Raw genomic sequence first — 144,179 nt, 5'->3', positions numbered from 1 at the left:
GGAAATAAATGAGGAAGCACAGGAAAATGGAAAGGAATTTGAGAAAACTCTATGGCAGCTTCCTATGTCACTGGTAAACCAGGGGCTGGACAGTTTGTATTGGTCAGCTTGTGGCAAACAAGCAGGCTAACTGCCCCCACACTCATTGTGCAGGACGGCATAATTGAAAGGGTCGGCCTTAAGTCCAAGCTTAGTGGTCAGTGACTGAGTAATGGTCAAAGAGAGAGACAGAGGGAAAAAAGAAAAGGAGGGGGAGGTTGGGTCCATTGAATGCCCCAGCATCTCTTTTCAAAGGAAACAGGAACAATCAAAAAGGGGGATGAGCTGGGGGCAGTTATCAATTGTTACAGTGGATCCTCTCATCAAACCAAATCCCCTATTCTTCTCACACCCCAGTTGGCTGGATCGTTTCAAAGAATTGACACACGGGACCAACATCACTTGCAATACGTCAACCACTCAACCACACACAAACACAATACACACGTACACACACACACACACACACACACACATACAGCTTCTTAGGATTGCAGCAAATTTCTGTCCATCTGCATAGAGTCTTGTCATCTTCATTTAGGCCTACATAATAGTCAATACATACATTTTGTTTTCACACAGTCATATTGTATTTATTTGAGTTGATTGTTACTGACAATGTTCAGGATGCTGCAGTAATCGCTGTTTTGCCATTATGGCTTTCATTATAATAAACCTTTGTAAATCTGTTCAAATCAAACCATGTATTGCATGTAGGGCCTATGTTGTTCATAGCAAGATTTGTTTACATAGTAGCACACACCCATACTTTCACATTAGCTTGTGGATAGAGATCTTAGAGTCAATATAGAGATAGCAAGACCCATCATAGCAGTACAAAACAAAACAGCATGATAACATGATTTGTTAAAAATCAGTATGTTCCATATTTGAATAAAACATACTTTATTTCTTCATAAATCAAAGCATGTTTGTGGACATACACACTTTGTATACATACATACAGTACATACATACATATACAAACATACAGGCTTTGGCATAAATAGTTCTTCTAATTTTTGATACATCAGAACAAAGTCTTTTTTGGCGATAAACATCAGATTCACTGAATATCCCTCACTATCACACATCTCATTTAACAAAAACCAAACTAACAAGACAAGTAAAGAGCAGGAGCAGGAGCTGTATTCAGTCTCCAGATTCATTTTGTTGTCAAGGGAACTACCACTTGCATTTTTGTATTTGGTCACATGACCATCACCCCAGTTCCACACTACTGTCTACCGCCATGGGTAAAATATTCATTGCAGGCTTGCAGTCAGCATCCACCTGGCTCATTGTATATCTCAGTGCCCATCCCCCCCTCCCCCCCCCCCCCCCGAAAAAACAAACAGAAAAGAAAAGAGAGAAAAATTTAGAAATTTTCTCCAGAGAAGTAGCACTGCCTTCTTTTTATTATACCATAGATGGGAACAGCTGAACACAACAAAGGATTTTTCTCTCTCATTTTTTTTTTTTTTTTTTTTTTTACATTGAGAATCAGCCTTTTGACAAGGCTTCACGGCTGAGAAATGAAACTAACTAGCCACACCGAGCATTGCAAGGTACTGGAGAACGGAAGACCGAGTGGTGCAGCCACTAGGCTTTTTTAAACTTTTTTTTTCCCAGCCGCCTCGAGATGTATTTGAGTATGAATTATTCATTTATTCATCAGTCAGACTGCAGTTGGTATGCTAATGATGATGTGTCAATGCTGGCAATGCAGGCAGCTGCCGCAGGCAGACACTGCAGGCTGGATATGGATGAGCAAGCCCACTGACAAGCATAAATGCATATTCATTAGATGATTGGCTGCTACAATGTACCTATTTGTTAGCAGAATCAGCAATAAACAATTAACGTCCATGACAAGAAATTCATGTCAGGTTTAAAAAGGCCTCCTGCCTGGGCCCGTCAGCCTCTCTTTCATTTGTTCCCTCGCAGTTGGACTTATTTTCAGCCTGGAGGCCTTGTCAAAAGGCTAAGTGAGAATGGGCCAGTGTATCAATTTTTTCTCATCGTCCTCACTTGAGTAGGAGGAGCACACACACACACACACACACACACACACATACACACATTCATCTACACTCTTTATCCAATCTGGGCAAGTGGTGTCTTGTTGGTCTTGGGTAAACACCAGACTTCTCATCAAACCTGGCCCAGAAGGGCACTTGAACAGTCCCCTGTCAGTAAACTTCCACTCAACAAATAAATTCAGGAGGAGACGACCAGGCAATAATAATGAGAAGCAGAGGAGCATCAAACCATTCCTCCCCCCCCCCCCCTCCATCCCCATCAATCCCCTCACTCCTCAAAAGAATAGGCCCTACAGGTATAATTGCCTGGGGTAAACTTGCTACTTTGCTTTCTTTCTCTTGTTCACCTTCATTCTAGTTTTTGTTTTTTGTCAGTGTGGTCTAGTTGCAAAGTTTTACCAGTACACAGAGCTTTTAAAATGGTCTCAAGACAAACCAAACATGCTTCTCAGTTTCTGTTGCTTTGTACAATAAGTGGCAATTGAATAGGTTTCTATTAGTGATGCTATTATAGATACAGATCTCCGTCATATTGAATTTTTCTAAAGTTGCGGAAATTTAGCTACCCATGTATGGTGACACTCCAAAAGAACGGGAGGTTTTAGTTGATAAATCATGGACACAATGAAGGTTACAGTTTGTTATTCTGAAGGTTTGATATTCAAAAGGTCATTAATCTGAAAGTGAAATAAGTTTCATTATTCAAAAGGTTTGCAATTCAGAAAATGAAATAAGGTTCATTGTTCCAACAGTTTGTTAATTGGCAAATGGAAAAAGGTTTGTTATTCTAAAGGTTCATTAAAGGGATAGTCTTACAGTTTTGGTGGAGGTGAGAATTGGGCTTTTAACTTTTTGCGAGATACCAAGAAAGCACTTATGAAATAGTACAGAGCATACTGGTCATTTTAAGAGGAATTCGAAGTTTACTTGATGGAAATCGGGTTTGGAATGACGGAAACATCCAAAAACAAGGTAAAACAAAGCGATTGTGTGAAAGTGTGGGTCCCACACTTTATTAGAATCTCTCTTTTTGGATATCTCAGCTATTTCAAAACCAATTTTCATCAAATAAACATTAAATTCCTCATAAAATTACATGCTCTTTCATATTTCATAAGACATTTTTCATTATGTCACCAAAAAATGTTAGAAATCTGAAGTTAGGTCTCAACCGAAACTGTACAATCCCTTTAATATGCACCTTCTTTTCATTTTTGGATTAACATACCTTCTTCCATTTTCAGATAACAAGAAAGACTTTTGAAAATATTATTAAAATGATCACATATATTCTAATTATTTTCTTGGTTTCTAGCACCGTTTAATCTCATATATCTCAAACTGATATTAAAGGATATATATCTGCTTTTGCATTAAACTCTTCATATGTTTTGTTTGTCTGAATTTACTCTCCTTAAGAAGGGAATGTCAACTCAAAACCTCCGAAACACATGTACACGCTGACACACGCACACAAATGCACACATATGAGGACATCCATTTCTATTTATAATGAAAATACAAGGTTGAGATACAGGAGGCTATAAATGCATATCTAGCCAAACAACACAGTATATAAAGATAATTAGATAACAATTTTGAGACCTGGTTTTTGTTTATGTTCTAACAAGATTTTTCTTATAACCGTGTTATCACATTTTTTGGGGGGTTATAACAAGAGTGCACTGTATTATGTGACTACAACCACTCCAATCAGTGGCATATCCTGGCGGGGGTGCACCGGGCACGCACTCTCCACCCCCTTTATTTTTCGTTAAAATAAAAGAAATAAAAAGCGATAATGGGGGGTGTGTGCTCCCCTTTAATTTTATAAAGGCCCCCCCCCCCCTTCATGGTATTCCTGGATCCACCCCTGCCAGTAATCACACTAGCTTGGATCACGCAAAGTGAACTCACCAAAGTAAAGAGTGTGCAGACAACACAGACCCCAGCAAAGACTGCGATGAAGACGTGGACCTTGCTGTGGTCGTCTTCGGTGTAGAGCGGATTGCTGCACTGGATGCCGCAGCCTTCCACATTCTCGTACCAGCTCTTGGCATTGTCCGTGGCGACGAGGGGCGGTTCGCACTCCCCGGTGAGGTTGAAGGTCACCTGCTTGTATGTGTTCTGAAAAACAAAATAACAAAAAGGAATATGGAATTGTTGAATCATTACAGGGTTTTTTTTTTGTTTTTTTTTTGCAGTTCTTGATTCATGACAAATGCATCTTGTGCAATTATTTTAATTGCCCAATATACTAAAAAAATTGTATGAAAGTTTGATATCAGAGAGGAATTTCAAAAAGTAGCATTACTTTCCCTCTGACAGACTCCAGTAGCCAATGCTGAACTGATAATTCAAGATCTTGAAGATCACTGCAGAGGTTTGTTGAAAAAGGCATTTTATGTTTCAGCTGTGTTTCAGGAATGAAGTTTGTTATCCAGTTTTGCCCAAATCAATATAAAAAAAGTAAATTCATCATCACAAAGAGTGTTTCATGCACTATCACAAATATTCCCAGCATTGCTGAAGGAGCAAGACAATCTCAATTGTTTAATCTGTTTTGTGTTTGCAAATGTATGTAAAGTTCTGTTGCCATTTTGCTATATATATATAAATCAAAAGTGACAACGGTGTACACGCGCTTTTACAGGCCTTATTGGCTTTTTATTTGTATAAAACATTTTCCATTTTACTTCTTTCCTGTTGTGATTTGTTACAGTTTATGATATAATCTCATTGTTGTTGTTGTTGTTGTTGTGTGCTATTATCTTTATGTATGATCGTTTCTATGCTTTATCTTGTAATACTGGATATTTAATATTACTTTTTTATGATTTGAAATGGAAATAAAAGAATTGAATTGAATTATATGGCACTGATGTGCACATATAAACACATAAAATGCAAAAGGTGAGATAGACATGTGAGATTTTGAGAGCAGTCATTCCCACTATTTAATGATACTTACAACAAAAACAGATTATATGTGACCGTGCACCTCAAAACGAACATAAAGTCGCACACACTGATTTTGCGTGAGGACTGAAAATAAGTGAAATGGGTCAACCTAGCCGAACTTGACTTTTTCATATTTTCTGAAAGAACGGCTCTTCTTTTACACTATGCTAAAATTTGGTATCATAAAATGGGCAGGAAAGTGTGTTTTTTAGCAGTTTATCTCGAACATTTTTGGTAGAATAGTGTGATTAGGTGTGTCTTTAGAATCCCTTTTTCATTTCTGAAAAACCTTGTCCACACTCTTCACTTTCAACTCTAATAACTTTTGAAAGGTTAGTGCTACTGCTTTGAAAGTTGGCATTAATTATGGACAGAATGTGTTAATGAGGTATGCTTAATTTCAATTTGATCTGATAATCCCTTCATTGTTGTTACTCTGGTGGTTTACTTCCTGTTTTTTGTCCCATTCATCGCACAGCCGGCACGGTTTGGTAAAGATTATGCGCTTGAGTAGACACTGTACTTCAGAGCCTCTTTTCTCAGTTCACACTTTTCCTGAGTTTGTGCTTTCTTTCCAATATTTAGATAGGTTAGGAGAGTCCATTTGATTTGAGTTATACATCATTTTAAAGCTTAAAGTCTGCTCTTTCAGAATATGGTCTTAACTACAAATTCATGTCTGGCGATTTTTTGTTTGTTTTGAGGTGCAGGGTCACATATATGAACATCAAATGGATATTGTACATGTGTAGTACAGACTAATGGGTGAAGGGACAGTGACATAACTACAGCTTAAACTTGACCAGGCTATACACAATGATAGCAAGCCTGCAAAAGGTACTGCTAACACACTTCATATTACTGTTATTTTTCAAATTCATTCCAATGAACCAAAAGAATAGGGTGTTTACTATATATCTACGTCAAGACTTGCCTTGATTTACTACACTGTACATACACTGTACCATCATAAAGTGAAACAATATTTAAGTCAGAACATAGAAATAGGAGCAAACTCTTCAAACAAGAAGTTTTACCTTTTCATATTCAAAAATTGTTTGCTCCTGTTTTTCTTTTTTAACACATTGCTAATTGGTAACAATGGAATGATACTTGAAATTCAGATTTTTTGTAAATGAAAGTGAGATTGATGACATTCAGACATGTATCATGTCAAGCCGAGAGCTGGAACACTCACCGGTACGGCGCACTCCCGTGGCATCGTGTCGTCATTGCACTGCAAAAAGTGGGGCCAGCCACGCTCCACCTCCACGATGCGGCACGGCGCCTGCACCACGGAGCACATGTCGTAGCTGGGCACCTCCACGCGGCCGCCCTCGCACCGCGGCAGGTAGACGGCGCAGAGGAACGGCTGCACGACCTCCCAGCACTTGGGCACGTTGCGCAGCCCTCCCCACATGATCAGCTTCTCGCGCACCTCCTCCAACGTCGCGGAGTCATTGGCCAGTGACAGCGATGTGTGGGTGTGGGATAAACGTGTGCCCAGGCAGTCCGACATGTTAGCAGGCAACGGGGTGCACGCAGCCGGCTGCGTGCAGTCATCGGATGAAACGGAGCCACCCCCAATGGTCAGATTGAGGGAGAGGGCATGGGTGACCTCTGACCTCACAGCAGAATATACGACCATGCAGACGAGCCAAACAAGTACTTGGCATAATGGTGGCAGTGCCATCTCTGAATGGTGAAGGAGCACCACTTCATGTATTATCCAGCTGTTGAACCAAAACAAAAGTCATTAAAACATGTAGGCCTACATAGATGTAATCAGAAACTAATATGCCTCTAACATACTGAAATACATGCAGCAGGATTACCAACCTTTGCAGATCATTAAACATACTGATACATAATAAAAACTTATTTCTGAAAAGGCAAAAATTATGCATTGCATTTTGACTCAAAAGATGAAAATATAAACATACAAAGCATGCTTAATCACATTTCAGAAAAAAAATGTATAGTTTAAAAAAAATTTCTTATACTGTCTGATGTCTAATGGAGAGAAAACATGTCAAATATCACAAAAGCATATAGGAGTTGGCAAATCCTAACATGGCACAGCTAAGCTTTGTATTATGAGCAGCTGGACTTTAATATAGAGTAATAATATCAAATAAACAAAACACTACAAGTCTCCTTTATATTGATTGTGAAATACAAATGACAATGTTACACATGATTAACTGGAATATCACAGCTTCCTCATGTTTTCCCCAGGACAGGGACAATGATCATATTAATAACAAAATAATAACAATAATAATAATACAATACATTTAATACGCTTAATACAGATGTTTCTAAGCGCACAGTTTACCGGAAAAATTAATATTTAGACCAAAATAATACAAAAATACCAAAATACAAATACAAAAAGAAAAAAAGAAAAAAAAAAGGATAGAGTGTATAAATGCGATAAGTACTGAAAATCAAAATCAGTGTGCAAAATGCAAATTAGATCAAATGATAATGTAATCAGATAACAAGTCTACACTGACCTGCGCACAAAAGCCCAATAAATTATTTTCTTGTTTTCGTATTTCATTTGTTCCAATAAATTATTGTATTCAATTGTTCTTTAGTTGTATCATAGTGTACTATTCATGCTGGTTTTGTATAAGTGTGCATCATTTTTGATGGACTTCAGCTCTTTATAAGAGACCACTATTTATCTATTTAGTGATATATATATTCTTTATGAGTAAAAAATGTGAGAATAACTCACGATCCCTCGCATCAAATATAACAAAATATAAAACCCATCCATTTCTAATTCTAACAAATCTATATTTTACCATGAATAAGTTAGACATCTTTAGTACTACATACAAATCCTAAAAGTTTGCATAATCCATTATAATTATAACTTCTTCCTAAAAATAAAGTTATCAATATCATGCATGATTTCTGCCTTCTGAACTTAACGGCACCCTGGGTTTAAAATGATACATTTGCCCGTTGCCCTTGTTTTCTTTGGTTTTGCACTGTTCATTGAGGGTGGGAGAAATAGAAATGATACATATCCACTGGGTGATATATCTTATATATTACAATATATAATAAAAGTGCATCACAATGACCACAGTGAAGTCATTACCCTGGACTGGTCTGTATCCTTCGGTCAGTAATTATTGTCTCTTTATTCTTGACTAAAATGAATTCTCCTATCTATTATGATATGATTTATTAATCTTTAAAGAAACATGTTGTATGTATTCTTTAAAAAAAAAAATCAATGCTGCTTCTACAGAAAATCACTAATTGAAATATACACAAGCATATATGCTAATTGGGAAATATACACTTGTACAGGCCTACAGGACTGCACACTAACCCATTTTTTTTTTCTACTGGTCCAACCTGCTTGTTGGACCTGTAGGTACCCAGTTTTTCCATGTTTTACTGGTACATTCCTGAAAAAAGTTACTGGTCCAGGACCTTTAAACCAGTGTCACTGTGCAGCATTGATATATATATATATATATATATATATATATATATATATATATATAACATATATATATATATATATATATACATATATTCATTTATTTATTATATAACATACATAAAATATATTAGACAGAGAGAGAGAGAGAGAGAGAGAGAGAGAGAAAGGGAGAGAACAGGTGACTTAATAATGATTTTGAGGGGGGAAAAATGTAACAACAGCCAAATAGTTTTTGACAGAAATTCAAGAAAAAAGTGAGAGAAAGAGAGTGATGAAAGAAAGTCATAGAAATAAATACATGTACACTTTGATTCTTTATTGTCTAGTTTCAAGATCCTGGAAGAAAACAAGACAAAGTCATCACAGTTTACAGGACATCATAGGTAATTCTCAAATTTAGTGAAATTCAGGTAGGATTCATCTCATTTCTGCAAGGTCACATCAACCCAGTCAAACTGTCCCCACCAGCACAGAGCAATACATCAGTATTGCCTTATTCTTCCACTAGTTGCTCAGTAATGCCAGCATTTATGGGCCAGTGTTGTTTGAACAAGAATAAGCAACTTCAAAGCTTTCTCATCAATGGAGAAACTAGATAGGAAACCAAAGCAAAGGGAAGAAACAGTACATGAAGAATGGCTGAAACAGTCAGTATTACTGATCAAAAGTAAATCGCATGACAACTCAACGGGTATGATGCATGATAATCAGGCAGTTTGCATTGCCGTCCCATCCCCCAAACACTGTACACTCCACTGATGTTCTGCACTGACTGGTGGAAGAATAGGGCATCCGCGCATGAACACACACCAAGTTTTGTCCAACAAAGAGTCGCCCCAACTCTCCTCAACTTCAACCCCTCGTCTCCTTCTCGTTCTATCAACGAAAAAAAGCACATTTCTTCCCTCAAACACCTCATATCACTTCGAATAGAGAAACAGTCCCAATACCACACATCATGCAACTGTTCTACTTACGAACGTCGTCATTCCGTTGGCAGAACTGTCTCCAACAACATCTTATTCAACATCCAAAACTTTCTCCAAGCTGGCAATACAGAACTACACACATTGCTCTGCGCATTTCTGCCAGTGTGTTCTCTGTGTGCATGGATGACCCTGTATGCGTTCATTGCCCGTTCGATTTCCACACGCCAGGACCAGTACAGCACCAGTGCATTGGATTGGAGGCTGTGCCTGGCGCATTGCCCGTTGTCAGGGGTCGGATGGTATCGTGAGAAAGTAATGGTATATGTACAGTACTTGCTTTCTTCTTCTTCTTTTCTTTCGTGACGTCACACTCCAGACATTCCTGCGCTGTTCGCAACAGGGCAATTCCGTATGGGAAGGGGAAAAACAGCAAAATTCAAAGTTAAGTAAATGCTCAGAAATTTAAGTTTCCCGTAGAGACAGATTGTTGTATTAACGGAAACAAAAAACCCTTTTCCAATAACTTTCCTCGTTTTTGTTGTACACAGTTTTAAAGTTGGAAGACTATCTATTGTATTTATCTAAAATTTTACAATATTAAATGAAAATTTAAAATGAAACAACTTAAATATCTCTCTGCTTTATCCATACCTCCACATCTTTCTTCCTATGCTTCAACAATCACATTTTATGAAGCAGTCGGTCACTCTCATTATATTTTTTTGAGAAATTTTCAAAATCTACTGACAATTTGACGTAATTCCGTTACCATAAAATTGAAAAAAGTTTTCTCCTGAACAAACTAATCACTGATTTTTTCTCCCCTTGTAAATTTTTTCTCTACATGTGACTCCCTGAAAACTCACAAAACATTTTGTGAAATATCTCCTTCAGTTCCTCTGTAATTGTGGTAACGGAATTACATGGTAACGGAATTACACACACATCTAATATGGAAGAGAATGACATAACCTACTTTTGTGCCGATATGTACGTTAACTGTTCATGAAATAGCTTTAGGGCATTATCATTGAGCTTAGCAGTATTAGTGATTGGCAGTAAAGGAGTGAAAGTTGAAATATATGTATGGTATGATACACTGACATGACTCAGCATAGCTGGAGGCCTCTGACAGTGAGTCCTGACATCAAGGTACACGCTTGACAAGACTTCTTGTGCTGAAAGTCTCCTCCCTTCTTTCACCTTTTCTCATTGTACAAGAACTACATGGAGGCTGCGCTAGCTGATAACTTTATAAGGTTTGCTATAGATACTCATTCTCAAATGTTACAAATCATACTGAATTCTGAGATATCAATGTATATTTTCTTGCTAAAAAGTCTCATGGTTTCATACAAAATCTAAGTAAAGTGATGAGGGACTATTGAATGGGTGTGATGCAGCATAAATTGAACAAAGGCTAGAAAGAAGAGGAGGGACATAAAATTTCTTTAAAAGGAAAAGAGAGCACTGCTACTGACAGAGAGATATGAACATGATAATTTTTGTGAGGATCAAGAATTTAAGAGAAGGATCATACACAATGTGATAGAAGTCATTATTTGACACGGGATGCCCACTGAATGTGACACCTTTGATCTGTCTGTACATGCTAAAGGCTTTATCATCACCAAGTCAGTAGTCTGACCTTTAATCCTCAAGTCCTTTATCTTTAATAGTAAGTGTATGACTATGACCTTCTTTCATCTGTTTCTTAGATATTTCCTCCACAGAGACATGTATTTTGATTTTCATGCCCATTTGATACAGAGCATCTGCTATCCTTTGAAATTTGTTCTTTAATCCTTTCTTTTTAAAAGGAATATTAAAGACAAAAACACTATTTGTGATGAACATTTACCCAGTCAGTAATTGTGATACAGCTCTAAAATATAACATTTAGGCCTATAGGCCTACTTTCCCGTTCTAAGAAGGTTTTAAATATTAAAGTCAGTGGGCTTCTGCTTCTACCTTTACTCTTCATGTTACCATTTGCTGCACAAGCTAGTTTTCTTTCATACAAGTGCGATTACAGTGTATTTCATCATTTGCTTTCAGGCAGTCAAAATACAACTTACTGCAAAAGAGAAGATGCACACTTCTATATGGCAACACTCAGGATGAGAAAATAGACACAGTCAAAGAAGAAAGACAGAGACAGGAAACTTGTTGGAAATCTATAGGCCAAGTCATGATTACAGTCAATGATCAAATCACTGTCGTGTTTCTGAAGACGTCATTTGGAAATTTTGTGTGGTCAGAAGTAAATACTAACATTATTCACAGGTTGATTAATCTGGCTCTAACACAGTGAGCTGCAGATGGATAAAAGAGGCCCTCTTACCTTTCTATGAATTAAGAGAATTTGGTGGACTCACTCTAATGGTTCAAAAAGTTGTAGTTTGTTAAAGTTATTTTGCTGCATCCTATTTCATTTTAGTTTAGTTCATTTTATTTTGGTGGGCTTAAAAGTAGGACTTACACTAAGGGTATTATCAAATTATGCACTACATTATATACTAGGGGGCAACTTCAGCTATTAGTAAAATGTCACAAAAAATTTTAGCGATTAATATAAGCCACAACATATAAATAATGACGATTGAGCACTGGTGCAGTACCATAATCATAAGAAAATTTTCTCTTCAATTTATGATTGAATTACAATTTGTTATATTTGTCATCGAACCACAACTGCATCTTTTCACTTAACAAATTAAAAGTTTCAAGCATCCTTTGTGTTCATCCTTAATATTAAACATTGTGTTCAATGATGGGGCTGCACACTGTGCTCTTGCACTGTAAATTGGCACTTTATTATTCAGATTTAAATTCAGTGTCAGTCTGGACAGTTTTTTTATTATTTTCTTGTGCATGTGCACATAATATTTATGTAAAATACTTGTAAATTATTCACACATATTATCAATTATTGGCATATTTAGGAAGAAGAAAACAGAGAAATTTGTCTTACATGATATCAACAAAAGAAATACAAGAAAATTTGAGTATTGTTGACTGGATGTATAGTATTGTACTTGTGTAGGGCTATTCTATCGTAATTCCGTTACCGTGTGCCTTACATGTCATTTACCTGCAGAGTGTGAAATTCTCAACTTGAAAGTAGACAAATTTTGATGGATGTGGTACTTGCAAGTTACGAGATCTTGACTGACATAGTTACAACTTTAAATCACAGTCGTTAGCATGAAAATTTTATTTTTTTTACAATAAAAACTCATTTGGCACCTATACACTTGTAGCAGTTCAAGGTCAAAGGCTAGAGAGTACTTATTTAGTGGTTATATTATAGCTAAAGGCATAAACAATCTTTATCAAGACATTTCAGAATACATGAGTACCAAGAATGTGTATTTTTTTCAGTGTATTTCAGAAGGCGTAATTCCGTTACTATTTGTGTAATTCCGTTACCACTGACTTTACAGGGAAAAAGCCTGCTGCTGGGAAAATGTGATGAAATATTTGAAAAACAATACAACTAAATTGAAGTTGACACAATCAAAGATGAAATCAGACAACAACCTACAGTGTATGTGTTATAGATTTCAGAGAAACAACTCCCAAAGTCAGAGTTGAAGTTGTGACTCAATTTTCTGGTAATTCCGTTACCATCGCACATAGACCTCCTTTGTAACCAACCAAGTGAGAACATTTAACAAATTTGTATTTGGGGTGACAGTGTGAGTACCTCTGCATCTTTTAAATGTATCAAGAGAAGGCAAAGCAATCAATCCAGTATACAGCATGAAAGAATATGAGCCAAAATTCTCTGATTTGTAATTCCGTTACCGCGGAATTGCCCAACATCAAAACTGATCAAAGTGGGACAATATAGGCTTTTATTTTGATGATTGACGTGTGCTAGTAATTTCGGCATGAGTTAATTGGTATTAAACGATAAAAAATGATTAATTGTTGAGTGTCGAACGGAGCAGACTATACTGAGAAACAAACATACACGAGGATTCCTGAAAGACATCTCGATAAAGGGGGGGGGGGGATGGGGGAGGTCTTCCACCCTTGATTATTGTTATAGCATTTCCCCATAGATTGCAAATCAAAACTGGATATAACAAGTATTGCAAAATAAAACTAAGAGAAAGGAAACGGATTCATTCAAGTAGGATTTGAATAGAGAGATTCTGCAATGATGTTTTCGACAACTTGTACCGCTTTGAATCATGTATTCTTTTCTCTTTTTTTTTTTTGATGATGGAAATAAACAAACTATTGAATTGAATTGAATTGAATTGAATTGAATTGAATTGAATTGAATTGAACAGAACACTAAACATTTATAAAACATGATTATTAAGATAGTATGACAATTTCCAGGCATGATACTTTACAGAGAAGGCCTTCAAATGTGGATAATTGTTTGTGCCGCAATATTGGCATCTTATTTTACATTCTATTTCTTCTGTACTATTCAAGTACTGTTTAAAATTTGTTTTTAGCATAACAGTTAACAAATGTTCTTTTTCAACATAAGTAGGTACATTTTTGATAAATAAGGCATTACTTACACATTGTCTACCGAGTTATCGACGTCGATAAGCTCTGCTTTTTAGTGGATTACATACTATTGAGTTATTCTTCCCTTTTCTGGATGAGGAAAAAACACATTAAAGGAATTAGTTTCCATTTGCAGATGAAAAAACAAAACAGATTTATTGCTTTAAAAAAGTTATAAAATGTGAGTTAGGGATTGGTGAAACAATCAATGTAAAAATGTTAATCAGTATAATCAATGTTAAGCATTGTTGAATATACAAAATGTGAACGATAGTTAAAATAACATTGTTTCGAGAATAAACCGTCTATATAGTTATGGTTTATTGAGAAAAATGTGATATCTTCTTATACTTGGGGCTTTTATGGAAATATTCATATGGCAGGATGTTTTGTGATACAACTGACCTACATATATGCATCAAAAGTGATAACTCGAACATTTCTTTTTAATCACTGCTCCCTTTGGTAAACATTTTAAGTCTCAACCAAAACTATACGATCCCTTTAAAGTATTATTGTACGTCCTCATAAATGGTGGCCTGATCGGACCACGATTAAAACAAACCGTATACGGCTGCTGACACACTGGTGGCCCAATGTCTATTTCTGGTGGCCAAGGCCATTAGAGCACGAGTAATGTCGAGCCTGGTATACAAATATGTTTTATGTGTGTGTATTTTTTTTTGTCATGAAAGACAAACAAACAAACAAATAAATAAATAAATAAACAAAGGAACAAACAAAAGTAGGTTGCAATGACATGGCAACAATAATCTGTCGGGGCAAATCGGGGTTGCAGTTGCTGCTTTTGATTAAATGTATGTTCTCCCTTTTATTTTTTAATCAATTTTTCCCAGCACAAACAAATGGGAATTGTTTTATCACATTTCACTTCCACTCTTAACTATGCTCTTAACGCGTTAAGATTTATTGGACATCACCTGCGGATGAGGATGGAATGATCATTTTCGTATTTTATAGCACCATTAGTGAAACTGCAATAAACATCAGCATGGAATCACGTGTGGCAAAGCGTGTCGACAGAGTTTCAAGCACTAACGTCTTGTCAAACGTAAAATGGGAGAAACAAGATTAATAGTGCAATGATGGCTGATGAATAATGAAAAATGTGATGATAAATCAACCGCATAATCGAGCTGCGAATGTAATAAATGTACTGGATTTCCTAGAAGTGGTAATGGTCGGTTACGGGTGACTTTGGATGGAGTCCCGACCCTCCTCCCTCCCCCCCCCCCCCTCAAGTTTCCGCGGACCCTGAGAAAAACGCATCTCCCCGCTATACAGTCAGACAGTTTAACATGAATACAGGAAATTCATGTTATTTCTGTGGTTGCCATGGTGGCAATCACTGATGCGTAAGAAATCTGCATCCATATTAACATGTCGAAAACCTTTTTATTGTGCCCCCCCCCACCCCTTTCCACTCTTACATTTGGAAGAAAGCTGAACACAAGCGTCACAGGCAGCCATCAGAAGGAAAAAAGCTCTCACAAATGAAGCAGTGATAATGTTATTATTTAGCGACCCATTACTGTCTGAAAACATCCAGTGACGATATCTCCTTATGTTCTTGTCCGTTGTTGTCGACTTCTTATCATGTTTAAGTGATGAGAACAGCAGAGTAACAAAAGGCACCAATTGAAAAGGGGAAATGCGGTCATTGTGTGGCGAAAAAAACAGAAGAAGAAGAAATATTGAGTATTTACGAGAGTTAGTCCCAATGCAAAGGTCTACGTGGCTGACGAAGGAGCATCAGTTATCGATACAGAAAATGACAATCGTGCAAACATATCGATACGTTGGATTTTTGCGTTCCTACCACCGTAGTTTGGCGCCGTAGAGGTGAGGTGAGGAACCCTGGCCGAGCAACGACCTGCAAGATGTTTTCTATACCGGCTGACTTAATATGACTGCATGGTATTCCTCTGAAGACTAGAGTTTTAGTGGTATCATCTTAACGTATTACATGTCGTCGCATACAACGAACTACTGCATGAGATTTAATCATTTTCACCTTGCCTTATAAGATGAGCACTGCAGGTTTCTGTCGGCTCAGCGAAGGTCTCTCCGCCTACACTCTGGCTGCATAACTACTGTCCTTGGACCTAGGTTATCGCAAGAAATGGGAATGGAGATGGAAATGGATAAAAGCGATCTAGATTTTCCCTTCCAAGTGTCACTTGGAATTGGTGTTGATGGCATTGATGTACCTAGGAAACTACCAGAGTCGCATTCTAGTGAAGTTCAAAACGTCAAAAACAACACCTTACATATTTACCATTTACTCTACGCACCACAAGGGTTTGAGATGGATGATGCTATGACCACCTGGCTGTTCCTATCATATCTTGTCAGCATCACTTTTAACTTTATCACCATCATGCTAGTGGTCTTGGTCCGAGAGCTGCGAAGGACATCTCACATTCTTCTGACCAACCAGGTTGCAGCCGAGCTACTACTGGCCCTGATGGGGGCGCCATTTCTCATTAAAATGACCACGGGAGCTTCCGCCGGATGGCTGGCGGAGTCGCCGGCGACTCAGTACTCCTTTATGTTCCTTCTCTCCCTGATGCATTGCGTATCTGCCTTGACGTTAATGGCCTTAAGCGCCGAGCGGTATCTTGTTGTTCAGCGTCCGTTACTACTTCGACGGGTCGACGTTTTCCGCTGGACTATGCGGACGGCTTGCCTGATTTGGTCGCTGGCGGTAGCTTCGGCTACAACTCTTGTCATCATTTGCAGCGGTTCATCTCTGAAGGTGGTCGTTACTGCCATATTTGTAAGTCAGGTAGTCCTGCTTTACGCACTGCCCGTCGGGTTCACCTTAATGTTTTACGGTTTGACTATCAAGACACTCCTTTGGGGTCATCGGGGTCGTCGACTGAGGGTGATGGGAGGCGGCATCGATGACGACCGCGCGATGCGACATCTTCGTCGAGGTCGGGCGCGCTTGGCCGGCATGTTTCTGGCAATAGCTCTCGTGTTTGTGTTGGCTCGTTTACCGCGCTCTGCCCTGGTCGTGTATCTTCTGAGGTCGAACTACATAGGGGAACTGAACAAATTTGAGATTCCCGAAAGCAAAAGTGAATTCTTTATTGTCATTCGCAAAGCTTCTCGAATCGCAGAATCTGCGGCTATGTGCCTGAACCCCTTGATTTGGTATACCCTCAGTTCCGGATTTCGTTCGCGTGTTAAAGACTTTTTGCAGCGATGCATCAATATGATGAAGACATGTTGGGGAAAACTTCCCAAAAGCTAAAAGAAATGTCTCGATCCATGCAATTATTTACATCGTTACGTACACGTAATTGTAAATATTTGTGTGTGTGTGTGCGTGTGTGTGTGTGTATTTGTAGTTTATTAATATGTTTTTTTCTCTTTTGATAACTGTAAAGCGCTTAGAAACATGTTCGTCTTAAGCGCTGCATTAATTTTTTATAAATATCATTATTACTATCATCATAACTGCAGTTTAGTGTTCGAAGCGTTTCCAGTCCCCCCCCCCCCCTACACTGAAAACGCGGTCAAAATGGAAATGCGGTTTTATTTACACATTTGTAATTTACAATCAGGTGCTTTCATTCAAAGCACGTGGTTGGGGGCAAATTTTGTATAGTTGTTTATCTTCTTTATTGCAACAACATTGATGACAGTTAAAGTGATGTCACGTGGATGGACAGTATTCCAAATTAGTTAAATCAATCTCTTTAGTGATTGTATTATATACATTGATTAATTGACTGATTGATTGATTGGCTGATTAATTGATCGATCATTCGACCATTCATTTAGTCGGTTGTCCATATACATGTACTTTATTGACTCGTAATACACATGCATCAAACTGTGAGAGCATTATGGATTGGGGTTATGAGGAGAACAGAAGGAAGGGTATATGGTACATTTTTTACGTTATGGTCAAATCATGCTTATAATAGAATTTCATCCATGGGAGGCACTTGGGCAAATAGCAGACCGGTCCGAGTGCATGTTTATTGGCATAATCAAATTGGAACATGTGCTTTCCGTCTGGCACAAATTTTACCCTGATTCTGGCGGAAATTAATTGGGGATGAAAATGAACATACTTTACAAGAAAATATGAAAATTGTCAAAATGATTTCGCGATCTCAATTGGTCTCACTGTGGGAACAGAAAATCTAATCCTCAGCTTTATCCACTAGCATAATCGTATCACTGATTCTGATATACATGTACACGTAGTATATCTTGAGGTATGAATAGTGTACATTCTATCTGACTGAAAACTGATGCATTTATCTTACATGCTGGCAGTATGCATTTTCCGCCAGCTTATTAAACTCAGCGTTCTTTTGATAACCGAATCTATCCGTATCTATCTGTCTGTATCAACTTAAGTCGACATCCAGACCAATTTGAAGCTGTCTGAAAAGAAAGATTAAAATCTAACAGGCACAACAATGAAAATTTGATCCAAATCGAATAAAAATTGGGGAACTTAGGGAATGTTCAAAATTAGGATATTTTCTGATAAGGGCAGTTTAAACTCTTACAAGAAACATTTTTAAAGTTATTCTGCATATGATAGAAACAACTCTATGTTTTGCACTTTTCAAAGCAGAAGACTTTAATTTTCTGTATTTTATCAACGATCAATGGGAAATTGTGAGGTCATGGCATCATCAGCTCATTCATTTGCATATTTATGTCAAATATTGTTCAAGAACTGTTTTGCAAAAATAATCAATCTTGAGCATGTCATGATTTCCCATACTTTAAATCTGATTTGATAACATGTTCCCTGCTGTGCTCGTAACATCTGACTCTTTCTTTTCCGAATAGCTGTTATCTGGTCCGGAATTCCACACCTTCAGTCTTTGCTGACAAAGCGTCGACTTAGAATGTGTTGCACACGCATGAAGTTATTTATTAGCGATATCTTGACTCGAAGACGTCAGGTACGGTTGGGGGATAAGATGGCATTTAATAATAAACAGAAAGAGAAGACCACTTACGTGTCTCGGGAATCGGCCGACGTGAGATGATGATTATACGTTGACGTATTTTCTTAATAACAATTATTGTTATCTCTGTCACTCCATTGGGTTGAACAAGCGCGTTTCCGTTTCGACGTGAAAGCCGACAAAGCGACAAAATACAAAGGCATCGATCGGAAATGCGTAATCATAATATTATGATTTGAATTGGGTCTGAAGTGCATATATCCGATAAACTGCAGCTGCGCATTGTTTTAAATGCGTCTACCATAGGTGAAATGGATCGACAACTTAGGAGGCCCGAGAAATTTTGGACGTGTTCAAGATTCTGAAATTTACCGCCGAACGAGTTTCCACTCGAGCCGACATTTTGAATGGCTTAATCGTGACTGCGTTTTGTAGGTCGGAATGTAGCTCAATACATCCTCCTGTTTTTTTTTTCTTTCTTGGTTTGCTTTGTTTTTGATATTGCAAAAGCCTTGTTTAATGTCTTTGTATCACTAGTCTGGTAGGTGGGAGTCAGGGGCGTCGATCCATTATCATGATGGGGGGGGGGGGCAAAACGTGGAAGATTAATATGTGTGAGGAAGAGATTGGCGGGTTTCCTCTTTCAGTTGCAAGCCAGGAGATTTTGTATTTGACGGGGGGGGGGGGGGGTGAGGGCGTGAGAAGGCGTATCCCCCTCCCACAGGGAACTTTTGCATTTTTGAGGCTGAAGTGCGAGATCTGGTGCATTTTCTTTTCTTTTTTCTGAAATATTAGGAAATCTGTCAATCTAAAAGTGTACTGAGTTTTTGGGAAAGGAACTAGCTAGGGATGGAGGTGTGCTGTTTAGTTTCGATGTTTTGCTTTGTTCTATGGGAATGTGTATTGTTGCTGTTGTTGCTTTGGGGGATTATCTTTGTAATTTAGGCCCTGAAAAACATGTTGCAAATCATGCTTTATAGATTCAATTTTTTTTTCATATGCACGGGAAACTATCACAATGATTTATTCAACCGTACTCCTACCAACGACAATATTCATTTAAATAGTTTAAATCTAGCTGGTATGCATTATTAGATGTTGCTATACGTCTTGCAAGTCTCTGGCATGCTTTCTAGAGATCTAAAGTTGTTAAACAACACAATTTTGTTTAACATGCAACACTGAAAAAAATTTCTTGTCATATATATGATTTTAATAATGTATATGATGCAAGTCATCTTTGTGCACTCTCGACTTAATACCAATTTGAATAGAATGGATTGGAATCACAGTAATAAAGGTATCATGCAAAACTGTATATATCAAATGTCCTTTTCACAAGTCCAGTGAAGGCTTGGTATGAAGAGATCTTCTTATTAGCCCCCCTCCCCCCATGGGACATTTTTTTTTTCTCTTGTCTCTACAATATCTATATTAAAAACTAGAAATGTCGCTACGGCGACTGGTATGCCTCCGCCATAATGCATAGTATTCCTAATAGGTCTACAGTACATGTGGACAATGTGTGATTACGATTTCACAAAATTGGCAAAATATTAAAATGACAAGTTTGTCACAAATGTGTTGAATGTTCACCTTCCTTGACCTAGGTTTAATTGGATGAATAGGAGAGCATGTATTTGGAGATGTAAGAACTTTAACTTGACTTTGATCCATTCATAAGTTTATGCACTTAGTAATTTTCAAGGTATTAAGAACTAGAAATGTCGCTATGGCGACTGGTATGCCTCCGCCATAATGCATGATTCTCCTAATAGGTCTAGATAGTATATGTGGACAATGTGTGATTACATTTTCACAAAATTGGCAAAATATTAAAATGACAAGTTTGTCATAAATGTGTTGAATATTCACCTTCCATGACCTAGGTTTAATTGGATGAATAGGAGAGCATGTATTTGGGATTTAAGGACTTGAACTTGACTTTGACCCATTCATACGTTTATGCATTGAGTAATTTTCAAGGTATGGAGAAAAAGTGCAATTTCTGTATTGAATAGTAAATTGTTACCATTTTCATCTGGACTTTGACCCCCAAATTCATAAGATAATCACTGTCAGGCAGAACATGCATAAATATGTAGTACGTTTCAAGATAACTTGAGCCACTTCCGAGATATGGAGAAAAAAATTAGTTCAGCACTTTCACTTGATCTTTGACTTTTTGACCTTTGAGACAAATACAAAAGAAAAGAAAAACTTTCCAGAGAATCTCTATTAGGTTATACATGCATACACCAAGTGTAACAAAAAAATAATCCTGCTGGCATTGCATAAACATGAGGGAAATAGTAATATTTTGAAGTGTTGCCCTTAACCTTTGACCCCTGACCTTTGACCCCCATGAACCCTAAATTCTCTAGATAATCACTGCCAGTCAGTACATGTATGTATACTATGTTCCATGAAGATACCTTGAACATTTCCAAGGTTCAGAGAAAAAAGGTGAAGTTTTAATATTTTTACTTGACCTTTTGACCTTTGACCTCATGACCCCAAACTTTCACCAGAGAATCTTAATTGGGTAATACATGTATACAATAAGTTTCAAGAAAATATCTTCAGGCATTGCATAGATATGGTGGAAATAGTAAAATTGTATGTATTTGACCTTGACCTTTTGACCTTTGACCTTGAGCATGTGCACCCAAAAGTTGATAGGCACAACTTCACCCCCTAATACACATACATGCCAAGTTTCATTAAGATACCTCAAAAGGTTTTGATAGTTACCCTGTCCACAAAATTCATTACGGACGGACGGACGGACGGACGGACGGACAGACGGAAGGACAGATGGAAGGATGGATGGAAGGACGGACGGAAGGACAGACGGACGGACGGAAGGACGGACGGATGGACAACCCAAAAACATAATGCCTCCAGCACCACTTCGTGGCGGAGGCATAAAAAATACATATACCTTCGGTCTACTGATATTACACATATCTAATACAGTTGAACCTCTCATATCCGGACAAGTCGGGACCGGGGCTCATCCGGATAAGGGATTTGGCCGGATACGGGAGACTCGGTGCTTTATACATGTACATATACATACACATGTACTGATGTAGCCCATTGTAGTACCACATGTAGTAATGTGTATACTGCAACCTTTTCATTGTTACATTTGGGGATGTTTGGGGATGCTCAAATGTCTGAAGGTAAGCAATTTGGAAGGAAATTTGATGTAATGTATGTTAATCATGTTGGAAGTGATGTGTTTGTGTAGGAGTTCTCAAGGAGTTGGGAATCCCCCTTTCCTCCCGTAATTATTTAAAAAAATAAATAAATCACGGCGAGATTGCGTCCGTATAATAGAGAGATCCGGATAAAGGGAGGCCGGATAATAGAGGTTCAACTGTATATCCAACACAATATATCCATGCCCGAATGGCCACTCATAACAAGTTTTCTACAAACTATGTGAAATACACTGTATCACACACAAATCATACACACACACACACATCATTCATAATTGAATCACCAGAGAAATAAACATTTATCAAGCAGAGTAATTACAGTTATGTGCGGAAATAAAGGTATATGTGTAAATGCAATAGTAATGCCCATTAAAAGGCAGAGAAAGGGAAAAAGAAAGTAATTATGTATTTATAAATTGATGGAACAAATCCCAATCAGATGGCTGGTTGAGTGCATACACATGACCAGGAACTTTTGCCCAACACGTAATTTTGATGACAGGTCATTATAAAGTACAGTGCAATGAATTATCACTAGCACTTCGATGTTGTGATTGTAACCAGGCGCGATTTCATTGTTTATCTATTCATATTTACGATGAGGGTAATTTATCAAATGACAAGAACTTGCTTTATCATGTCATAAAGCAAATAATACGCATTATTTTGTTCTGGCAGCATTCGTATATAATGACCCACACTTGGTACCTTCAAAACAGTCCAAAACCCCTCGGTTATCGATCGCCTCGGGCATGTTAGTCTGTTCCAAAGGTACCTTAGATGCTCTTACTGATGTATACTATTTGCGTATACAGTGTAATCTAATAATTGACAAAAAGAGCTCAGAAAAAACCACCAAGTTTAGGGAGATTGTGTTCATTGCTCACGTTCCAGCTAAACTTAATCACACAGATTCTCCTCACTTCAACACAGTTACCCTCACATCCAACATACAAACAAAAGTCACATACACCACAGGAAGCCTGAAACACATGCTCTTTATGTTCGATACGCTTTCACTTCTTTAATTAAGGCAGTTCTTTTTTTTTCTTCCTTTTTTTTGTCACTCTTTTTATTTCTGCACTCTGAATAGATCTGGCAAGCTTATGCCACAGCTCCTTCATTATTTACACTATTTACAAACACACAAACAAACAAACAAACATAAAATACCAAAAAAACAAAAATCATCCCCTATGAGCCGATTGTAAGATTCTCATAGACTTTGGACAAGGGCCATCATGAATGAGTTTCCATTACTTCATAGTATTCTTGCAGGACACGAATGTCTTACAGAAGCAGACTTTTGGTACTTGTTTGTGCATTTGACGGTGGTTAAGAAGAAAAATACAAAAAAAGGAAACTAAAACATAACAAAACACATATGAAGAAATGGATAGGCATTTGTGAATGTGGTAAGCATTTATGACACTACATATAATGGAATATACAATGTATGAAAAGAAATTTTTTTACATTAATTGCATTGTTCAACAACCCTCATGCTGTTGTATATCTGACAAGAATATGTACATGACCATTGTCCATACAACAAGGGGTCATACATGTATTCTTTATTCCGAAAGTTCGTAATTCCAAAACACACAAATTCTGTGCACCTACATGTTCATTGACTTGAAAATGAAACAGAAGAAAGGTACATATCAATGAACCTTAAAATCTATGAACCTTATTTTGTATTCAGATTAATCAATCTTTTGGAACAATGAACCTTTCTTCAATTTTGGATTAACAAAGCTTCAGCATAATAAAACTTTGATCATTTTGGATTAAAAAAATATTAGAATGACGAACCTTATTTCATTTTCGGCATGAAGAACCTTTGGAATGATGAACAATTGGAATGACGAACCTTTGGAACAACACACTGTTACCATACCAAGAATAGCCTCTCCTCAGCTCTGAAAACTGTCCAATAACATGGTTTACATGGTGTGGGACTATTGGTGACGATAACATCAGAAGCACAGCATCCAATCGAACAGCAAAATTACACAACTGAAACCTGAATTTAAGCATAGTACCATTAATTTCCTGCCATACAATGTACCTTACCTAAAGAGGTGAACATGATGATGTAATGACAATCGCAACAATCAAGCTATCACATTTTTCCTTCAGAAATAATACTGCTGCCATAGCAACAGCTTGTCAGACTCTTAAAAAACACATTCTGCACTTGCGTATTGAACTGTCAGTTCATGAGGTATAGATAAAAGTGCTTATTACACTATTATTAGAGCAATTTGCTTCCCATGATTTTTTCAGTTTAAAAAATACCACGGCAACATTTGCTCAAATAAATTTAAAAAAAACTTTGTGTTGCACATCTATACATCGATGCCATCGCAGCTACTGGAAATATTAACCTGTTCCTCCTGCATGGGGTCAGCGAAATCAAATATCTACTCAGCTCAACCTTGATCGCTACAAACATCTTTAAATGAGTTTTACAATAAAATAGGGGTACACTACATTAAAGAAAAGGGAAATAATACTGCAAAACATGCATTCATATAAAAATAAACAGGCATTCATAGATGAAACTCTAATCTTTCTATTAAAGGTGCATGGTCCCGGTGTTTTAGTCAAATGCGTATGCGGGCGCTCGGCGCAAGTTTCCTATAGAGACCTATGCTAACGATTCCTCTTTGGCGCTTACGCTGTGGCCCACTTCCCCGAGTCCGAAGAAGTCCGATTCACTGTAGTCAGAGGTCCGATCACAGTTCGGCTCATGATTCGGCTGAGGGGGATGACAGTTTTAGCAAACTTCTTTTGTGATGTCATAATAACAAGCACATATGCACGCACCCTGGCATTACTACAGAGACAACGAAGGCAACATTACTTAGCAACACCTACGCACTTTACTCTTGATGACAGCTCAACTTCGGTAATTTTCGTATCAATGCTAACGGTGATCGGCAGTATCATCAACAGCGCCCTCTACACTACCAGGACTATGCACCTTTAAAGCCATTTTTCTTTCACAGCATAAAACAAATTAACATAAATTTAGGCCAAGAATGCAGGCACCCCTGTCTACATTTTGGGAACCAGGTATACCAGGTTTCCATATGTGACACTGCACCTCAAAACAAACAAAAAGTCGCCAGACATGAATTTTTAGTTAAGACCATATTCTGAAAGAGCAGACTTTAAGCTTTAAAATGATGTATAACTCAAATCAAATGGACTCTCTTAACCTATCCTAAATATTGGAAAGAAAGCACGAACTCAGGAAAAGTGTGAACTGAGAAAAAGAGGCTCTAAAGTACAGTGTCTATTCAAGCGCTTAATCTTTACCAAACCCTGCTGGCTGTGCGATGAATGGGACAAAAAACAGGAAGTAAACCACCAGAGTAACAACAATGAAGGGATTATTAAATTAACTGAAATTAAGCATGCCTCATTAACACATTCTGTCCATAATCAATGCCAACTTTCAAAGCAGTAGCACTATTCTTTCAAAAGTTATTAGAGTTGAAAGTGAAGAGTGTGGACAAGGTTTTTCAGAAATGAAAAAGGGATTCTAAAGACACACCTAATTACACTATTCTGCCAAAAATGTTCGAGATAAACTGCTAAAAAACCCATTTTCCCGCCCGTTTTATGATACCAAATTTTAGCTTAATGTAAAAGAAGACCCGCTCTTTCAGAAAATATGAAAAAGTCAAAATCGGCTAGGTTGACCCATTTCACTTATTTTCAGTCCTCACGCAAAATCGGTGTGTGCGACTTTATGTTCGTTTTGAGGTGCACGGTCACATATACCAGTTGACACCATGGGAGGTACTGGCATGTACATCATGATGCAAACTACTGTATGAGCTGACATTTTCACAGTGTCATGAATTTTGCGAATCACATACTGAACGCAGAGCACACTGCATTTTTATGTAGGCCTACAAGGACGTCACCAAGTACAAAATATTGGTATCTGGCAGTAGTGCGTGTATTGCTGCTTGTAACTAATCTTCATTAATATCATGAAAAGTGAAGTAACTATTACTAAACCAGGGTTCCCAGCATTTCAAGAAAACAAAATTCCCTAATTTTTCCCTGATTTTTCTCTGATGAAGTACCAAATTTCCATGATAACTATTTCAACTCATTTCCAGTTTCACATCAAATATTCATCCAGTTTCATCCAATGGATGTTGTTTTGATATGCAACAAAATATAACAGTCTTACTGACTACTTTCTGTTTTTGGGCCAATCAAATTCCCCTCACTTTTCCCTGATTTGAGGCATTTTTATCCAATTCCCTGACTATTCCCTGATCGAGAAAAGCAAAATAATTTTCCCTGATTTCCCTGATTTCCCTGATGGGCTGGGAACCCTGTTAAAACCCTTGGAACTGGAAAATTCACAACAAGCATAAATGTACGTCAGGAAGAAATTTGTGAAAAACATCTGTGCGTTAAAAAATATCAGCTCCTAGAGTATGTGGCCACTGCTCCTATTGCACAGCCTTCTGGGTACGACCCTCTTAGGCTGTTAATGTAAGAGGATTCTACCAGACATTACCTTCTCTGTGTTTCCCACCAATTTCAATTTCCTACCAGCACAACAGTTACATCAAATTTGCATCTTTAAAAGGATTCTACCAGATTTTATCTTCTCTATTCTCCCCACCAACTTCGATTTCCTACCAGCACAACTGTTACATCAAAATTTACATCTGGTTCATGCTTTGAAAACTATACAATACAAAAAGAAATATTATACATTCAGATGATTACCCTGTTTCAAGAAAAAAACAAAACAAAACAAAAGAAAGTACACACAGAGTGTCAAGCAAAACAAGTGCAATATAAACTAGGGTATGTGCATTCTCAATAGTACACCAAATGTTCAGTGTTTGGAAAGTCCTGTCACATAACTCTGAACAGAAAATTATGAGAGAATAAAAATCAAGTCGAGTACAAGAGTCAAGCATAAGAGTATATACGAAGGAAAATTTGTCCAAAATATATTTCAAATTCATTGAATGCAGAAGAATTTACAGAACACACCAGGGGAGTCTGAGGAAGGTGAGACTATCCACTTTGATAAAATTTATGAATTTGTGACATCACCACTGGGTATAAAGGAGGCAATTACTATAATATGTGATGTCATGATTATACAAAGATATAATGACAATTTAAAGACAATTCCATAAAAACTAAATCTTTATAAAAAGTACACACTCCCTCTACATGTCACTGACATGTAATTGTTAAGTGTAATATTATTCCACCTGTCTTCAGGAGTCAAATCAACTGCTCTATAATCATTTCAGAAAATTCAGAATGCATCTAATTATTTCCTTGTAACCAAATCACATTATCACCAGACATTCTGACCTGCAGTTCGGCTGGAAGTTTACATATTCTTTTTTTTTTAATTTTAAGTTAAGTAATCTTTGGCCTTATGAATTATTAGAATAAAAGATCGTCTATTTATCTCTAGCTTTCCTACTAACTACTCTATACCACCACTGAACATTCCTAGCTAAAGATGTGCAGGGAAGGTATACATGTAGTTCCTTTTCTCCATTTACTCAAATCTAGTGACCTTTGACCTTTGGGGTTTTATGTAATCTCAATTCACTCTAAATAACCACATCTAATTTAGTTAACTTGTACTCAGCACCAAAAAACTCCACAATAAGAGGTTTCCTCTATTATTAAAATAATGATATGGGGGGGGGGGAGGGAAATTGATGGACAGATTGATGGACAGGTGGAAGGGCAGATGAAAGAACAGATGAAAGGATAAATGGAAGGATAGATAGAAGGACAGACAGGCAGGACCCCCTGGGGGCATGCAGATAGAGGCTTATAAAGGCGAATCCCTAGTCGAGCTCCCTGTCAAGATTGTCCGGGCTCTCGGCGATTTCCATGATGGCGTGCAGGGCATCGACAAACTTCCAGACATCGCGGAAGCCGCAGTACAAGGGCGCGGGTGCAATCCGGATGACGTTTGGCTTCCTTTCATCGCACTGTAGGGATTGAAAGATAAAGATGCACAGGGTTAGCCCATCGAGTTCTGGAGTAACTCAGCTGCAGAAATGATAATCTTTTTTACGTCAAATTGGCAACGCTGAATTACATGGCATATCCATTTTTAACCCTAACTAGGCGGGGGGGGGGGGGGGGGGGGGGGGGGGGGCCTCCGAGGCCCCCCCTCGACGTTCTGCGCGATGTATCGCAATCGCAAAAAGCTATCGCCGCGACGTTTCATAACTTTTTTCTCTCGAGTCTCCCGCATCTTTTGACACCAAATTTGCGACGCCCGGGCACGCGGTTCCGAACTTACGCATAAATATGTACATGCATGTCAGACCCAAAATTGCTCAAAAACGTTAATTCGGGTACAATGTCAATGCAAACTGTGCTTACTGCCAAATTTCATAAAAGCATGATTATTTTGGTGTTTTATTGATTAAAATCAATGAATAACATATTTTCTTGTTCGGAGCGATGTCACGGACAAATTTCATCGAAAAAACAAAGAAATACATAAGAAATTCAAAAAAACAATAAAATACTTAAGAATTTTTTCTGATATCACAATTTTTTTTATTACATTTGCTAAGGACACTAAAAAGAATACTTACACAAAAAATGTGCCTGTTTTGAGCTTTATTTTGTGATTTATATCAAATAGTCTGATTTTATGCATCATCATGCATAAATTAGCATAATTTAGCATAAATGATGATTTTTTGAAAAATTAACTTCATGGTATATTAGATTACATCATAGGCAATGTGTGTGCCAATTTTCGTCGCGATCGCGCGGTCAACGGCCGAGATCTGGAGGGGGGGCCTCGGAGGCCCCCCCCCCCCCCCCCGGCTCTATCAACTACCTAAATAGCCCGGCCTAGTTAGGGTTAACAGAAGCTATGACAGAACTGACTGAATTCATTAAATCTACACAAAGTAAGGAAAAAGGAGCATTACAAAACCAAGCCAAAATGAGACAAACATACTAACTTCTAAATAATCTTCGGAAATGTGTTGCTAATTCAAGGATCACTTATGAATTCAACAATTTTATAGAGGATTTTGATAATGCTGCCGCACCCAAAAACAACCTCACACAACAACCAATGCGCATACCATTAAACTATGTCACATGTTGGACATTTTATGACCCAGTTGACGTCGTTTTAATGCAAAAGTATATTTTTGCAGAGACAAACACATCACTCGATGTCATGGGGATGATTTTACCTTGTCATGTGACTGTCCTCTAACCAATCAAACTGTGAGCCGAGAGACTTGGTGTTGTGAGATTTGATGTAGACTATCTATTGTCTTCTTTGTACACTAGTATTGAGTAAACATCAACCCACATGTTTCTTTTTTCAAATCTCATTAACTTTTAGAGGGCACAACAGGAATGAAGAGGGTTTGCAAGCCCTCCCCTACTGTTCTCTTTTAAAGGTCCTGTTCACCTTTGGGAGCAGTAATTAAAAAAAATTTCAAGATATCACATTTGATGAATGTGTGTAGGTCTGTTGTATCACACAACATCCTACCATATAAAATTTTTGCAATAAAACCTAAAACATAAGGAGATATCAGTATTTTTCTCATTAAACCGTTAACTGTAGACGGTTTAGTCTGGAAACATTTTAATTACGACTATTGTTCACATTTTGTGTATTTAAAAATACTTAACATTGATTATAAAGATTCAAATTTTTACAGTGGTTGTTTCTATCCTTTACTCAACATTTTAGAACTATTTCAAAGCACTAATGTTGGATTTTTGTTTCATCTGCAAATGGTAAATTATGACTTTAAGGGTCTTCATTTGCCAAACAATAATCCTCCACAAGGACTACATACACATGGTGTTACCGCAAAACCTCTCTTCCTCATTGTACATCACCATGCAAACTTTCAAAGAACACGTAACAGTATACTAGTAGTAGTACATAATGACAAAATGTGTTGATTGCAGAGCATACAAAAATCAGTTGCATGTCATGAGCACGACACCCAAGATAAGAGTAAAACAGCCTGCGAGTCACACAGCCCACAAGTCATAAAGCCCACAAGCTGGACACTAAGTGAACTAGGCCCGTGAGCTTGATGTCAACTAAGATAGCCTCACAGGACATACAGTCCATGAGTTACACACTAGGCAAATAAGGCCCACAAGTTACACACTAGGCAAATAAGGCCCATGAGCTCAACACTAGGCAAATAAGGCCCACGAGCTCAACACTAGGCAAATATGGCCCATGAGCTCAACACTAGGCAAATAAGGCCCACGAGCTCAACACTAGGCAAATAAGGCCCACGAGCTCAACACTAGGCAAATAAGGCCCACGAGCTCAACACTAGGCAAATAAGGCCCACGAGCTCAACACTAGGCAAATAAGGCCCACGAGCTCAACACTAGGCAAATAAGGCCCACGAGCTCAACACTAGGCAAATAAGGCCCACGAGCTCAACACTAGGCAAATAAGGCCCACGAGCTCAACACTAGGCAAATAAGGCCCACGAGCTCAACACTAGGCAAATAAGGCCCACGAGCTCAACACTAGGCAAATAAGGCCCACGAGCTTGACACTAGGCAAATAAGACCCACGAGCTTGACACTACACAAACAAAGACAACATGCTTGACATTATATCATGGGGCTTAAAGGGGAAGGCTAGTAACTGATCAGTGGGAATCAGTGGAAATGCTGGGAGATGATTGTTCCAATCCTTATGGGATTCATTCAAGAGTTCATTGTATATCTATTGTTGTGTGAAAATGATTTGCTTCAGAATGGTCTCATATTCAAGTAATGTGCAGTTTAATGCTTCAGGTTAGCGTCCCTGGTCAGTGACGGAGCATTAATCTGCTCATTACTTGAATATGAGACCGTTCTGAAGCAAATCATTTTCACACAACAATAGATATACAATGAACTCTTGAATGAATCCCATAAGGATTGGAACAATCATCTCCCAGCATTTCCACTGATTCCCACTGATCAGTTACTAGCCTTCCCCTTTAAAGTATGTAGTGTCAAGCTGATGGATCTTTTTGACAAGTGTCAAGCTCAAGGGCCTAATTTGCCTAGTGTTGAGCTTATGGGCCTTATCTGCCTCGTGCCTAGCTTGTGAGCCTGTTTTACTTATTGTCTGGCTCTTGGGCCTGTGTCAGTTGGATATAGGCTGTATGACTCATGGGTGCATGACTCATGGACCTTTTTTTCTTCAATGTTAAAGGACAAGTTCACCTTCATAGACATGTGGGTTGAGTGAATGCAGCAATATTAGTGGAACACATCAGTGAGAGTTTGAGGAAAATCGGACAATCCGTTCAAAAGTTATGAATTTTTGAAGTTTCTGCTCAGTCACGGTTGGATGCGAAGACTACTATGGCTTGTGATGTCATATGAGTACAAGTACATAAAGAAAGTATAAAGAAAATTCAAGATATTCTCACTTTTCTCAAATAATAAAAAAACACTCAACTTCTCTCTTTCAGAAGTCAGGGGAAATAATATTACCCCTAACATAAGTCAGTAACATGTCGAAGAAATGTGCACTTTATTCAAAAAGTCAAGTTTTGTGAAATTCTCTTTTTTATTTTCCTTATATTGTTGTACGCAAGTGACATCATACACTGTAGTAGTCTTCTCCTCCAGCAGTGATTGCACAGATACTTTAAAAATTCATAACTTTTGAACGGATTGTCGGATTTCCCCCCAACTTTCACTGATGTGTTCTACTAATATGTGACCCGCTACAACAAAAAGGTCCTAAAGTCGCGCACGGTCGAAGCTGTGAAAATCGAGTTTGAAGTCAGAGCATCATAATTGGTCAAAACTTACGATTTTCTGATTTTGACATATTATTGGAGTCCGACATGTCTTCTATCATCTGTCGAAATTTTGAAGCAAAATGATGAAAGGAAAGACCAAAAATTAGCGTTTTTCTGGGCCATGTTTTTTGGCGTTTCAATGAAGCAGAAACTGGATCGAAAATTTGGATTGAGCGCCACAGATAGGCTCCGCCCCTAACAACGACCGGAGTGATCTCATTGGTCAGTTTGCTGCTTGCCGCTAACCAAAGCGTGAAGCTCGCACACTGCCAAGTCGACTGGAACGTGCGGGCGGGGTGCGCTATGCCCAGCCGCTTCTCCTGGCATCCTGGTCACTGATTGGTCGGTGAGGAGACCACCGACGCTGTGCTTGAATGATCATTTCGGGGGTTGCTAGGGTTTACCTTCTATTGTCCGTAGGTGAAAATTGACTTGTGTGTCCCTTGATCGCGATTGTGTCGCAAGGAAAACTTTCAGGGCGCTTTTTTCGAAACAGTGATTTCCCAGTTGTCTCGACATGCTCTCTTTTAAACATCGATATCTCCGCAGCCGATTATTTTCATAACATGAGTTATATATCAATTTAAAGCAGAAAGATTAGGGAATTTTGTCGTGCAATTTTCAAATAAGCGACCTCGCCCGACTTTAGGATCTTTTTGTTGTAGCGGGTCACATATTGTTGCCTTCACTCAATCCACATGTATATGAAGGTGAACTTGTCCTTTTAGCTCGTGGGCCATATGACTCATGGGTGTATAACTCATGGACCTCTGGCCCCCTGAAATCAGTCAGAGCAGCGCTTACCACTATGCCACGTTTCATCATCTCTTCGTGGATCTTTCCAATGGATATGGAAAAGTACAGGGAGAGCTGGGCCCCTCTTTCTTCCGGGTCCCGCGGCGTCAGGATGGTGATGAACTCTTTGGACTTCCGCTCGGGACTGGTCCTCCCAAAGTGCACGTCCAGCAGGTGTTCCAGGTAGGCCGTCAGGAGGCGGGACTTGGTCCGCAGCTCCCACATGCTGGTCTTGTTAAACACCTGTGCGTGGGGGTGGGGAGGGGAAAGAGGAGGAAGAGGAGAAAGGGAGGAGAAGGATGAGGATAACGAGGAAGATGATGAGGTGGAGGAGGAGGAGGAGGACAAGAAGGAGGAGGGGGAGGAGGAGGAGGAGGGGGAGGGGAGGAGGAGAAGAAGGAGGAGGAGGAGGAGGAAGAGGAGGAGGAGAAGGAGGAGAAGGAGGAGGAAGATGATGAAGCGGAGGAAGAGGAGGGGGAGGAGGAAGAGGAGGAGGAGGGGTAAGATGATGCTAGAGGTATCAGACTTGGTCCAGGGACACTTTAACAAGCAAAGCAGTCTTTCTTCAACCAATGGCTAGCCACTGAATTGACCTTATAAAGCAATTCAATCTACATGAGGGCTACAGAGCTCAATCTTCATAATGCATTATGAGTGACTGTAGTTAGTCGGTATGCACTTTGTAGTTTACTATAGCAGATCTTTTTTCTATTTTGCTTCATATCCACAGGTGGTCAGATGTAGACTATGGGAGGAGAGACGCAGCAGCGACCATCAGCATGACAAGCTACCTCTCCCTATCCCTAAGCAGCAGCTACCCCAAGGGCACAAGAATGATTGGAAGACATGGAGATCTCTCAACCGACTCCACACAGAGATGGGTCGATGTAAAGTCAGCATGAAACTGGTGACAACATAAATTGTGACTGTGGCACACCTCAAACCATGCCACACCTTCTCCAGTGCCCTAGCCTTGAGGAACAGTGTGGCCAAAACGACCTGATGGCTGCAAATGAAAAGGCTCTGCGATGTGCCTGGCCAAATATCTAATGACTATGTAGATGCTCGATATGACGAAAAAGAAGATATTCATAACATTTTCTTTGGGGGTGGGGGGTGGGGGCAGAGGTAACTTAAACATGAGGTTGAGTTCCTCTTTGAATCAACATTGACACAACTAACCTAAATGATCAAATTATTTTAGTCGAACACACACTAGATATGCACTCGGACAGCGAAAACCTCCGCGAAGTAGCTCATTTTCAAGCATCTGTACACATATAATGCTAAAAATGGTCTTATTTCCCAAAGAATCCTTCACAGTGCCTCTCCCTTTAGGTTCCTGCTGAGCTTTGTAAATGCGCTCAGACCACCTATGTGAACCTCCACAGATTGAATTCCCTTGTTTGTTAGCCCTTATTGCCAATGACAAAGAATCCTTCAAAAATTCCAAAAAGATTTTTTTTTTAAATTTTTGATCCAGACAGTGACCCAGATCACAACCAAAATTTAATCATCTGTTCCTTGTATCATCATCAACTTTGCCTGTAAGTCTCATTTAAATCTGTTTACAACTTTTTGAGTTATTTTGCAAACGGAAAGACAAACAAACACACAAACGCACAAACAAACACACAAAGAAACAGACAAACACACAAAGAAACACCTGCAAAAATGTAACCCCTTTGGCAGAAGTAATTAGTTGGATTCATGTGGGAGATAATTCTATACTATGTCCGGAAACAGAAGTTTACTTATCTAATCTTAGGGTCAAAATGTCTTCACCTCATAACAATGTGGGCTGTGGGCTGTGGGGGGTGGGGGAGGGATTAGAGGCATAACTTACATCAAGGCTTGCTCGGAGTGGACAGGCGGCAAATATCGACGGGTTGCTGATGCGGAATCCAGATATTCCTGGGCTCAGTTCAAGCTCTACATATCAATCAAACAAGAAAATGAAAAGTAATACTTTAAAGAGGGACAGTAAGAATACTATGACATGAAGGCAGCTGTAAAATGTGGCAACATCCAACACACATCAAGGAGAACATTGTAAGAGCTCCATGTGCCACTGACAAAATATTCTACATGACATAATACTTTTTAGTTTCATCAACACATCTACAAAAAGTATACTGTAAAACATGATATTTTCGCGGCGTGAAATTTTCTCAAATGGGAGCCAACTGCCTTATTCGCAGCATGAAATTTTTGCGAGTCGCCTCTCACATTCAATGCACATAGTGTAGACAGGATCTTTAGCGTGCATTTTAATTTCACGAAACTCGGCTGTCTCGAAATTCGCTAAATTAAAATGCACGCGAACATTCCTCGTTTTACAGTATATAGATGTCTAAATAAGAAATTGTGTCACATACTAAGCAAGATTTAAATGGTGATGCACTGCTGCAATTTAGTCACAGAAGACTGCAATAACTGGAGGTGGAGATGTTTGCAAAATTGATATTTTCAATGACGGTGGGGAGGGGGAGGGAGGATTTAAAACACCAAGGAATAGGACAAACAGTGCATAGCATTTAAACTTTTTGGCATATATGGTAATTGTGGAAACCTTGCAATGGGATCTGTCTTAGCAAACTGAAACTGACATATACAATTTTGCCAATGAAAATATTGGTACACATATTCTTATTCCTTGCACTAGTTTGAAAAAGAGCGTAATCTGTGACGCTTTCCACACTACAAAATTTCCCACTGGCACAGTACAGCGCAAGGCCACAAACACTGATTTTGCATCCGCTTAAGCCAGCTGCCTCGTAAAGCAGAGTACAACATGATGATTTGGATAAAGATAAAAGTATAGGTGATATAGAGAAGCATGGATAGAGATAGCCTATAATCTAGGCGGAGGATGCAGCTGGGGTCTTTGCTGTCATGCTAAACGTCTGACGCAGCGAGACTATGAAGAGCGGATCATATGCGCACAAAGCATCCACCGCCTATATCCACTGGTAGTCGTTTTCTTATCATCCATTTTGAATCTGCGGCAGTTTTTGTATGAAAAACTGCCACCAATTCCAAATCCATAACAAGAAAACAACTACGAAAGCAAGACAAGTGGATATAGGCGGTGGATACTTCCACTGTTCATAGTGTCGCTGTATCAGGCGTACCGCTTAGCAAAGACGACAGTCTCGCCGCATCAGACGTTTAGCGTTACAGCAAAGACAATAGCTGCATCCTCCGCCTATATCATAGGCTAGGGCAGAGATGAATACCCAATGACACTCACTGGGAAAATAAACCAAATAAAAAAAAAAAAACCTGTTGAATTAACAGTCCCTGCTTTCCCACTTGATATAAATACACATTGGAAAACATGCATGAGTCTGTTTCCCCACTTGCCCAAGCTGGAAATATATAATGCATTTACAAAGGTTTAATTGCCCAAATAGAGCTTGTCCCTGACACTGTCATAACTTACCCACATACATCCTTTAAATTGAAATGATTCAACTTCATGTTCACATTGTTTCTGTTCAAAAGCAACTATTCTTTTTCAACTTTCCTTTACAAAACATTTTAAATACTAAGAGTGGACTTTCAGTGACAGAGAAAAGTCTGATGTAAACTACTTCTTTTTGACTTCGCATCAGACTTAGAAATACATTGTAGTAAAACTCAGCAAAGGTTTGAGCGTCAGCCAATGGGAGACTTCATCACTTCATCTAATTTGCATATCATGTTGTTGCTATTTAAATAATGTCGAAAGCAAGTGAAACTTAAGAATTTCATAATTTTCTTTATAGCAGGTCATAACTTGATAATGCATCCAATGTTTCTATTAGTTGGATCAACATAAACATGTGCGCATGGTGTGAAATTGCACTTTAATAATATGCTGAGTTTGAATGCAAAATCAGATGAATGCTATTTTCAAAGTTTTTTTTATATTTTTTTTATAGGAAAGGCCAAAATTAAATCTTTTCAATATCATTCACTACACTCATCATATAACAAGAAATGTTCTTGAAAATACCATCAAAATTATCATCATAATTATCAGATATATTTCAAGCATTTTCTTTGATTTTCAGCAGTTTTAATCTCAATATCACAAGTTGATATAAATGGATATATTGGTTTTTGCATTTAAATTCTTCATATCAACAGTTTGATTAATCTTTGCTTTCCCCATCCATACCCAAGACCAAAAAACAAAACAAAACAAAACAAAGAAGACAATGAAAACCAGTCGCAGAGGTGAAATAAGCTTTTTCTTAGTCACTGCGCACAACATTGACCTTTGCTAAAGCAGTTTGTATCAGCTATACTGTGTAAGACTTGTGGGGTTAGTGCTTTTCATGTCTAAAAGACAAAATCAAAGTTATTCTGAATTTTCATTTGATTTCTGCGATATGTGGATTCTGCAATTACGGAAGAAAATTGAAAAATTAACGGCAAGTGAAAATTGTTGCAAATTTGGATACAAGTATAACGATTTATGCACAAAAGCAGTGAAGGAATCCATTCTGTACAATAATGATGTTTTCATTCAGCGCCATACCCAGAGCAGTAGCAGAAATACAAAATGCATGAATAAGCATTCAGGTATCTTATGTTGTTACAGGTTTTTTTTTTCCTCCTTTTTTTTAACAGGTACAATGTAGCTAGCAAAATGAAGTATATACAAATGAGATTTCTTTTGTCAATTACATAAATTTTTCCCCCAGGAATTATCTACTGCATTAAATACAAGGTACTGTAAAACCAGAAATGTTCATGGCATGAAACTTAAGAGATTTGAAACCAATCATCAGATGGCCTTCTCGTGACATGAAGCTTTTGCAAATTGGCAACCGGCATTCAAATCTTTGAGTTGACAAAAACTTTTGAATGCATTTCATTCAGTTTCGCAAATCTTGACTCCTCACAAAGTTTCTAAAGTTTCATGCATGCTACAATTTCTGGTTTTAACAGTACTGTTCATTGCTAAATGAATGCACAAAGTCCCAGAAGAACTACAACTTGTATGTACAATGTATGTATGCAGAAAGAGTGCTTTTATGTGGTCAAAATTAACCCGTTCCTTACGGGAACCTGGTATACCAGGTTCCCAAAGTGAAGACGCGAGTGCCTGCTTTTGTGACCTAAATTTGTGTTTCTTTGTGTCATAATGCCCAGAAAAATGGGTTTGATGAAAAGATAAGAGTTTATTCTATCAGCATTTGTTCTCTTTCTGTTGGAAAAATGTGTATATCTCAGTATTATTTACCTTTTTCTGATTTAGTTTGCCCTTGTTCTGCTATAAAAGTCGTATGAACAAAGCTGAGCTAAGTAGATTTTTGTGTTCTGACCCTATTCACCTCGTACCTGGTTTTGTGTAGAACAAAAGAGTCTGTGAGCATATCAGCGCACGCTCTATCCATACCTCGCACCTGATTGATGTTTTCATTGTCTATGACACATGTAGTTGACTGTGGAAAGGGGATACATGCACCGCTTGACTGCTTTTGCACGGGTGGATCATCAACCTCTCCGTTCTCTGTGGACGGGCAAAGGGAATCTCGTTTGGGGGCATTAAGGGCACTCAGAGAATTGCGGAGGAACGGGTTAACATCAAATAACCAGTTTGCTGTAAGCGTTGAATAACAAGAATTCAGCTGCCACAGTAAACGCAAATATTTCATGAATTTTACAACACGCCATGATAATAACTTTGATCCCAACACAAACAGGACGTGAATGCGCATATTTCTCCATCTGTTACCGTAGGCCCCACTCCATGATTGCGATTTCAACCACTTGCAAAATTGTTCGGATGGCACAATTCGCTAAATTTGTGGGGTATACAGTATGAATTCTGTCCCTTCAAATAGTACAGTCCAACCACAGATATCTGGTCATCACTTCTCTAAATCTGGATGAGCTCTGGTCCTGACAGAGCCAGACAACTAAGGTTGGACTAAAGATTATACCTGAAGGATACATTTTTTCCCCTTTAACTGATATCACAGCTACATTGTACTGCCAGAGGTATGAATTGCAGGCACAAGGCGCAAGGTCTAATCCATGAAAAGCGTGAGTAGCACCAAGTGTATCGCATGATTTCTAGGGAGCGTGTCGACTTTGCGAAGGGTGGCAAACCGTTACACCACTAAAATGGGTGCCAAAGCAAAATAAACAAAAGACAAAGATGCAAAATAGGGTTACATCTCTCTTTAGAAGCCCATAAATAAAGTGATAAAAAAAGAATAAAAAATATATGACTATTAACTCTTTATGCACCACAGTGTAAACCCTCTGGCCCAAATTCACAAAGGTGGTACAATTGAAACCATGCTTTAAACCATGGACAAAGACCGTAGTTCTGTATGGGGCACCAAGTCTCGCATGGCCTATTTCGTTACGAAATCCGTCATTTCGTCTACAAAATTCACTTCATTACGAAATGTTAACATTTTGTCGACTAAATAAAATGATCATTTCATCGACGAAATGACTGATTTCGTAACGAAATAGGCCATGTGACACTTGCCGCCCCATAAAAAACTATGGTCTTTGTCCATGGTTTAAACCATGGTTTCAATTGTACCACCTCCGTGAATTCGGGCCCATGTGTGCCATACTATTTTGAGACTGCAACGCAGGCATGCTTTGATCAAACATTGTTTTTAAAATCTGTGTAACCTTTTATATACTTCTGTTATGCTGGACATGCAATGAGCAAAGTTGTACAGAAAACTCCAAGCTTTGCTACGATGCATATCTTACGACAAGTCTATGATTAATTTTCTTTCATATAAACCATTAGCCAGTACATTATTGTATTGGCATGACTTTGGCACACAAAACAGTGACAGAAATTTTGAAATTACTCTTAAATCCAATAGGAAACACCGCTTGATATTCCATCACCACATTATGCAAGCACCAGGTGAAATGAATGGAATCGTGAGTAAAGCTTTCACTGTACTATGGCATTTGGCATTTTATCGATCGCTTTGGGCAGGTTTTTGCGATTGAAGAAAACATGCAAACTTGGCACGCAGTCAACTGAGGCAGGCATGCGAACATGGCACACAAAGAGTTAAATGGTAGAATTGTAATGGGGGGAAGGGGAGGGGGTTGGTATGTTGAGTAGCGAGTAGCCCATGCTTTATAAAAAAAGGAACTAACGGACTCTTCAATATGTGACCTTTAACTGCAAAACCCGCAGCAGTTGCCAGATAAGAGCTTTTATATTTACCGTTATATGTTTCTGTCAGCTAATTCAACAAAGATTTTTCAGCACTGAAATGGCGGACAAAATCTATCACACCCAGTGGTGATTCCAGTCTAGCCAAATGTATTGTGCGCTAGACACACACACACACACACACACACACACACACAAGAAAAGAAATTGCTCTCAAATTTCCCAATATCAGCTGATTCAAAAGGATTTAAGGTCAATCACAACTTGATGAACTCATTGAGCTATTAAGAATGCTATTCACAATTTCTTCCCTAAAGCAATGCCACCGCCAAATGTTTTGAAATGATTTGGCTCATTGTTATGACTTCACATAGCGATCATCCCAAGTAAATTAATAGCAACTGCTTTCTACTCTTCTTGCCAAATTACCACTGCACATTCCCAGATACACTATAGAGCTGAAAATGTCATTTGTTGCAGCAATCCACTGACTTTTTACCTTGAGAAATTTGGCACAAAACACTATCAAAACATCTACAACCATGCATAGCATAAAGTACCTCAGCCAGGTACAAAAAAAACCCCCAAAAAACCCTGCAGTGCAATTTGGTCTGAAACTGTGATAACAAAATTGGAAATAGGAGGAAAGTCAACCAAAACAAACAATTCTGGGGGTGGATGCACGAAAATCAACCGTCAACATCCAAAACTGAACTATTTTCAGACCCAGTGGATATAAAGTACAGTGTAATGTTCTGGGGATTTTGCAATACAAGGTCACACAGGAAAAGTCTGCAATACACTGTAATCATATAGTTACTGCCGAGTGTCAGACCAGATGGGCAAGGTACGTGGGGAGATGCCACGAACGGAGGCAAAGGCGGAGGGGGCTGCTCGGCTAAGGCACAGACTTTGGAGGTTAGGAAGACAAGAGAGAGAACAAGGAGGAATACAGGAAACGGTATCTCAGAGGCGAGTGTAAGTATGGAACGAGTACAGTGCACCGACAAGGAATACTGCCAGATGCACATAAAATTCATATGCCTACACTCAAGTGGTACATGTATATACAGTATGAAGATATTGCATGTTCAGAGGTGTAACATAGCACTCGACATTCCAGTGGGACTTACATGTATATTTTCCCAAAAGATTACATTTGAGGGGAAAACACAACTACCAAGGGACTGCGAAGAGTTACATTACAATAATAAACGAGACAATATTTGTTGTATCATAGGGTCTTCATAACTGTACACAGTTTCATTCTTACTTTGTCAAGAGCTGGTTAAATTCTGACATTGTAATGCTTGACATGATGGCACTGCAGGCAATATAACAATTTCAATATTTGCTGCATCAGTCATGTGACTGTGTTGTGACCAATCACTGAACAGTATGTACACGTAGACCATTTAACATATACAATTATGTGACCATACATCACAAAACCAACAAAAAGTCACACGCCCTGTTACGTGAGGACTAAAACTAAGCGAAACGGGTCAACCGAGTCAATCTTGAGTTTACCATATATTTTCTGAGAGAGCAATTCCTCTACCGTATTCTCAAGTTTGGGATCATAAAACAAATGACAAACTTGGTTTTTAGCAGCTTTTCTAGAACACCTTTTTTCTTTTTTCTAATTTTTAGAAAGGTGTGATTAGATGTGTCTTAGAGGCTCTTTTCATTCCTTAAAAACCCTTAAAAACTCTTATAACTTTTGAAAGGATGATGGTAACTGCTTTGAAAGTTGGTATTAGTCATGGTTGGATGTGTAGATAGAACATGCTCAATGTTAGCTTAATCCCATAGTTCTCTCCCTGTTGTTGCTAAGGATTTTTACATTCTGTTCTTTGTCTCATTCACTGAACTTTGTCTCATTCACTGAACACATGGCTTTGGTAAGATTAATTGATTGAATAGACCCTATACTTCAAAGCCTCTTTTTTTTTCTGTACACACTTTCCAGAGTGTGTGTTTTCCTTCCAATATTTAGATAGGTTAGGAGAGTCCATTTGAATTGAGTTATACGTAATTTCTAGTTTAAAATGTACTCTTTTAGAATCTGCCTATGACTAAAAATCCACGACTGGCAACTCCTTGTTAGTTTTATGATGTAAAGTCACATTTTGATATCAGACTTCACAAATGCCTCAAAATATGAAATCTACAGAAGGAGCATAAGTCCAACCGTAGACAACACACAAGCGTGTGCTTCTCGACATAACACTATGCATTAGAAAAGAAAAATATGGTTGCGGTTTATGCGTAGAGAGGCTGAACCATGCAGAAATTTGTTAGACCTACAAAGTGTATCAAGTCATTTTGGCAGCATTCGACTTAACTAGTTGTATTAAAAGTTGCAAGCAAAGCATGCATACTACACATTATTATGTCACATATTTGCTAATGTTTGCCTGAGTGGTGGGTATGCAGCAACAGAACACATTTTTTGCCTGAATGAGAGGAATAGGAAAAGCTGTCATTGGTAGCAACAGCTCATAGTAATTAAAATGGGATAGATGATTTATATGTAACATTTTTTTTTTCTGATTGTTGGTGCAACAGATTACTAAAATACATCTCTTTCACACATCAAAAAATATTTTTTGACCAAAGATACACTTTAACAGTGATGTACGCTGCAAACAAAGGCAATCAGAATCTGGAGCAGAGGTAACAGGAAGGAGGTGTATTGATTGCAAGTTGCACTCCACGTAGATGAGTGGGAGATGCCCAGGGGGGTTGAAGATGGTTCCCATGACAACCATCAGCCTACTTCAGTATACTTATGATCTATCTATACCCATCAAAAATCATTCACGCATCACTTTACATATTGTAAATGTCAGCTGACAATGGAAAACGAGAATAAAAAAATACAACCTGTGCTTCAAGTCATAGGTCTGATTGCAAAAGATCTCAATAATCATTAAAATATATATATATATATATATATATATATATATATATACAATTATATATATATATATATATATATATATATATATATATATATATATATATATATATTTTTTTTTTTTTTTTTTTTTTTTTTTTTTTTTTTTTTTTTTCTTGTTGATGTAGTGGTCATGAGACATAAAAAGACATGTTTCCTTGTTGAGGGTGATATTTTTTTTTGTTTTGTTATGACACATACTCTCCATAGATCCCAGCTGAAGTGAGCTTAACCCTTTTTGTGCCAGGGACTTTGGACAGTGCGTACAATGATGTGGGGGTTTTCTGTGCTAATCCCCACCCACAAGGTTATTAAAGACTGGTCCTGAAATGGTTGCAACGGTCCGGAGTCTCTAGCATTAATTTCTGTCTGTTTGAGTAGCTTGCTGCCAGCATGGACTTACTACACTCATGGACTATGAACGGCGGTCTTTATTTGATCCGACCTGCATCGCCGCCACCTGATTATGTGCATCTTGATGAGTACATTCAGATGTTTGGACAATGACGATTATGTAATTGTGCATCGTTACTGACAAAAGAACTGTTTCCATCATTTCAATCTCAATTGGCTGAGGTACCTTGTCAGGTTCAACTGCATTTATATAAACACTAATGATAGGGAGCAGCAAACCTCTAAACATGACAAATTTGGTAAGATTTGTAATTACTGACTGAGGTAGACACTGGTGGACACACATGTAACATTGCTTTATGGTAAGACATACATGTCGTCAACTGTTACTGCCCATGTTTACTCTGAAACAATGTGCAAAAAATGGGAAAAATTAGATTACATATCACATTCAGCTTGCCAAAATATTTGCTATCTCTTTTTAAGTGCATGCACTTTGCAAATGAAATTGCTTGAGCGATGATTTCCTAATCTACACTACAACTGCACATATGTATTTTTTATTCTTTTTTTGATTTAAGAGAGTTACCATCTTGTGCGCATATGACTTTTAGACTTTTCAAAGGACCGCTTTGTTTTTATCAAGGCTGGCTGTCGGCAGTTATGATGAGATCAGGGGGGTGTTTCATCAACGTTTGTCAGCGCTGACAACTTGAATCACCATAGTAACAGTCAGTGACCAGAGCATCTCAGCCAATCAAAACCAAGGATTTTGCTGAAATTGTCAGCGCTGACAAACGTTGATGAAACACTCCCCAGAGCAGAAAGCATTATTGTTTTAAAAGTTATTTTGATGCTTTTGACAAAAAACAGGTGCATGAATCAATTCAACAAGCAATGAATGTCCATGTGTAGTAGGTCCACACTGCCAGCAAGTATCATAATGACATTCATGGATTCTTTAGATGGCAGCCACTCCCTTATAATAGTTCAGCTCTCTGGATAGTCTTGCCACCAGCCCACTGTGGATATAATCTCTTCCATTCCAGTGTGTATGTTTTATCACTGTCACCTTATCGCCGGACGCCAACTCACCATTCGTCATCGCAAACCTACTCTTGAATTGGTGGCCCCACCAGCCGACGAGTCTGCCAGAAAAACGGAGAGAAATTAATCGAGTGAACAGCTTGCAGAGCAGACAATAATAGTAATTTAGCAATAATTCTCTATTGACAATGAGTCGTATCCACAGAAAATCACTGAACCATTGAGTCTGTTTGTGATGGTAACTGCAGCTAAAAAATATATGCACACACACACACTCACTCATGAATAATAGAGCAAAACAAGCACCAACAATGTACATATATCGCTTTGTAATCATACTATGTTCACATGTTCACATGTTTCATGTATCTTCAGAGTTATCAGAAAGTCACATCAAATTAATAACATCATGCAAATCATTACAGCAGTTCAGAAACAAATTTAGAGGCACTTCCCGTATTTAATAGCAACAGTTTTGTATATTCTGCCAGTATTTTACTCTTTACTTTTTTCCTTCTCCAGCCTGCTTTGATTGTGTACCATTTGTGTTCCATATGTTTTGTACCTATATATTTTAAGTTTAGAAAGTCTTGTATTTACTTTGGGGCCTTTTCCCAACAAGCCTGAAAGACTTTAATTGGTCCCCCACAATGAATATGTTTATACTATGACTTGAAATGTAATGATCGTTGTTTTTAATGTGGAAATAAATGAAATGAAATGAAATGAATCTAACCTCAACTGACAGTCTTCTTCTGAATTTGAAATACAACGATTACATGTGGAATAGATAAAAGAATAAAGTGCATCTGACTCATCAAATTGACCTAGAGTCGCAATAACTTAGTTGTGGTGACTTCAAAAGCCTGGCAGCATGGGGATACAATAGAGTGGCAAGGCCGGCCCGGCTTGGATATATTCAAGAATCCCTGAAGCGAGTTGTGTACAGCTTTACCACTGATCTCTGTGTAAGTATGCACACAACTGAAAGAATCTCGATCAGAATCGGCTGTTACTGATGAGCATGTATGCTTCGATGCTCGTATTCGTCAACGGAGGCTATTCGCGGTTTTCGAATATACCCCGGTGGACAGCGAATGAAGATGGATTCAATTTGGCCACCCATGTTTCCTCACGCTACCAGGGCCCTGTTTCATAAAGCTGTTCGTACTTACGAGGGACTGGTGATCAGTTCTTATGTGCTATACTTATCAGAATTTCCATAATTCAGCACAAGAACTGATCACCAGTCGCTCGTAAGTTGTTCGTAACTTTACGAACAGCTTTATGAAACACCCCCTGGTCTTTAACCAGGGTGAGGGTTGTACTGGGTGAGTCACTGACCAAAAACAATGATATTTACGAGTATTTTTTTTTTCAATGCACATCTGGAAGATGTGTGAGGCAGTGACAATATCACCTCAACTAAAAAATTGCCATTATTTTTGTCGTGACTGACAGTTTTCCTGTTCTATGACGTTTGCTCCTGTGACAACTGCTCCTATGAAATATATGCATGCTATGAAAGCCAAAAATAAATTCTATCGACAAACATAACCCTAATCCTAATCCTCACATCAAACTAAACCTAAAACCCTATCACAACCATAACCCTAAGCCTAAGTCCTTGGAGAAAATAAGACTGGAGCAATTGTCGCAGGAGCAAATATCGTGTCACCGTTTTCTTTCGCCGTAGTTTCGACAGGTCAAAGGTCAAACTGGAAGAGCATGCCCTCATTGACAACACAATGCACTACTGAGTGAGGTAGCGACTCCCACTCAACTCACTTGGGGGGGATGGTGTGCGCAAGTCTGGAGTGTAAGAAGGCCCCAGCAAGTGATCCCGCCCCAGAGTTCAGGTACTGTAAAGGATATGATAGAGAAGAGGTCACAGTTTGGGGCATGGTGGTTAGAAGTGCAAATGCAAGACATCACTTTGGCTTGTGTGGTAGCAGTCCATACTAAAACTCACTTGAAAAAAAAAAAAAAAAAAAAAAAAAACTGAACTCAAATACAATCATAAAACTAAATAGTTTCAAATTGCTTGGAAACATGAGTCATATAGATTACAATTATGTACTATCATGATACTGTATATTGGATGATAATATGCACAACAGTATTAAACAGTCTTATTATAAGATTTCTCTAACACACACACAAATATGGAACAACTATGGCATTCTTACATTTTACAAGTCTGAAAAAAATGACACTTGACCAAATCACAGATATGGAAACTTAACAAGGGAAAATGGTATTCAACTAAATCACAGATATGGAAACTTAACAAGGGAATAATGCCCCTTCCCCATAACTCTAATACTGGTTTGTGCAATATCATTATTTTTTTTTTTGCACAATCATCCTTGTCAAAAAGTTCCATCTTCCACTCTAGTTATCATTTAGTACAGCGCTTCTCAATCATTTATAACCCGAGGCTCACTTTGGCTCCTAGAATTTTTTTTTTTTTGAGGTCCAGCTAGATTGACCGAAAATTCTTTTTTTTGTACCATTTTTGGCAGACATCACGTCCCATCTGGGAGAGCTTTGCGGCCCACTGGCTGAGAAGCGTGGATAGTAAACGTGAGGCGGATTTTCTCCATAACATGACATATCAATTGCGTATAACTGCATCTATAAGCATCTTAGAAATCCCCCAAAACAGCTATGCTGTACCTGCCCCATTTCTTTTGAAGTTATGCTGATGATACTCCATTTCTGAACGAGCAATCTCCTTCTCATTCTTCCCCTTTTCTTCACAATCACGTATTACACTTCTTTTTATTCTTCTTTCTATTCTCCTTCATATTTTTGTTTTCTTCTTTCTATTCTCCTTCATATTTTTCTTTATTGCATTTCTTTTCCTCCTCTTTCTCTATCAGTTCTTCTTCTGCTCCTTCTGCACCAACTCGCTCTCCTCCTATCTCTCCTTCTCCATCATCATTATCTATCTTTTCCTTTCTCTTCTTTTTCTGTCCTTCTTCCTTATCATCATTATTGTATCCCTCTCTTCTTTTTTAACATTTCCTCCTTCATCTCCTATTTTTCATTTCATACTGCCTCTTCATTGTAACATGGTGACTTGCGGGTGCTCAGAAGTGCTGGGGCCTTTGCGACACACGCCCAAGTGTCAAAATGTTTAATGAGTTACTGCCATATATACGTGATGTGAATGTTCCGTCCCCTCCATATACAGTGTACCCTCACTCTTTGAAATTAAGTTTATCACAGAAGGAGAAATATCCAAAAACACTTCTTAAAATAAGATTCCCACAAGTATCGAAAAGTAAACCTACCATAAACCTTGGTACCAGCACTTCAGAACTGGGCAATAAAAAGAAAAAAAAAATGAGAAGAGAAGTCACGCGAATGGAGAATGATGTGAAAATAAAGCGTACCTTGTAAGAACACCAGACGGCGAAATCAACATCCCAGTCATGCAGATTTATCTGTACATTGCCAACAGCGTGTGCAAGATCAAAGCCGACATGGCAACCCTGGAAAAAGAAAACAAGCAATACACAAGAAAGACCAAAAAAAAAAAAAAAAATCGAACAAGAATACAGCAAGAAGCTTACTGCAATTTGTAGCATACGGCCAAATCCACTCTCTTTGCTACGGTACATTGTATGTACCTCTTTCCTGTTTAATGGTAAGGAAATGCATTGAAGCCATACATGTCATTTATTCAAGATATTTTAACCAGATTCAAACAAACAAAAATGTGAAAGTATTGATGTATGGCTGCAGCAAATCACGTCATGGAGCAGCCATACATGCCACTACCGCACGGATCATCGGATTCTAGCAGAACATGAAGATTATTTGATGCGTGGCTGAAGATCTTGCAGCCACACAACCAGCTGCTTTAAAAGCTGGCCTTAGGCTGATACACAGCCACAAAAGGGTAGTAAATGCTAAGGAGAATCATGCGCATGCCATTACCGTATGACATTATCAGATTCATATTGAATTTCAAAGACCGTGGTAATGTGCCTTGAAGCCATGCTGCGTGACTACAGATTAAACAGTCCAAAAACCCTTGGCTATCGCCTTGTGTGTGTACCACTGTTTTAAAAGTACCTTGTATGGGCACTTCTTACTACAAATGCCTTCGCTGATGTGCATCATACTGTATGTATGATATACTGGAACCAGTAAGTGGTATAATATCAACATATGGTTCATCCGACTGACATACAAAACTGTAGGAGATGGTTAGAGATGATAAAACATCCACCAATGCACAAGAGCAGAGTTCTACTTTTAATAAATCCTGTATGTACATGTAACTGGACAATGGTGAATGCGTATCCACACTAAAACGTACCTTAGAATGGCCCTTTTTGGTGATTTCAGGCATGTTGAAGAGCTGACCGGTGTAAAACTGGACGGCTGCCAACATCACCACAGCAACACTGTCTCCCTCCTTCTCAATTACGCTCAAAACATCTTCTGTCCTCAAGCCATATTCTCCCTTTTATACAGAGGAAAAAAACAAAACAAAGAAAACAAAGCATAGTTGGTTTTAATTAAACATTGTACTCTAACCCATTGAGGACAGACCAATTTTGCTACAATACGCATTTCCCATAAATACCTGCCCTAGTATTTTCTCGGGACTCGTCCTAAAAGGGTTAAAGAGACAAAAGTTACAGTGGACACCATACCATGATCAGGTTGATAACCTTTAACCCATTGACGACGAGTCCCGAGTATACTCGGGCAAGTGTCTATGGGAAATGCGTGTTGTAGCAAAATCAGTCTGTCCTCAACGGGTTAAAGAGGAAATCCACCCCAAATATGAATAAACTCCAAAAGAAAGAGAAAAAAAATCCTTACAGAACGTTTCAAAATGACAAAAAATCTGTTAAAAATTAAGGAAGATATGACATTTCTAAATTTCACATTTTTTTGACAATTAGATCTTGACCAGTCCTTGTGAATATTCAAATGACCTAGTTGATGATGTCATACCCTCACAATTTTTCATGTATGTTAGGAAATTTAGTGGAACCCTTTTTAACTACAACAGGTAAAGGCATATTCACATATTCTACATGTATGTCAGAAGTAGTTGTGGAATCTGAGATTTTAAGATCTATTTTTCTTTCTTCTACCAAATAGGGATGTTTTCTTTTCTTTTTTTCTTGTCTATGATCAATCTCATTGCCTGTCTGCCCGCTTGCCTGTTTGTTTGTCTGTCTTACTTGCCTGTCTGTATATCTGTCTATCTCGCCTTGCCTGTTTTTGTGCCTACCTATCTGTCTATCTGCCTGTCTGTTTTTGTTTTTCTGTCTGTCTGCCTGGTTGTCTATCTGTCTGTCCATTTCTCCATCTGGTTGCTAGTCAATTTTGCTAGCCTGACCATCTGTGTTTTTTTTTTTCCATCTTCCACTACACGGCATTCCATTCTTGGCTAACCAAGGTCCCATGTCACCAAATCACATTGCAGCTTATGATTAAGAATTTAAGTTTCTACAGCAGCGACTGCAAATAGTACTCTGTTACACACACGTAAGCTGTTGCTATGGCGACTGCAATTATTGTACCACACACAATGCCTCTCAAGCTCTTTCTGCATTCTGGGGCACGACCAAAATGGTGCCGATTCTACACAAAGACTCTGAAGTAAACATCTCTGTTGCAACTGATTGACAAATTGCCCTACATCGACGTAAATAAGCACTGAATTGATCAGTGTTTTAGTAGTAGCCATGATAAAAGAAATCATAGGCGTACATACTCGAGCAGGATTCGAACCTATGACCTCCTGATCTCCGGACAGGTGTCATCTCCACTACACCACCGAGCTTCCGCCCGACAGCGAGTGTTGGTTCTAATCTTTATGTTGATGTATTTACATCGATGTAGGGTAATTTGTCAATCAGTTGCAATGAAAACATCTGGACGGAAGAATTTCATGAATTTGAATAACATCTCTGTTACTGAACTGAAAACGAATAATTGATAATGACAAAGTTCACCGAAGACTTAAAAGTTTTTCTGTCCCTTTTGTAACCATGAAAAATCATATTCCTTCCAAAAGCTGCTATGATGTAGAGGTAGGTAATTTAGGCCTTTCCTTAGAATAATAAAACTGGAACATCTCTATGATGAAGGGGAGATAAATACTATAGATATCCAGTGAATTTATTTGGACCAAAAAAAAACAACTAAAAACAACAATTCCAGTTGTTTTTCTTGGTACAAAAGGGGAGCATATTCTTCACTTACGTGGGGTATGCTTTTTTAATTTCTTTTTCAAAAACTCTGAGGCGTATTAAGATGAGATTTCATCCAAGATATTGGGAGAAATTATCCTTCAACCATGCAAAATTTTGTGACATTTGCAAAAAGGATAATCTTTATAGGGATGGTTTAGTTTTGGCTGAGATGGGGATTCAGGTCTTAACTTTCTGTGATATAATCAGAAATCACAATACATATAAAATTAAAAAATGGCACACAATTCTAAGGGAAATTAAATGTTTATTTGATGAAAATCAGTTTCGAAATGGCCGAGATATTCAAACACAAAGAGTTCCTATTAAAAGGTGAGTTCCCCCTTTAATCAGGACCACTTTTGTTTTTTTTTTGTTTTTGGATATCTCAGCCATTTCAAAACTGATTTTTATCAAATAAATTGTTTTTTATTCTGCTTAAAATTGAATGCTCTTTGATGTTTCCTATACGTGGTTTCTAATTATCTCACAAAAAGTTAAAATCTGAATCCCCATCTCAACCAAGACTTTACCATCTCTTTAAAGCTTCCAACGTACAATGATGGCAATCATATCTTATCCACTTGACTCTTATATATCCATACACTGCATACCTGAATAAAGTCAAATAACTTTGACATACCTTTCTAGGTTCTATGCAAATGAGGCTGGTGGCTGGATCGTAACCATGGAGACGGATCTGTGATTCAGCAGCATACTGAAAGAGATATAGAGAGCGAGAGCATACTAGATGATAATCTTTAGTGATTGCTATTGAATCTTGGTAATTATTCTTACATATTGAATATGCCCTGTGGTGTGACAGCCAAGGTTGCCCAAAATAAATACTAACCCCCATAACAAAAAAACAAAAACAAAAACAAAACTCACACATACACACACACACACACACACACACACACACACTGTAAAACCACAAATATTCCCGGCATGAAATTTTCATGAACTGGAGTTGATAGCATTTTTCGAGGCATAACATTTTCATGAATTACCAAGTGCTGGCATTCAACGCATATATACAGTACATGTAGCATGTAGATCAGAATTTTCACATGCATTTTGATTTTGTGAATCTTGGCTCCTCCGGAAATTCATGAAAATTTCTAGTTATACAGTAAACCAGTTTACAGGATGCTCCATGATCCAACATGTTTTCTAGCATAAAAAGCTGTGCACAGTAACATCACATCTCCTATTGCTAACCACAGCAGGCTCCCTCTCTATGACTTGCTGTGTACCAGCATCCGATGAATAAAAAACAAAAGAAAGAAAAAAAAAAACATTGATAAGGGTCTGTTTTTTGACATTTGGTGCCCTCAACACTTCCAGTTCCACCCCCATTAAAAAGGGATATTTTTTTCCTCTCTTTCAATTTACCATTTCGGGATCATACTGTATTCTACAAGATATGATTTTGAAAATCAGGAGGAACATTCAAAAGAAAATTAATAGGATATTGTGAAGATGTGTAATTGGATTAAATACAATTCAAATCTGACATAACATACTGAATTTATTATCGTATTCAGAAAGTATTAGTTGCTTGTATTTCCCAACTACTGTTGGAAGCATTTATTCACAACACCACTTAGGGTACTTGGTATCATAATGAAATACACCATGTGTGGCAGCCCAGGTGATGACATTTAGGGCATGTATCACAAGCCAATGGCATTCAGGGGTTCAAGTTTGATGGGTCACAATAGCTGCATCCTTTTGGATCTATTTCAGAGGTGTTTGGACGCAGGTGGATAGCACAATCCTCTGAATAAGGTGGGCGATATTACCGTCAGGTTATTCCATCCGTGTGCATGCCATAACTAACACACTTCACTGGGCACAAGCAGAGTAGCAACACAAGGCACACATGTATGACTTGGGCAGGATGACACAGTTTTGCGAAAACAAACTTGGCACTCCAAAGGTGGGCATGCACGCATCACTGACCATTTTCACGCGTACTTGACCACTACAGACACGGCCACTGCATCGCATAGATATTGCCGAAGGACAGACAATGGTCATTGTCCACATTAGACCAATGGCTACCATTAACCCTTCCTGTACTTTGGTTGCCAATATGCATGCGTGCTGGAGTTTGTTTGTTTGTTTGTTTTTTCATCCATCGACACAATATACAAATAATGACTGCTATGAGGGGCACAGTTAAAATTATGGGCCCAAGGTGATGTGAAAACCGTAACTATGCCCGAAGCGAAGCTGAGGGCATGGTAATGGTTTTCACATCACCGAGGGCCTACATAATTTTAACTGCACCCCGAATATCAAGCAGTCATTATTTGTTTTATATACCGAAAATATCTATAGATTCCGAAATATAGATACCGAAAATATAGATTCTAGTCTCTTTTACACCACTCGTAATCAATGCTGATCAACAGCGCGGCGGTCGTATCAGTGGTGCGTACAGTGATCATGTATGTGTACAGTGTACGTGTACTACGGGGTTGTGACTGTCTCCAAACCAGTCCGCTAGTCTCTTTTACAGCACGCTGATTGAATGCGCGGCGGTCGTATCATTGGTGCGTACATATGAGCGATCTATGTGTATGGGGCCGCGACTGTCTCCAATCCTATTTACTAACTGTGCCCGGGCCCCGGTCACAGTAACTCAAAAATAGGGCACAGTTAATTTTCATGACTCCCCTTTTAACCAATCAGATGAGAGGATTCTAGAAATGAGGTATATGAATGTCACTATTGGAGTGAATAAAGTTTATCCGATGCCCCTTTAAAATCCCTATCGTTTCACCTAGGCCTTCCTGTTGATCTGGGACACACTGCAGACCTCCCAACCTTTCTGACTGAAAAATAGGGATGATTTGGCTCAAAAGTAGGAAAGAAAGAGTACATGTACATTAGTTTCCATGAGAGTGTGTAGTTACATTATCAAGGAAAACAGTATCCATTTCTACTACAACAAGAGCTGGAAATAGTCAAAATTCAGAATTCTTTCCTCCAAATTCAGAATGGTTGGGAGGTCTGCACACTGCTACACCTGTGATTGTAGGTCATGGGCTTGTTAAATTTATTAATTCTACATAATTAGGTCAAATTTGGATGACTTAGTCAATGCTGATGAAAAAGCAGGGCAGGTCAAGCTGCTGCTGAGGCATGTAACTGGAGGGTTGCCAAGGTCTTCAATGGCAACTTGGGGGGGGGGGGGGGGGGGTGACTGCTCTAGACAGGTGGTTGTTAGGGTAGGTCCAAATGGTTTTACGCTGCATTGTTCAACTAAATCACAAAGCTGGAATCGAGATGCAATGTACAAGTCGTGCAGTTCTCTTGCACATCATCCTCACATCATCCTCACATCATCCTCACCCCACTCAGGGGCTGGTGGGGGGGGGGGGGGAGGGGCTGTTCTAATCCAGATGCTACTTCCTACATAAATACAACCTTGTACTTTCACTGACAGAGCTTCAACCTTGAACATTTGCACTGAACAGGGTACAGTATAATAACATGCAAGTAATACATACAAGAAATGGAGGCCTCCACGCCAGGCCCCAAAACACCCAAATATTTCTACGTCTTTGAAAATGTCCTTTTATGTCATGGTTCAATGAATAAAAAACAGGAAAAAAAAAGAAGAAACATTTATGAAACTTTGGTGAAGGAGCTGACCGAACACGGAACAGTGAATGCTGACGTTTACAAGAGGCATGCAGTGCTTTATTTACACAATACAATGGTAGTATTTAGGAGCATTTAGCTCAGAATTCATGATAATAAACAGGAAACTTTGTGAATAGTGGTACCAAAGGGTGCATTGCACAACTTTGCTTAATTCAGGTCAGTACAATGTACACTTTCAGAACGTACAAGGAAAGGATAGAAAATAACAGGTAGAATTCATCATAGGTTCATTCCACCTCCAAGTAAGATACGACGGTACTGTAAAAGTGGATATTTTCGCGTGGCTTATTTTTCACGCATGGCCGGGTAAGAAGAGTTTCGCGTGTTTTTAAATCCGTGGAATCAAGACATCACGCACAGGAACAAATGGCAAGCAAAAATATTCGCGTGCTTTTATTTTCGCGCTAGGTGATGGTTGCGCGAAATGCACGAAAATTTCAACACCGCGAAAATTTCCACTTTTACAGTACTCCATGCAGAGTGTGATTGTTGTGGGTTTTTTAATGTAGTTTACTGCAGTAGGCAACAAATGAAGATCATCAATTCAGTCAATTCAATCGAGTTTACCATCTTTCCCAACGCTACGTGTACCAGGTCTTTAAAACATTAAAAGAAATTTCCAGGCAGAATGTGAAATGCACCCTTTTTTACAATTCTCAGGTTGGATTTCATCACACTCAAAAATCGGGGGGGGGGGGGGGGGTAAAAAGAACACTACCTCTGCCTCCATTTGCTCTATGTTCAGACATTGTCAAAACTTGCAATTTATCAAATTCAATTTATCAAATTTATCAACGTCATAGAACCAAATTAGCTTTTATTTCACACCATAGGAACACTGACACAGCCCCTGAAAAATCATATCTTTTTGTATGTTCAACAACCAGAAAAAAAAACAACAACAAATAAGCATTGAATGGAAAAACTACACCCCAAAATAAAGTTTCTGTAAACTTTGCTGTTTAATTTTGTTGTTTTTTTCCTTGTTTGTTGTTGTTGGGTTTTTTTTTTTTTTTTTAAAGCAGTGTAAATGCTCATTCCTAGCTATCTTGCCAGATTCATTTGGGTTTTTGGTCATGTGACACCTGCCTTCTAGCGGGTAAATCTCCTGCCCTCTTGCCTACACTCAAAGATATTGGCTAGCTGTGTATGTACACTAATAAAAAACACACACACAAAAAACAAACACAAAAACCTGATTTTCCAGCTTTTCTGAGATATGTCAACTTCCTCCAAAAACACCAGAAACTTTCTGGTTTTTCTGAGAGTGTTTTGTTTTGTTTTTTGTGACACAGTCAGTCATTAATTATTGTATCGTACTGTATCAAATATACTGTTTTTCTTCTTCTTTTGTGATTGTAAGTTAGGTTTTGCATTGTCCCAATATCATTTTATTTTATTCTTTTTTTTTGGGGGGGGGGGAGGGGTTGTTTTCTTTTGTGCTTAGAAATATCAGTATAAAGCGCCTTACAAGTACAATTATTATTATTATCATTATTTCAGGTGAAAGACTGTCTACTGTCCATTACGACTCTGTGTGTAGGTTTCCAAGTTTTATGCCGCTGGAATATTCATGTTGCTGCTGAAATATCATTATTACACATTCAAAATTCTATAATGCTACACAAATACAGACACACACACACACAAACACCACCACACAAAGCTTTCAAGGAAAACTCTATAAAAGTATTATTATGAATCAGCTGTAAACAGGTATTACTTCTTAGCTCTCTTACTCATAAGCTTTGCTTGTGTAAATCACGGATATATTCCCTCCCTTTAAATCATAATTTGTTATTACCATGCTATACACTCGAGACGATCCAGCAAAGAAACCCTTTCTCCCATGCTTCCTATGCACGGCAAAAGGAAATCCTAAGCTCTTGATGGAGAGATATGCCTCTGGCATTGACATACACCAAAATAGGCAAATCTTTAACCCATTTAGTGATGGGGTAAAATATTGCTGCAACAGAGAGGATTTTCTGCTTATCATTCAATATGCACATTTGAATCTTGCTGCATATCTCATACCAGACAAAGATCAGATGCCGTTTAAAGCCACTCTTTAACATTGGGAGCAGTGATTAAAATAGTGTTCAAATTATTCACATTTGATGCATCTAGTTCACTTATATCACAAAACACCCATCCGTACAAAAATTTTGCAATAAAGCTACAAATATATTACAGGAGATATCACAAATTTTCTCAATAAATCACCACCTTATTCTAGAAACGGTTTTTAAATAAAACTATTGTTCCCATTGTGTATTTATATCTAACAATACTTGACATTGTTTATACTGATTAACATTTTCATGTTGGTAATTTTTTCCCTAACTCACATTTTAGAACTATTTGAAGCACTACAGCTGTTTTTTTTTTAATCTGCAACTGTTAGCAAGTAGCTTTAGATCTGCACAAAATCGATTAAGAAACTCATAACACTTTATACATGAATGCTAATGTGAGTGAAAAACAGGAACTGCAATATTCTAGAATGCATTGACAATTTAAGAATTAGAAACTCAACCCTTACCAAGGAAAGATACTTTTGAAAATTCTATAAAAAAAAACAAAAATAGAACATGCATAGACAAACAACTGTATGTTAACAGCAAAGAATGATATACAAGCAAAATTGTTTACTCCACTTTAATAATAAAATGCTAATGACTGTAGAAATAGTAGTAGCACAACTCTACAATAAACCACAGAATAGTGGTTTCTAGGATGGGGCCGGCTAAGAAAGGTGAAATGTTGGGTCAAGACACACTTAAAGGGACACACTTAAAGGGACTGTACAGTACTGGTTGAGGTGGGGATTCATGTTTTGAACATTCCTAAGTGAGATATTGAGAAACCTCTTATGAAATATGAAAGAAAATGTAATTTTAAGAAGGATTCAATGTTTATTTGATGAAAATTGGTTTTCAAATGGCCGAGATATCCAAAAAAGTGATAATAATAAAAGGCAACAGGCCACGCCTTTTATTAGGATCTCTTTGTTTCACATTGTTTTTGGATATCTCAGCCATTTCAAAACCGATTTTCATCAAATAAACTTTTGATACCCCTTAGAATTGCATGCTCTTTGACATCTCATAGAGTGATTTCTGAATATCTCGCGAAACGTTAAAAGCTAAATCCTCACCTCAACCAGAACTGTACACACCCTTTAAAGGGGATGGCTAGTAACTGATCAGTGGGAATCAGTGGAAATGCTGGGAGATGATTGTTCCAATCCTTATGGGATTCATTCAAGAGTTCATTGTATATCTATTGTTGTGTGAAAATGATTTGCTTCAGAACGGTCTCATATTCAAGTAATGTGCAGATTAATGCTCCGTCACTGACCAGGGACGCTAACCTGGAAGCATTAAACTGCACATTACTTGAATATGAGACCATTCTGAAGCAAATCATTTTCACACAACAATAGATATACAATGAACTCTTGAATGAATCCCATAAGGATTGGAACAATTATCTCCCAGCATTTTCACTGATTCCCACTGATCAGTTACTAGCCTTCCCCTTTAAGGTGCGTTTATGCTCACAATTTGCAAAGGCAGAATCAGCCTTTTGAAATGTGATCAGAAACACTCATCCAAAGGGCCGTTCATTAGGGGTTATGCTGAAATGAGCCCAAGAAAGAGCCGACATCGTAAACATGCACTGCGCATTGATGAAAAACTAAAACCCTGACTGCAGCAAACTGTTCCGCGTCTGTGATTCTGTGTTTATGCTTCCCCATTAAATGCATTTAGGGAGAGAACTGCTGATCATAAAGCATGACTTGCATTAATGATGCCCCAGTAACTCTGTTTCAAGAGAATCACTGATTATAACTGCACCTTTTTATGTGTTTTTAATTAGCGCATGGAAATGCCTTTTAAATATCATAAAGTGAGTCAGGAAGCAACCCTGGATTATGGGCCCCAAAAAGTTAAGCATAAACGCAACCAAACAAAGATCGAAATGAAATCTCTTTCAGTTTGAATACAAACATCAACAACACACACAAGAGATAGAGAACAGAAAAATGCTTTAAAATCTTTACTCACGTGGTCGCTGGGAAATGCCTTTGACTCTATGATAATCTTGTGCCTCTTTGGGGTGGGCGAGTAGAAGGAAATCTGCAAAATAAAGGAAGACAAAGAAAAGAATTGAATTGACAAAGTAAATCTAGACAAATCACAGATTACATCATTCTGCTGTTAAAAAATATCTGAGTTTAACACAAAAAGCATACATGAAAAGACTACATGGTTACATTTTAATCTGAAGGTTCATTAATCCTAAAGTGAAAAAAAAGTTTCATAATATCAAAGGTTCATTAATCTGAAAAAGAAATGAGGTTCATAATTCTGAAGATTCATGAGAATGCATCTTCTTTTGTATTCAATAACAAGACTTCAGAATGACAAACCGCATTTCATTTTCATATTGCAGCCATTTTGATTTTGCTGCATGTAGTAGACATGTACACGTGTATGGATGTTTGATGTACAAATGTACAAGTATGTATAATCATAATCAAAGTAATGTATGCTGAACAGTTGTCATGTGCTAAGAAAAAATAGATGATTACAAAATTAAGCAACATCTGTTGTTATTTTTTCCTCCATTCTTCTTCTGGCAGGCCCAGAAAAGACATAAGAGGCTTCTATACACAATCAAATAGAAACCATGAGATGCAAAATGTTGCAGCTGGTCATATCCAACACGTGGACACCATAGGCGGGGAATTCAATGCATTTTTTTTTTTTTTTTGGGGGGGGGGGGGAATGGATTAATAGGTGACCATAAAAAGAAGGTGACTGCTATAGACAGGTGGTTAATATCAAGACAGGTTTGACCGTGTGGGGAAATTTCCTTTAGAGCACCCAGAGCGAGCTGGGCTGGATTACAGCCAGGATCATTAGTCCGTGCAGCCATTGGCATTATGATTACGTTTCTCTCCTAATTAGCAGGACAACTATTTTTGCCGTGAGATTGAGTGCACCATTGCCATGGCGAAAAAACACAGAGGAAAAACTTTAAAAGCCAGTGGATGTACACCACAGAATACCATGCCATCTAGGCAAATCTTGGGTGGTGGTGGTGGTGGGGGGGGGGGGGGGACACATACAACGTATGCCCTTGTTAATACCCACCCACTCCCTGTGTTTAAAGCTGAAGCTCTTCAAAATCATCCCCAGAACAGATTAGGACATGGAAAACAACATCAAAATGAATAATGACCCATTTGATTGTTACTAAACCTAAATCATATTAAAGGTTTAGTAACAATTAACCTAAATTATAATTCTCATTATTCTGCATTTCAAGATTATTGGCGCAGACTATAAGTCTGTTTTCCAAATAATTGAGTACCATATGGCACAACCAGCATTTATGACTATAGTACCGTCAGTGAATTTCACATCATGTATACTAACATAGGTAAACCTATATGTGGAGACTCATACACAATTATTCAATTACACAATTCCAGAATTGTTTTTTTCTTCCATCGCTAGATGTTTGGTTGCTAATTTTCCTTCTTGTTTTTTATTCCAATTTTTTTTTGTGAACTGTGCAGTTCAACTGTGTAGGTTTCTTAATAGATTCCTTTCACAATGGCTTGAAGTGTGTGTGTGTGTTTTTTTAATTGTTGTCTGCATTCTCCTAATGTCTACTATGACATTCTGATTGTTTATTCGGTACAAAATGACGGTCTGCCCAATCAGAAGAGGGTTGTTATGTGGCAAATTCTTGATGCAGTGTGGGCTTCAGCGCTTTTGTTGGGACTCTCTGTGCAGAATAGTGAAAAAACAAAATAGAGAAGCTAGATCAAGCTCACAGCTGAGCTGAAGGCAAGAAGCCAAACTTTGAGTTACAATGCATTGACCCATGGAGGACGAGTCCCAAGTGTCTATGGGAAATGCGTGTTGTAGCAAAATTAGCCCGTCCTCAATGGGTTACGCAGATCTATGAAAAGGCAGGGAAAATCATGTATATTTTTCTTTTTTCAAACAAATATCAGGATTTTCTAGTTACTTTATCAAATACTAAAAATGGTTCCTGGCCAGTAGTGACCATAAATTTTTCAACTTTCAGGACCAGACATCCTGGCCAGCTGGTGGGGCATCACAGCCACAGGCCTCCTGGTCTCTGTGTCATTCTAGCACTGTACTACACAGTGCCAATGTAAACCAGCAGAATTCATTCTATGCCATATAGCACGTGTATGCCACAATTTTTGCCTCGTGACTAGATTCACATAAAACTTTTAGTTTCTCAGAAAAAAAACCAAAAAATGCTGGCTGTTGCCTGCATGTCCACAGGGAGCAGGTATTTCAGACCTGATTCTTACTTTATCAAAGACGATCCAGTCTTGCATATTAAAAACTGCATTTAATAGATTCTGTTCCGTATTTCCACGTCTGATGTTTTCCCCATCTATCTTTTGGATCCTTTGTAAGTCTACCTACACATGTACCTTTTAGTTTCTAGCAGAGTTGGTAATGTCTTTACACCACATGTTCTCATTGTTGTGAAGAGAAATGTTACCCTGCGTTACAAAAACCAACCAAAAGTCGCCAGACATGGAATGCTTTTTCAGTTGCACGGAAGGTATAGTATTGGTTGAGGTGAGGATTCAGTTTTTTAACATTTTGCAGATATATAGAAACCACTCTATGAATTTAAGAGTATACAATTCAAAGGGGAACTGAAAGTTTATTTGATGAAAATCGGTTTTGAAATGACTGATATATATCCAAACAGCAAGGTAAAACAAAGAGATCGTAACAAAAGCCGCAGCCTGTCACATTTTGTTAGGATTGCTTTTTTTGTGTGGATATCTCAGCCATTTCAAGACCAATTTTCATCAAATAAACTTTGAAATCCTCTAACAATTACATCTTTTTCATATTTCATGAGAGGTTTCTCATTACCTCACACACACATACACAACGAATAAGTCGGAAACCTGCTGCCCCATCTCAACCGAAACTGTAAATTAAACATCCCTTTAATTAAGGGCAGATTTTGAAAGAGCAGACTCTGAGCTTAAAATGCACTGGACTTTCCTAACCTGTCTTAATACTAGAGACAAAGAGAACACTCTTGTAAAGTGTTTATTAAAGAAAGAGGCTTTGAAGTATAGAGCTTATTCAAGTGCTTTATCTCCCCAAGTTGGGCACTGTGCAAAGAATGGGACAAAAAACATGAAGTAAAATTCTGTGATAACCACAATGAATGGATTATTGGATTAAGCTGAAAGTTGTCACACTCATTAAAACTTTAAATATATACTAGCACTATCCTTTCAAAAGTTATCAGAGTTGAAAGTGAACAGTATGGGGTTTTTATGAAATGAACAGGGGTCTGCAAGACATACTAATCACACCCTTCCAAAAAATAATGTTCTGTAAAAACTGCTCAAAACACAATTTCCTATTGGTCTTATAAATCTAAACTTTAAAACTAAGTAGAGGAAGAATTGTTCTTCAAGAAAACATAGAAAACTTAATGTTGATTAGGTTCACAAATTTCACCTCAAATTTTGAGTACTCATGCAAAATGAGGGTGTGTGACTTTTTGTTGGTTTTGTGATGCACGGTCACAAATGAACTCACTTTAAATATATATGTGCATGGCTCTGATCATGGGTACCCTTCATCCTGCAATATTTTTAACATCCATAGAATTGTGCTGACCGCACCAAGGTGCTATTTTCTGATAAAGATTTAACAAAATAAAGCTAAGGAAGCTGTAAGACTAGTTTCGTAATATTTAGAATATTTTGGTATTTACAGCCATTTTTAGATTAAAAAATGCAGTGTTTTGGCTTTTTAAATGTAACATTAAAAACAGCACAATTTCATGCCCATCATTAAAAGGAAGGATTGTGCTTTTGTTGGGCATTTGATGAATGAAATGTATGAAGTAGTACAGTACAAAAAAAAATTATATTGAGAGCATGCCATATGCTCTTCAAATAAAAATATATGGATGAATTAATATTTAGGGTTTTGTTCATAACTTTTGGTGTCCACCAAACATATATAAATAAATCACACAATTGCAGTTGATATTGCAATAGCTGTTTTGTAATATAGCATTCAAAAGAGATCAGAGTAACAGTCCAACAATTAAAAAAGGTTTTTATTCCCCATTACTCTGATATTAAAAATATACTATCACTTGCAACATCACTTGAATTTTTAGTGTCCACAGTTATGAACATAATACAGCCCTATTCTGAAGTAATGGAAAATCATTTTCTAAACTTTTGTATCACCAGGGATTGCTTTCATAAAAATATAAGAAAATATTACTTCACATATAAGCATTTTACATCTTTTTATAAATTTTTCATCAAGTACGAAGGTGGACATGGTTATGAACAAGAGGTATGAACGTAAGATTCAGTTTTTATTTAATATCAATGTCAAAGTTATGTAGCTATTTCTTAACAATTCTGAGCTATTCTGTCTTTTTCAGGATAAAAACACAAACTACTAATGATTTTATGTGTTGTATACTACATATTGTTGTACAGTCAAACCTGTCTATAGCGGCCACCCAAGGGAGACGGAAAAAGTGGTTGTTATAGACAGGTGGCCGCTATAGACAGGTAATCCAACTTTGTGTGCATTGCTTACATGTACATGTATCATCATTGTATCCTTACATGTACATGTACAGTGTATGTGTGTACGTACGCATACACCGTTCGTTTCATGCATTTAACCATGGCGGTGTATATGAAATTGTTGCACAGTAGCATGTTTATCAGTCAGTCCGCAGCGCGAGCGAAAACGCACGTATTTATTCAAGTCGTATGCACGGCTGAGCGGTGCTTGCATACGTAATGAGCAGATACATGGTCATGAATAAATCCGTGTAGAACGAGTATTTCTCGTCAGTTTTCGACACTTTTAGTATCGACTGAAAGAGAAAACATAAGCAAATATGCTCATGATCAACATAAACGGAAAAGAAGAATATAGAATATCAAAATCCCTCTCGAAGTTCAGTATTGTATTCAAAAATATTCCTTCACGTTTGACGCCAAAAAACTAACCTGAAATCTTTCATGCCCCTCTAAAATATGGTGAAGACTATGTCCGCTAAAGTATATAGTATCACAATAAGGGCACGTTTTCCCATCTTCATTTCAATACGGGTCAGGAACTAGCAAAATTCAGAGACATGTCTAGCGTCGAGTTTAAAAAGATTATCCTCGCATTCGCACCGCAATTCCGGGTCTGTGATTGGTCAAAATCTGTCGCAAGACGCGGCGTGTCGCATTGCGTAGTATCCATTGGCTGCTGACTCAATGCTGTGAGTTTTAAATGTTAGGTTCCCTATTGTGATCGAATTTTCACTCTCTATACAAAACTTGAACTTTACACAGGAACCAATGATGTGTATGTGAGTGTGCACTTACAATGACCCTGAACAATGGATCTGGCTGCCACCTGTCCCGAGCTCTGCTGCAAGGCACATGAATGCTTAATCAATTATTCATGTGGATTGCCCCGAGCACTGCTAGTCTGAATTCTTGACACAGGGTGAAATGCATGCACATGAAAGAAGTAAGCACATGTTTCCATGTGCTTGCACACACCACATTTCAGAATGAACAAAGACTAGCTGCGATAGTGGAATTCCTCATGAAACATTCCAATCCTGGCCATTGCCCACGACCATTGTCTGGGTATCAACAACACATTCCACGCGTGTTCATTCACTACCCCACTTCCAGTAAGAAAACATAATTTGCCTTGTTTTCAACAGGAAAATTCACAACCTTAAAAAGGGTGCCCCTCTTCGTTTTTTAATTGATCATACTCGCTCAAGTTTCACAATTGTGAAATCGAAGAAATTACGGAGATCTATTTTCAATACCAGTCAGGAACTAGCAAAACATCAAACTATGATCTAAAAGCTTCTTGAACATTGGCAAAATAATCGTTTACTTTGATGCTAAAATGGACTACTATATTGACATCAAAAATAGGGAAATTAGGTATCAAATTAATGAGCATAATCAGCTCTATAACTTAACTAACCATCCTGGGTCAAACAATGCACTGCGAAAGCTATGAAAGCTGTTGTTGCGACCTCTGCAAAAACTCTCGCAAAGTATCGCGAAATCTCGTCAGTCTCAAGGGCACAAACTGCGTAAACGTGATTCTGAATAAAATTGTCGTTCGTGCCTCATTATCGCACACGCTGCGGACTGACTGTTATTGTCGTGAAGAATCGTGCATTATTAGGACTGAATGAGGGATGAATGCAGCGGTGGCGATAACTGAACGTTGCTCGCACGGCTAAACAGAAAAATACGCTGAATTATCAGCTTGGCTACGGCTCCATTGGGTTTTTGGCCGCTATAGACAGGTTAATATCTCCCGCGGGAAACAAAATTTGTGGCCGCTGGCCGCGTTAGAGAGGTGGCCGCTATACACAGGGTCTTTAACAGGGCTTTTCTCTCGGGGGGATTTTGCAGTGGCCGCTATAGACAGGTGGCCGCTATAGACAGGTGGCCGCTAAGGCAGGTTTGACTGTACTTCCTTTCATCTCTTCCTTATGTTCATAACCTGGACACCACGTCCGACAGTTATGAACAAAATGACAACTTCATACAATTAAAACATTTATCTTAAAATTAATCTTGTAAAATTAATTTGATTTTAAGTCGTTATTTCTTTAGTCTTAACTAGTTTCTTGTAAGTTCTGATGCATAAGAGTAATCTGTTTCTTTAAAATAACCATCAGTAGTGTTCTACAGTTATGAACGTAATCTCTTTTGACAACAGCAAATTCTTACGGTGAAAAAGAATAAGAATGATTACAACTTTAGTTATGTTATATGTTGGTCCACTCCATTACCTTTGTTTATTGAAATGTTGTTAATGGGGATATGATATCAATTTAGGGATGTTTGCTAAATTTCTTCAGCACAGGTCACAAAATCTTAATGTTCATAACTATTGTCCAAAATGGATTCAATCACTATGCTTTGGTGAAGATGCAAATCCCTGAATTTCTGGTATATGATGATATTCATAGCAATTATCAACTAATATATCACTGAAGTTTTTCTGAACTGCTTCCATAAATGAATAAAAATAAACAAAATAGGAAATGGACATGGAGTTATGAACAAAAGACACTTGATGTTTTGATGTTTGATTCCATGTGCACTGCCAATGGAACAGCTCTTAAAATTGGTGTGTGAGTAATACAGGGTGTAAGGAAGATTGTAAGGAGAGAATCAGTTTCATTCCAAGAACTTCATTTTTGACCCCATATGTTACACTTTGGGTACCCATGATTGGAGCCATGCACATATGCTATTTTTCTTACACCGTATTCTCTTCTTCCTTGGATACGAGAGTGGTCCTGAAAAAAAAAAGGAGAAAAAAACCCCTAATTCTCTTGAGTTTGAGTAGGTCCCTTTGAGGATCACACTCATATACCCAAGAAATAATACAGGGTGTGCTATGAAACCACCCACCACTATGCATTTTACTGTGAATATAAAATGCACACTTATTCTGTGGGAGTGTTGTAACTGGGACATCTCCAAGTAGGCCTCTCTTCATAATCGATTCACATTAAAAGTCACTCATTTCATATCCTGAGAAGTATTAAAGAGGTCATTTTAACACCATTTCTGAAATGAGGTGCCATTGCAGCTCAGTGGATAAGGCCACAGGCCATCAATCACAAGGTCCAAAAAAAATTTGAGTCTTCTTTGCAGCTCTACAGGAAAGGCACTGTATCCTCACTGCCTAGTCTTTTGGAGGGTACTTGCAGCCAGCTAGTGCTCCTGTGGCTGCTTTAATACTGGAGCCCCATTTTCATAGAGCCTTTCAAATCAGAGTTACCGCGACAATGTCTGGGCAATCTCTTTTTCTCTCTGCCTGTTAAGACCATCCACGCAAAATGTTGCTCGGATATTGTCGTGATAACTTTCACCAAATTCCACCCTAGCCAGTTGGGTAATATTATCCCAAAGTTACCCAAACATTAGCCCATCATTACCCCCAACATTACCCAGACATTAACATTGCCATGATACACCATTAACACGTATACGCAATAATTCAGACAGAGAAGTTTTTCGAGGTGTGTCTGTTAAAACGGTACTCCTCCCTCTCTCCTGCAGTTTTATTGCCTGGGGTGAGGAATTTTGTTCTCTGGATGTTGTCAGGGTAAAGTATGTTAAAACAGGGTGTTACCGGCATACTCCAGTGCTTCCCAAAAAAGCCAAGCAGATATAAATCAGACTTTTTTGATTCAATTCAACTCCACTCCTGTACAAGGGCATGCCCACAAAAGCATCCACATGCACTTTAATAGAATTATTCTATGGTTCATTAATTTTGCACTGCCTAGGATACCTTGTTTGAGTTTTCCAGGATTGCACACCACGAGCTGATGGAGGCTGCCCCCATTGTGTAAAAAACAACAACTTTAGAAACAACATGCATGGGGATGGTATACCAACAAAAGCACTGTTCAGGTCCTGCAGTAAGTTCACACATTAATTTTACATTTTGATTTTACAGTAAGTTTGTCTTCATGCACCCCACTAGAGACAACTACTGCAAAAGTGGATATTTTCGTGTGACGAATTTTTTGCGCTTGGCCAGGTAAGAAGAATTTCGCATGTTTTTAATTCCGCAGAATCAAGACATCCCACACAGGATCATGGCAAGCAAAAATATTTGTGTGCTTTTATTTTCCCGCTAGTTTCTGGTTGCGCGAAATGCGTGAAAATTTCATCACTTCGGTGATCCATTGCATTTATACCCAAGTTGAATTATCCTTCGGGTTTATGCCAGTTTTAAGTGTGTGTGTGTGTGTGTGTCACACACAACACACTGCTATAGCTTCTGACTATTCGAGCATTGAGAATTTAGGGTTTCTGGGATGAACACTGAACTAGGGCTTTCTACAGCTCAGTCGGTAGGGCACCGGGCTAGCAATCCGGAGGTCTCGGGTTCGAATCCCGATGGAATCCCATTTTCTTTGCTCAATTTTTCAAAATTTCAACACCGCGAAAATGTCCACTTTTACAGTACAAGGAGTGGCTGTCCTGATAATGTTGATCATGAATTTGATCCTCCCCCTTGCACTCAACAAGAGACCAAATGTGCTCGGACAATGGATGCTACATTGGTGTAAAGTGGTCTATTGGAAACAACAATGTTTTTATTTTTGACAATCTCTATGTGGGGAGAATTTCCTCACAAACTGCACCAGGCTATCCCATTTCCCATTCGGTCATTATCAGATGACCCCACAGGACATATGGCAGAAGGGAAATAAAACTTCGTCCGGATGGATGGAGGTCAGATTAAAATGGACAAAAACTCTGTGACACACGCACACAAGATCCACACATCTGATGAGCTTTAGAACATGCGGCTCACAAGAGCCAATCCAGCTCTGTGTTTGAAGTGGTCCAAGTGTCGTCGCTCTCGATCACGGGAGGTAGCACCTTGCGGGATGGTTCTTCACAAAACGCACGAAAGAATAATGGAAGTAACGCAATGACTGGTGACTGCCAGCAACTCGTGACATACCGCGGTATGCAGAGTACCTGTTGGCTAGATTTTGACAGATGAAAGCCTGTCCGGACTGCAAGTAGTAGTTATTATCAAAAAATTTCACTGCACATTTGAATGTACTACTCTCGAGTTTTCAAGCCCCTTGATAGTTTAGTAGGGTACTTGAGCACCCCCACAGATTATTTTTAAACGACTGATATGCAGGTATACATTATGGACACACACAAAGGTACACACACAAAATTTTGATTAAGCTAGGTCTTTTAGAATGAAAAGAACAACATATAAACAAATTAAAAACCGGTACAATGCCCTTTTAAATAATGTACACTCAAGTCAAGGCATATTTTATTTGCCCTCATGTAACGCTTGTTCATCTAAGCCTTTGCCTATGAAAAATAAAACGGCACTTGGGGATAATAAAATATGATACGCCACATCCTGTGCAGTTCATTATCTAAAAGAATTTGAGATCAGTCACCAGCTGTACAATTTATCTGAATCTTTTCATCTCTTTTCATGTTCTCCCTTTTTTTTCTTCTCTCAGCCTCAGGCTTTACAGCATTGTTCTCAGTCAAATTTGATGCCATATCTCAAAATTTAATGCACACTTGTTGCAGGTACTCCAAAATGCACAATATGCTTCTTGCATTTTTAGCATCATTGAAAGTGAACTCGGTGCAGGCAGATCAGATTTCTGTAATTTGCTTTCAATTGCAAAACCCTCTGGATATTTGCATACTACACAAATAATTGCAGGTTTTTTATAGTCCCTTCCAAAGCCAGAGAGCTTTAACCTCCCTCAGAAACAGCAGCTCACCCTGATTAAACCACTATATCCGAACCCTCCATGCAAGGACAGGCCACCATCTACACAAATCGGGGTTCTTGGGACAGCCCAGTGTATGACTGCAGCCATCCTGACCAAACCCTGCATCAAATTGTGGAAGACTGCCACCTGTGGAAGTTCCCAGGAAGGCTTGACGAACTTGCAAAACCAAGTAATGCTGTCCTGAACTGGATCAGCAATTTGGATATTAAAGGACAAGTTCACCTTCAGAGACATGTGGATTGAGTGAATGCAGCAATATTAATATCACACATCAGCAATAGTTTGAGGAAAATCGGACAATCTGTTTAAAAGTTATGAATTTTCAAAGTTTCTGCTTAGTCACTGCTGGATGAGAAGACTACTACAGCTTGTGATATCACATGTGTACAACGATAAGGAAAGTATATTAAGGAAAATTCAAGATATTTTCACTTTTCTCGCATAATAAAAGAACGCCTGACTTTCCTCTTTCAGAAGGCAAGGGGAATAATATCATCCTTAACATACGTCAGTGACAAGTCAAGAAAATGTGCACCTTTTTAAAAAAGTACTATTTTGTGAAATTCTCATTTTCCTTATATCGTTGTATGCATGTGACATCATACACTCTAGTAGTCTTCTCATCCAGCAGTGACTGTGCAGATACTTAGAAAATTCATGTAACTTTTGAACGGATTGTCCGATTTTCCCCAAACTTTCACTGATGTGCTCTACAAATATTGCTGCATTAACTCAATCCACATGTTTATGAAGGTGGACTTGTCCTTTAACCTACAATATAAAGCAGGTGCTGATCCAGGAATTCCATAAAGAGTGGCCACCTTCACAAAACAAGGCAAGTGCCAAACTGTGCCTAGCCTATTTGCATAGAAGAAATTAATGTTCTTTTAACTCCTGGAAGTTTATTGACCCCGCCTATGACCTTTGACCTTGTGGTGACCTTCAACTCTCCAAGAAACATTTACCAGACAAGTTTGGTCACAAACGGACACATGGATCAAAAGTTATGAGCCATAATCGAAACGCGACGTAAAAACTTAACATAGGGCCCCAAAAGTTTGTTGACCCCGGTCTGTGACCTCTAACCTTGTGATGACCTTCAATTCCCAAGGGACATTTACCAGCCAAGTTTGGTCACAAACAGACACATGGATCAAAAGTTCTGAGCATAATTGAAACGCAACGTAAAACCATAACATTGGGCCCTAATACTGTATACGCCACATATTTCGCGAGTCTAAATTTTCGCGAATCGGAACTTCCCAACGATTTCGCGAGTGGTTAAATTCGCGATCGTGTAGTCCTGTACCGAATGGAGAAATGTATAAGCGTACGTCACATTCATAGATTGATCAGAGTCAATATTTTCGCGTGTCTTCAAAGGGAAGCAGTCCTGAGATTTTCACTGTACTGACAATTAAGAAGAGTAAAAAATATAACCTTTCACCAATTTATACGCGTGGACATCAAAAATTGTCTCCGTACGCGATTTTAAAAAAATAATTCCTGCAAGCGATCATGTAAGAGCCTGCCAAAAGGTGCAACGTCATTGATGCCCTACTCTCAAGTTGACAGCCGTGCCTCAGAAAACCAATTTAAGTGTTCAAAATGATCATATCTGATTTTTTCATAAAATGTGACAATATGTGGTTTTATTATTTCAAACAAAATATTTGAAGCTTATTTATATATACAATTAATATAAAAATAAATAGTAAACATGTATTTATAAATAACTAGGGATGACGAGCAGAACACCGCTGGAAAGAGTTGTGCATCGATGATGCATGATTCTCCACCAAGACTTGCTCATTTGCAGAGTCACACTTTTTTAACCGAAATGTACGAGCTTATTTGGTGATTTGAAAGTTTGTTTTTGATGAAAGTAGTTTATTGGAGGTACCAACAAAATATTTTTTTAAATTTCGTGAGGACTACGTCCCTTTAATTTCGCGAATAGCACCTGACTCGCGAAATTGGCGAAAATAAAAACCTTGCGAAATTCGGCGTATACAGTATTTCGTTGACCCTGTCTGTGACCTTTGACCTTGTGGTGACCTTGAAATCCCCAAGGGACATCTACCATCCAAGTTTGGTCACAAACAAACACATGGATCAAAAGTTTTGGGCCATAATCAAAACGGGCCGTAAAAACTTAACATTGGGCCCTAAAAGTTCGTTGACCCCTGTCTGTGACCTTTGACCTTGTGGTGACCTTAAACTCCCAAGGGACATCTACCATCCAAGTTTGGTCACAAACGGACATACATAAAAAGTTATGAGCCATAATCGAAACGAGCCGTAAAAACTTAACACTGGGCCGTAAACTTCATTGACCCCTGCCTGTGACCTTTGACCTTGAGGTGACCTTCATGTTTGGTAAAATGTGTAACTTTGCCTAACCACTCTTTCCTCCAAGTTTGATTGAAATTGAAGTCCTCAGTAGAGAGTTATTCAAGTTTTTGTAGCATTACGGACGGACGACGGACGGACAGACGCCGCAGGCGATCCCTTAGTCTCCCTGCACTTCCGGTGGGCTCGACATAAAGGGGGGCGCATGCACCCCTCCCCCATTTTTTCTTTTGTTTTAACAAAAAAATAAAGGCGAGGTGCGCTCCCCCCTTGATCCACCACTGTGAGACTATAACCCCCCACCCCATTGTACTGCCTCATATGACAGAAAAAAGTCCCAGCATTTTATATCAATGCTGGGAGAAGTGGTCAGCTTAAATCCATCACAGAAAAAGTATCTTTAATCATTACAACTTTTTTTTTTCACAAAGTGGTTGCATATTCATAACACCTAACATTGCACTACTTGTTGGTATCCTCTTATTCCTCCATGTCTGCTTCTCTTTAACCTTTTTCTCAACATCTCCCTCTCCCTCAGTCTCCCTCTCTCTCTCCCTCTCTCTCTCTCTTCTCCTCTTCCTCCCCACTAATATCTCTTACAGGGTTTCCCTTCATAAAACATGATCGCACTGCTTTGGGAATTATCACCACTTCTGGTGAAGCACCGCTGTCAAATGCAATAAATGTATAAAATTGCCACAATGAGCAGAAAGTACATTTTGTCTGAGGTGTATCAAATTTGGGAGTAAAATTTGATATCCTTTGAAATATAATAGCACATACAATGACAGAGAGTAGGAGACCCTCACATGTATGCACGCACACCTCGTCGTAAACAAGACAATGCCGTAGAGTGAGACACATGGTTCCTTTCCCCCAAGGTAAACCCTTCCCCATCATACCCCGACATCACGTGAACCATAGCCGCATTCACACATGCAAAAAAGTGGGTTAATACCACATGCACTCCAAAACTCCATTTTTTTTTCTTGCAACTGCTCACACGCTCCGAATTAGTGGGTTAGCAAGCGTGCTCCGAAACTTGAGTTTGTTTGGTTGGTTTTTTTGCAACTGCTCACACATACAGAAGTAACCTGCGATTGCTGATAGATAAATCGATAAGGCTATTGTTCTTATGCCTCACAGTGGTGTGGAGCGCACGCTGTTGTGACGTTTGCCTTGAATGATGGGATATAAAAACTCAAGTTGATTTGGTTGACTGCTCACACGTCACTGCGAGGCAAATTAGCGCGCTAATCAAAAAATAACGGCAAGATTTCTTGGGTTTAGCATCGCGCTGCGAATGGTGCTAATTTGTGGGGTTTTTTGTGCCTACACGTGCAAAAAACTCGAGTTTGCTGGCAGGTTACAAATTTCGAGTTTTGTAACCCGCTAATTTGTGTGCTTGTGAATCCCCCCCCCCCCCCCTCATAACTTTCATAGGTACTGTAGTTGGGCAATGCCTTATAAGACAAAGCAGTTTCACCTGATCTCATTTTCTGTGTCACTCTGCTTCAAACATCTGGCCTACTTCCTCGAATGTAGAGCAGCACACTATCATCCCATGACTTCAAAACGCAGGACTACTTAATCATGCTTGGGATTAACATGCCACTTTACAATGAATAGATGGATATCTGAATTGCGGCCCATAAAGCATCTGACTTAAAGGGATAGTACAGTATTAGTGAAGATGAGGATTGGGCTTTTTACTTTTTGGGAGATACCAAGAAGCAACTTATGAAATAGTACAAAGCATACCATTCTATTCTAAAGAGGAATTCACAATTTATGTGATGAAAATTGGTTTTGGAATGGCTGAGCTATCTGAAAACAAAGTAAAACAAAGCGATCCTAATAAAAGGTGGGCCCACCTTTTACTAGGATTGCTCTGTTCTGGATATCTCAGCCATTTCAAAACCAATTTTCATCATTTAAACTGTGAATTCTCTTGGAATTACATGCTCTTTCATATTTCATAAGATGCTTCCCATTATCTCACCAAAAAATGTTGGAAACCTGAAGTTAGGTATCGATCAAAACTAGATACGATGCCTTTACATTGTAAGTGTTGGCACGTCAAACTCAAGCGCGATCGCGTGAAAGTGGGACACCCTGATGGATGAGCACCTTTTGGTTGAAGTGAAGTATCAAGTTTTAAAAAGAAATATCACTCATAATTCAACTCTTATCCATATGGTATTTTTCCTTCACTTACTTGTAGTTTGACTTTCACCATACGATGCAAATTAAAGGGATAGTACAGTATTGGTGGAGATGAGAATTGGGCTTTTAACTTTTTGCGAGATACCAAGAAAACACTTATGATATAGTACAGAGCATACCATTTTAAGAGGAATTCAAAGTTTATTTGATGAAAGTCAGGTTTGGAATGACTGAAACATCTAAACACAAAGTAAAACAAAGTGATCGCAATAAAGTGTGGGTCCAACACTTTATCAGAATTGCTCTTTTTTGGAGATATCAGCTATTTCAAAACCAATTTTCCTCAAATAAATGCTGAATTCCTCATAGATTTACATGCTCTTTCATATTTCATAAGAGGTTTCTCATTATCTCACCAAAATATGTTAGAAACCTAAGATTAAGTCTCAACCAAAACTGTATGATCCCTTTAATGAATTCTCAGAACATCTGGGCCCTGATGCACAGTACCCATGATGGCAGTAGAAATACATACATGTATCAAATGTAAATCAGATAAAAAATTAGTCACATTTGCTTTTGATTGATTATTTAATTACTAAAAGTGATGGATAACTGTCAAAGAAACAAATTTCAAGCAAATGTTTTTTTCAGGCTTTTGCCGGGTAAGATGAAATTAAACTGTGTTCTCAATTTTGCAGATGGTCACAATAATCGAGCATACACTTCAAATAGCTCATGGCTTCCACAGCGATTTTGAGCTTTGGCAGCAAATACAAATGTACTATCAAAACTTAAAGGACAAGTTCAACTTCATAGACATGTGGTTTGAGTGAATGCAACAATTTCAGAAGAACACATCAGTAAAAGTTTGGGGAAAATCCAACAATCTGTTCAAAAGTTATTAATTTTTAAAGTGTCTGTGCAATTACTGCTGGATGAGAAGACTACTACAGCGTATGATGTCACATGCGTACAACGATATAAGGAAAATAAAAAGAGAATTTCACAAAACTTTACTTTTTGAAGAAAGTGCACATTTCTGGAACTTGTTACTTACGTATATTAAGGGTAATATCATTACCCCTGCCTTCTATAAGAGAGAAGTCGAGTGACCTTTTTGTTACGCGAGAAAAGTGAAATTATGTTGAAGTTTCTTTATATTTTCTATAATATATCGTTGTACACACGTGACATCACAAGCTACATGTATGGTAGTCTTCTCATCCAGACATGACTGAGCAGAAACTTTAAAAAATCGTAACATTTGAACGGATTGTCCGATTTTCCTCAAACTCTCACTGATGTGTTCTACTAATATTGCTGCATTCACTCAACCCTCATGTCTATGAAGGTGAACTTGTCCTTTAAAAGATAGCTCCACATTACGACAAAGAAGAACACAAAATGAAGAAAGTTATGAAGAAAACTACAAATAACAAAAAAGCTATATACCCACACAATAAACCTATCTTGAGAACAAAGACATAAAAATAATATTACGCGCAACATCTTGGACAAAAATATCAAATTTCATGGAGCATTGAAAGTAAACGAAACACTAGCACTGCCATTCATACTGCACACATCTCAGCCAGCGATGCTTTCTCTACAACACCAGCAGTCATGCACACAAGTGTACAGGAGGTGTGGATTCTCTTAAGGTCATTTCCCTGCTCTCACAATAACACACTCATCATTCTAAGAGGCTTTATGCAGCATAACGAGCCAAAAATTTTAATGGGGTTTGATTTTCCCATCATTTTTATGTCACATGAAACGTGCACAAATTTCCACATGGGACAAAAAATTTCCATTCTTACAGCAGTTGAGATATGGATAGATAGATAGATAGATAGATAGATAGACAGATAGATAGATAGATAGTTAGAGTTGGATAGATAGATAGATAGTTAGAGTTAGATAGATATGATAGATAGATCTAGACATATACTAGATAGATAGACAGATAGATAGGTAGAAAGATCGATAGGTAGATAGAGAGACAAATTGAGAAAAAGAAAGGAGATCAAAAAGAAAAACGATTGACATACCAGCAGTAGATGGAGGTTGACGGTCAATCCGTTCATGATGGCGACTTCGTCCGGTAAAGCACCTAGGATGAATAGGACAAAGAAAGACAAAAGAAAATTTAACTGTGTATGCTGTCAATGGTCATGGTCACACTACACAAAACTTGTGTAGTTTTAATACTTCCCAATAACTTCCCACAGTTTGAGCACGCAGTCACACTACAGACAATGTCGTTTTAGTGATGCAAAACTCCCCGTACTTTCAGTCTCCAACCCACATGTTCCACATGGCTTAAGACTATGCGCTTTACTTGATTAGAAATCCACGTGTAAGATGGGTGCGTGCAACAGTGTACAAAAGGATACACGATGTGCATAAGTGCAAGGAAATGGATATTATCCTGAAACAAACTTCTTGAAGTCAAAGCACGCACAGTCACACTACACAAAACTACGTGTGCACGCAACAGTGTTCCTGTAGTTTTGCAGATGTACATCACTACCCTCTTCAAATAAAATCTTGCATCACTTGTAGATTGTGATGACCAACAGTGAAATGCCACAACAATCTGGAAATGCGCCCCCAACGAAGGCAAGTGAAAAGGCCAGAGACTGTGACAATCCTGCTCACACATTCACATTGTAGGCTGTTGCATTACAATTACTTTTGAGGGGCTGAATGTGCTTTAAGTTTAAAGGGACTGTACAGTACTGGTTGAGTTTAGGGATTCAGGTCTATAACATTCCTGAGTGAGATACAATGAGAAACCTCTTATGAAATATGAAAGAGCATGTAGTTTTAAGTAGGATTCAACGTTTATTTGATGGAAATTGGTTTTCAAATAGCTGAGATATCCAAAAAAGGTGATAATAATAAAAGGCGACAGGCTGCGTCTTTTATTAGGATCTCTTTGTTTCACCTCATTTTCTGGATATCTCAGCCATTTCAAAACTGATTTTCGTCAAATAAACTTTTGATACCCCTTAGAATCGCATGCTCTTTGGCATGTCATAAAGTGGTTTCTGAATATCTCGCAAAACGTTAAAAGCTAAATCCTCATCTCAACCAGAACTGTACAGTCCCTTTACATTCCCAACTCAACCATTATTGCACAGCTCCCTCAATCCCCTTTCATCGACACTCACCCACAATGGTGGCCATGTCCTTTATCAGCACTTCGTCGCAGTGAGCCCACGGCAACTGGCCAGTGAAATGCCCATGGACACCGCTGAGGAATGTAACAGAATATGTAATGAAAAGCATTCAATCAAAACAAAGCATGCCATCAGAATTTGAATATAGGGGCATTGGAAATCTTTGGGTTTTTTTTTTCAACTTATGATGACAAAAGTTAGCATCAAATGGGTGTTAAAGAAGAGGACATACTGTACATTTAAGTACTTCACTGAGAGACTCCCTTTACTTAAATTTCAATCACAATCTATTGACTTGTGGTACATGAAGTGAAAATATCAATAGACCAGGGCCCTGTTTTATCAGAAGATATAATCGATTCTAAATTTCCTTAACACACAGGCTGCCATAGACTTATGATAGAAATCAACTTTATAATCAATTTTAATTCTTCATAAAACAGGGCCCAGTTCTAAATTTGTATTTACATTCTATGCAAGTTTTGTTCACAAAAGCTGCCAGTAACAACAATAAAGCTTGCAGAGGCTTGCCCTACTTAGCAACAACTGAGTGAACTCCTGGTTATGTACTAACTTTAATACAGGGAGGGAGTGGGTGAATGAAATGCTTTGTTACTAGGTTGTGGGAAAAGCAACATCCATTGTCTTAACCCGTTAAGGACAGACTGATTTTGCTACAACATGCATTTCCTATAGACACTTGCAAGAGTATACTCGGGACTCATCTTCAACGGGTTAAAATTGCAATACATAAAGAAACACTCTATTGATTTGGTTTGACAGCCAAGTATTAAAGGTAGGCTAGGATGCCTACATATCACAATATTTTGTTTTTGTGTTTTCACTATGCTGGTTTCCAAGAGTGACCTTCTCTAAATTTCCCTTTGTCCCTTGATTGGCTTCTCATGATGAATGACACACATTCCTTGTACGTGTATTCACATCTTCTCAAGAATGCTTTCACTCATATACAATGTATGTACAGTTGAACCTCTCGTATCCGGACAAGTCGGGACCGGGGCTCATCTGGATAAGGGATTTGGCCGGATACGGGAGACTCAATGCTTTATACATGTACATATACATACACATGTACTGATGTAGCCCATTGTAGTACCACATGTAGTAATGTGTATACTGCAACCTTTTCATTGTTACACTCAGTAACAGACCCCAAAATAGAGGTTCGTGTTTGCAAGAATGAAATCATTTTCTTTTATAAATTCTTGGGATGATTTACCTAAATAATTATTAAGAAATGTATCAAGTAGATCTTGAAAATAAACAGTACGAGTCGACGAAACTACGCTTCAAAATTTTGAGTGTTCAATATCATTCGTTGCTCAGCCAATGACTTGAAACAATGCATGTCTATCTAGTCATATCGACGGCTGTGTATGGATTATGTGGCAATGCGATATGAGAGGACTCGAGCGCATAATCTGTCCATGTTCTTGCGATGATTTGGGGATGTTTGGGGATGTTAAAATGTCTGAAGGTAAGCAATTTGGAAGGAAATTTGATGTAATGAATTTTAATCATGTTGGAAGTAATATGTAATTCATGTGTGTTTGTGTAGGAGTTCTCAAGGAGTTGGGAATCCCCCTTTCCTCCCGTTATTATTATTAAAAAAAAAATCACGGCGAGATTGCGTCCGTATAATAGAGAGATCCGGATAAAGGGAGGCCAGATAAGAGAGGTTCAACTGTATGCTGCTACAAGGAAAACATGTTGTTCTGATAATCTTATGCCTGCAGACTTTGTCAATATTTGCTCTAAAATGTACACATAATATGCATGAGAAATGTGTGACATAACACGCTGTGATAACATGATTTCAGTTGAGTTGAGTGAAGACACAAATACCTACCAAAATCAATGTTAGCCAAAAAGGTACAGCAAACGCATTGTAATCTGAGAGCATACACTGTACGTGTTCAATCGTGGTTGCTACATTTGTACGTAATGTTTCATATTCGATCATAATCAGACCATAGCAGTATCCACCGATCTTCGCACTAGAGGGCATTGCCAGAAGCCTTTTACGAATAACTACAGTCCGCTAGGGAACAATCAATCATCAAGTAATGTTCTACATATCATCTACCAAACAGGGAGGGCACTTCAGGAATTAAAACTTGTATGCATGTGATCCGAATCACTTTTACACTTTTGATCTCAAAATACTCCAGAACAACTCATCCTGCAAATCGCGTCAATGAGAAAAGTTTCTTGGTAGAACCCTTCTCTTCATTGCAAAGCAAATTCCAATTAGTTGCCAATTAATTTTTTAGCTCTTCTGAGAACTGTTTTGCCTTTAAAGACTTCTTAAATCAAATCTTGCATGCAGTGTACATCTAAATGGGCATGTCCTCCCTCTGTTAGAAATGCAACTGATCACTTCCTCAATAGCGGTTGAAGAGACAAATAAACACTTTCATTGGCAAGGCAATGACATGTATGGAATATGAACATTACCCTAAACAAATGTGAAGCATGCTATCGATATGCAGATGATGCTCATTACAAAAAAGAAAAGAAAAGAAGTCATGGGCAAGCTTCTAAATGAGTTTCATCACTGCCAAAATAAATCACAGAAACAGGCTGATAAGGGCTTGATCTTATCCTTCTCCTACCCCCACCCCAACCCTTTTCCAACATTCAACTGTAGCTGAATATTAAACAATAACATACTGTGTAATCTATCTAACAATCTGAGAGAGCAACCGTGCTTTAACTCTTTATGTACTATGGTGGAAACCCCCTGTGCGCCACGTTATTCTGAGACAGGAAGGTAGTCATGCTCTGAGAAAGAATTCTGTTTTTCCAATTTGTATAACTCCTACAAATTTCTGTTAAGACAGGCATACTAATAGGCAAAGTTAAAGAGGAATGCCAAGCTTTGTTTCGATATAAATTGTATAACGAAGCTATTTTCAATTTTTTTTTGGAATGACCAGTTGCTATATTACTGTAAAGGCATGACTTTTGCACATAAAACCGTGACAAAAACTAGAATGTACGAGCAAATCTAGTTGGAAACGCCGCTTGATAGTCAATCGCCATATAGAATGCAAGCCGTATATGAGAGGAACAAAAGCACGAGAGACGCTTTCATTGTGCCGCGGGATTAGCAGTGATTAGTGATTTCTCGATCGGTTTTGGCGGCTTTGTTTGTTGAGCAGAATATGCAAAGTTGGCACGCCATCGACTGAGTCGGACGTGCGAACTTGGCACACAAAGAGTTAAAGGACAAGTTCACCTTCATAGACATGTGGGTTGAGTGAATACGTAGCAATATTAATAGTAGAACACATCAGTGAGAGTTGAGCAAAATCGGACAATCCGTTAAAAAGTTATGAATTTTTGAAGTTTCTGCTCAGTCACGGCTGGATGAAAAGACGACTATAGCTTGTGATGTCACATGAGTACAACAATATAAAGAAAGAATAAAGATAATTCAACATATATCCATTTTTCTAGCATAACAAAAGAACACTTGACTTCTCTCTTTCAGAAGGCAGGGGGAATAATATTACCCAAATAACATACGTCAGTAGCAAGTTGAAGAACTGTGCACTTTATTCAAAAAGCAAAGTTTTGTGAAATTTCTCTCTTTATTTACCTTATAAATATACAGTATATTTGTAAGCATGTGACATCATACACTGTAGTAGTCTTCTCTTCCAGCAGTAACTGCGCAGATACTTAAAATATTTGTAACTTTTGAATGGATTGTCCAATTTTCCTCAAACTTTCACTGATGTGTTCTACAACTATTGCTGCATTCTCTCAATCCTTATGTATATGAAGGTGGACTTGTCCTTTAACCCGTTGAGGACGAGTCCCGTGTATACTTGAGCAAGCGTCTAGATGGGAAATGTGTGTTGCAGTGAAATCAAACCGTCCTCGACAGATTAAAGGACAAGTCCACCTTCATGTACACGTGGATTGAGTGAATGCAACAAATTAGTAGAACACATCAGTGCAAACTCGGACAATCCGTTCAATAGTTATGAATTTTTAAAGTATCTGCGCAGTCACTGCTGGATGAGAAGACTACTACAGTGTATGATGTCACATGCATACAGTGTACAACGATATACATGCCTTGTAAGGAAAATAAAAAGAGAATTTCACAAAACTTTACTTTTTGAATAAAGTGCACATTTCTTTGACTTGTTCCTGACATTTTTATTCCCCATTAGTGGCGGTTTGGCACCTAAGGGGGCAGTGAAGCCCAACGTGATGCTCGAGTGCACTTCATAGTCTGTTGTAAACTACTGTATTCGCCAAATATTTCGCGAGGTTTTTATTTTTGCGAATTTCACGAGTCAAGTGCTATTCGCAAAATTAAAGACATGCGAAAATATCGACTTTCATCCCGATGCGAATGTGATATACGCGTGTACATTTCTTCGTTCAGTACAGGACTCCACGATCGCGAATTTAACCACTCGCGAAATCGTCGGAAATTCCCTTTTTGCGAAAATTTAGACTCGCGAAATATATGGCGTATACAGTATACGTGTACAATCATAGGTTCATGCTCTCACAATGGTTACATTTCCAAATATTTCATCAAACCAGATGAGCAGCATTAGAATGTGAACGTGGCGAGACATTTCAGCAACATCTTATGGAGCCCCCCCCCCCAAAAAAAAAAAATGCCTATAAGATGCATATGGCCATTTTTACAATCATTGGTGTAAAACACGGTTTTGGCACTAATTGGTGTATAACTTTCTTATACACTGACAGATATGCATTATTTTTTCTCATAAACTTACCACCCACAGTGTCTACCTTGGGTACCTTAATGAACTTTCCTCTCTTTTTCTTTCAGATGTGGCATGCACTTACATGCTTGAAATCCAACACTTTTGGTGTATGCACTCTGACATGGTTTTTTTGTCAGACCTAGCATATTAAATTGTTTATTCCTTTTCATTATATTTGTTGTTGTGGTGATAGACAGGTATCCAACATTAAGAACTATTATGTTTACCAGGTTCTGCTTTGTCTTCTTTAAAGACTGAAATTGTCCAAACTTTATGTTTCGGAGGTGACATTTTCCGTTAACAATTAACCCCTCTTTTGAGTTAGCTCTTGCTCACAATTATAAAATTCAACTTTGCTAATTTCCATCAAAACAGAATAGTAATCAATCTGACTTAACTTCGATCCAAAGATTATGTGATTTAAATAGCTTATCATTTTTTGGTGAGTGTTTATAAATTTATGCAACTTTTCCGTTAACTTTTCTGTCACCTCCGAGACAACAGATTTATGTATTTGATTTTTTTATTCTTGACATCAGTTATACATTACATTTACAAAAATGTAACATATCCCCTCACGTTATCTCTGAAGGAAGGTAGTAGAAATATAGCCTGTTGTTTTCATTTCGGAGCAATTTACAATTTTCCGTTAACACTTGTCACCTCCGAAACAATCGTCACCTCCGAAACAACAAGCGTATTATATTTGATAATTTCTCGAAGACAAAGCAATTTTGTTTGATTCTGTCCAATTGACAGGAATCTCTTTTGGATGAAAATAGTAATATGGCAACAGGAAGTAAGAATTTTCTAGATATTTATAAAAGATCTAATAAAAACTAAAAATTACTGTTTCGGAGGTGACAAAACACTGTTAACAAGAGTTTTTGCTCATTTCTATTGAAAAGAAACCATATTATGTACACCAATGGTTTCATTTATGTTAGTAACATGAGTCTCAAAGTGGAGAAATCTACTAACACACTCTCACTCTTATTTTTATTACTATACTGTAGGTTTTAGGGCAAATTTACATTTTTCACTTTTTTAACAAAGAGAATGCACAAAATACACCCATCTGTTGTATATATAATATTGTAATCAAGATCAATTCTCCTGCTTTAGTTAAGTAAACATATAGATGCTTTCATCTTAGAACCTTGATTTCCAATTTAAGCAATTTAGTTGTGAAGATTTACCAATCACAGCTTTCCATGTAGGTAGCTTTTTCTTGTGTTTCGGAGGTGACATTGTTTGTTAACACCATATTGTTATGTGATAGTGAAAGGCAATACTTCAGTTCCTTTTCACTATCTATCAACATTTTCAAATACATTTAATATCTACAAAATCATCACAATAGAAGTGACTTTTGTATACCTAGCTCACCAGAATTCCCTTGATACCAAAGTGATACACTTGTACATGTGGCAGTTCATGCATGCCCTAGTCCACAATCTTAAAAAAATCATAGAATAATCAAACTCCACAAAAAGGCCACATGCCTATAGCTGGTGCACAACTTGTTCTTGACTTCTTAGTTGTTGTTTTTCCATGTACAACGTGGTAATCATAAACAAAATTATGTGATTTTTTTTTTTAATATGACAATAATTATTACATTTTCCAAGTTGAACCAACTGTTTATGACATTGTATTTTTAAAGATTATTGAAGTTATCTGACAACTAAAGTGAACAGAGCAGGCTTTCAAGCGGGATAATGTAAAAAAGTAGGAATAAAGTAGGAACATAATCTCTAAAAAAGTAGGAAAAAGTAGGACATGAGAGGGAAAAAGTAGGACATTTGAGAAAAAAAGTAGGAATAAATCAGGACATGTGCAGGCAATTTGGAGTAGTTTTCGTCGAGACTCACCAGAACCCTTGATGTTACATGTAAATCTTAATTTGTACTCACAACCCTGCTGCCTCAGCCTCACTTTTGCTCCTGGGAGAGCCTGAAAAATACAACAAAGGCAGACATTCCTTAGAACAATGTCAGGAAACAAACAGAAATGCTTGTTCAATCGTACAGGCAATATGAATCTTGATCACTTACTTTAATACTTGCATAGAAAAGACATCATTCTGTGATTGACATGAACACCTACCATTGTGACCCTGCATCGCAACGCCAACAAAAGTCGCTAGACATGGATTTTTAGTTAAGAGAAGATTTTAAAAGAGCAAACTTTAAGCACAAAAATGATGTATAACTCGATATAACTGGACTCTCCTAACCTATCCTAATACTGGTATGAAGCACACACTCTGGTAAATGTGAACTGAGTAAAGGGGCTCTGAAGTATAGCGTCTATTCAAGCGCTTAGTCTTTATCAAGCAGTGCTAGCTCTGCAATGAATGGAACAAATAACAGGATGTTAACCGATGGAGCAGCAACAATGAAGAGATTAACAGATTAAGCTTTGCATGCTTTATTAACACATTCTGTAGATGATCAATGCCAACTTTCAGAGTAGTAGCATCATCCTTCCTAAAGTTATTGGAGTTGAAAGTTAAGAGTATGGACAGTTTTTTTTTACAGAAATGAAAAGAGAACTCTATGAGAAACACCTAATCACACTATTCTACCAAAAAAGTGTTCCAGAAAAAGATTGCTATAAACACAATTTCCTTTTCGTTTTATGATCCCATACTTTAGTATAATATAGAAGAAGACTTGCTCTTTCAGAAAATAAGAAAAACTCAAGATTGGCTGGGTTGGCCCATATCACCTATTTTCAGTCCTAACACAAAATTAGTGTGTAAGACTTATTGTTGGTTTTGTGTTGCACGGTCACATAATCTTATCATCCCACAAAATATGTCATAAACATTCCATGATGTGTAAGTTATACACTAATGCCAAAGGTATGTTGTACACTTCCATAATTAAAAGATGACATCTTTTATCTACAGTTATTTGAATGTTTTGAAGTTGTGAAGACATGTGACATGGAAAAGAGTGGAAATACGGATATTTTGTAATGTATATTTAGGATATTTTGGGGATAACTTCCTGTTCATTAACAACTCAACTTAAATTCCCTTGTTTTTGTAAACTCACCTCAGAATATAACACCAAGATTATTTACTATTTATTTCCTGTCTTTAATTACCCTTGCTTGATGTTTACATCAAGGAGTCATTCAATCACCCTTGTAACAACCCTTCTTTGTCCCTGGTTTAATTACCCAAAGATTATATATACACACACCTTGTGAACCACCAGACTCTTTGTCTGCCCCTTATCTTATAATACTTCCTCCTCCACAAAAGAATCCCCCTCTTTTAATTGGTCAAACATCACCCCTTAGGACAACCCCTTTGGTCACTCTTTTTAGTTATCCCTTTTTGATTGGTTGTCTTACCAAAGTTCTCACCCATCACCCATTGAACATTTCCAAGTTTGGTGTTCTTTCCAAGGCCCCAAGAGAGATCATGATTTCGACTTCAGAGAGTCAACCTCTACTTGATATTGCTCTCTCTCCTGCATCTTGGTACTTCTATATTTTACTCTGATGTACGTACTCGTCATTTAACTTGTCATTGAACTTCATCATGATATTTCTGAACGATTGTGAATAAACACTTCGCATCGATGGAATGTACCAAAACTGTACCTGAGCTCCTTCATTTCTGCTTCATAATAACATTCCAAATGTAACACCACCCGTTACATTACAATTTGACACAATCAATAATAAAAAGATGACACTTTTATCTCCATTCATTTAAAGTTGTGAAGATATGTTTCACTTCAAAGTGCGAAGAAGACTGGAAATAAGGATGTTTGATAAAGCTATTCAAGTAATGCTCAAGACCACTATGCTTTCAAGTTCTTGCTGAATGACCATGAGATAAGCAATAGATTAACTTTCCAAGAGACCTTTAATTTCAAATCCATGTAAGCACGTAACATGTGTTCAAACATTTTAAAATAACAGGAGAATTTAAACTACTTATATGTAGCAGTCAGTATTAGTCTCTGAGAGCATGTGTTATCATAATTTCTGGCAAGACATGCATGAAGAATGGATTGTCTCATGACAGTGAGGCCTTACGAAGTGAAATTATACCTACCAATGCATTAACATCTTTATTTTTGCAAATCCTGGCCCAGTACAAATCTACACACTCATATACTGTGAGTTCATGGCACAGTGTCCACCACTGAATTTCCAGAGGTACAGATTATCTTGGTATTATCATATGATATAGATGGAAGCATATTAAAGGCAAGCTCAATTTGAAACACTTTAAGCAATAGTACACGAAACATCCAAAGAGACAGAGAAAAAAAATCAAATACTTTACTTTTCAGTATCAATCAGGGAAATGTAGTATTGTCACATGTAGAGTAACAGAAGACTAAATATAGTGTATAACCAAATGACTCCACTTTACAAAAGTGAGGAGCATATATGCACATCTGCTTTTTGTTTCTTATTGTCTGTAGTCTCACTGACTTTATAGGTAGCAAAAATGACTATTTTTGATAATTTTCTGTAGATAATGAATATAAATCAGTTTTCATTTCTTTGGTGTTCTGTAATATTCCATGTATTCTTGAATGAACTTACATTTGTTAATCTAGAAAGAATGGTAGAAACTTATCATATTCTGTACTTTCCAATGACTTCTTACTGTTTGCAATTTCTGCCAAATTCACCGCAGATAGTTAATAATTCTTTACATTCAACTTCTTTTCAGCTCATCATGACCCTTTTTGTTGAATATACATACAGCTGTTTGATCTTTTTAGGAAGTTTCTCCATTTTGCAATATCATTCCAGGCACTTTTAAGCTCATTCAATATTCTTGAAATCAAATTTCTTCATATAATTTTGAGAATATCATATCCTTCAGCCTTTGAAATTTTACAAGGTTGAGGTTCTGCTTTTCATTCTCCAGATATTTTGCTGGCTCAGTATTTCAGTTGTCAATTTTATAAACTACTCTTTACAAGATCAAGGGAATAAACAGGGACTGCCATTATCATTTAAGTCCTTGCCAGCTTCTCTGATTTCTCAGAAAATTCCAATTAACAAACTGTTTTGGTCATTTAAGCAAATACACACTAGATGATCTGTATATTTACCATGCAGTTCTCATCCCCCTTAAATAGAGTGTATTTGTGTCCTTTCAATTTTGATATTCTCCATTGTTCTTTTGGTTTTCACCTTCAACTTACAGCTTTGTATGTTGACACAACTTACATGTTACACATCCATCCATTCACTTTTTTCTTCTTTAAGAAGTTTCCTTGTCTCACATTTTACCAAGACTCTTTCACATGGTTCAATATTTTGGGTATGTCACTTCAAACGATCCATCACACTTTAAACCACTTTCATTAAGGGATTTCTGTTCTACCATTTTCTTGCATCTTGTTCTAACTAGCTGGATAATAAAAAGATGTTCAGCCTCAACTAAAATTTGCAAGATCTGTGGAATAAAAAGTTGTTATGGCTTCTAATTTTTCTGCAAGTTGCTTCCTCCAAACTTAACAAACTGTTCTTGGCGGTTCAATTTAAAACATTCACACACTTGCTCTTCTTTGTGGAATTAACATTCATTAGCTTTCCTGCTTGTTTGGGTTTTTTTCAGGTATGCTTCATATGGCTTTTCTCTCTCTATATTCCTGATAGTTCTGTGTCTTCAGGAAGTGGACTTCAATGTCTCATGGTTTCAACTTCAATCAATCTTTAAATGATAGTGAAATATTGTTTTTGTGTTTGTTTTCCTTGAAGTTCCTCCATCACCTGCTTTCTTCTAAGTTCTTCGAGGTAATGTATGTCTTACCTGTGATACAATACTTGTAAGATGTAAAAAGCCATCAACTTTTAAGATTGTCCATAAAGAGGTTTCGGCTCTCCTATTAGTCTTTATCTTTCAAGATGGCTAAGAAATTACTGTTGTTCTCATTCCTTGTTCACAATTTGTGGAATCTGTTAATTACACATTTCTCTCTGTTTATCTGATTTGATGTCAAATTCTACTTTTAAGTGTATGGCAAGCTTACCTGGTAATTATGACCGATGATGAGAGCCGGTTCAGCACTGCTCCAAGTCCTAGGCTGCAATATCAGTGGTATCAACCACATAAAGGTCTTCACAGGAGCAAAAGCTGAGGCTGGCAGCAGTCTTGTGGTTGATTGGATTGTGTTGTCCCTCTTTCATGTTGAAGATAGAGGCTCTCCCCATTGGTAAGAATCTGCAACTAGAGTCTACTCATCATTTCTGAATATCAACTATTCAAGTAGCCTTGCACATTTTTTTTGCGGGTTTTTTCACCAAAAAAGTAGGAAAAAGTAGGAAAAAGTAGGATTTTGAGCAAAAAAGAAGGAAAAGTAGGACAAGCAGTAAAAAAGTAGGAAAAAGTAGGAAAAGTAGGAACACTTGAAAGCCTGACAGAGGAACAAGTCACCAGGACTGGAAAGGGAAAGATCCAAAAACAAGATTTGTAGTTCTATCTCAATATAATTTTGATGACGTGTTTACCTTGTTTTGTTATTATGTTTTATCTTAGAATTTGGCTTTAAGTACTGGAATTTCAAGGAAAAGAAAATGGTTTCTTAAAGGACAAGTCCACCATCATATACATGTGGATTGAGTGAATGCAACAACATTAGTAGAACACATCATTGAAAGTTTGGGAAATTGGACAATCCATTCAAAAGTTATGGGTTTTTTTTTAAGTATCTATGCAATCACTGCTGGATGAGACGACTACGACAGTGTATGATGTCACATGCATACAACGATATAAAGAAAATATAAGTGAATTTCACAAAACTTTACTTTTTGAAAAAAGTGCACATTTCTTCAACTTGCTACTGATGTATGTTAGGGCAATATTATTCACCCTGCCTTCCAAAAGAGAGAAGTCAAGTGTTCTTTTGTTATGCAAGGAAAGTGAAAATATGTTGAATTTTCTTGATACTTTCCCTATATCCTTGTACACGTGTGACATCACAAGCTATAGAAGTCTTCTCATTCAGCTTTGACTGAGCAGAAACTTCAAAAATTCATAACTCTGGAACGGATTGCCTTATTTTCCTCAAACTCTCACTGATGTGTTTTACTAATATTGCTGTATTTACTCAACCCTCGTATCTATTGAGGTGAACTTGTCCTATTTCGGTCCCTTATAGGGTTATTTGAGACCAGTTTGTGTCCGGGACCTTCTGTGAAGTTGATGGGGAAAATTACCGAACAAAAAAAAAAAATCCCCATAAGTTCACACAAAAGCATTATGCTGATCTCTTCAGCTGGGAAACACAAACTGTTGTCTTAACCAAACTGTAAAAACTTGCTAAAGATTAGTATGAATTACAATCTAAAACAAAATATGAGCTGGTATCCACTATCATGAAAGAGAATAACCAAACAAAATAACAAGTAAGAACTGAAAGAAAGAGCTTATATTTGAAAATTAAAGCCATGAGGAAAGACATGAATGTTCACAATATATTATTAGTTAACACCTGAGAAGTTGGGTTGTCTCTGTGTTGTGTCACCTCCAAAACAATAAAATGATTTTTTCGTATCTTATACTTTTTACTCTCAAAAGTGACTATATGATTTGCAGGTAATTTTCAAGCAATTCAGAAAAATACATAAAATATATTTTAGTAATGTCAACAGTTTAAATGAATCTGGTATATAGAAAATTTATCCCAGATGAACCAAACACCTTTCACCAGTATTATAACATTTGTATGGTGGCTATCAAGAATGATGAAGAATTCATGAACATCCTTGAATTAATCTATTTATAATACTATGTGCAAACAAAAACATAATACAAGTCAAATAAGAATTTTTGCTTTTGGCATTCATAACCTATGTCCCCACCAAAAAATTACAATGGTACCCTCCGCAACGATAACTTTAAAGATAGTGAATCAATCTAAAATACAATTTGAGGGATTGAAACTATAACTCATTGCCCACACCTTACAGAAAACCCCATTCAATTTGCTTCAGAGGTCAAAGAGAAATGAGGATTTTTGTAGAGCATGTCAGGAATCCCTTCCCTCCAAGTTTTGTATATTGTGTTTACACATTAATATGCAGTTCCAAGAGCATCCAAGTGCTAAACTTGGAAGAATCAGACTCCTGACATCCTTTATAACAATCCACATTTCTTTGAGACCCCTTCACCAAATTGACTGGGGCTTTCTGCAAAATAGAGCTAAGATGTTATGATTTAAGACCCCAAAGTAGATTTTAGCTGATTTAATCATATTGGGTGCTATCAATGAAAAAGTCTAATTGTAATTTTTTTTTTTTTTTTTTTTTTTTTTTTTGGGGGGGGGGGACATACTATATGAATACTTGAACACAATGTTAACATTGAATGTCACCTCCGAAACAAAGTTATTCTTCCCAGGTGTTGTGGAATAAAATGTTCTGAGAGCAAAGAAACATTACTAAAATGATCTTACACCCTCATTTCAGTTTAAGGTAGAAAATGGAATGCCATGTTTCTTCAGGTTACAATATCTAGCTTATATCCGTCATATTCTTACTGTAAACGAATATTTCAACACAATGTTAACATTGAATGTCACCTCCGAAACGAAGTGATTCTTCCTTGGTGTTGTGGAATAAAATGTTCTGAGAGCAAAGAAACATTACTAAAATGATCTCACACCCTTATCTCAATTTAAGGTAGAAAATGGAATGCCATGTTTCTTCAGATTACAATATTTAGCTTACAACCTTCGTCCAAATGGATGGCAAACTACCGGTACCCATGCTAATTAATGAAGTGTAAAAAAACACTTGTTCTGTGTGGTTTATCTGCTTGAAACAGGAGTTAATTTCTTGTTCTCGAGTTATAATTATTAAAAACATTGATGAAAAGAAGAAGTTTTGTGTTATTGTCACTTATTCTAAAAAAAACTGAGTGTTAATATTAATGTCACCTCCGAAACATTCTATTATGTTAACTGTCACCTCCGAAACATCCATGTGTGAAAAATTCAAGATTTAAAGAAATGATTGGAATTTCATTTAACCTACATAGGAAGGTAGCCCTTCTTAAAGACTTGTTATAGTATAGAGTTTGACCTGGCTTGCCCTCCAATAAATAGTTAAAATCTTAAAAATTGCATGTCAATTGGTATTTTTACCGAAAATTTATAAATCTCACGTATTTTTTTTAAAATTCACTTTATATTCAACCCCCAAATAGTTTTGATTCACAAACTATATATTGTTGTCAACCATATAAACTTTGCTTGGTGAAGTTTGACTACAGAGTTTTGTCATTATGGTGCAATTCATGAAAACAAAATTTTGCTTAAATTTACTTCAGGTGCCAGGGTTTTCCTTAAATTACACCAATAACTCTTCAGCTTTAAGGTCTGACATTTTATTTTTTCAAAAATTTGAATACTTTCCAACAGGAATCAAACAGAATAACGAAAAAATATTTTGTTTGAAATTTTGACCCTCCGAGTACAAAAGTTACACCACTGATCGTAAAAAAGGCCATATCACCTGAAAAATTCAATAATAAGATTTCGTTCTTTTTTAAATGACAGAAAAGAAATTAAATGGAGCTTGGCTTCAAGCCCAGAAATGTCCCGCACTGTAGCTACAGTGGAGGGAATATGAAAGAAATAGTTTGGCACAGACTCCTTTACAACCAACAAGGGTTTGCGCCTGCAAACTATTAAAAAGGGAGACACCCCTGGATTTTCCATGAACTGACTTTAAATACTGGTACACTTAAACAAACATACGTGTGCATACATTGCACATCTTTGGCTATTAACTCAGAGGATTTCTGGTTTTAAAAAAGATTTTGTTTGTTTGTTTGTTGTCAAAGATTCTCTAATGTAAAAATGTAAAATGTAAGAGGAAATTCAACATATTTTCACTTTTTTCGCATAATAAAAGAGCACTTGACTTGCCTCTTTCTAAAGGCAGGGGGAATAATATTACCCATAACATGTGTCGGTAAGGAGTCAGGGGAATGTGTATTTTTTTCAAAAGATGGAATTTTGTGAAATTCTCTTTATATTTTCCTTATATTGTTGTACGCATGTGACATCTAAGTTATTCATACATAGCAGTAGTCTTCTCATCCAGTGGGTACTGCACAAAAACTTCAAAAATTCATAACTTTTGAACGGATTGTCTGATTTTCCTCAAACTTTCAATGATGTGTTCTACTAATATTGCTACATTCTCTCAATCCTTATGTTTATGAAGGTGAACTTGTCCTTTAAATTCCTATCAATTGATGGGCAGCTAGAGTGCATGAACAGCGCTGGTGAGACATTTCTGCACTCCATTACGGATGGGTCCTGCTGGTCATACAAATGCACTCTAGTATTAAAGTCATGGGAATGATTTCAGAAATGGATCGTAGAAATTTCAAGATCCTCTCCCTCTTAAAAATATTATCATTATTAAGTTTATTTTTTGCAGAACTATTAAACATAAAATGGTTCATACGGATGATATGAACTATCAATCACACAAGAAGAGACGTTCAAAGCAAATTGTAACATATTTCTGCACAATGATATTGACACGCATATACTGCACACAAAGGAAATGAATAAAACTTGGCTGAACCGCATGAATAGACAGATCGAGTTTCATTAGGCTGAAGGGGGCTTGCCATCAATGATTTTTGCTCAATTTTATACAGGTTTGGCTTCAAAAACATAATGGAAGCAGTGGAGCCCCAGGTTAACTCTTGGTTGCACTTCATGGACACGAAGTATAATAGGTTTCTTCTCTTGCATGGGAGCAGAACCGACAGTTGTAAGTTTGGCCATGACTATGAAGTGCTGTACATACACAATTTATCAAAGTGTTAATTGGTTAAATTTCTTACAATTTCATCACATGGAAGAGCGCTTATAGTTCACTGCGAACATAGTGAGGCATTTCAATACTCCATTATGGGTCAAGAAAAAGAGAGTTTGCTTTTCATCTACCTTGAAATATATGACAAAATAATTTTTCCACATTCTTTACAAGCTTTTAACTGTTAGATTTGAAACTCTTATTTTCCCTCCCCATCCTCTTTATAATTCTTTCATTTACTTAAGTTATTGTGTATGTCACACAATGTCACCCATGTGATAAAGCCTTAGTATTAAAGTTTGGCGACGAATTTGCCCACAATGCATTTTCAAGAAGATGAAATGTGATACTGTAAAACATGATATATTCGCGGCATGAAATTTTCACGAAATGGAGCAGATGGTCTTTGTCGTGGCATGAAATTTTCGCGAATTGCCACTGGTGTTCAATGCATACAGTGTAAACAAGAACTTTCCAGTGCATTTTATTTTCGCGAATCTTGGCGCTCGCGAAATTCGTGAAATCAAAATGCACGCAAACATTCCTTGTTTTACAGTAATTGACACCTATTTGGTCCCCCAACACCATATAGAAAAGTACAAGGAGGCCACCCCTGGATCTGGCGTGAACAAACTTGAAACTGCAGTCACTGATAAATGTTCCTGCTGGTTATACAAACTCACTCTAGTATGAAAGTCATGGGAATAATTGCAGAAGCGGATCACAGAAATGTCAAGATCTCTTATCCTTTATCTATCGTAAGTTAGATCTAACAACCACATTAAATGGTTTATCCCGATGATATGAGCTATCAGTCATGCAAAAAGAGAAGTTCAAAGCAAATTTAACATATTTCTGCACAATGATATTGACACGCACACTGCACACAAAGGAAACAAATAAAACTTGGCTGAACCGCATGACTAGACAGATCAAGTTTTACTAGCCTGAAGGGGGCTTTCCATCTATGATTTTTGCTCAATTTTATAGAGGTTTTGGCCTCTAAACCATAACGGAGGCAGTGGAGCCACAGGTTAACTCTTGGTTGCACTTCATGGACATGAAGTCTAGGTTTCTTCTCTTGCATGGAAGCATAACCAACAGTTGTAAGTTTGGCCATGACTATGAATTGCTGGTACATTTTATATCAAATGTCACTGGTTAAATTTCCTACAATTTCATCAAATGAATGAGCACTTACAGTTTACTGCAAACATAGTGAGGCATTTCAGCACTCCATTATGGGTCAAGAAAAAGAGAGTTTGCTTTTCATGTAACTTTTAAAAATATGACAAAATAATTTTTTTCCATGATGGAAAAGAGTTGAATTCCATCTTGGCTTTCAGCTCGTCTGCTACTCCAGAGCAAGATATTTTTGCAGCGTGAAAGTTTTGCAAATCGGAGCTGACAGCCTTTTCCACAGCACAAAATTTTTGCGAATTGTCACTGGCATTCGATGCATACAGTGTAGACAAAAACTTTTGCATGCATTTTAATTATGTGAATTTTGGCTCTCACGAAATTTGTAAAATTAAAATGCATGCAAACATTCCTTGTTTTACATCAAGGTATATAAGATGCCTCGAAGGACAGATACAGCACTAGTGGGCAGGAACCGAATCACAAAGGTAGTTTGAATTTTCAAGTTCATGGATTATGCAAATTTCATACTTTATGTGCAAAAATCTGCGTGACTCATTGGCCAATTGTACATCTAGACATTCAAAAATTAATCTGCACCGATACCTGTACGTGAACGGTTCACATATTTCACGCTTGTTTCAGTCAACAGACTAAAATTAAATCATGGATTTGACTGGAACTAAAACTCCCTTTGTAAAATCATTCCACAGAGTCTAGAAATAATCTTGAATGCCACCTTCTATTTGCAACCAGGAACTTAAAGGGAAAGCTTTCATACTAGTATTGACAGAATCCCAAACCTTGTTTAATACAGTGTTTTATGTTTGAGGTTCACATCAACCCCCTGCCTGGTGCAGGAGGGTTAGAGTCAAATTTTCTTACATTGTGCTAAAAGAAAATAAAATAAAAAAATGTGGAATTCTGTACTTACAGTTGTATGTTCTCTTTATTGTTCAATGACTGTGGGTGCGTTTATCAACTCTTTTTCTCGGCAGAAACAGGTTTTCCAAATGGCTTTCAGGGAATTTTTACGAGATGATAAACGCAAAGCTGTTTTGAAAGCCTTTTCAGAAAGCCTTTTCGAAAGCCGCAAATTTGTGCTTTCCGAAACAGGTTTCCTAAACAGGTTTCCAGAAACCTGTTTCTAGAAGCCTTTTGAAGCGAGATATTTAAACGCACAGCTGTTTTGAAACGGCTTTGTACTGCAGTTACGAACCATGCACGCCTTTTATGACCTCTTCTCCTCGGGTCGAATTGCGCAATGCAGCTGTGCAGCGACAGGCCAGTTATCGTGTACGCGAAGAGTTCATAAACGCAACTATTTTGGAAGCCATTTCTAAAGGGTTTTGGAAACGGCTTTGGAAAGGGCTTTGGAAAGGGCTTTTGAAAGCCGTTTATAACAGGGGAAAGATGATAAACGCAGCCTTTGACACATGAAACTGCTTGGCCTCCTTATACAATAATAATGGCACATCAAGAAACTAAGAAAGGTCATATCATTTGAATGGAAGTTCACAGCATTTGCCATTATGTCAGAAAAACAGGAATTTCAATCTTCTGAAATATGTTGCCATTTTAAGAGTCAGATTGTACATCTTGCAATTAAGAGGCTCTTAAAAACATTTTGACCTAGATATCAAAACAAATAGATATCAAAGGCTCAAATGACTGAGAACCTTTTTTTTTGAAATTTATTTCCAGGCACTTAACAACAAATGATTTACAGTACAATATCAAACCACAAAAGTGATGGTATAGAGGTACCACTCAATGATCTCTATTGAAGAAATACCCGGATATCTCATTGGCCTTTTGTTTTGCAGCCACTGTGCTGCCATTTTACCACACACATCGCCATATACAGTCAACCTCGGATACCTCGAATTCGTCGGGACTGAAGAAAATGGTTCGAAGTACGCGAATTTCGAGGTACGCATACGTCGAATTTTCTTCGACTTATCCGAAGTTTATAATATCGTTGTTCAACAGAGTATCTGTTGTAGTGCCTACTGATTGTTTGCATGCTTGTCAATTGGAATTGAATCGACTTTTATATGAATGAATTGAATGAAAATCAGAATTGAAATTAAAATTTCAGAAAAAAAAAAATTTTGGTGGCCCGATCGCGCCACCAAAAAAAAAAAAAAAAAAAAATGCGGATGTTTGCCTTTACTTTTGAAAATGAATAGCGGTAACAATCGGCTACGTAATCTGTTGATGCTAAAATAAATGTCAGATGTTTGCTTTTAATTTTGGAAATGAATAACGGTAATATTCGACTCGGTATGATACTGAAATAAATGTCGGATGCTTGCTAATACTTTTGGAAATGAATAACGATAAGACTCAGCTCCGTATGGTGCTAAAACTAATGTCAGATATTTGATTTTGCGTTCGAAAATGAACAAGGATAACATTGGGCTCCGGAAGACGCTAGAATAAATGTCGAATATTTGCTTTGACGTTCGGAAATGAAAAACTAATATTCAACTCCATACGATGGTTTGATAAATGTCGGGTGTTTCTTTATACTTTCAAAAGGAAATAGCAATAACATTCGGCTCCGGAAGATGCTAAAATAGATGTCAGATGATCGCTTTTATGTTCGGAAGTGAATACCAGTAATGCTCTGCTCCATACGATGCTAAAATAACTTTCTGATGTTTGCTTTTAAATTTCAAAATGAATAACAGTAACATTCAACTGCGTGCAATGGTAAAATTAATGTTTGATGTTTGCTTTGACGTTCGTAAATGAGTAACAATAATATTCAACTCCTAACGATGATGAAATAAATGCTGGATGTTTGTTTTTACATTTGAAAGTAAATTGCAATAACATTTAGCTCCGGAAGATGCTAAAATAAATGTCGAATGTTTGCTTTAATGTTCTGAAATGAATAACAATAATATCAAACTCCGTACGATGATAAGATAAATGCCGTATGTTTGCTTTTACGTTAGAAAGTAAATGGCAATAACATTCACAGGGTTCGAAATTAGCGATGGTCCGCTGGCCATTGGCCACCCGAAATCACGTCGGACTAGATAAAAATCATAAAATTCTGAAGTTACTAGTCCGTCTGGCTAGCCAAAATATTGCTTCAGTGTCAAACTTGATTCTAAGTAGTCCGCCTGGCTAGTTAAAAAAAAAGTTAAGTGCGACCCCTGATTCAGCTCCGGAAGTTATAAAAATACATGTCGAATGATTGCTTTTACGTTTGGCATGTTTGGAAGTGAATGGCGGTAACATTCTGCCCCATACGATGTTAAAAAAAAAATATTGGATATTTGCTATTACATTTCGAAATGAATAACAGTAATTCAGCTACGTTTGATGGCAAAATAAATGTCTGATGTCTGCCTTGACGTTCAAAAGTGAAAAACAGTAACATTCGGCTCCGTACAATGATAAAATAATTGTCAGATGATTCATTTCACTTTCGGATGTGGACAGCAATACCTTTCAGCTCCGGATACGATAATAAAATAAATGTCGGATGTTTGAAATGAATAACCGTAATATTCTGCTCCGTACGATGCAAAAATAAATAACAGATTGTTGCTTTTACATTTGGAAATGATTAACAGTATTAATCCACTCAGTTAGATGCTAGAACAAATAGCGGGTGTTTGCTTTCACGTTTGGAAATGGATAAGGATAGCATTCAGCTCCGCCAAGATGCTAAACTGAATGTCGGTTGTTTGCATTTACATTTAAAAATGATTAACAGTTATATTCGGCTCCGTACGATACTAACATATATATGTTGGATGATTGCTTTTACAATAAGAAATGAATAACAGTAACTTTTGGATGTGAACAAATGTCAGCAAATGCTCCCACTTTCTCACTTCAAACATAAGTTTTAACCTCCTAGTATAAGCATCAACTTTTATAATAATCTCTACGCCTAATTGCTAAATCTTAAAAAACATAATAAGATGATTGAATTTTCTATTCATTTGTTTAAGACATGGGCATCTGTATCACTTCAATAATGCTTAATATTAATTTTTCTATGTTTAGTAGGCCGATTTATTTTTTCTAATGTTTTCCCCGTTTTTTGGTGTGTTTTTTTTGCGTCAGCAGATTTTACTTTCGACCACCAAAAAATAAAAATCAATGACATTGGTGACCCGATAAAGTCAGTGTGGAGCCCTGTCTATTTCATTCTTTACTATGCTCGGCCTATACTTCCAGATCATATACCACACTATTTTCATAATCGTTTCATTGCTGGAAAAAAAAAATCCAATGCTTGCGTTCTCGGGGAAGAATAAATGAAACAAACTTCGTGAAAGGCCAAAAAAAAAGTGAAAATATAGGCACTGTGCAGGAGATTAATGTTAGAACAGTGGACCGTGATTAATGCCAAAGATATAACAGTCAACACCTAAGCAGGTGCGCCACGACGGTAAAGAAATCTACGCGCACGGTATGACGACTCGGTATCACGATCAAAAATCAGAACACAGTGGTTAAAGAAAAGAGCGTAGTGTTAACGTAAGCACTCCATTGGCATGAGTGCTATGTGCATATCGTGTACGTGTGTAGTAGGTAGGTGTTGGGTTTTTTCTTGTCAGCTGTGTAGGCCTACCGGGTATTTCTTTGGGCGCGCAATTGTTAAGAATATTTACAGTCGAGTGTGAAAAGATTTGTGACATGTCTCCGCTGTCCACGCGCGCTTAATCGGAGATGCTGAGTGATGTTGCAATTTCGATTCGAGCAACATGCTGGGAAAAACAATAAGTTAATTAAGATCGGGACATTAGATTTCACTTCGAGGTAACCGAACTTCGAGTTATTTTCTTCGAGCTACGCGAATTTTAATACAAGGAAACTCCATAGGAACAATCGGGACTTTCATTTTGCACCCGAGGTAAGTGATATTCGGCTTATCCGAGTTCGAGGTATCCGAGGTTGACTGTACTAGCATACGACTTGGCTAGCAACGTCATACATCTTCTTGGTGACAATCTCTGCTGGGAAAATGCGAAGATGTCTGCGTAAACATGTGCATGGTAAAGCAGCAGCTCATGTACTTAAGCTACTTCACTCGTTGAGGATGGTTTGATTTTCCTACAACACGCATTTCCCATAGATGCTTGCCAGAGTATACTCGGGACTTGTCTTCAACAGGTTATACTGTTTATAAACAGCTTGAATGGGCCGATGTGATATCCAGATATTTACTATAAAGATCAGTGGGTACCATGCCCCCTCAAAAAGGGGGAGTGGGGTGGTCTCTTTGTGACTAGGATTACTCACTGCTGTCCCCATTTCTCCAGCTCAGCGTCCAGGTAATGGCGGACATTCCTCGGCTGGAGCCCAAGAGAATTCCCACAGAAGTAGATGCACTCATCGTCCGGCTTGACCAGGGAGAGGTCAACTGTGTTCAAAAGCAAGGACAATCATAAAACTTGACCAGTGATATATTATGCTAACTGCAGTCAGTCCAAGTACAATGTTAGCCCTATCAATAGGCCAAATTATCCACAAGAATATAATCTAGCTGTTGTTGTTTGGATCGCGATGCAGAAACCAATCTAATTTGCTACTGTTCATGTACATCAGCATAAAAAGTCACTTCTACAAGTGAACCATAGGAATGGCTGCATTGCACCCGTGTATCCTAACACAGGAAATTAGCAGTTTGCAAACTGCAAAACAAAAAAAATATAAACAAACAAACCTATTATCAAATAACCCATATTTCTTGGGTATACCCCATATGTGAATGGATTGGCTTATCATGACATGGAATAGTAATGCTTGTAATGGTAGGGGCAGCCATCACAGAAGGTTTGAAAAAGGATGCTAGCAGTGATGGATTAGTATCATATCAAGAATCAATATCAAAGGTTTGTAGTAGTCATATATTGTAACCACTAATCAACTCGGTGTGAGACACTATTACTGCCGCATGTAGCATGATACCATTAGGTTCATTGGTGTTATATTTCATGCGCTCATGAGCATCATGAGTTATGTTGCAGTTCATCAACACAATAAAATAGCAGTAACCATGCTGCCTAAATTGTTCTCAAGATTCGCCTCCTAAAATGACTGATTTGTAATCTGGACTATCCGTAGAACATAACATGGTGGCAAGCGGGAAGCATGGACGCCACAAGACTAAAATCGGATAAGTTCATGTCTATCTGAGTTATTTTCATCGAAGTTTTATGCTGTGCGCCAGGCCTAGTTGGACCGGACGGACGCCGCTCGGGGAAAACTGTGCTATATTGGTCACACGCAAAAGACTGAGTTCATGAAGCCATGTCAAGCTAGCTACGCGGAGCTTGCCTGCAGACGACGCGACATAATAGACGACGCGGGATTGAACATTCCGACTGTGACTAGTCGCGGATTGATACACACATGAACATCTGTGATACACACGTAGATCACGTACGCGCAACGAACTGCCCATTGGCGTACATACGTGACATCGTTTCATCCGCTCGCTACACAACGGGCCCTATAGGCCTATGCAAGATTACGAGTCAACAGGCAGCACCTTAGACGGGTAAATTCCACGTACGATTTCTCCGAACTGACTTTCGGCTCGGACCAGATCAACCCTTGTGACTGTCAGCGTCTGACTGCTCTCCACGCTGCTGACCGACGATTGCGAAGCCTACGGAACACAGAATAGCAAATTTGACTGTGGTCGACACAGATGCTTCGGTCCAGTTTGCCATTGCTCATCGTGCAATTGCCTGATGTCAGCGCTGAGCGGAGCGGACCGAACTAGCCCAACGCGGACGGAGACCAGCAGAGCCTGCGAGTATACGACGGGAAACGCGTACGCGCAGCCGGTTTACATCGCTACCTGAGACGGACCGAGAGCGATACCATCACCGTTGGGCGACGACGGGTGAACACAGAGACGTAATCACCGACATCGCTGGCCTCGCTGACCATTTGATGATTTCAATGTAAGATTTCCGTGGAGTGTGATTGAATAACTCGATAGATTGGAAGCAATTTGTCAATATTTTAAAGGATGCTCTCCAGAGTGATTTACGACAGACCTTGTAGACCTAGATCATAGAAGCTCTGAGGTACATTGCCAGTCATTGGCAGTGGTACGATAGCCACTCAAGTCGGACGCTAACGCTAGAAATATAAAGCTGGAAATAAATGCTTGAACTAAATGGACGCTTTGCAGCATGAAAGAATGTAGACAATATTCCAAATGCTGTTTTTTGCATATCATCAGTCTATAAACTTCTCCATGTACTAGTGTACCAGCACAGTATATAGTCCTGTGACACACAACTAGGATAAGACAGTAGTCTTACTCCTTTGTGTATGAGTAGTAGTACTAGTACTAGTAGAATTCCACGAAATTTGAATTCAGGATAAGACAGTAGTCTTACTCCTTTGTGTATGAGTAGTACTAGTAGAATTCCACGAAATTTGAATTCGGATCAGGATAAGACAGTAGTCTTACTCCTTTGTGTATTAGTAGTTAACGCGCACGATACTTGAATTAGGATAAGACAGTGGTCTTACTCCTTTGTGTTACAGTGATAGTGTACAGAGATTACACAGTGATAATTGCTTGTTATGTATGTGTAGCTACGAAGTGTAAACACTTGAATTGCATGCACATATTGCAGTGATTGCTAAACTGTATATACACACACGCGCACATTCAGTATGGGAGAAATGTCAGGTATCACACCACCCTCCATGGATTGGGAGACAAAAGATCCTCCCAACGCGTTTCGCAGTTTCAGACATTACTGCGAGCTGATATTTCAAGGACCCTTGAACAAAAAGACAGACCAAGAGAAAATCACATACATCCTTCTCTGGCTTGGACAAGAAGGTATCCGAATCTACAAGTCATGGAGCAAAGAAATGAAAAAACCGAACGAGCTGTTTGAGGCATTCTCAAAGCATTTCGAACCGAAGAGCAACTTCCGGTTGGCCAGATTCCAGTTGCAGAAGCTGAAACACGAGCCAGATGAAAGCATTGACAATTTTCTGGCTAGATGTCGCACATTGGCACAGAGGTGTCAGTTCAAGGAAGGGGAAATTGACGATAGATTGATTGAGCAACTCATCATTGGTGCAAGCAACAGGAAAGTACAAGAGATACTACTGGGCAAAGATGATACGCTCACACTAGATGCAGCTCTTGACGTTGCAAGAACTCAGGAAGTAACACGTTTGGATATGAAGTCACTGAATGAGAAATCTCTCAACCTTGATGTCGTGAGGAAGAAAGGCCGCTTCCAAAGACAAAATGGACCGACACCAGAAAAAAAGAAGTGCCATTTTTGTGGACTGTCACATCCACCGAGGAAGTGTCCAGCATATGGAACCAAATGCAAACGCTGCGGCAAACTCAATCACTGGGAAGCCTGTTGCAGATCGAAGCAAAGTGGACAAAAGCAGAAAGCCAAGAGAGGAGGCTCCTACACAAGTAAAGCTCACAATAATGCAGTGCACGAACTGCAAGAGGAAACAGCACCTGTTGACGAGTTTGAAAACCTGAAGTTTGAGACCATTACTATCGACTATGTCAAGAACAATGAAATGTTTGCTGAGATCAAGGTGGATCTCGGAAACAGAAAGGGGACATTGAAGGCTAAGGCAGACACCGGAGCCCAAGGCAACATTTTACCCCTACGAATATACAGACAGATGCACCCAAACAACATCGACGCAAATGGGAACCCAGTCAAGGACACACTGAAAAAGTGTCAGACCATTATCACTGGATATAACAAGAATGTTATCCCTCATCTAGGTGTACACACGATGAACTGTCGGTACAGAGATCGGGAAGCAGCTTCCGACTTTTACGTTGTCGACACTGACGGCCCTGCAATCCTTGGCTTGCCCTTGTGTACTGAGCTCCAACTTAAAATCATAAACTGTGGAATGGAGCAACAGCTGAGTTGTCCCATCCAGAACGAGGAGCACTTGAGAAGTTTGTACACAGACCGGTTTGAAGGAATCGGTAACTTCAAAGGCGAGCATCACATAGTCATCGATAAGGAGGTACCCCCAGACGTCCACCCTCCGAGACGGTGCCCCATTAACATCAAAGACGACATCCAGACTGAGATTGACCAGATGGTTGAGCTAGGCGTGATTACACAGGTACAGGAACCGACCGATTGGGTGTCAAGTCTCGTGTATGTCCAAAAGCCTAACGGAAAGTGGCGGATTTGTCTGGATCCAAGAGATTTGAACAAGGCAATAAAGAGAAGCCACACCTCGATGCCAACCATCGATGAAACCAGACATAGGTTCGAAGGAGCAACAGTGTTCTCCACCTTGGATGCTAAACATGGGTATTGGTCAGTCAAACTTGACGAAGAATCAAGCCGACTCACAACGTTCAACAGCCCCTTTGGGAGATATCGGTTCAAGAGACTCCCTTTTGGACTCTGCACATCCCAGGATGTATTCCAGACGAAGATGAACCAAATCCTAGAAGGGTGCTCAGGAGTAATCTGCATGGCAGATGACATTGCTGTGGTAGGAAAAACTGTAGAAGAGCATGATGCCAACCTACACAACTTGATGCGAGTAGCCAGTAAACATGGACTCGTGTTCAACTGGAACAAGTGTAGGATCAAGCAGGAGAGCATTCGCTTCTACGGCTTAGTGTTCGACAAACACGGCGCTCACCCCGACCCTCAGAGAGTAGAAGCAGTTCAAGCTATCCAAGCTCCTACATCTCAGCGAGAGCTACAAGAGTTCCTAGGAATAGTGACCTACATGTCGCCCTTCATTCCTAACCTGTCAAGTTTGACAGCACCGCTACGAGACCTGCTAAAGAAGGACACAACATTTGCATGGTCACCTTCGCACCAGATGGTGTTCGAGAAGACCAAGGCTGCAATATGCCAAGATGTCACCTTAGCATACTTCGACCCAAAGAAGGAAGTAGTGCTCGAGGTCGATGCTTCTTCAAGAGGTCTTGGAGCAGCACTCACGCAGCAAGGCCGACCTATAGCATTTGCATCCAAGTCACTGACAGACACAGAACAACGCTATGCAAACATAGAAAGAGAGATGTTGGCGGTGGTCTACGCTTGTGAAAAGTTTCACAGCTACATTTGTGGAAGACGTTTCACCGTTCTTTCCGACCATAAACCTCTTGAGATGATAACACTAAAGAATCTCGGAGCAGCGCCCCCAAGGCTGCAGAGATTACTCCTCCGACTGCAAGGATACGATATGGTAGTCAGGTACAAGCCAGGCAAGGACATGCTCCTCTCTGACGCTATGTCCAGACTACATCCACTTCCAGACGAAAGAACAGAAGAGCCACTCCAGGTCAACTTTGTAATGTTCTCAGACCAGAAGTTGACAGAGATACGTCAAGCCACATCGCAAGATCCAGAGCTTTGTGCTCTCCGAGACGAAATCATCCAAGGATGGCCTGATGAAAGACGTGAATTGAGTCAGAACCTTCGAAAGTACTGGCCATATAGAGACGAATTATCCGTCGAAAATGGTGTACTACTCAAGGGATCCAGATTGATCATCCCGACAGGATTGAGAGCTGAATACCTGACCAAAATACACGAGGCCCATCAAGGAGTCACCAAGTGTCAGCTGCGGGCAAAATCCTGCATTTTCTGGAATGGAATCAACAAGGACATCGAAGAACTAGTTGGCAAGTGTCCAATCTGCCAGAAATACGGCAACGCACAACCAGCTGAACCCCTCAGGCCTCACGAGATACCGTCAAGACCTTGGCAAGTTGTTGCAACCGACATCTTCATGCTTGAAGGAACAGAATACCGGCTGATAGCAGACATGTACTCCAAGTACCCTGTAGTACGGAAGATGCCAAACCATCCAACAAGCACAGCTGTCATCAATGCCCTGAAAGAGGTGTTCTCGGAACAAGGAACCCCTGAAAAGCTCGTTAGCGACAACGGCCCTCAGTTTAGCAGCGCACAGTTCCAGACGTTTAAGGATGAATGGAGCTTTATTCATGTGACATCAAGCCCTAGGTACCCCCAATCAAACGGGTACATAGAACGCCAGGTACAGACTGTGAAAGCTGCCATGAAAAAGGCAAAGGACGGGCATGTGGACCCAAACATAGCCCTCCAGTGCCTTAGAGCAACCCCAATAGATGCACACCTACCATCACCTGCTGAGCTGATGTTTGGCAGAAAAATTCGTACAAACTTACCCGTCCACATTCGTAATCAGGACCCCAGGAGAGATGAAGTGACACAACGCTTGATGGAGAGACAGGAGAGGCAGAAAGCAGACTTTGACAAAAATACCAAACCACTCCCTCCACTTTCCACGGGACAAAGTGTCCGTGTTCAGAACCAAGAAACCGGGAAGTGGGAAGAAGGCCGCATCGTCCACAAGCGGTCTGAGCCTAGATCATACGATGTAGATACCCATAGTGGTCACGTCCTCCGCAGAAACAGGCGACACATCCGTCAAACTCGAGAGACCTACAAACAACCCCAACCATACTCACACGCAGACAAGTATGAGTATAGCACTCCTCATAGGCAAAACACAAATGCAGACAAACCAAATCACCAGGACAACACAGACACCAACACTCAGTACATTACACGGTATGGACGCCAAGTTCACAAACCGGAAAGATACCGTGACTCTGCGTGAAATGTACATAAGTACATACCTTAACACCGAAGTAGATGAAATAGTGTTAAGTAGTAGTTAGTGAACAGCAAGAAGTGTTCAGAGTATGATGAATATAGGTTGTTGTTTTCTTTTTAAGGATAAGATGGTATCAGATGAGTATACATGTATGCACTGTATGGGTATGCTCAGTGTTAATTAATTTCGGATAAGAATACAAAAGTAGTCAATACATAAGATGACAGGAAACGTATTTCAAACGTATTTTGAATCAAGGTTTATGTCACAATATGTCTGTTTGGAAAGCATCTAGCCACACTTTAGCAAGTGTTGTCAGAATGAACATTCCTTTTTTTAGAAAGAAAGGGGGTTGTAGCATGATACCATTAGGTTCATTGGTGTTATATTTCATGCGCTCATGAGCATCATGAGTTATGTTGCAGTTCATCAACACAATAAAATAGCAGTAACCATGCTGCCTAAATTGTTCTCAAGATTCGCCTCCTAAAATGACTGATTTGTAATCTGGACTATCCGTAGAACATAACATCGCACTTATAGTATTAGTAATTTTTGATAAAGTTTGTGCAACAATGATGGTAACTCTGTCAACAAGGACATTACACATGTATGTTATCCAATAGTATTGGAGTAATAGCAACAATGATTTCCTTATCTATCCATGAGACCTTTGCAGTGTAAAATTGCTCTTCCAGATTGCCTTCCTATCATAGCACTGTCCTATGGACATGCACTGTTAAAGTGAAGTTTCAGACTGACCGATTTCCTTTTTCTTTTGTTTTTTTACCCATTAATGATGGGCTGATTTTGCTACAACATGCATTTTCAATAGACACTTGCCAGAGTATACTTGGGACTCGTCCTCAACAGGTTAACTGTTTCAATCTCCCAACCCAAACATGTTCTCATTTTGACGTTAGCTGAGCAGACGTGCAAAAGATTCACAAAAATTTTATACATCACAACATAGTTAAGTCCACATTTTACTGTGGCCGTTTTGACACTAGGGTCAAGAGGCACATTGTGGGTGAGTCAACTTGTCACACGATGTTTTGCACTGAGTAGGAGCTGAACTCAGAATCTCTTGCTAGAGAGTCTTGAACCACAATCCACCAAACCACGGGAGAGACTGACTCCACTTTCAAACTCTTGTACTCTACTTTTTATGTTTCCTGAGGAAAATTCTGGTAGGATGGAAAGCTCAGGCCCCTTTATATAGAATCGATATTTCTTTATCACTGGATCTAAAGCAGTTTTCAGAGGATTAAATTGTTTTTTAATTCTGCAAACTCTCCAATGCTATGCTTGGATCGTCAAGCAATCACTGATTCTTACCAGATGGAAGATCCTTCATCTTTGGGTAAACAAAGTCTTCTCTGAGCAACGCCAAGGGGTCCTCTTTGTCCATTTTCTCTGCAAACTCGCAACTTGTGAGCTCGCAGCCAAACTGCTTCGCTCTCTCTCTCAGGTCGTCCATGGGCACAGCACGAGTGTGGCCGTTAGTCTTGGCTGGCTTTTTCGAAGGAACGGCCTGATCCGTTCCATTCGTGGCACTCTCAAGGTTGCACTTACGTTTCTCGGCCATGGTAAAACGAGATGTCAGTTGTCACCTGTGAACTTTTACACCATACAGTGAATCGTAATAGAGGAAGTACAGTTGTATCATGCTTCAAAAATCAATTGAACTTACATTCAAGAACATTTACAGAGGATTAAAATGGCAGCAGCCTTGATTAACTCAAACTATGCCACCTATATGTAACACTACCAAGATTTACAACTCGAAAAAAGTTCCCTCAGTTTCAACAGCTCAAAAATCTCTAACTTCTGACCTGTTCCTTCCACTGTCCTAGTACTAAGTAGTAGTCCTCCTACCGGTACTGTTCTATGACAAGAAAAAAAAAAATTCTAGACTTTTGTTCAGCCACTCTGGGAGTGAAGATCGCAATAATAAATGTTTTGCAAACTTCACTCTAAAAATATGAGCACGCACAATGAACAGTTAAATCATTTTCTACTGAAACTCCTCACTTACCACTTTATATAGCAAATCACGTTAGAGTTCGGCGCTAAAGACAAAGTACACTAGAAACCTAGCGCCTAGAGTTCTAAGTGAGACAGCCACAGAGTTCAACTTAATAGACATTTGCACTGCAAATTCAAGTACAAGTTACAATGATTTTTGGTCGTGTATGGTCATAAAGTAATACTCATGGGTATACAGTAGTGATGCTGGATTCAATTCAGTTCAATTCAATTTTATTTCACACACCATTCTCATGTGTCACAAACCCCTTGTGGGGACAAGTACATTGCTTAGTATGATTACAAAAAATTGAACAAGGTTGATATTTACATGGAATGTTGCGTGGGGGACCTTGAGAAAGCACAGCTTGTTAAACAAGGTCCCCTCAAAAAAGAAATATTACATGCAGATGAGTGGAAGTGATATACAGTGTGTTGCAAAATGAATGAAGGGCTGAGGTGGGAAACAAAAGACAAGAGGAGGGAGGAAGAGAGGAAAAGAAGTAAAAGACGGAGAGTAGTGACATACAGTTCAAATAGGTGTAAATACACACATTGGTCATTGATTAACGTAAGACGCAAGGAGATGTTTTTTAAATCTTTGCTTGAATACAGATAAACTGGGGGCAGATTTAACATCAATTGGCAAATTCTTCCAAAGCTTAGGGCCAGAAAAAATAACAGTGTTTTGTGCAAAGGTGGTGCGTGTACGAGGTATATGGAAAAAGTTATGCTGACGAGTTGAGTAATTGTGAACATGACTGTTCTTCTTATATAAAACAGAAAGGGCAGTAGGACATTCATTCACATAGGTTTGATACATCAAACATCCAAGATGGAAAAGATACAAATCATACCGGGGTATATTTTCAGTGATTTTTTCTCAAAAAATATATTTGAATCACGATCACGATCATGATCTGAATCTCACTAACGTTACATGTATTTAACACTGAAAACAGCATTATTGTCAACACAAATTCTGTGAAGTATTTGTCTTTACTCCTTCTTTTTAATGAATCTACAAATAAATAGTGATACGTATGTTGTGAAAAGACGAGCCCGGCCGGTACTGGCTGGTTTACTAGTACCTGATTCGTTGGTAGCAGTATCGTGACAACGAGGCAGCCAGCGCGGCGGCGGCGTGAAGCGAGGAAGGACTAGCGGCAACAGAGGGTTATCTTCCGACTGGGAATTAGAACGGAGTGGAGCGAAGGTTTAGGAGGCGTTGATTGGGAATAACAAATTCGTTCTCAGCAGACCCGAAGCGAGGATTTGATAATCCGGTCTCTCTGATCTGAATCAAATAATAATGGGCTGATGAATGTAGGGTGCGATGATATAAGCATCAGCCTGATATTGGGAGAAAACCAGATCACGCACGTTCGAACAGGCAGAGCACAGGCGTAGGACGTGACGCACACCACGGGGGCGATCTGCACATCAAGGGTCGGGGCTACCGACCGGTAACTAGTACTACGATAGAGGGTACGTACGGGGTAATGGGGGACGATCGAGTTGGCAGCGCTGCGCTGCTGGCTTGCGGGGTAGCGGGTTGGTAGGTACAGTTACGTCAGAGATTCTGCCAACCACATCACCGTCATGCACTTCTTACGATCTTTGGTGTTACCACCAAGCATGAAGTTTGAAGTTTGAAGTTTATTTGAACAATTTCTAACGACCCCTTTCGGAGTATGAGAAATTTACAATGTCTTTGTAACAGTAAAATACAACCAACATGATGTTAACATATATATAGATATTTCTACACACACAAATGTGTACATGTATGAACAAATATAATAATCATAAAGTACATTGAAAACACGATGCAAAGGGATGCCTGACACAAAAAGGACATGAAGGTACCCATGTACACCCATATGTGTGTGTATACTAGCATACATAAAACATGTATTCAATACAAAATGTTGTAATTATGCATGTACACACATACAATAAAATTTCCAGGTCCATAGAAGACCTCGCTGTAGTATACCAAGTACTGTAATTCTGTACCGGTAGTGTACCATATTTTTAAACAGTCGTGTAAAAAGAAAAGGTGGTGAGTTCTAGGGTTGTAGTAATTAGGCTATAGATATGTTACTAGCTTTCAAAATTCAGCTAATCATTTATGACAGCTACAAAGATATTCCATTTTCAAAATACAGTATGCAAACTTCATAGCTCTACGCTTATACGCATGATGCAGCGCTAGGCGGCGTTACGGGTATCTCCTTATGGGGCGACAAATATCGCATGGTCTATTTCGTTACGAAATCAGTCATTTCGTTACAAAAAAAAATAAATAACAGTGTTTCGTCAGGAAAATTTTGTCAACATATATTTTTGATCAGATAAGTGATTTTTTGACAAAAATATCGTCATTTGGTAACGAAATATCCGATTTTGTAACGAAGTAGACCATGTGACACTTGGCGTCCCATACTCCGAAGTAGGACGCGCACGTAAGAGTTCTGTGACGTCGACAGGTGGACGCCATTCGCAGCGTCAGATGTTGGGGAGGGATGTTGTTAGGTGACCAAAATTTTGATAACGCAGGTGGCCGCTACGGACACTTGTTATTTTCAATGATTTCTTGTCAAAAACAAAACAAATCTAAACTCTCTTTTGAACACTTTTTACACAAACTTCAAAGGGATACTTTATGAGGTGTGATGATGACAATGACAAAAATCCTCATGAAATATTATCTGTTTGACCAATTGATTTATGAAAACGTGAGGACATAATTTACTTAAACATTTATATCCTTCTCATTCAAATTCAGATTTTGGGAAGTCTTATCATTCTGTTCATCATTTTACTTTATTTACAAAACTAATCATTTGATTCATGGACTCTGGTTTATATGGAAAGTGTCCACCATATCATGACTGCTCTTACAAGTTTCTCGGTTACTGTTTCGGCTTACTATACCACACCTAGAGTTTGAACCATGTGTATGCGTCTAATGATGAGTGTGGATATAGGTATAGTTACATAACATGTATCTATGAGAGACTTTCAAATTCATTTCATGATCTCTCTTATAAGCGTGCATTATGAGCAAAAAGTATGTCATCTAAGGCTTTCATGAAAAGGATCCCAGATCAGTTAAAGGACAAATCCACCTTCATATACATAAGGATTGAGAGAATGCAGCAATATTAGTAGAACACATCAGTGAAAGTTTGAGGGAAATTGGACAATCCGTTCAAAAGTTGCAAATATTTGAAGTATCTGCGCAGTCACTGCTGGAATAGAAGACTACTACAGTGTATGATGTCACATGCGTACAACTATATAAGGAAAATAAAAAGAGAATTTCACAAAACTTTACTTTTTTAATAAAGTGCACATTTCTTCGACTTGCTACTGACGTATAGTTAAGGGTAATATTATTCCCTCTGCCTTCTAAAAGAGAGAAGTCGAGTGTTCTTTTGTTATGCGAGAAAAATGGAAATATGTTGAATTTTCTTTATTCTTTCTTTATATCGTTGTACTCATGTGACATCACAAGCTATAGTATAGTCTTTTCACCCAGCCTTCACTGAGCAGAGATTTAAAAAATTCATATATTTTGAACGGATTGTCCGATTTTCCTCAAACTCTCACTGATGTGTTCTACTAATGTATTCACTCACCCCACATGTCTATGAAGGTGAACTTGTCCTTTAAGTAATGGATGTTCTAGGTGATGAGAAGGAACTTGAACTTCAAGAGTTATAAACAGGAAACGCACTTTCCATAAGTAGGCTATATCAATATATCAAGACTATAGATATTTTTGAATCGTATAGGATGTCCATTTAAGGTTTGCTTCATATTCTTTTGCTCTATCGTTAAAGTCAATTCAAACAATCACGGAGAAGAATTCTTTAGTGAATAATTTTGTGTTTCTTGTGACAGAACTTGATAGGCCTACACTCTTGCTTGATTTGCTTATGATGGCAATGCTTCAGGGCAGCTCTGTGTTATAATTGACGTAACAGTGACGTCAACAAAAAGGGCAGGTTAAAAATTTCCCTGCACAATATTGTTCATTGAGTCCTTATTCCATTTTTCTTTAATCTTTAATTTGCTTTCGATTAATATTATTATCCTATTTCGTGAGATTAAACGCTATGGGATGGAGTTTCCGTTAACTCATTGAGCACCGGGACCTCATGCATCTTATTTTTAATAATATTATAATCGTAGCTATGGGAACAATTTCGGAGGTGGGGCATGCGTTTAGAAAACGGAATGTTCGTGATCAAGAAAGATGGAATATGTCGGTAGGTGGCGCCAGTAATATGATCACAAAAAGCCTGATATCGCGCATCTAGACTCTAGCCTTGAGTTTGGCTCTCGCTCGCACAGCGTTACAGTCCTAAATGTTTTTAAAGAGGAAATCCACCCCAAAAATAAATGAACTTCAAAACCAAGAGAAAAATATTCCCTACAGAACGCCGATTCAAAATTGACAAAAATCAGGTAAGAAATGAGGAAGATATGATATTTTGAAATTTCACTTTTTTTTTTCAGAAAACATTTCGTAGCAGGTCCTTATGAATATTCAAATGAACAAGTTGATGATGTCATACCCTCACAATTTTTCATGTAGGCCTATATCATATATGAAATTCGATTTTTTTTTCATTTTATTTTTAGCTAATACAAGTTAACGCATGTAATCATACCAAGACATATCAGAGTTAAAGTCCTTTGACCTTTTTTCATTTTGGGTTTTTCAAGGCAAGTTTTATATTTACGCAGCAGAAATGTGAGCTTTTTTCCATTTTTGCATATAAAATAAATAAGAAATTGTGAGAGCCCAGCGTGACATCGTCAACTGGCTCATTTGAATATTTGGTTTTTTATAAGGACTGGTCAAGAAATGTTTTCCGAAAAAAATTGAAATTTCAACAGGTCATATCTCTCCTTGTTTCTTATCCGGTTTTTGTCATTTTTGTATCGTTCTGTATGAAATATTTTTCTTTCTTTTGGAGGTTACTCATTTTTTTTTTTTTTTGAGGGGGGGGGGGAGGGATTTCCCCCTTAAAGGACAAGTTCACCTTCATAGACATGTGGATTGAGTGAATGCAGCAATATTAATAGAACACATCAGCAAGAGTTTGAGGAAAATCGGATAATCCGTATAAAAGTTATGAATTTTTGAAGTTCCTACTTAGTCACTGCTGGATGAGAAGACTACTACACCTTGTGATGTCACATGTGTACAACGATATAAGAAAGTATAAGGAAAATTCAAGATATTTTCCGTTTTCTCGCATAATAAAAGAACACTTGACTTCCCTCTTTCAGAAGGCATACCCTTAACATACGTCAGTGACGAGTCGAGGAAATGTGCACTTTTTTCAAAAAGTATAACATTTTGTGAAATTCTCTTTATATTTTCCTTATATCGTTGTACGCATATGACATCATACACTATAGTAGTCTTCTCATCCAGTAGTGTCTGTGCAGATACTTACAAAATTCATAACTTTTGAACGGATTGTCTGATTTTTCTCAAACTTTCAATGATGTGTTCTACAAATATTGCTGCATTCACTAATTCACATGTATGTATTATGAAGGTGGACTTGTCCTTTAATATAGGTTTTCCCGCCCAATTTCATCAGATTTGCATTCGAATTAATGACAACGCGTTCAAATTCAAGGGATTTTTGTCACTGCTCTACTCTCACGGTTCATTTTCATTCTTTGAGTATTCAATTTCATTTCATATCATTCCTTTTAGATTTTATTTCATTCAATTTAGAGAGAAATTCATTCAATTTAACGGCTCAAAGTTGGCATTTAATTTCGCGCCAGCTGGATAGACGTTGAAATTCGGACCAAATACCAGTTTCAATATCATTTATCATAGGCACACAACTTCGACATTTGAACGTTCAAATTCAATTAGCATAACCAAGTCCTGTAATTCCATGCAATTCTTACGTTGATGAATGGCAAATTCATAAACGTTCAGTGTTATCATTTCAATTTCAACATCTCTTTTTCACGTTTTTTTTTTGTTTATTCGGCTACTTTCACTTTATTTCCCCATCAAAATGGATATCACATTATTTTACAGAACGGTTAAACTCCGACTTTGCTAACATAATGAGACATAACATAAGAACACCGATATGTCAAGTGTGATTATAGTCGTATTACAGATTTTGCTTTCAGTCACGTTTGAGGTTTGAAATGTGTGTGAGATACATTGCATTGGGATATTCTTTCTGTTACATAATTATTCGTAATTTCGATGTTCAGTCTCTCAGTTTCACGCTTCAGCCGCCGATCTGTTGACGCCGCGAGGCACCTTGGCATGTACGTCTGAGAGTGGTTGTACCATTATTCAAACAGATGGAGAATATACAAAGAACTTGAGCAGCAACGAAAAGCACTGCCCAGATGCTGTGAATGTTTGCCTATTCGTTAATTTGAACTCCTTATTAATGTTCATCGTAGCTGTGCTGGTGCGAATTTGAATGCGTTTCACGTGCATTTTTAATTTGAACGCGCTGTTTACACGTTTACGTGACAAAATCAGGAATTTGAATGCTGATGAAATTGAATTGAATAAACTACTCAGTATACTTAGCTTTTTGAATGTTGATCTCGGTGATCATTCAAATTCGCTCGAAAATGAATGCTCGCATCATTAAATCGAATGCAAATTTGATGAAATTGGGCGGGAAAACCTATAGTACATAACACGTAGACCACCACATCCCCTTGGTCTGAAAGACTCTGCACTGCCTAGCCCCCATCCTCTCCCTCCCATAATAGGCCTTCAACAGGGGCGGATCCAGGAATTCCGAAAAGAGCCTGGGGTGCGTTTATACAAAACTAAAGGGGGCGCACGTACCCCTCCCCCATTTTTTCTTGTTATTTCTTTTGTTTCAACAAAAAATAATGGGGGGGGGGGGGCGTGCGCCTGGTGCGGTCCTCCCTGGATCCGCCACGTACTGTTCAACATATTGTGATAATTAAGAATGATAAGAAAACTATAGTATTACAAAGTTGTTTGATCCATCGATGAAGTGAAAGCTATACGTCATCAGAAGAATAGTATTAAGACCGCGTTTTGAGATAATTTTACGCCAATCGTCGGAGAATCGATCATAATTAGGCCTATAGTAAATCTTAGCTTGTAAACACCCATGGGCCTTCCTATATTAATATAGTCAACAGAGCTGGTTTTCCCCTTATCCCATTTCAATAGCTTATCGACAGTTTGTCAGAAAAAAACCCAACACCGGACAAAATATTTCATAAATTTAATACCACCAGATCAGTCGAAAGTGTTGTGTTGTTTCATTTTTTTTTTTTTTGGGGGGGGGGGGAGGTGGGATATAAACCCATATGATCAATCAATCAATCAATCTATCAATCAATCAATTCACCATGGCACCATCCGTCCACCCTCCCACCATGCATCCATCAATCCACCCACCATCCATCCATCAATCCACCCATCAATCAATCAATCAATCAATCAATCAATCAATAGCAGGAATCATCATTATTGTTATATCATCTTTAGATTGGCAATGGGCCTTTATGTTCTTCAGAAATCAAATGTGTTCTACAGTACTTTCCAACTGACTCAGCTACAGTATTAATATACAGTTTTGATAATACGCGTACGACCTTTGTTTACGACACTCCGCGTACTACCGGCAAATATCTTGTTGCGTCACCCTTTTCGTGAACCTTGTAGACCCTATTCCTAGTCCCACTCGCCGTCATTCGTGTTTTGGACGTGATCCACAAGTGGGGGACATTGCATTGTTGGATGCGTTTATATGTATTGCTGCATCATCACGTCCACTGAGCGAGCTAACACTATAGACAGTGCTTGGGACTAGCATGCCGGGCAAATGATGTTGGGTTGCTTGTGTCACATGTATCTACATTTGTTTACATTCCCAAACTCCAGTCATATGCGCTCTTTTTGACAGTTCCGTTAGAGACTAATCGAGTAAGTACAACGTCAGAGTGTAGACACTCACAGTAGATTCTAATGGAGTAATGATATTTTTCTAGATTTTAACACTCCACAGGCACAGCACAGTCCCTTTTTTTATGATCGTGATGACTGATGATCATTTAAAGATTATCACGAGATCGCGGAATACCGCGGGAGGCCGGAGGTCGGAGGAGAGAGACGAGACCAAACTTTTTTACTTTGTAGTGCCTACCGATTATTTGTCCATTCACCGTCTTTTCTTGTTAATGTGAGGGTAATTTACTGAACATGAACGGCACTATGAATATAACTGATATATTTTAATAATCTAAAAGAGATTGATAAGATAGAGCCCCTGGCCTGTTACGTACGTTAGGCCCTATTTATTATGCCCCTATCTGGTTATACTATTATAGCCCTATGGGCCACATTCATGTTCTTATGTTTGTTAACCCAGTGCCAGTCTGAGCAGTCATTCCAATTCCAGTCTGGCTCTGGCAAAGTGAAACGTGAATTTTGAGTGGTAGGGTTTGATAATGTCTAAAGTTTAGTAGACTAATGATGTTTGTTAGCGATAAATTTGCTTGACAAATTACAGCAGGTAGATGAACTAACCCCTCACAAGTAAACTGTATACCATAGGCCTAAATTTACACCATATATTTACTATAAATACTATTCAGCAAGTCTAAATTTTCGCGAATCAGAACTTCCCGATGATTTTGCAAGTGCTTAAATTTCTGATCGTCGAGTACAGGACTGAACGGAGAAATGTATATATGTGCACATCATGATCACATTCATACCGGGATCACATAGATGTCAAGTTAAAAAAAATTTATGAGTGAGATTTTCATGACTCAGCATCTTGGCAGGCGTGCATGTGCATGAGCGAGGGAGCGAAGCAACTGACCGAGAGGAGGGTGTGGAAGGGGGGTGTCCGCCGTCCCATGGTAGGGAGCTTTTTCAATTTTTAGTTCTTAATGGTGCCAGCTGGTGCATACTTGAGTGACTATTTTTTACTTATTTTGAAAGACAAAAGGGAAATATGCCTTCAATTGCAATTCTCACTTTACTCCTTTAAGCTATGCTTCCAATGCATGAGAAAAATGGGTGTCCTGCGTGAGATCGTGAGACAGACCCTAAATGCTTGAGTCTCACTCACAATGCGTGAGACTTGGTAGCTCTGGGATCTGCAGAGTCAATATTTTTGTGTGTCTTTAAATTCGCGATTAGCACCTGACTCGTAAAATTTGCAAAAATTAAAACCTCACGAAATCTTTCAATTATTTGCCATATACAGTTACAGTAGTCTAGTAGAACAGTACAGGTAGTGGAGAAGTAAATTACCGTACTGGTACTGTATTTATGGGTAAACTTAGCCCGACCAGACGCCGTGCACTCGCGATTAAAGTACAGTGACAGGGCTGTGTATAGTTAGGGTAAACGTGACCTAACTAACAGGTAAACTCTGCCCCTAGTAATGGGGTCATATAGGGGCTGAATGTTCGAATGTACCCATAAATACAGTACTCTATGTACCTATGGTATTGATGTTGGTGCTGTCGTCTGCAGGTTTACGTCTACAGTACTGCTAGACAGCAAGAAAAGCTTCTGGGGAAAAAGTGCATAGTCATGGCCGAGGTCGTCGCTGCTCCGGAAGTGGTGGATGATGTGAAATTGTCGCTGGAAGGCATCAACCTCCTGCTCAACAATGGCTTCAAAGAAGCCATGGAAATCTTCACCAAATACAGGTATACTATTAGACTGCCTAAAAAAATTGTAATATTTCAAATTTAGAAATTCTGTGTAAATCTAAAGGAGTTAGAATTTACTCGGGTAGCTGTCTATGGGAAATGTGTGTGGTAGCAAAAATCAGCAGTTCTTATGGGTTAACCAACTGTTAACCAAATCAGATTGTAACTAAGCAAGTTATGAGATTGAATGTTGTTGACAATGTTGTAGAAGGCAAACTACATAATTTAACACCATAACATATTGAATACCTGTATGCCAAGGCCCTACAAATACAATATGGGCCTGTTGTCATTGCAACATTGCATTTATAAAGAAAACATTCTTTAATGTGTAGGTCTACCATGCAGTTTTTATGGCTGTTGTCAGTATACTGAGACAGTCGGCAAGGGCTGAGCACTGCTCCGTTGATTGGTAACTACTCCAACTTTGTACAAGTTGCTATTCAAGTCATGAACTCGATTTTCTTACATAATTGGCTGTGTTTCCAAAAGATAGCAGAGATCAGTTTTGAAATATGAAGCAACACTTTTTTTCCATGTCCAATGGGGGGGGGGGGGGGGGGGGGGGGGTGGGGGAGGTGCAGGTAAGAAGGATTTTTTTACGCATCATGTAATGGTGATGAAATGTCGGGGCCATATGATATACAAGTGAATAGAAAGGTGATATTGAATAATGAAAGGTCCCATCTATAAAATGGCTTTCAAAAGTCTGATGTGCCAGATGCATGAAATAGTTTTGTTACTGCTGTAGTCTTTCTATAACATTTATGTATTCTGATTGAAGTTAGTGATGATTTTTGATTGTTAATTGTCTGTATTTTACAGGTATTACAGTCCTCTTATGAGTGCTGGATCCAGTTTTGTCAGTTTTATGGTGAGTTTGCCTGGATTAATGGCTAATTTCCTTCTCTTACCTTCAGAAGTCTTATATGTACAAAACTCTCTACTTATGCCAGATCTCATGGGAAATTTGTCAACATATTCACATCTACAAATAATAATTATTACCTCTGCCAAGGAGGTTATGTTTTCGTTGACGAATGTGTGTTTGTCTGTTTACAAAATAACTCAAATGTGGTGAACAGATTTTAATGAAATTTACAGGAAAAATCCATTATGGCCAAGGAACAGATGATTGAATTTTGGTAGTGGGCTGGAAATTTTTAGGAATTATTAAAGGTTTTTGATCAATTGGCAGATAAGGTCAATGGACTTGGGAGTTCAAGCTGTGCATATTAGAGGTTTGCATACGTGCACTAAAGAGCCTGCTCTGCTCAGGCGAAGCTCCACGCGGCTGGAAACTGATAACGTACATAGAAAAGGCTTCTATATTGGGAAATTGGGCGATTTTCAACATGTCTGTATGGACAGAAATGAGCTGCTTGGTGGAGGTCTGTGCTCTGAGTGCTTTTCTATTTAGTCATAAAACTACTGTAAAATGAGAAATGTTCGTGTGCATTTTAATTTCGCGAATTTCGCGAGCGCCAAGATTCGCGAAATTAAAATGCACGCGAAATTTCTTATCTACACTATGTGCATTGAATGCAAGAGGCAATTCGCGAAAATTTCTTGTCACGAAAAAGGCCGTCCGCCCGCGTCGCCTCCAATTCGCGAAAATTTCGTGCTGCGAATATATCATGTTTTACAGTATCATGGTGCTTATAATCACAGCCCATTTAGAAATGTAGAAAAGGATAGAGATTGATACAGAGGAAATTAGAATGAAAATGAAGAGTAAAGAGATTGCAATGGAACAGTGTGACACCAAGAATGAAACAATTTGTCTTCTTTTTTTTTATGGGGGGTTGGGGAGGGAAGGATCTCTTTTGACAATAAACATACAAATTTGCTATGATTCAATACCAACTTTGTCATACATAGGTACATACATCCTTTAAATGCATTGCTACCGTAGTTGGAGTATATAATGGTTTGCTTTTAATGAAATAATCAGAGTAGCTATTTGTACAAAGATATATTTGCAATTGGAGCCAACAACCTTTAGCACAGCTTGAAACTTTCATGAATTGCCCCTGGCATTCAATGCATTGTGTAGACAAGAACTTTCTTCTGCATTTTACTTTTGTGAATCTTGGTGCCTTGCGAAATTTGCAAACGCAAACATTTCTAGTTTTAACAGCATTCCTGTTACAACAAAATACTTGGGACCAAATTTTTTTTTTTGCTATGTCAAAATTTTGTTATTGCTTAAAAGTAGACAATTTAATGATGTACAGATGACAATTTGTTGACCTGATTTTTACTTTGTTGGAACAGTTATTTAGTTATAACAGTGTTCGCTAATTAAAACGAGAATGCATTGTGATTGCTTGCACAATTTTGTCCTCTCTGCAGAATGCGCTCATGACGTACGAGGACGACAAGCTGGACGGCGCGATGGAGGCGATCAAGGAGACGGACAAGCTGTGCAACTCACACCACGACGGCTTCATGAAGTCGCTGAAGCAGAAGCTGCTGAAGAAGGAGTCGATCGGGGCCAAGCTGAGCATCGAGGAGCGGCTGCAGCGCCGCATCCTCTCCGCGGACTGCCAGCTCTACATGGCCATGCTCATCTTCTCGCGGAATGAGGTCACCGGCTTCCTGAAGGTAAAGTCGCCTCCCTCTTTACGGGGACTTGGGTAAATGGAAACACTTATCGGTAGATGGGAAGATATCACGGTACAGTCACCTCCTTCTTTGTAGGGATGTTGGGTAAATGGGAACACTATCGGTATTCGACAGGAAGATATCACAGTGTAATGTAAAACCAGAAATATTCATGAAACTTTCACAAACTGGAGCTGATTGCATTTTTGGCAGCAGATGTGGGTATTGGAAAAAAAAAGGAAAGAAACCATAAGTCAATAATAAATGGAAATTACTGGGTTGGAGTGTGCAAAAGTCATGCCTAGAGCTACAATAATGTAACTGCTTGTCATTTGAAAAAAAAGCAATCATAGATTTGTCAAACAATTTACATGAAAGATTTATGTGAAAGCAAAGCCTGGCATTTTCTCTTCAACTTTGCTTATAACATGTTGAGGGTTACAAAAATCTATAAAAGTTACATTGCTTCGAAAAACAGAATGTTTTCCCAAATAATGACTACAGTTTGTATGTTGCTGTCTCAGAAGAGTTTGGCACACAGGGATTGTCCAATTTTCGTTACACTTTCACCGATGTGCTACACTAGTTTGCTGCATTTACTCGATCGATACATATATTGAGGGTGAACTTGGTTCTTCAAAGGGTAATCTGACAATGTCATGTAATTTCTGGTTAAGTGAATATGCTGTCATGGTGCATGGTGCAGCCATAACTATGCATATTTTATTGCTTTATTATACATCTAAAGTCCACTGGCATGCCCAGCCTTGCCTTTAGCCTGCCACTATAGGGCTTGGCTTCCAAAGCTAGTTAACTCTTTATGTGCCATGGTGAAAACCCCCTATGTGCCTTATTATTCTGAGACAGCAGCATAGTCATGCCATGGGAAAGCATTCTGTTTCTCCAATCTATACAACTTTTAACAGATATTTGTTACCCTGGACATGTAATGAGCAATGTTGTAGAGAAAATGCCCAGCTTTGCTTTGATGTAAATTATATGACAAATCTATGATTGTTTTTCTTTTAAATGTGCAGTAGCAACTTTATTTTAGAGGAATGACTTTTGCACTCAAAATAGTGACAGAGACTTAGAATTTACTCTCAAATCCACTAGGGGACACCATTGATAGTCAATCACCACATGCTACATGTGACAGGAATAGAATCTCATCAAAAGCTTTCATTGTGCTGTGGCATTTGGCGATTTATCGGTCGGTTTGAGCGGGTTTGTGCGTTTGAGCGGGATATGCGAAGTTGGCACGCCGGCGACTGAGTCGGGCTTGCGAACATGGTACACAAAGAGTTAAGTGACTGTGGCTCTGTTTAGGATTACCTGGCAAAAATTAGGTTTAAAGTGTGTCACCAGTGACTGGTATAATGTTATCAGATAGTGAGAAAAGCATGGGTTGAGACATCAAGGTTGATCAATGTATAGTCTGCTCCAGTATGCAGTAAATTTACATATCTGTCTCTGTGGCTAGTTTATCAAATCAAAATGCAATCAGAAAAAGAGAACTGAATGTAAATGTCTGTCTTTAATTAATGCCTGCTGGTACGAATGCTATTGACTTTGCTTGTTAGTGATATCCAAGTGTGTGCAAGTTGTGGTGTGCTATGGAAAGATTTGCCCATGACCTACACTTCTAGTTCCTTCACTGGGATAATTGTTTTTAACCTGTTGAAAACTTGTCCCGAGTATACTTGGGCAGGTGTCTGTGGGAAATGTGCTGGAGCAAAATCAGCTCGTCTTCATCAGGTTTGAAGTGGGGCAAAATTTTAACTACTACAGTGTAAGCAGTCCCCATGAAGTGGTGGTGACTGTACCTAGTCTATGCACTTTAAATTATTCTTTAGAGACTCTTTGCACTTTATTCCTTACTGAGTGTAAGCCCTCATTGTCTATGGATTATCACACTGCCATAGTGGCATGGGCATAGTAATCTTGCTATTAGCATCACCTTGAAAAGATCAGACCCAGCGCGTTCACTTACAATGCAGATGCTGCTTAAGATACATCAGATTTGCTTTTGTGCAATAGTGGCTCAAGGCTGGTTGGAAGGTTTCAAGTGATTGTAAGTTGGGTGGATCCTCTTTTCAGTACCTACATTTTGTACCATTCTCTACTAGTACCGAAGTTGTGTTCTTAATACCAATATTAAGGTGTCACATTTTTAATATTGGCATGCCCACTTTTGCTGAGCTGCTACTTGCCAAAGAATTTCTGTTGTATTGATTAATTCTGCCCAAACCTTGAATGCATGTTAAGTCTAACAATGCCACCCTTGAAGTCAAGGTTAAACTCATTATAAAAAAAAAAAAAAATCAAAATTCATTATGATCCTTACATGTATTTGACCATTTTCCATTGACTATTACAGTTTGCTAAGTCTGCTGTCATCAATGAGCTAATATGTCTCTGACCCAATATCGTCTGTTGAGAATGAGAAGGGCGTTAAGTTGTCTCGAACACTATGGATTTTGTGACAACTTTAACACCCTTATCATTCTCAACCGACGATATTTGTTTTTGTTTTTTGTTTTTATAGGGAGCTGTTACTCCATGTTCATGCAGTGTTTATTATTTCCATTATAAGATCTGCCAATTGACAAGCAAGTTTTTAATATTTGGGTAATTCCATGGGGTTGGGACTGAAATTGTGACATACAAGTTGAAAATTCAAGTTGGGTAAATTGAAATTTCCTTTTTCCCCCTGATTTGTTACTCCCATTCTTCAGCATATTCTACTTGAAATCTGTTTATTACTTCGCACACTTTCAGTCAGCATGGGTAAACAGGTATGGCAAAATACCTATGTTACACGGACTTCATTTGTTGACATCCTTCATCATTTTGTTTTCTGAAATGATAACAATGAACACATCCACGTTTTTTTCGTCCATAGCACATCAACATGTTATTTAACAGGCGCATGAGATCATTATTAGTAAGATTGTATGTTCTGATGTCAACTGCAAGCCACTTTTATTAACATGTTTTTTTCTACAAACCATTAACAATTTCAATCAAAGGTTTAACTTTTTCATCAAGAGTGATACAATGACAATATTCTTAAAAGCACCACAATTGAAGCAAGTGATTTGTATGGGTATTCAAGTGAAAACATGATTTTATTGTTATAATCAGGGGTTTTCAGACAACAACCTCGCCTACGGTGTACTACCTACGTTACACGGACAGTATGTCTTTGTAACATAGGTACACTACGACATATCAACTGATTTCCTTTATTGTGGTGTGAGATGTTAAAACCTACACATATAGACTTTATGTATGTTCCCACAAATAACACTATTGTAACAGTTCTTTGGAATTATATCTACTGCACACCTGTGGAACAATACCTATGTTACACAGACTTCAATTCTTTGTAACTCTGATATGAAAGAAGGCAGACTTAATCAGAAGAAGAAGAAGAAAGTGAAGCTTCACACAATTTGACCTAATATACACTAACAACATCATCAACTAGTTGTCAACTAACTAATAAAACTAATAAAGAGAAATCAGACAAGTCTTCTTGTCTTCTCCATGTTCTTTGTTTGAAATTAATTTCTGCTCTTTTGTCCAATGTCCATTTAGCCCTCGATTTTTGTTTTTCTTCTGTCCATTTTCCCTCTGTGCAGTTTTCTTCTTGTCTAGTTTGCTACATTCGCTCTTCTTGGGTGTTGCTTTGTCGGCTTCCTCTCTGTTTGTGGAGTGCTGTGGATGTGTCCTTTTCACTCTTTCATGTAGTTTAACATGTAGCGGTGGTAGAGGAGGAGCCATGGCAGATTCATAAAAAAACTGAACAAAAGGTGTAAAGAGAAATAGAATAAAAAAATTAAAAGAAAATTTTTGTCGGGGTTGACTATATATTCCTGTTGATGTATCTGTGTGTTTATGAATGGAATTAAATAATTTTAACAATTTTGCTTACATTTCTACCTCTTGGCATACCCATTAGCTAGAGTTCCATGTGTACCTCCCACCAAAATTGAAAAAAAAAAATGGGTTATGCTTAAAATGATGTACAGTGTAAATATTAATAATAATAATATAGCATGTAAAACATAGGAAAATATCATTTTCATACTCTACGCTAAAAACTTGTTTTCAGATGCAAGCTACACTGTAGGAAGGGCAGGTCGCTGCCCCCAGTGTCCTAGCTAAGGTTAGGGCTAGGGTCAGGGTTACGTTTACGGTTATGGTCCTTAATAGACTCCCAAAATAATACTAGGCCCTATTTTATATTCATCCCCCATCGAAATTGTCGCCCTCTTTTTGAATGATAGTGTAGAGCAATAATAGTCCAATTTTGATTGGGGTTCATAATTTTATTGAAGCCTTTCCTACCCACTACCCACCCAAACTGAATAGGACACTGGCATTTTAGCTTTGAGACTTCACAGTGGGTGAACATGGAATGGAAATGGTGAATCCTTGTGAAATGTTAACAACTTCACCAGAGCATCTAACAGGTCAGTGAAATCTTGGAAGGAAAACATTGACATTTTCGAAGTAAATCTGTTAAAGAGAAAGAATTTCACAGCTCCTAGTTCCCTCAATATCACCAGCAAAATAAGGCAAACTCTATTTCTCTAGTTCAGATGCAGTCTGGACATCTACGTTTTCCAACTAGTATATAGTGATTAATACTAACTCTAGCACGTCTACCTTGGTAGATACCTAATGACGAAAGGGTCCAAAAATTCACAATAATCAGGAGGTAAAACAATTTTATATTGCAGTGAAGATACACTGATATACTTTTGTATGGTTTTCTAAGAGAGGAATATATTCTCCTTTTGCAGAGACCGGCATGGACGGAAAATTTGGCAATCAAAATTATGAACATGAACCTGTAACAAATATCTCAGTATGTGGGACTACAGTATCATCGTCCACAGTATTTTTGGCCAGTTCAGAGGTTTAGATGTTGTTTTTTTTCCTCTAATAGAGTTACAGAATATGACAAATGTTATTATTTTCGTAAAATAGCGTAAAAGCTTACCAATTGACATCAGAAACATTAAAACTCCTGTACCTACGTTACATGGACAACGGCAGAAAAACAGATCTTGCGCTGTCCAGGTAGGTGTATATTGGCTGTGAGTAGTTTTTCTGCCATTGAGGGAGGACTGCCAGTGACATGAATACGATTGCTGAAGTTAGTAGCTCTTCTTTTTATCGCGAGACGCGTCTTTCCTTACCTACGTTACACGAAGAGGCCGGACATCGCACTGAAGTACAGTGATATGTTCCGTATTTTCTCGTTTATTTGGAAGATTTTGCTGCTAATTTTTGGATAAGAATACTCCTGAAATATAAATCTCATTATAGAAATAAAGTTTCTAATCATATTATGATTGGAAGCGTATGAAAAACCATGCTATACCTATGTTACAACAAAAATTGCCATGGACATCGTTTGTAACATAGGTATGAGGTTGCTTGAAGATGCTCTGGTGTTCTTATTTTGTTACAAATGTTTATGTGCCTTATAGTCTTCGTAGAAGTCACCTTGCCTCTCTTAATTATGATAGGCATAATGCTGAAAGGTTGTATATTCCTGTTTTACATTGCCATGAAAATGGCATATATTTATGTCACAACATAAACCACAAAAAACCATGGGACATCATTAGTGAAACTGTCATAGACAAAATACATTTGTACACAGGCTTGTTTTTTTTTTATCAAATAATTCTTCACACATTTCTCTCCAAGAATAACTGCAAACCACGGACAATTATTTGATAAATTTTTCAGAATATGACTTTTATTCCCTACACAACATGAAAATCTAGAGAAGACCCAACCCCATGGAATGACCCATTTGCAAAGCTGAATGTGCCATGAAATATATATATGTTTTTTTTTTTTGTATGCAGTTTTGAGCACTGAAATCTCATATTTGCTACTGGGGCTATTTCCCCCACCCCTATATTTTTTATTCTCTAAATTCAAACTGCAGATATTTCTTTTGTTGTTACTACTGCTGCAGCTGCTGATTCACAGCATTTGTAATGGCACCATGTATCTGTTTAAAAGAAACAAACTCAAGGCACAGACTCCTCCTGGAGAGTTTGCTTTTGAATGTCCGTTGAAAAATGTGAGTCTTGAGTGAACCTCTGAAGTGCGCTAAATTATCAATTACACCGAGAAATGATCGGAGGGAGTTCCATAGGCGAGGAGCGATAGAGGAGAATGCTGTGTTTTCATATCCCTCGAGATGTGTAATGGGCATCCGGAGAGTAAGGCCAGGTGAACATAGGCCAGGAAGTGGATAACACTGCTCAAATGAGGGATGAAAGATAGTGAAACTATGTACATGTAATATTACTTAATGTGTAATGAAATTGAGAGTAAATAACATTTGATTAATTCAAATACTGCAGCAATTTTTTTTTTTTCACTTTCATGACCAACAGTCACATCAGACCAGCTCTTTGTCATGTAGTAATGAAACTAAATGAGTGTTTTTGAACGGTTTTATTCCATGGCTGCACTTTTACTTCAACCTTTGTTACAGCAGAGAATGAGGGCTATGGGTTACTATGTCACAAAATGTAGTTTTGTTTTAATAATAAAGCCATGCCATTGACAATATGCCCTTAATTTCTGCAGTGTTATCATTATCATTGCAAAACTGCTCAAGATGGGCATGAAGCCATTTTGTTTGATGCTATAATTACATCTCTGCATGCATGTAGATTACAATGTAGATTTTGAGATGATTGAAGTTACAATGAGTCCCTGTTATCATTCAATTTTGTTGTTGTTATTTCTGATTGATTGATTGATTAATTTGAAGGGTGGCTGGCTTATACGCAAGGGCTATAAACTCTACGAGAAGGTGTATCGCGACATCGCAACGATTTACGAGGCACGGGGCCAGAAGATGGACGATCGCCCAGAACTCTTGCTGGACGACACTGTGGAAGAGGCCCAGCCCGATTCGGAGGTAACGAACGGCGAGGCGGTGGAGGCTGAGGGTGAGCCAGCGACCCTTGACCTCTCCAGTGACACCACGCTCACCCAGAAGGACTTTGTGGCTGTGGCAGAGGACTCCCTCGCCAGGCTGAAAGGGGGCGTGTCCTTCGGCTACGGACTCCTCCAGCTCGTAATCTCCATGATGCCGCCCAGCCTGCTCAAGGTCGTCAACCTCCTGGGTTTCCACGGCAACCGGGAGTTTGGCCTCAAGTGCCTGGATGAGGCCAGCCACAGCACCGACATGAAGGCTCCGCTAGCCATGTGAGGAGTGTGTGTGTGTGTGTGTGTGTGTGTGTGCATGTGTGCAGCTGAGTGCATGTTGCATGAATACTAGAGAGTGAGCTGCATCTCTACTAATGTAACAAATGTAAACCTGTGCATTATTTGTTTTATAAACTTGGTCGAAAACTAACGACATTCTATTCACATACTTTTATGGGTGAAACCTAGTCAGCTACATGTACAACTTGCCTAAAAGACCAAGATGTCCAAAGATGTTCATTCCAAACACTCTTAAGAGTACACAATCTAGAAATTGTTTACAGAAATAAGGGATTTCGAGAGTGCCATGCACGTGTAACAACTTATTGAGTGCGCACTGCTAAAGTATGCATTGTGACATCAGTGAGATTGCAGTTATGTTTATTAGGTAATGTGCCTTCCAACAGGGTAACATGTCTTGCTGTTATGCTTTTTTTGTTGCACACCTTTTGCACGCCCGTGCATGTTAGTATTAAAGAAAATAAAGAGCTCAAATGTCACTCAATTCAGTGCTTCTGAATAACCACATTCTGAAACCCATGTCATAACCTCATTTGATACATTCTGTTTTGGTGTTTTGTTTTGTTTTTTGTCTTTGCAGGTTAACACTACTATGGTACCACACAGTAGTCCGTCCATTTTTCGGTATCGACAGTAAGAACAAGGAATCGTGCATCAACGAGGCACTGAAAATCTTGGAGGAGAGGAAAGCGGCATACCCAAACTCGGCTCTGGTGATGTTCTACGAGGGGCGGGTACAGAAGCTGCAGGTTAGCTTCCAATTCATATGGCAGTTCATAGTTCGTCATGCGCATGGCAGATTGTCGTTACAGCGCTTCCGTGTGGCATCGCAGATTGTCACTAGGCTGTGGGAATGCGCATAGGATTCAACAACATTCTGCCATGCGCAGGGAAGCGCACTAACAACAGTCTGCCATTTGCACGACAAGTTCCATGTTGTGCATGAGAAGAAAAATATTCGTGCTGAGAGGTGTGTTGGTTTTTGAATTCACAGAGATCAGCTGAGCATCTGTGATGTAATGATTTCATGTAATCGTTATGGATGGTGCTCGCCAGAACATCCACCTGAAAGCAACAAACCGTTTGTTAAAGCCTAGTATTTGGTGTAAATGTTGGTAGAAAGTTTGTTAATGCATTCAATACAAGACAGTGAATGGTACTTTCCTGAGTGTAAATATACAGACCATTCTTGCCACCTGCTCTGTGCATGTTTATTCTTTGTTTGAACATGAATTCTATGAGTTGTGATGTAAGACAAGGAAAGCTTATACAATACACTCCTTTGAAAACAACTGAAGTGCTAAACAAACTTTGAACAAAAAAGAAATATCATTTGGGAATGTGCACATGAACCAATTATGAAATGGCTTATTGTTTCTTGAAGGTGAAATACAGCACATCACTGTAAGTTGACTTAGTTTGGTATGTCATTTTGAAAATGAGAGAAGTATGCCCAACCAACTGACTAAAAAAGAAGCGTCGTTGGTACATATGTGCGTGTGAGCTACTTTCAAACTGGCCTAGATTATTTGTCGGAGGTGAAAAATGGCACATCACTGTATGTCATAGTATTCCTGAAGTGGCGCAAGTCATACATGAAAAGCTTTTTGCCTAATTTAGCTCTGCAAATTGGCAATGACATCATTAGCCTCTTGTGATAGAAATTATTGTATGTGTCCACTTGGATCAAATGCACTTCAATGCTGTTTGGTGCAACAGTTTTTCATTTTTATAAATTTTTAGCTACTTTGCAAATCAAGCTGTTGTGACAGATTTGCAAACCTATTTTTATGCCTCCGCCAACGAAGTGGCCGGAGGCATTGTGTTTTCGGGTCGTCCGTCCGTCCGTCCCGTTTTGTTTTTGTCGATATCTCAAGAACCGTGAGGAGGTTTTGCATCAAACTTGGTATGAGGGTATATCCTGGGGGATGATACTTTGTTTGGATTTTAGGGTCACAGGGTCAAAGGTCAAAGGTCACAGCTTATTTTGTGAAAAAAAGGTTGAAATTTCATGTTTTTCTCCATATCTCGCAAATGGTTCAAGATATCTTCATGGAACTTAGTATATATGCATGTACCGATGGGCAGTGATTATCTAGGGAAGTTGGGGGTCATGGGTCAAAGGTCATGGGTCAAAGGTCAAGGTCAACTCCTCAAAATGTCACTACTTTCCTTATATTTATGCAATGCCTGAAGGATTTTTTTTTTAACTTGATGTATGCATGTATAACCCAATATATATTCTGTGGGAAGTTTCTTGCCAAAAGGTCAAAGTTCAAGTGAAAGTGCTAAATTGCACTTCTTCCTCCATATCTCAAAAGTAACTCAAGGTATTATCATGAAACTTACATATTTATGCATGTTCTACCTAACAGTGATTCTCTTTGGAACTGTGAGGTCAAAGGTCAAAGGCCAGGTTTAGATAATACTATTTTTCCATTTGATACTGAAATTATACTTTTTCTCAATACCTTGAAAATTACTCAATGCATAAAGGGTCAAAAGTCAAGTAAAAATCATCAGTTCCCCCAAATACCTGCACTCTGATGTTTTAATCATTCATCCAATTGAACCTAGTTCTAGGAAAGTGAACATTCAGCACATTTGTGGCAAACCTGTCATTTTAATATTTTGCCAATTGTGTGAAACTGTCATCACACATTGTCAAGACATTGTACTATAGACCTATTAGGAGAACCATGCATTATGGCGGAGGCATACACCAGTCGCCGTAGCGACATTTCTAGTTTAAAGATTAATTTACATGATGATATGCTATGATTTAACCTGTAATGTATTGCATCCACCTACTTGCTTTTTAAGTCAAAAAGCATTTTTACATATTACTGTTTATATATACCGGCATTCATTTACATGAATTATTTGTATTAATATATCTATGTTTGAATATTACACTTGTGTAACCAGGGAAACCTAGACCTAGCTCTGAAGACGTACGAGGCGGCGTTGGAGGCGTGTGTGGAGCAGCGTGAGATCCAGCTGATCTGTCTCTATGAGCTGGGCTGGTGTAACCTGATGAGGCTCAACTGGGAAGAGAGTCTGCTGGCATTCGCCAGGTGAGTTTCATCATGTGACCGCCTGGCTCAATCACCACAAAAAGTCACAGATAAAGATTCCATATAATAGACCAAAATAATCATTTTGGTTGACCGACTCAAAGTTTTAAAGTTTGTCTTCCCTATGAGAATGATCTCGTCTCTACCACCTATTTGTACTATCAAAATTTGACGGTTGTCAGCGAAGGAATATATTTGTTCGTAATACAATGACCCACAAGCTGTATTGTTGATTTTGTACAGGAGTGCAGTAGATCAACGTCTCAAAATTTTAAAGTTTGTCTTACCTATGAGAATAATCTCTTCTCTACTACCTACTGTCAAAATTTGATGGCTTATAAGAAAACCAAAATTGAAATTCAAGCAATTTTTCTCCACCATATGCTGTCAGGCATTATTGTTTGTTTGTTTGTTTGTTTTTTTGCTTTACACGTATGATTGACCGTGGTTGTGTAATATCTTCTTTTGCTGTGATGTAGGTTGAAGGATGAATCGAGATGGGCACAGAGCTACTATGCATTTCTCACCGCCAGTGAGTATTATCAGACATGTTACATGTCATGAATGCAACATGCTCTCTTTAAGGGAAAGTTTCCCCACACATGTACTGTATAACCAGAAATGTTCCGGTGTACTTTAGTTTCACGAATTTTGAGAGAGCTTAGATTCGCAAAATTAAAATGTATCCAAAAGTTTTTGTCTACACTGTATGCATTGAATGCCCGTGGCGATTAATGAAAATATCATGCCGCAAAAATTCTTACTTTATAGTATGTGGATTTGATGACTGCAGAAAGATCAATGAAACACAAAATGTGAAGACATTGGGAATATCCATTCAAAAGCTCTGAATTTATGACTTTATGTGTGCTAGAACCTTAAAACAATGTAAGATGTTTTATGTAGACAATTGCTGTAAGTGTTTTACCTATGTGTCACAGAGTCTTGCCAATTTGTCTCACTCTCTAAACTTTTACAGATCATAACTTTTGTATGCATCTGTGTTTTCCCCCCAAATTTTCATTGATTTACTTCTGATTTTTATGCCTCCGCCACAAAGTGTCGGCGGAGGCATTATGTTTTCGGGTTGTCCGTCCGTCCTTCCGTCCGTAATCAATTTTGTGGACAGCGTATCTAAAAAACCGTTAGAGGTATCCTAATGAAACTTGGCATGTATATGTATGAGTGGGCGAAGTTGTGCCTATCAACTTTTGGGTGCACATGCTCAAGGTCAAAGGTCAAGGCCAAATGCTCAAAATTTCACTATTTCCCCTATATCTTTGCAATGCCTGGAGGTATTTTCTTGAAACTTAGTGTATACATGAACTACCAAATAAAGATTCCCCAGAGAGAGTTTTGGGTCATGAGATCAAAGGTCAAGGGTCAAAGGTCGAGTGAAAATGTTAAGATTTCACTTTTTTCTCCATATCTCACAAATATTTCAAGGTATCTTCGTGGAACTTAGTATATACCAGTATGCATGTACTGACTTGCAGTGATCATATAGGGAATTTAGGGGTCATGGGTCAAAGGTCAGGGGTCAAAGGTCGAGGTCAACTCTTGAAACTTAGTGTATACATGTATTACCCAATACAGATTCTCTGGGAAGTTTCTTGTCAAAAAGACAAAGGCCAAAAGGTCAAAGGTCAAGTGAAAGTGTTAAATTTCACATCTTTAAACTTATAAAAGGGTCAAAAGTTGGGTACAAATCCCCAAATACTTGCACTCTTATTAGACAGTATAGCCATTCATCCAAATAAACCTAGTTCAAAGAAAGTGAACATTCAATGCATGTGTGACAAACCTGTCACTTAAAGGCAGACGGTCGTCATCCCTACAGCCTAATGGTACATAAACTCCGAACGACCAAAGTTTGTGCATGCGATTGCGCAATGCCAGACTCAGTGCTATATCCATAAACGTGTGGGACAATGCTGCCACTGAGACACGTGTGTGTATGTGCGTGTGTGTGTACGCATCATACACAAACATTGTGACCGCGAGCTGCGGTGATTGGAGGAGAGAGGCCAGAAGACGCGTGGCTCTTTTGGCCTCTCTTCATGCGCATGTGCACTGAGAATGTGCATCCATTCGGAAGCTCTCGTGGCTCGCTCGGACAGCCATTTTGGGTCAGGAGATTTGTAGCACAGAACTCTTGAAGTCTAGAGTGTTGTTCGCTGACCATTGAGCCAGCGCTATTCTCATTCGGGGTCACTACATTTGATACAGAATGGGGGAGGCAGCGTGTTGCGTTCGTCTCCGTGCCACACAAACCACTCGCCACGATTGTATGCCTTTAATATTTTGCCAGTTATGTGAAACTGTCATCACACATTGTCAAGGCATTGTGCTATAGACCTATTCGGCGAACCATGCATTATGGCGGAGGCATACCAGTCGCCATAGCGACATTTCTAGTTTTGTTTTCATACAAAGCCACGTAGTAGCAGGATTGAATTTTCCTTGAAGGGACCCCTCATTAAAACAACACTGTTAAGACCACAGCGCTGAGTAGGGTCGTCAGGGGCAGATCCAGGAATTCCGTAAAGGGGGTGCCTGTACAAAATTAAAGGGGGGTGCACATGCCCCCCACTTTTTATTTTTATTTCTTTTGTTTTAACAAAAAATAAAGGGTGGGGGAGGGGGGAGCATCTGGTGCGCCCCCGCGTGGATCCGCTACTGGTCATCCCACCGTTATGAGCATTCACCTGTATGTTATTTCTTTTGTGAGAGAAATAGATACAATGCTGAGAAATAATACATGCCTCTCCCACCCATCCCTCCCCCTCAAAAAACCCTAAAGTTTGTCAGGGGGCCCTTGGTCAGGTGGAAACAGCCCAGGAGCTCTTCCGCGAGGTGCCGGGGCTGGCCAAGAAGAAGAACAACCAGCTGGAGTCGTTTGTCATCCGCAAGGCGGGCAAGTTCAAGAAGAAGACCCCTACGGCCCCCCAGTCGCGGCTGATGGCCATCGAGGTGCTCTACCTGTGGAAGGCCATGCCGGACTGCTCGGAGGACGCCCTCAGGAGGATGTTGAAAGGTAGGAGTCTGCCGGTGGAACGCTGCACAAGGAGGCAGGAACAGTGATGTCCTGACAAAACTCCTGGTTTTCTGTAGTTCCCATGTTTCATTTATCATGTGTTGTGTATTGTATGTTTGTGTGCTTGTTCACTGTCTTCAATTTGTTATTGTTCAAAAGTTTGGTATTTTCTCTACAATTTTGCTCATTATATGTGCAGTGTAACAAAAAATGTATAAAAAGTCACATAGATTTAAAAGACAGGATGTCTACCCAAAGCATGCCTACTTTGCTGTCTAAGAATAATGTGGCACACAGGGAGTTTACACCCTGGCACATAATGGCCGGAATTCACGAAGGTGGTACAAATGAAACCATGGTTTAAACCATGGACAAAAACCATGGAGCGCCAAGTGTCGAATGGAATATTTTGTTACGAAATTAGTCATTTCTTTGATGAAATAATTATTTTGTAACAAAATGACAACATTTTGTAACTACGTAAATGAACATTTCGACCACGAAATGATAATTTCGTTAGCGAAACGGTCATTTTGTCGACGAAATGACCAATTTTGTAACGAAATATTCCGTGCGACAATTGGCGCTCCATGGTTTTTGTCCATGGTTTAAACCATAACCATGGTTTCATTTGTACCACCTTCGTGAATTCGGGCCAAAGAGTTAAGTCCCCTGTGAAGAACTGGGGATACATTGCATTGCCAAGGGGCACAACTGCTGCAGCCAAGGGACTCAAACCAGGAGCCTCATAATTATAGTCTTTGGCCTGATCTGCATCAGCTTCTGAAATCATACATTTGGTCTTGGTTTAGGATGTTTTACCCCTCCCCTCCCCTCCCCTCCCCCCCCCCCCCCCCCCCCTCCCCATTCAGCATAGGGGAAAAAAAAACCAACTTAACAACACAAGAACATTCATATTAGGTCACCTGCATACATTTCAAGTGACAGGATTGACGTACATTGTTTTTTCTTTAATCCATTTACTCTGCCAGAGTGTGACAATGCAGACAGCGACAAGACCCAGAAGGCTCTCATCGCCCTGTTGAAAGGCGCCATCCACCGTTGTCTTGGCAACGTGGAGATTGCTATGCAGGTCAGTCTGACTGGGTGAGAGTGGAGCTGTAGTTTGGGGGATGGAAGCTCCTTTGATTTTGGGAAGGTAGAAAAAAAATGAATCAAATTGGAGTTGCCAGTATGTGAGACTGTTTCCTGAGTACGAAGGTGGTCCTATGATAATGGAGATGAGGATAAAGATAATGGTGATGATGATGATGATGATAATGGTGATGATAATCATGGTGATGGTGATGATAATAACGATGCTGATGGTGGTCACTGGTGGTGATGGTGGTGATGATGATTAAGATGATGGTGATGGTGGTGATGATGATGGTGATGATGGTGATGGTGATGGTGATGGTGATGGTGATGGTGATTGTTATGTTGATAATGGTGATGGTGGTGATGGTGACGGTGATGGTGATGGTGATAGTTGGGATGATGATTAAGGTGATGGTGATGGTGATGGTGATGGTGATAGTGATGGTGGTGGTGGTGACGGTGACGGTGATGGTAATGGTTGGGATAATTAAGGTGAAGGTGATGGTGGTGGTGGTGACGGTGACGGTGATGGTAATGGTTGGGATAATGAAGGTGAAGGTGATGGTGATGGTGGTGATGGTGATGGTTGGGATGATGATTAAGGTGATGGTGATAGTGATTGCGATGGTTGGGATGATGATTAAGGTGATGGTGATGGTGATGATGGTGATGAAGATGATGCGGGTGGTCATGGTGGTGGTGATGGTGGTGATGATGATGATAATGGTTATGATGATGATGATGATGATGATAATGATGAAGACGATAATAATAATGATGATGGTGATGATAATAATGATGATGGTGATGAAGATGATGCTGGTGGTGATGATAGTGATGATGGTGGTGATGATGGTGATGATGATGAAGTGATGAAATCTGTGTTTATATATTGTGAACAAGCATTTCCAGAATTCATGATCTGAAAACCTGTTGTCACATCAGCAGAAGTCAAATATGCCACAGGACATGACTGTTTATTCCATATCATGTCTGTTTGTTTTGCGTTTTTCGTAACAAGTTTTCCCTCTCCTGGCAGTGTATGATTGTTATGTTTCTTTGTCTTTTTGATGACCATGTGTTTTTCTCTCCTTTGCCTCCAGTGTTTTGAGGATTGCATGGCGCTGTCGGGGTCTAAGAACCAAGAGGGGCACGCTGCCCCCTATGCCTGCTTCGAACTGGGAGCCATGCTAGCTGGTGGACAAGCGGTATGTTAACAGAGCGGTCTCTCTGACACTTTCTCGTTTGCCAGAGTGTTATATAGGCCACAGACAATTATGCAGAAAACTTCCATTAGTTGGGGATATCATACACTAAGAGATTCACACTTCTACCCACCTTTAGTAATTTGCTGGCTAGCTTTCATCCACTCCTGTGGACTTCTTTGGGCCAAGTGGTTACACCATTTCTCTAGCGTTACCTGCTTGCTTCTTGATTATTAGATGGACACAATTTATCACCAATCTTGTATTGTAGGTTACAGACACTTTCTCTCATGATTTGACAGCACTTTTTGATGTCGTGTATAATGTAGGAAAGGGGCCCTGTATATTCTAATGTGGCTGATATAATTCTTATATTTAATGCAATTACCCAGTGTGTAGAAGTCCTGAGAGAGCTTGTTTGCCGTGGATTTTAGTGGATCAGAATGATTGTCTAGCTCAATGTTTAGGGGTTGTAGTTCCCATATATAATAAGTACATGTGATGGGTAGTGTTGCAGTGAGTTATAGACACATTGTAGCTTCTTTTATGTGCCAGTACCCATAGTTTTATCTTGTCAAGCTTTTTTTTATCAGCACCCTATAATCCACCCAGTCTTGATGTAGCTGTAGACTAGCAAGCCAAAAGATATTACTGCCATTTCTGAGTTGCAAATTTGTTTTTGACCAATTTTTCTGTGACATGAGACATTATTGCCATTTCTCAGTTGCATTTTTGTTTTTGACCAATTTTTTCTGTGCCACAAAAATATGTTTATCTTGTGATCTTAATCAAATTTTTGCTGTATGAGGCCTAAACTGTTTTCGTCTTGTAAGATGTGCTCCTTTTGGCTGTACAAGGTGTTTTTACTTACATCCGAGGAGCGCTATAATTCATAAATCAAGATTCACACAGAGACATTATGTGATTATATGTGACCCTGCACCTCAAAACAAACAAAGAGTCACCAGACATGAATTTTTAGTTTAGACCATATTCTGAAAGAGCAGACTTTAAGCTTTAAAATGATGTATAACTCAAATCAAATGGACTCTCCTAACCTATCTAAATATTGGAAAGAAAGCACAAACTCAGGAAAAGTGTGAACTGAGAAAAGAGGCTCTGAAGTACAGTGTCTATCCAAGCGCTTAATCTTTACCAAACTGTGCTGGCTGTGCGATCAATGGGACAAAAAACAGGAAGTTAACCATCAGAGCAACAACAATGAAGGGATTATTAGATTAAACTGAAATTAAGCATGCCTCATTAGCACATTCTGTCCATAATTAATGCCAACTTTCAAAGTAGTAGCACTATCCTTTTAAAAGTTATTAGAGTTGAAAGTGAAGAGTGTGGACAAGGTTTTTCAGAAATGAAAAAGGGATTCTAAAGACACACCTAATCACACTATTATACCAAAAATGTTCGAGATAAACTGCTAAAAAAACACTCTTTCCTGCCTGTTTTATGATACCAAATTTTAGCATAATGTAAAAGAAGACCCGCTATTTCAGAAAATATGAAAAAGTCAAGTTCGGCTAGGTTGACCCATTTCACTTATTTTCAGTCCTCACTCAAAATCAGTGTGTGCGACTTTATGTTCGTTTTGAGGTGCACGGTCACATATGCCTCCTTGTCTCCTCTCATATTCCTATAAATTCTTGTTTCTCTCTTCACGGTTTTGCTTTATTTTGTTTTTCTACCCCGCATGTTGTACAATGGAACATTCCATCCCGTACAATGGAACATTCCATCCCACCCACAGACGGCCAGTCGAGGAAAGGCGCTGATACTCAGGGCCAAGGTGAGCAAAGGAAAATGTTTGAAATCACTATTTTGTGTCGAGAAGCCCAAGGTGACACACATACACACAGTGCAAACGATCAATTTCCAGCAAAATGGCAAAATATCCCAGCAAGCCTTCGCCACCAAATGAGAAACTGTTAGAAGAGACCAGATCTCATGAATTGCTACCACTTTGGGATGATGTTATACAGAGAAAGTGTGTTGATTGTATTGTCAGTCTGTCAGAATAATATGCATGTGGATTGAGAGAATGCAGCAATATTAGTAGAACACATCAGTGAAAGTTTGAGGAAAATCGAACAATCTGTTCAAAAGTTGTGAATTTTTAAAGTCTCAGTGCCGCTAGTGCTGGATGAGAAGATTATTACAGTTTTTGATGTCATGTGCGTAGAACCATATAAAGAAAATAGAAAGAAAATGCAACATATTTTCACTTTTCTTGTGTCATGAAAGAGCACTTGATTTTAATATCTCTTTCAGAAGCAGGGAGAATAGTATAACCCTTCAGATATTCCAGTAACAAGTCGAGAGAGAATGTGTACTTTTTTCAAAAAATGAAATTTCGTGGAATTCTCTTTTGATTTTCCTTATATCTTTCTACACTTGTGAATCATATACTGTAGTGGTTTTTTCATCCAGCAGTGACTGTGCACAAAATTCATAACTTCTGAACGAATTGTCCAATTTTTTCTTAAACTTTCACTGATGTGTTCTTATTGCTGTAGTCTCTCAATTCACATGCATATATCAAGGTGAACTTTTCCTTTAAGTGAGTGACTTCACTGTTTTTCATGAGAAATGAACATCAGGACTGCGACAATTGTGCATCCTCTGTTTCTTGTATTAATTTCGTGTATGCCAACAGGATAACTACAAGGATTACGATTTCGAGCAGAGACTGAGCGTCAGGATCCATGCGGCCTTGCAGCAACTGAAGGGAGTGGACTAGCGGGAAGTACCAGCCAAGAGGGCGCTGTTCACAATCGTCTGTGTCCCTCCAACAGTCAGGTCGTTCAATGTATACTGTTTCTATTCATCCCTTTTTCAGATATGAAGACAAAAATGAGTAGTTGTACAGAAAAAGAATAATACTGTGAATACGAGGTATTGGTGAGTGACAATATTCGATACTTGATTGGACCTACCTCTTCGCTCCTATCCTGGAATTTCTTCACAGATGCAATGCACGGGCAGCATGCCCGATAGAACTTGTGTATGTATCCAACACCATTTCTGATAGATTTGTGTAGAGTCTTGATCACATAGCAGAAATCATGTGTTCTTCTGACTTAATTGGGAGCCATTAGTTTCACTGTAATCGAGATATGTTGTTGACTTATATTTTTTTCTCTTTTTTTTATGTAGCATTTGACAAGCTAAAAGTATGTTCTTCTGTTTTTAATATAAAAAGAGATGAAGGCAAATTGATACTGTCTTCACTCTAACAGTCCTTTCAAGAATAGATTGTTACCCCAGAAAGAAAACACAGAAAGTAGAAATGTGCTCTGTCAGAGTACTGTATACGCCATATATTTCACAAAGTTTTTCTTTTCGCATATTTCAGGAGTTAGGTACTATTCGTAAATTTGACAGCAGACAAAAATATTTACTCTGATCCCGACATGAATGCTACATGCACGCGCACATTTCTCCGTATATTACTGTACTCCTCGAACCCAAATTATACCACTCACGGATTTGTTAAGAGGTCCCCATTCGCGAAAAATTAGACTCGCTAAAAAATATCATGGCATATACAGTCCTAGTTGGCAGTGAGGAATAATGGTAGAACATGTGTCCGCCGGAATGGTGAATGACTTCAGATTTCTTTTAACCTCCGCCACCTTGTGGTCATCAAGTTTCTACATTTGGATAGCGGTCAGCAGTATTTGTCTATGAATATGGTGTTCCATGCAACGTGGATACGTCATGAATGGCATACTTGCCTTACTGTTTATAGGCAGAGTAGACCTCTCTCTATTCGTACTTAGGACGCTCAGATCTTGGGAGGAATATGATTATGTGTGTACAATCAGATAGGTATGCCTTCATTTTGTTGATCTATAGTCAGAATTCATTCAGGCATAATTATACTAGATAAGTTTAAAAAAAAAAACTTTTATTTGATATCTGTGCTTGTGTTGCAAACAAAAAAAGAAAGAAAAAAAAGGCAGGTATTGACTCCACAATGCATCCAAAGAAAATGTTGACTTTCATTACCATTTTATAAAAAGAACAAAATCCAGACATGTGCATTTTAATTGTAGAGAGTGGCAGCTATCCATGCCGTGAAAAATGACACCAAAGTTTTCTTTGGAAATAGCATTTTGTGTGAAATGATGATATATCTTGTGTGGGATGCTCTTCCAAAGTATTGATGTAGATCTTGTTTCCTTTCTTTTTTTATGGGAGGCAAGATGGACAAGGTGGTAGCTGTATAGCGTTAGAGTATGGGTAGTGACAGAACTGAGTAGATTACGTGTAGGTATTGAGATGATGCTGATCGGGGCACTCAGGAGCTGGAAAGAAATTTCTCGAGCCCTTGGGAGAAGAGAAATTTGTCAGATTTGACATCTGATGATTATTATGAAGGCTTGCTGTGATGCTCAGAGCAGTATGTTTGTGTGATATGTGCATTAAGTATACATTAGCAAAAAAAATAAAATAAATGATAATATATGATAAAAAAACAACATGGGGCTAAAAAAAAAATATATATTTCCAGTGCAAGCATTTTTAGAGAGAGTGTAAGATTTGTAAGATTTGTAAGATTTTATTTTATTGACTCTATCGACCCCCTCTCGGGGTATGAGAGCACAAACATATTTACAATATATGAATACAAAAGTATAAGTGATAATCGTAAGTGTAATCGTGTATGGATTGTTGTGTCAGTGACATATCTAGCCCTTTTCAGTTGCTTTTGTCCTCAGAAATCCCTTGTGCAATTGATTTCACCTGTACCCAAGATTACGAAATGGTTGAGAAACTCTCGATTCTCACTTGTTAAAAAATGTCTGTTTTCATACCCAGAGAGGTAATCGTGGGTTTTTGCTAATCCCATCTGTTTGATGTAATACTAGTACCAGCAGACCTGTGTTCGTGAATGATGTTTGATTTCATGCATGCATTGTATACGCACAATTTCATTTTTGATATGGGCTTGGTAATGATAGATATGTTACTTCCCTGTGCCCATGCAGAAACTGCAGAAACCACTATCCCCTGAAGCCTACTCATATTTCTCGAGTTCCCATGGCCGCTGCAAGTCGCACAATTCCGTGGGTGATTCAAAATTTGATGCTAGTACTTGTGTGTAGAGTGGCTAAGTCAACACTTGGCCATGCAATAATCCCAGACTTGAAATCATTCGGTGTTGGCGGGTTGACCTCTAAATTATGATGTAGTTCTGGTAGCTGGTGTTGATCCCAGTGTAGAATGTCGTTTTCTGAAGTGAGTGGCACTGTTTTTTGTTGGCAATCTACATGCTTTTTCCCCCCATTGGGATTATGATTAGGTTACTGTCAAGGGGAAATTTTTTGCTGTATGGACATTTTCATGCATTTTGCGCAACCAGAAGCTAGTGCAAAAACTAAAAGCAGGTGAATATTTGTGGATGCCACATGCTCCCCTAATTAATGTCCTGATTCTGAGGAATTAAAACATGCAGGATTCAATCACTTTTACAATACAGTATCGCCAGATTGTCATTTCAAGTTCAGTGCTGGTGTGAGCATTGCTATACTGGTATGTGCAAAACTCACATTCATGGAGCTAGTCCACGGATGCAAGATGTCTCCACTCATGTCAAGTACTAACATAGCCTCAGCCACTGCAGTAGTCACATGTGGAAGTACACAAAATACTCTATAATTTATGTGGCCACATAGATCTGTGCCTAGGAATAAAACAAAGATTCTGGCATTTTGGAGATGTTCAGAAATTTGTGGCGTTTTCATTCTTCTGATGCCTCTTCTTACATCGTTTACTTCCTGTCTTTCTTCGCTATGGTGTGATCCAAAGATAACACAAAAGTGTTGGAGTTTGATGATTATTATTGGTATCACTTGTGATAATCTGACTGTCGGTTTCGGAGCTCGATTTTAGGGCAGTTGTGTGGGAGCACCAACACTAAACCAGCACTAGCACCAAACTTAAAATCACCCAGTGTGTCAGCCATACATTTCCTTGAAGAATCTATGACTGCACTCGGGTTTTCCCACGGGGGAATATCCGTGGGTGGCTGTATTCATGAACCGAACGCAGCTTTGTCATGTACCTTGTGATTTCCCACTGGTTTATAGTCAATGATGAATATGATGACGATGTGCCTTATTTCTGTACAAAGCAGCACATTAAACCTATGGACAAAAATAAGTGAAGATAATCTGGAATGGGTAAGACAACTCACATTGTAAATTATGTCCCCCCCCCAAAAAAAAATAAAAATAAAAAAATAAAAAAATAAAAAATACAATCGGATGTTTGCATTGAAAACTCCCAATATGATTAAACTGTCTAAATGCTCCTTCAGGGCCTTAAGATAGTATAACATCTTAGCTCTATTTTGCAGAAAACCCCATTCAATTTGGTTATGTGGTCACAGAGAAATGTGGCCTGTTGTAAAGCAAGTCATGAGTCTGATTCTTCCAAGTTTAGCACTTGGATGCTCTTTGACTGTGAACATAATGGACAGAACTAGGAGGGAAGAGATTCCTGACATGCTCTAAAAAATTCTCATTTCTCTTTAACCACTGAATCAAATCGAATGGGGGTTTCTGTAAGATGTGGGCAATGAGTTATATTTTCATACCCTGAAATAGTATTTGGATTGATTTGCTATTTTAAAAGTTATCATTGCGGAAGGTCCCGTTGTAATTTTTTTTTTTTTTTTTTTTACATACTGTATTGACAGTCAAGATCCAGCCTAGATAGGAATGTGAACAGAAGTTAGAAAAAAGTGATTTTTGCCCTTCGTGTTAAGATGAAAATCCAGTATTGGTTTCTTGTTCTTCTTTTTTTCTTTTCGAATCGAAATTACCCAGAAGAAATTTATGTCTTCAGGGCAGAGGGTGTTTCAATTTTTAGTTAGTTTGTTTTGTTTTTGATAAACTTCTTTGGGGACGCTCAGCTTCTATTCAAGTTGTGTTTGGTAACAGACATAAAAATTGGTATTGTATAGGGTTTTGTAATGTTTAGAGATATAACACCTGGGTGACATCACCAACGTCCTTTGATGTAATTGGGAACAGCAGGAAGATACATGTATGTTTGGCATTTTATGAATATGCATCTGTATGTACTCATAACTCATGTATAAACATTTCATATTTTTTGATATTGCATTGAAATAACTTTCTGCATGATTTTTTCATGCAAGTTTGTTCCTTGTCGGTCATTCCATGCCTCTGTGATTATAAATTCTGTATTTATTTATGTGTGTGTATATATACTCGTATGCAATTACATATGAGTATGAATCATGTTGAGTCCATTGATGACCACAGTCAAGATGGGATACCTTGGCTACATTTCCATGTTAGGATAGCAACTACTGTTGCTGGGACAACAGTTTCCGGGAGCAACAGCCAATCAGGATGCTGGATCTGTGTCATTACCTTGACAGTGCTGTTGCAGCAAGAGCTGCTAACATCACAGCTCATATTTAAATTATTATGATTACACCTCGCAATGCACTTGGCGTGCATCGTGAGGAAGTGGATATGTGGAAATCCAAAGCTGTTGATATGATTAAGTCAAGGCTCTATTCCACGTCCTGCTTGTACCCAACATTTACATTACAGTTTGGTGTGTATGTGAATCAGTTGAGGAAAGACAAATGTCCCTGGTGCAGTGTACAAGTGAGACAAGGGAGTGGGTGTAACCTTTCTTGCATGATGCTTACTATGCATCTATCAAGAAAAATCAAGTACAAATGATAGGGAGGAGCAGCCCAGAAGATTAAAGGAACTATGCGATGCAAACACCTGCTATAACTTGCATGTTTCCGTGGTACTGATATGATTAGCAAAAGACATTGCAGGGAAGCATACAAGTTATGCTCATTCTAGGAAAAGGTGCATTTAGATGTCTTTTATAAATCATACACTACTTTAGCAATGACTGACGGATGATGTCATTGACAGTATCTTCGTTTGGAAGCCGTTATTTGTGGACATATCCAAGTAATGTAAAGAAACATAGTGGAAAAATCATAAAATATATAGCAAATATTTGGATATTCTTATGGGCACTTAAGTGATTTATAGGATATTATGAATCACTTTGATTCATTATGCATTTGCATGGCATAGTCCCTTGAAAGCTGAGTAAGGTACACCCTTGCTCATAAAACAACCCTCTTGCCATAGTAATGGCAAGTTCAGTAAGGTGGCAAGCGAGTCGTCGCACGAGACAGAGCCAAACCTCTAGCATGGATTATGCTTTTTGACCAGCTTGCCCTCGACTTGCTTAATAGTTCCCGATTATTCGTAAGAACAACGGTAAGAGGGATTTTTGAACGAGGTCAGATTCACTGGGTTGATGCAGTAACTTGTGATTAGTTTAGTCTTCAAAGACATGAATTAACCTGTTTCTTTTTTAATCAATAAAAAGTGGGATGATCATGGTGTTTGCATGGAAATGGATGGTAGTTGTATTGGGCTCAATCATTGGTACATAGGGGCCTAACTTCACCTGTTCTTCGTGATTGAATCTGTGTTGAATCTTTGATCTGATCCAATTTGCATTCATCATTTTTTTGTTTGGCTTGTCATTATTGTTTTGCTGGGTAGGAAAAGATGGGACAACCTTTGGTGGTTGCCATGGCAAATCTTTTGAGTATAGGTCACACATACCATTTCATACATTACTAAACTCCCTTAAGTTACTGTGTGTGAAGAGCCATCACAGAAACGCCCAACTGTTTGCGTGTCAGCAATTCATCTGTTCAAGCAGGCATATATTTCACCATGAAATGACATTACACTTTGAGACCATGGAGCATCTGTTGTAGACTTGATGAAGCAAGAATTGTCTGAAATAATAAAAGTATATACTATCCTCTTAGTAGTAAGGAAACATTTATCTTTTATAAGTAGACTCCTCGCTCCCCCCCCCCCCCCCGCAAAAAAAGAAAAAAAAAATCAATGTGGCATCCTGTTGTTCAAATATTGTATGTAGCAACTTTACACCTTAGAACAAAGGTCTGCTTCCTTTCTAATGATTTTGTTTTGTTTTAGTTTAGTTTAGTTTAATGAAATAACCTGTAAATAATTTTTTGTTTAACCCAACTTTTATTTAACCAGTGTTTAGTATCCAGCCTATAGACAATCAGAAATGAATACTTGTCAATAGAATCTTTGCTCACCTGAACCGAGGCCCCCTAGACTGTACTGGAAGTGCATTGTAATATTAACATTGAGTATAGTAGTAGTAATGGATGTGATAGCCTGTTTCAGTGCAAGAAAGTTGCCATTAAGTCCATTCACATTCATTATTTTAACAACCCAAGCATGCTCATTAACACACTGCAGACTATTCCGGAG

At 38.5% G+C, this 144,179-nt stretch overlaps 3 protein-coding genes across 3 annotated transcripts in view; 1 reads left to right on the top strand and 2 right to left on the bottom strand.

The window, feature by feature from the left end:
- Window positions 1-6,690, bottom strand: part of LOC139729096 (protein smoothened-like) — a 20,649-nt gene extending 13,959 nt beyond the window's left edge. Inside the window, exons 1-2 of the mRNA XM_071640019.1 lie at window positions 6,241-6,690; window positions 3,999-4,208 (exon numbers count right to left, since the gene is read on the bottom strand). Coding sequence (XP_071496120.1) covers window positions 3,999-4,208; window positions 6,241-6,690 — 660 coding nt within the window. The remainder of the gene's footprint in view (window positions 1-3,998; window positions 4,209-6,240) is intronic.
- Window positions 6,691-28,040: 21,350 nt separating this feature from the next.
- On the bottom strand, window positions 28,041-108,128 carry LOC139729095 (kynureninase-like). The gene is made up of 14 exons (XM_071640017.1): window positions 107,884-108,128; window positions 106,103-106,384; window positions 98,402-98,522; window positions 76,365-76,447; window positions 75,240-75,301; window positions 58,320-58,391; window positions 51,209-51,283; window positions 48,672-48,818; window positions 47,740-47,838; window positions 46,127-46,200; window positions 44,387-44,439; window positions 34,663-34,748; window positions 32,826-33,059; window positions 28,041-28,187 (listed from the first exon to the last, which is right to left on the bottom strand). Exons 2-14 carry the CDS (start codon window positions 106,350-106,352, stop codon window positions 28,041-28,043), a joined length of 1,503 nt encoding a protein of 500 aa, XP_071496118.1. The 5' UTR covers window positions 106,353-106,384; window positions 107,884-108,128.
- Window positions 108,129-114,466: 6,338 nt separating this feature from the next.
- On the top strand, window positions 114,467-137,949 carry LOC139729066 (tetratricopeptide repeat protein 39C-like). The gene is made up of 13 exons (XM_071639992.1): window positions 114,467-114,779; window positions 116,343-116,521; window positions 117,350-117,398; window positions 118,880-119,131; window positions 125,949-126,388; window positions 126,990-127,158; window positions 129,338-129,486; window positions 129,966-130,018; window positions 132,290-132,523; window positions 133,516-133,616; window positions 134,728-134,832; window positions 136,592-136,630; window positions 137,498-137,949. The coding sequence occupies exons 2-13, from the start codon at window positions 116,403-116,405 to the stop codon at window positions 137,579-137,581; spliced, it is 1,794 nt and encodes a 597-aa protein (XP_071496093.1). The 5' UTR covers window positions 114,467-114,779; window positions 116,343-116,402; the 3' UTR covers window positions 137,582-137,949.
- Window positions 137,950-144,179: the final 6,230 nt, after the last annotated feature.

Source organism: Diadema antillarum, unplaced genomic scaffold, assembly GCF_040938485.1.
Source record: "Diadema antillarum isolate AM-2024a unplaced genomic scaffold, OU_Dant_1.0 seq00000217_RagTag, whole genome shotgun sequence".
Taxonomy (NCBI): Eukaryota; Metazoa; Echinodermata; class Echinoidea; order Diadematoida; family Diadematidae; genus Diadema; species Diadema antillarum.
The sequence above is the reverse complement of the archived record's forward strand: the minus strand, read 5'-3'. Positions and strand labels throughout refer to the sequence as shown.

Coding starts and splice junctions, on each gene's coding strand:
- LOC139729095 (XM_071640017.1), bottom strand. CDS start 106,352: ATGGCCGAGAAACGTAAGTGCAACCTTGAGAGTGCCACGAATGGAACG. Junction 44,440..46,126: donor GCGCACACCATCCCCCCCAA/GTGAGTTGAGTG, acceptor TTTTTCTGGCAG/ACTCGTCGGCTGGTGGGGCC. Junction 34,749..44,386: donor TAGGTTTGCGATGACGAATG/GTGAGTTGGCGT, acceptor ATTGATATGTAG/AGCTTGAACTGAGCCCAGGA.
- LOC139729066 (XM_071639992.1), top strand. CDS start 116,403: ATGGCCGAGGTCGTCGCTGCTCCGGAAGTGGTGGATGATGTGAAATTG. Junction 116,522..117,349: donor GAAATCTTCACCAAATACAG/GTATACTATTAG, acceptor TGTATTTTACAG/GTATTACAGTCCTCTTATGA. Junction 130,019..132,289: donor CTATGCATTTCTCACCGCCA/GTGAGTATTATC, acceptor AAAACCCTAAAG/TTTGTCAGGGGGCCCTTGGT.